Here is a 144,179-nt window from a genome sequence, read left to right on the forward strand (position 1 = left end):
GTTCCACAAAGCATAAAAAACGATATTATCAGTTTTTCCATAAAAGATCCTAATTTTTGTTGAGTTCAAAATATGTTTTTTATCAATAAATATTATATATTTTATTGAAAATAACTATTTTTTTAACATGTTAAAAATCTTCCAAAAATGCTAGAAAAATTTAAAGATACTTTTAGTAGTATAGAAGTCATGAAAAAAATATTATATCTCATAATTGTTCAACTAAATATTTTATAAAAAATTGTATATGCTATTTTAAAGAATTTTTAGTGGTTTTTGATTTTTGAAATATATAATCAGACATGCATATATACTAACAACTATTCAAAGTTGAAAATTAGGTTTAAAGACATTTTATACAAATTACAAACCAAAGAAATATTTACGTTACACTGTTTATTTTGTTTAAACGAGGTAAGACACTTATGTGAAAGTATGAGAGTCACAATTACGTCTTTGGAAGCCGTGTCCTTTGCACTCCAGCCAAGGAGAAGTCTGCCCAGTCATTATGAACTGTAAGCTCACCATTTCTCGTCTCCTGAGATTTTCATTTGCCAATTGTATGGTTGTCTTAAGAATGACCCCTTATAACTCTTTTGGATTAATCTTGGATCAATCTTAAACTTAAAACTATGGCTTTCATAGATTTGAGGATGATGACTTATGAAGGGGGAAAGAGTAATTGAATATCTCCATCATGCTTTCATAGAATTAGGAGTGAAGTGAAGCGATTCAAAGAGGAGAAATTCTTCTCCAAACCTACCACTTCAGTTTAGGTGGATATATTGAAGCTCCGGTTTGAGGTTAGAGGAAAAATCATGGCGACAATAATCCAGGAGGCATGAATTTCAATTCGCTCTTCTCTAATTGGGATTATGATCGATATTCTTGGATTTAATTTGAATTTTTGAAGCCCCTATTGCTCTCCCTTCATCAAGTCGTCATCAAAATAGAGGCGCCCTCCATAAGGATATATATATATATATATCTAAATCAAGTGGATCATTCATCTGTTTTCTCAAGGAAATCAAGTGCCCCTGCTCTATTCTTGATTAGTATACAATCGAGGGGTCTTATTAGAAACACACATTGATCTCATCATGCATGACATCGGATTGCCTGAGTTTCAAACTTTGAGTAAACCTACGCTTGATGTGGCTTCTTGTGATAATCCAAGCTCGCGCAACCATCGACTACACCATGGATCAGTCAGCATGAAGGCAATGTAGTGAAGAATCAACGGTAAAGGTCCCGTCAGTACAATCAAATGTCCGTTGCATTTGGCATTTGGCACCTTTGACTTATCCATCCAGGGGATTCCACCCGCAAGCGACTCCTTTTGAGTCATAGAGGTCAAGATCAACATATCAACATCGCCTCCATCTTCGAGTTTAGGCCTGATCAAAGCCTAAATATGGATCTCTCTCCCCTCTACTACCAAGAAGGGACCGATTCCCTTTCATCTTTGTGCCCCCTCTCATCACACCCCTCATCCACCTCCTCGTTTGCAACCGTTTTTTTCCCCTTTTAAAAAAACCTTCATTATTACTAATTCTAAAATCTTGCAATTAACTTCTAAATAGGAGCAACAACATTTAAACCGATTTCTTTGATTGTGGCAATAAATAACAAAACTTATGCAGTAGCTTCTCTTGTTTGCACATGAGTGTGCCCCAATTTTTCAACTGCAACTACAATGATATCTGTTGCAGCAGTATGGATTTTCTCACTTGGTTCCTCTGAAAAATAAAGATTGATAAATGAGCGCAAAGCCTAAGGTGAGGTGTGGAACACATTTGACACCTTGTCATTTAAAGCATGAACCAACAATTTTGCTATCACTTTGAAAGTTTGAAGGGGCTTAATAATTCCTAGAGAGTCCAACTGTTTTCCTAAATGTACCAAGCCTTCATCATGTAATTGCCAATGTTTACTTAAGATGCAATCCAAATGATACCAGTCTATGAGCATTAACATTGGCTCCATCTCCTTCCTCTCGTACAAGAACTTCCTTCTTGTACCGACATCTCCTGGATTGTGAAGACCAACCTCCAAAGACAACAACTACGACCACTGTACCTGCATTAAATTGATGTAAAAATATGGTAATAGTGTATCAGATGTATACAATTTTATTTAAAAATTTGGGCAATTTTTAGAATGTTTCTATGTGTTGTCATTCTCCCCCACTTAATGGCAAAGTGTCCTCACACGAGCATAGCTACAACAACCATCATAGACATCCAACATCACAAACATAGCTACCACGAGCACTGCTACACATCCTCAAAAGAAAAGTATACTCTCCCTCACTTAATTGCGAAGCGTCCTCATGAGCATAGCTACAAGATCTACAAAACTGCATAGAGAAGATAGTAGACACTGAAAAGATGGGAAAATATTTACTTGTGTCAGATTATAATTTCGGCAAGATAAATATTTTAGTTAAGTTATATAAAACTTGTGCACACTAACAACCCCCTTACTTGCTCTCCCCATTACAGTGCATAACATAGCTGCATCCAATGCATGGAGTATACAAACTAGGAAGCTTTCTAGAGCCATTGAGCAACAAAAATCTCTCTAGGCAATGAAATGCCACACTACTTTCCTACTAGAAATAGTCCTTCGAAATAGCGCCATTGATAAGGTCCATGCCTATCAAAGAACCCAAACAAGGCAATCTAATACTACAATACCAAATAGGACTCCTATGGTTTAACTGCTAACCCTCCATGTTCAGTAGAACAACTAGTCAATGGTCCTTAACTCCAAACTTTCTTGAGGTTAAAAAAAAAGATTGTTTTGTTTTTTTTTTTTGAAGTCAAAAGAGTATATATATTTATTCTCCTTCCCAAAAGGTCCCACCCCAAAGATATGCAAGGCATCGAACGCAAGGCACCCGTCAAGGAAATCCCTACAGCATACCAGGATTTCAGAGGCGATGGTTATCTTCTTTTGGCTTGTGTTTTTTTATCCTTTCTTTTTCAACCCTTTAGTCTTTAGGGTGCTTTTTTCTCTTTTCTTTTCTGTTTTAGAAGAATAAATAGATATACTCTCTTGAATGTAATTTATTATTATTTATTATTTTAGTTTTGAGTCTCTTGACTATAGAAATGACTAGAAGGCTAGGAATTCATCACTAAAATTTTGAACTTTCAAACATTTAAGCTCAACATCATCGCGTAAGGAATCGAATCTAGCACATAATATCAATCACCTTGCCTAGGAAAATGAAAGGACAAAGAGACCCACCAGTTCAGCATCTCTCATCCATGCTATTCCTAGTCAAAATTTTGTGGAGAGAACCTTGTTACTCAACTACCCTCCTTCATCACTAAGAAAGTGACAAAGTTATGGGAGTAAATGCTATCGGACTCCTAGGTAGTCACCACACAGTGAAATTTACTAGTCATGCACACACACACCATCCCCCTAAAATCACTTTCTAGTGCTAATGTCCCATCCCATGTGGGTGGACTCGAATATAAATGGAATTGTTCATGTGTCTTTTGGTGTATTTGTGTTTTAAAAATTGGGTTTTGTGTTTCTTCTGTAGGGACTTAGGCTTGGAAGTATCTAAACGATTTCAATCAAGTTACATTTTTTACTTTTCCTTATTTCAAACGAATATAAATAGATAGATTAAATATGAAACAACTTGTTATGTAGTGGATATTGCTACTCCAAGATAAGGCAAAGATAAACACATAGTGGTTTGCAAATTGCAATAATCATCAAACCTGCACAGAACTCAACCACTAACCACTAAACCATTAATATGTTAGATCATTAAAGAGTGAAACTCCTTAAGAAACTGACCATCTAGTCAAACTTGTAATGAGCTCCTAGCACTGAAGGAGTATTCCAACCGTGTGTGCAACTAACTACCTAACCACATGAAGACTAGCTAAGCGAAAGTGCGTTAGAGCCTAAAATAAAAAGTCATAAACAAGTTGTGACATTTTTTCAAAGTTTTTTTTTTGAGATAAGATAAAACAACACAAAAGAAACTAAGAAAACAAAAGATCTAAACTAAAATTCTCACACTCTCTAAAATCTTCGACTGCAAACAATAACCCTAATCCAAAATCATCCACACTATCTAAGTCAAGCCTATTAACTAAACCATCAGATAGGTGATGCTCATGAATAGCCTCCAACATAGGCACATCAGATGTCATAGATCGGCTATCAAGTGCATTGCTAAAAACCTCAATCACATCATGGAGCGGAGAAGCAGTTGCATCATCATAATAGGCCATAGATGCAACTGGTAAACATCCTAAACAGTAGCCTTGGGTCGTCGCATCCATATACCAACATATATAATCGTAATAGGGACACCTAACATTTACTTGATCATCATTGGGATATGATGGAGTAAGACTGTAAACAGTAGCTTGATATCGAGAAAATTCTTGCTGCTCTCTACCCACCCTGTATTGAACAACACCACGCTCATGTGAGAATACACTATCATAATTGTGGCACTAATAAGTGTAACCTATAGCATCCTACATGATAGTGGTTCCATAGCGTGAAAAGGAAGAACGACACTGCCAACACAAGAGTTGCGTATGCACATAGAGATGCTGCTGACATTGCCTACAACCAAATGGTGGATGGTACTATAAACAAAAAATGATCACAAAAGAAAAACCACAATAGGCCTCTCCCCTTGGTGCATACAAAAACCTCTCATGCGCCTGAAAATGTGGAATACTATAAGGTCTGGATCAAAACTATGAGCATCAAGACGAGGGTAAAGCACATCCATCCATAGACAAGCCATACCTGCATCCCATTAAAAACCCCCAAAAGAAAAGAACCCAAATGTAGATTAGTTAAGGGTTATTCTAACCACTTACCTAACTATACCTAACTAAACTAAGTCACAAAATGTTTAAGGTGGAGGCCATTAACTCTAACTATCTCATTTTCAGCATTAATATCTTGCACATTTAGAGACCCATTATCATAAACTATAACAACCTTAAAAAGTCCTAATAATCAACAAATTTTTAGCTTCCCTAAAAATTTATAATAACAACTGTCATAAAGTAAAACTAAATTGTCTTCTTTAAACTCTCGTACTTTAATGTTCTGATCCTGCCATGCCTTACGATGTTTTTGCATTGCTTCTAAGCTCTGTAAAGCTAATAGTCTTTCCTCCTCTAACCTCACCAATTGTAAAATCCTTTGCTTCAACAATTCAGCCTCACCTAATCATAACAAGAGGGCTATTCATAGAGTAGACAACTCTTGTTCAATTGGAAAAATATCATTAGTTCCATAAACTAAATTGAAGGGTGTATTTTGCACTGTCACTTTATAAGTGGTTCTATAGGCCCATAATGCCTATTTTCACTTGGTCATTAGCTTTAGGATAATAAGGTGTTGATTTGTTCTATTAACTCGCTAATCAAACCATTCAAGAAATGGAAACCTCGATCACTTACTAATTCCAGCTTTTGCTTCTACCCACTTGGGGATATAATCAGTACTATGACCAATATATAACGATTAGATTGATATCTGGTTGGTGGATCAATTGGGCCCAAAAAATCAATCTCCCACTTCTCAAAAGGTGCTAATGCCAAGATAGGTGTCAAAGGCGTAGCAAAACTCTTAGAAGGATGACTTGACATCACATTTTTAACAACAATAATAAGCATCTTTAAATAGGGTAGGACACCAATAACCAGCCAATAAAACTTTTCATGATGTTAATTCACCGGCAAAATGGCCACCACATGGCTCATCATGCAATGCCTTAAGAACCACAGGAACTTCATCTTCCCTTACACATCGCTGATAGATACCTTCCCTTGGAAAAAAATTATAAGGATGACCCCCTAATAATCCATAGGAGCATGCTTGCATTAAAATTTGTCGCTTTCATCGTTTATCAATACCAGGTGGATATCGTGTTGTGCTAAGAAAATTTGCAATATCAACATGCCATGGAACTTGCGTATCCACAGTAAAAAGTGATGCATCTAGTAAATCATTCTCCACACCTTCTTCCTTATCAGATGTTAATAATCATGAAAGATGATCTGCTAGAACATGAGCTCTACTAGGATGAGTAACTATTTGAAAATCAAATTCTTGAAATAATAACATCCAATGAATCACACGTCCTGAAAATTCTGCTTTATTAAGCAAATACTTTAGCGCTTCATGATCAACATAAATAGTAAATTTATTTCCTAATAAATAATGACAAAAATTTTCCACTGCAAATACCATTGATAAGCATTATTTCTCAGTGGTAGTATAATTTGTTTCTGCATCACTTAAATTATGGCTTGCGTAATAAATTGGATGATCCACCTCATTGTCATCTGCTTGACATGAAACTGCATAGATGCATCTGCGTGGATGGAATTCCTTCATCCAATCCGAGGGTACCAATATAGACCCCTCAATTAATTTTTGCTTAAGAAATTCAAATGCTTCTTGACAAGCAACAACTCAATTAAAAGAAGTATCCTTTCATAACAAAATTATTAAGGGTGAGGCCACTTTTGCGAAATTGGAAATGAATCGTTCATAATAATTTACATGCCCAAAAAATCCACGCAATTGCTTAAGGTTCGTTGGAGGTGGAAGTGCAAAAATCTTAGAAATTTTAGCCAGATCCATAGCAATGCCTTCTTTAGAGACGATATGCCCCAACAACGTTCCTTTTGGCACTCCAAAAACAGATTTATCAGGATTTAAGGAGATACCTACTTCATACTATGTTCAAACACTTGCGCCAATTGATCAAGCATTTCTTTTGCTATCCCAAAAATGCAAAAGTCATCTAGAAAAATTTCCATCCATTGTTGAAGAAAATCTTGATAAGCTGCAATCATAACTCTTTGAAATGTTGTGGGTGCATTACATAAGCCAAAATGCATCACCTTATAGGCGAATGTACCCCATTCTATAGTGAAAGTAGTTTTAGATTGATCTTCAAGATGAATTAGCACTTGATTGTAGCCGTAAACCCATCCATGAAAGAATATAGCTCATGGTTTGCAGTTTTATCAAATACCTGATCTGTAAACGACAAGGGAAAATGCACGGAAAATGATCTTTACATGTTTTACTATTTAGCTTCCTATAATCAACACAAATGCATATTTTCTTACTATTCTTTTTTCGTAATATCACAATAGGGGAAACCCATTCACTATAGCAATAGGATAAATAAATCCCACATCAAGAAGCTTAGTAATCTCAACATTGACAAGTTTTGCATACACAGGATTTGTTCGTCGTTGGCATTGACATTTGGGTTTTGTGCCTGGTTCTATATCAATATAATGCTGACAAAGTTCAATCTTAATACCTTTAAGGTTAGTATAAGACTAAGAAAATTCCCCAACATGTGCTCGTAATACTTCCTCTCCTAGATTTAAATATTTCCCTTATGCCATTTCTATTTTAACTACTTCCACTTCGGGCTCTTCAAGAAACAAAGAGGCTATTTTTCGAGGCTTGATTGCAGGTAATTCCTTAGATATTCCCGTTGATACATTTTCAAGCAGACTATGCCTAGTACTAGATTCTGGTTCTTCTTCCGTTTCCTTCACAGAGTGTACCAAGGGTAAAGCCCTATAAGGGACAATAGCTAAATTATCTCGAGTACCCTCAATCATTTCTATTATATGGACATTCAAGATATCAGGAAATAGGTTACCAGTATGACTTCCTTGTCTTTACTCAAGCCATGCAAAATAGGCTTCAAATTTATATTATACTTTGTTGTGAACATGGTATTTATAGAACCTATTATTTGAAAAATCTACTCTTGATCACAGGGAAATTGTTCATGTAATGTTCACGGTAATGATGTGAAATTCTATTTTGATTTTCCAAACATTCTTGGTCATTCAAATCCCAAGACCATTGAGTACTTCTAAGCTTAAGGATTAATGAGTGCAAATCTTCATCTTCCTCATCTTGAATCCAACACCCTAAATAGTGCATAACCTGTTTTAGCTTGAAAATGTCCTTAGGAGCCAGAGGCTCAAACCCTCTAAGCTCTGGCTCAACTCCATCCCCATAGATAGTAAAATCCATCACTCTCTCTTTGGGATGAGGTAATACAACCTCACATATACTTGGCGGGTGAGCTTTGCTTGCTTTCAATTGCCTTCTATGATATCCCCCTAGCTGCCCTTTAGAATAATGATATGACTTTTGCCTTTTGCTCATAGAGTGCTTAAGGGATTGATATAACCAAGGAGCGGTGGTGGAGTTTTTCTTTTGTAATCCAATGCCAGAAGTAGACATAGATTTACTTTTTTCAAAATATTCATTTGTTTGCTCACATCCAATTGAGTGTTTCCTAGGAATAGATGATATTTGTTCCATCTGTTGTACACCATTATTAATTTTAGACTCTTGCTCTTCTAAATACATATCGAGAAGTGAAATTTCTTCTAGATATTTCCTCACCCTAAATTGGAATTCTGACTTTTCTATTTGTAACTCGGCAATTTTCTTCATTGCTTCATTCATAGCTGTCACTACTGCCTGACATTCTATTTCCAAAGCCTCATTTAATTCTTTGATTATCCTATCATAATTACCATGACCTTCATTAAAATTCTTTGCAAACCTATTTAAAGTTGAAGATGGGTCATCTCTATCATGATGTAATATCGACTGTTGCAAAGGTTTGCAATTATCCTTGTTTCTTCTCTCTCTTTCTTTCTTTTCTAGCTGATGATAATAAGTTCTTTTAGCAACCACTGGAAGGTGTTCGAACCCAAAATGTAGATTATCTACCTCGTGAGGAAATGTTGTAATTAAACTCTCCTCAGGTTTTCGATAATCATTCTCAATAGTATCGACTTCCTCCATAGTTATTGAGGAGCTTGTTGAATTTTCGTCTAGGTCGGATGTTCTTGCCTCATCCTCCTCTTCCTCTAAATCATTGGGTGAAATGATTTCCGATTTGTTATATGAAAAAAAGACATCCTTAAGGTTACCTTCTTCCTCATCTTTACAAAATCTAGGACATGTTTCAAGAAATAAACCTTTCAAATCATCGACTTCATGGATGGCATCCTTAGGATATTTACCCTTCATTACTGAAACCATTAAACAATCTAGGGTTGTGTCTTTTGAGGTGGATAACCAGCAAGTAATATCATTGTTAAAGCCATTATCTGATGAAAAATTAATAGCATATTCACCAATACCCACTTGTTCCACTTTTTTAGGCTGATGCACAATGTTCACCTCTACTTTTTCTGCTCTTGTTGGTTGCTGTGCTCTAAATAACTAGGCATAAGGCCTTTCATTATCGGTCCTCTCTACTTTTGAATCATAGAATTTCCTATTGAAATTTTCATCCATCTCGCTAACTACTTCATCTCCTGACTCCCTTAAAAACACTTTTGTGATAACTTGTATCTTGACCCGATCATTACGAGGATCAATCATAATTGAACCTTTATACCAATCATGAGTGCACCTTGCTTGGTATAACCAAGTTCGACCCAGCAACATAGAATATGAAGAGATATTTGACAATGAGCGAACTACTAAGTAATTCATATGAAATTCTAGGCCAGCAATTACAGATTTCACATTGCAAAGTAACCCCAAAGGAATCACTTTTCTCTAATTAGCCATGCGTAAAACTATATGGGTAGATTCTAGATTCTTCAACCCTAATTCTTGCATCGTTTGTTCTGTCATCAAATTGACTGCTAAGTGTGGGAGCTTTCGCTCAACCACCAAGACCCATAGACCGCTTATTGATTCAAGCGTTTCAAGCGAGCTCTAATGGCTATCTCTCACCTAGCCGATGCGCCGTCGATCCTACTAGTGTAGTGAGCTTACCTTGATGCTCGATCGAGTACCTTCCTCCCTCTTGCACTTCGATAGCTCCACGATCCTAGATGCGAGCTCAAGCATCCTCAAGCCTCCTCCATCTCCAAGCTCCATCCTCCATAGCCGCGCGCGCAAGAGGAGAGAAGAGAAGAGAAGAGAAGAAGAGGAGAGGAGATGGTGAAGAGCTTCATCCTCTTGATCCCTCACTCTCACACACACTCACTCCCTCACACTCTCACACTCCCTCTCTCAAGAGCACACACAAGCAAGAAAGAGAGAAGAAGAGAGGAAGAAGAAGACTCCTTTTGCCACACACCAAATAATGAGCTTCTCATTCACTTTTCAACTTTATATACAAAACCCTAAATCCCTTTTGGGCGGTCATCCCCTTTTCCTCTTTTTTACATGGCCGGCCATAGCCTAGGCCCTTTTCCCCATTGTCCTTCTATCTTCCTACCTTCCTTTCCACTACCCATCTACATTTACAAATTGCACGGGTGAGAGCCCGGCGCTCTTTTACAAGATTTTAGGGCGCGCCTTTCCCTTTTTATATTTGCCTTGGACTTTTAAGGTTGCCCTTGCGCTTTTGGCCTTTTCTCCTATTCTTTCTTCAGTCGGGCTACCTTTTTTCCGCCTTTTCCCTGCGTCTTTTTTATTTCCAAAAGTACATTTTTTCCGCCTTTGCCCTGTGTCTTTTTTATTTCCAAAAGCTTTCTTCATGTTGGGGTTAACATTACCCCCCTCCTAGACAAGTGCCAGTCCCATGGCACTCCTTGTCGTAGGTAGCAGGCGGTAGCATGCACCAAAGACGTGGGTGACAAGGACGCCTGTGGTTTTTGTGAATGAGTGTTGGTGGTAGGGCTATTCTGTGTGGGGTTTGCACTGGTGGCTGGCACACGTGTTGGTTTGTTGGGGATTCTGCACAGGACTATGCTTTCCGGGCTTATCGGATGGTGAAGGGTAAGCAGTCAGAGTTGGCTGTTGATGAAGAACGAATGACACTTCCGTTGTGGTCTTCAACACCTACAATTGAAAACCTCTCAGGTGGTCTCTCCCTAAGGGTAGTGCTAGTCTTCTCTATTGTGCACAAGACATATTTGATTAGTTTGGGAGATATGTCAAACTCTAAGCAAGCTAAGAGTATTGTCCTGCACTTGAGGACCCAAACTGTGTATATACTTTAGTGTAGGCATTATGTGAGTGCTTGTGCATACTTAGATATTACGTAGTTAGAAGACTGTCGGCCTGATTCCTTGTATAGCAAGGGGTTGGTGAAGCAATGGGCTAAGTTGATGGAAAAATTTGTCAATGAAGACGGGGAGTACACTTGAAGATTGCTTGAGACGTCAGTATGGTCTTTCCATTGTCTTTCAAGCCTTGCTTACCACTGTGGGTTGTAATGGCATTGAGATGAGTGCAAAAGAATTGTGCAAGTGGTTCAGGGTGACAGGTTTAATCATGGCGAGGCGAGATCCCTAGGTATGTCCTGCCCTTAATGTGCCTTGAACAAGTGTGGGGGATGTATGAAAGGGCTAGGGGATTAGGGATGGAGCCAGCCGACCAAGGTCGCTAGACATACCTAATTTGAGGACCCCTAGGTGCGGTGCTGTGATCGTGTGTGCTTTTTTTTTTTTGCCAATATAATAGCATGAGGAGGCGTATACATGGAGGCAAGCGGTACAAAGGCATGACAGGAGCTTACGCCTCGTCATCTGAATAGTGGGTAGGGGTTGGTGGAGGGCAGGGGGCCTTGCTAAGGAATTTTCAACTCAACAAGTAGCCTTTGATGTGGAGGCGGGTTTTGAGGGTGGTGGTAGAAAGGAAGGGGTGGTTGCACTGGGTGAATTTGCTGTCGTTCATGTCTTCGAGTAGTGCACCGCAGAAAGATGGCAAAAGAGAAGCACGCATCATGAGGCGAGTCATGGTGTTGCTGTCTATGGCGTTGGGGTCAAAATAGAGGGGTGGGAGGTGGCGTTCTTGGGGTGCGGGCTCTTGGTGGACTAGGATCCTAATTAACATAAGATAATTACAAGTGGTGATGAATGTGGGGTCGGGGCAAGAGGTGAACTCGCTCAGAAATTTATCTATAGAGCTATACAAGTCGGGGAGGGTGAAAAGAAGGGCGTTTCTATGGGAGGTGCTATTGGTATTATAGATGATGGGAAAATCGAACCTGCCGTGGATGGACGGATTGAAGTTCACTCTTACCCTTCGAGGATATGGCATGAAAGTGGGGTCGTTTCTCTCTGAAGGGAGGGTGCTGCAAAATGCCATCCACGCTTCCAGGTTGACGTAAAAAATGCATCTCCTCCAGATGGGTTGGCAATTATAGCCTTCCACTGATCTAGGCACCTGGAGGACTTTATCTTGCCAAAACTCGCGGTCCTCGGCTCCCCAAGCAGTTGGGTGAGCCTCACGCTCCGCTAACCATTTGGCTTTGAGCCTTGCCCCCATGGCAATGACATCCTCCACCAGTTGAATGGCCAGTACCCTATTAAAGGCAGTGGGAAACTCAAAGCGCAAGTCGAAGGGATCGCGGTTATACTCCTGTTGTTCCCAGATGATCAATTCGGCACGGAATTCAGCAGGGGAATCTTGGGTGCACAGTAGGAGAGGGGCAGGCTGTCTCGAGACAGGTCTTGCATTTAGCTTTCTTCTTGCCTTCTCCACCATCTCTTTCCTACGGTTGGTTTGGGCCGCTCTTTGCTCGGCAGATGTATCAGGGGGCTGTACTTCGGCTTGTTGTGGTTGAGGGGGTAGTGGGACGTATTCCTCCTCCTGAGGTCCTAGATCGAGCTCCGGTTCACCCCCTTCTGCTTGCTCGTCTTCTTGTGTTTTTTCCTCTGTGTAACTGAGGTAATCTATCTCCTGCGCCGTTAGGCCTACCTGTGCAAGATATCTTCTCTGCTCTTCTAGGCTCTGCGGCGGGCCTCTTAGCTGTAGTGGCACGTGTAGGCCTGCTGTGAGAGCTCTGCGCGCAATGGTTAGTTTCCTTTGCAGCTGATCATTGGCTTCATCTCCTTCTGGTCTGGTAGCATGGAGCAGCGTATTGAGAAAGGTGTGCTGCTGGGCTATCATGGAGAGCTGGGCCGCTTCTGCCTGATTCTCAGCCAGCACCCTGTCTCCTTCGGCCTTGGCTAGCCGGCGTGCTAAGTCCCGTACTCTATGCTCGTTATGATCGGACCATTCCTTTGCCCTTCTTTCCATATCTTCCAGGCTCTCCCCCTGATGGAGGGTCATTGCCATGAGTTGTTGCTTCTGGGCCTCGAGCCCACGGTGCAGGCGGGACTGCTCCTGGCGTTCCTATGTGATTTGCGCATTGAGCTGGTCCAGCTTCACCTGCATCCTTCGCACATGTTCTGCCCTTAATTGGTCCAGCTCTGCAGCCTCCTGCCTGATTTTGTCAAGCTGGCTTTGCGCTTCCAGGTTGACTGCAGATAACTGATCATTTTTGCCCCGCAGGTGGGCATTCGTTTCCCTCTCCCTGTTGAGACGCTCCATCAAGATTTTTCTTCTTCCCTCCCAGGCAGCGTCTCATTCCTTCAGGGCTTTTAGTTCTTCCGCCTCCTTAGTGCTGGCTTCCTTCCTGAGCACAGCGATTTTCCTTTGATATTCTGTTATTTGCTTCATTCTTTCCAGCTGGAGGGCGGCTTGTGATTCTCGTTCTACTGCCAGCTCCTCCATGGCTATCCTCCTTTCCTGTCTAGCTCTTTGCAACTGCGCGAGCAGCTCCTTCACGTACTCGTCGTATTAGCCTGTTGGAGGTGGGGGGTGGGGCATGGTTGTAGTGGTGGCAACCTCTTCTAATTTTTGTCTTTTCAATTCCAACCTTGGCTCCAGTTTGGCCGTGGCTACCCTTTTGGCTCCTAAAGCTGGGGTGGCCACGGCCACTTCCCTTTGCTAGCTCCCTTTCCACCAAAAACTGCAGCCAGGTGACCACATTGCTCTCGTCGATTTTTGGGGTGTGCCCCCGGGTGGTGATGGCCAGGGGTGTCATCATGATGGGGGTGGCTTGCATGGGTGGCATGAGGAGAGGGGAAGCCGGCTTGATTAGGTTCTTTCCTTTTCCTTCTGCAGGGGGTGGGGGCACAATTTCCGACACACCAGTACTGGGACCGGGTGCCTCAGGTTGGTGCGGACCCCCTGCTCCTTCCTCGTCTCTTCTTTGCTGTTCCTCGATGGAGCGACGGGTTGCCAGCTCCAATTCTTCCTCTTTCTTCCTTCTCAGCTCGTCCTCGGCCTTCTTTTTTCTTTCCTCCTCATCCCTCACCGAATCCCTTTGGGCCCATTCGAGATCTTCCTTCTCTTTCTTCTTTTGCTCCTCCTCTCTTTTTCCATGTAGGGCCTTAGTCCGTTGTTTCGCCTTCCTTTGTGGTGTAGCCTGGGGTTCTCCCTCCTCATCGGTGTTTGTTTCCATTTCATTAGACTGCTCTTCCGTGTGAGGCTGGGACTGTGACGGTGATTCGCCACTTTTCTCGTCACCTCTCTGTTTGTCTTCTCCTGCTTGTCCCTGTCCTATCGCTTCTTGAATGATTGCGGTAAGAACACCTCCAAACCCTATGGTGGAGGCCTTGGAGGATGAGGCTTTGCGGGTCGATCGGGATGAAGGGGATTCTCCTGCCACGGCTCTTCCTCCTGTCGCCAAGGCCTTTGCCGAAGCCTCAATTGTCTTTCTTACGAACCCATTGAGGTTCACCTCGTCCAACGATTGCGCCGCGATGTTGTCGAGTAGAGGTACATTGATTCTGGTCATAATGCTGTTGTACCGCTGGCTCAAGAACACGGCGTGCATCATCTTTGCCTGTAGCTGAATTTCTTGGTTGGGGATATCCGCCAGGCTGATTCCGTCGTTGGTGTGAACCTTCACTTTATCCATCCCCAACATGGCATAGACGTCTCTTTTTGGCTTCCTTTCCACCTTGTTTGGCAGCCCTAGTGCCCTTTCCACCAGCTCGGGGGTTAGCTCGATCTGCACTTGTCTGGTAGCTTCCCTGTCCCGCACTGTGACGGTGCCCCTGTTTCTGTTGAAGGTACGCAAGAACTTAGCGCACAGGGTAGTTGTTTATCCTCCGGCCCACTGCATCCAGGTACTTTTGTAGGTGGCATTGCTCTATAATTTGACGTACCGCCGGTTCTTTGATGACTATGTCTTCCAGGTTGAATACGTGGCGGAACTTTAGTTGGTTGAACGCTCTTGTTTCCACCGTGAGGCCGTACTTTGCTTGTTCTTTCTCCGAGAAGGGGAGCTTGCCTGCTTTGTCCTGGCTTGCCATGGTCGCCACCTGCACATTTAGCCATTTTCCTTTTTAGTATTTTTTGGCAACTAATTTGCTGGACGACCAAAAGCATAGTAGATTTTATTGCCCATAGCCCTAACTTTTCCTTTCAGACTTCTATCACCTCCTTTTATATGGTATTTCAATTTTGAGCATTTCACACTTGGTTTACTTTTTAGATTTTACTTCGTTCATCCCCTTACTGCCCTTCCCCCTTTTGGAAAATAAGAATCCATCCCAGGATTGGAGGTTGTGGGGTCAAGGCGTTCATGTTTATTTGTGTAGGAGCCAAACATAGAAGTTGGTGTTATATTCCAGTTGTGCAGCGTAGTCCAGGTCACAGGGTCGAATGCCTACATGTGTGATGTACGTGAGGACATCTGTGAGCAAATCACCGGAGTCGACCCGACTTGCGATGTGGAGCTCTTCCTCTGTTAAGAGGCGGTCGAGATAGGGGTGCCCTGAGATATGATCGTCCATGGGCCAACCCCGAAGAGTGGTTAACACTCTATACGAGGTAGGCGCGACGTAGGTGGGATCATACTCGGCCGTTTTGATGGCTCGGCGTTGGTCATTATGCGGCATCCGTCGACTTCCCATTTCAACCTAAGAGCGTACCACTACTTCAAGAAGGGTGATCCCGTATCTGCCAGGTGGGATAACCTTGCGCTCTCTTGGTCACTGATGGCCGATGTTGTCTGTGGATCAAATGATGTGATGAGGCGTTGCTTAATGGCTTGCTCTTTGGAGACCTTGCTAGCGAGCAACTCAGCGGGGCAGAGCGAGAAGCCTGTGCAAAGGCGAATTCAAAAGTCTCCCAAGAGCAAGGAATATTGCGCACGTCTATTGCAAAGGGTTCTGTTAATAGTCCCAAGTCCATGCGATCATAGCTGAGGGCCAGTGCAACAAAGGTGGCATCGAGCTGTTTGATGCAGTCCACCACATCATCTCCAGTGTCCTCTGCAAGGTCAGCGGCCACAGGGTTAGAAATGACTTCCATTCATAGGAGGGATTAAGGCCGGAGGGTGGTTGAGGTTTGCTGGAGCTGGAGGTTCTGACATTACAGAATTGAGCTGGGGGTCCGTTTGAGTCGGAAATCTGGGTGTTGGCAAGACGGATGGGTTGGGTTTGATCTCAGGAGCTATGCTGCTGCAGCCAGCTAGGCTCTGGAGCGGTGGGTTGAGTTGGTTGGATGATGCCACTTGTGGTGATGGCCGTTGTTTGGGCCGATAGGCGTGTGCGACTCTCTTGGGTTGACACGTAGAGGGGTCGGATGAGTGGGGTGAGCCCTGCGATTCATGGTCTTGAGGCGGCGGGGGACAAGGACTGATTAGACTTGAGGTCGACGTAGAACTAGTGCGTTTGGCAGTTGGGATTTTAGGGATCCACAGCGAGGCATTCCCCTCATAGTAGCCTTGTGCACGCAGGAGGATTTTAGGGACCCATATTTGTTTAATCACGCGGCACTTGCGGTGATGGCATCTTGGTTTCCTAGGTTTAGATTTGTAGGTCTTCTGCAGACATGCGCGTCTAGTTCTAGGCGGTTCTCGAGGCTGCTTAGGTACCCATTGCAAGTGAGGCTGTTGGGGTTTTGCTCTGGGTGTTGCGGGCTGTGGTTTATGGGGATCTGGGTGCGGTAGATATGCATGGCCCTCCTCCTTAGTCCTAGCTACGGCGGTTTCTATCGGTGGCCCTGTGAGCGGTGATAGGGTTACGAGGCCCTTGCTGAAAGTCGTGACAATACGCACATTGCTGATTGTTAAGTGGATGCGTTGCGACTCATAATCAACATTGCAGTGGGTCTGCTTTTTAAAGGTTCGCCCAAGCAATGACTCTGTGCTTCATCCATGGTACTTGGCAACACTTAAAACATCATGGGGATAGTTTCAGACTCGATAGAAACGGTGACTCTGCATGTGCCGAGAAGCGGGTAGGATTGAGCCCCGTATGGGCTTAATTTGGCTTTTGTGGGATGAAGTATTGGCGTGCCAAGCTGGATCCAATGCTTGTGCGTTAAAGCGTTAAAATCCGCCCCCTCATCAATCAGGGCATCGAAGGAGCACGTTTGCTTGTCAGTGACCGTGACACGGAGGTAGGCGGGTTCTACAGGCTCCTCCTCACTCTCGTAGATTTTCATAATTGTGGCTACTCGTATTTTGACGGGTTGTTCTACCATTGGTGGCTCATGCAAAGGATGAGTGGGCGGGTAGTACTTCTTGACCCGGCTCCCATTGAAGAAGCCCATTCCTTCACCATCCAGTGTCTCCAGCTCGACATTACCAGTTCGGCTGATTGCCCGGACCTTGAAGGGTCCGAGACCTCTGAATTTCATCTTTTGCTTATGTCCTTTAACTGAGTAGAGGAGCATTACGTCACCCTGCTCAAACTCCCGTTGCTTGACATATTTGTCAAACCAGCTTTTGCGTCGGGCTTTCTTGCAGATAAGTGCGTGGGTGGCTAGAAGACAAATCTCTGACAGGCATTCCAGCTCAACCAAGCGTTGCGTCCATGCTTCCTTCCCTTCCCACCATTCTTGGAGCGCTATCCTCAGGCTAGGGATGAAGAATTCTAATGGGAGAATGGCTTCCGTCCCATAGGTCAGCCTAAAAGGTGTTTGACCGACAGCCGTTTTATAAGCTATTCGGTAGGCCCACAAGGCTGCCATCAACTTATTATCCCAATCGCTTCATGAGGCTGAGACCACTTTAGTCAGGACATTGATGAGAATTTTTTTGGTTGATTCCGCCTGGCCATTAGCCTGAGGGTAGTATGGTGAGGATTTGCGATGGATGATGAGAAAGGCGGATAGGAGATGGGCTATCACTTCGTTGATGAAGTGCGTTCCCTGGTCACTAACCAGTTCGATGGGGCAACCAAAGCGCGAGATTACTTGCTCCCATAAGAACTTGGCAGTCGTCCTAGCATCGTTTCTCCACGTGGCTCTCGCCTCCGCCCATTTGGTGAGGTAATCCGTGGCCACCACAATGTACTTGGCTTGTGAGTATTGCACCACGGGGCTGATGGGTCCTATGAAGTCAATCCCCCATTTTTTGAAGGGTTGGCGAGCAATAACAGGGGTTAACTCCATCTGATCTTTACGAATCGGGACTTTTGTCCATTGGTATTCGTCACAATGCCTGACAAATTGTGTAGCATCACGGAAAAGTGTGGGCCACCATAGCTGGGACTGCAGCACCTTCCGTGCTATCGTGTCTCCGCTAAAGTGTCCTCCTGCAATACCGTTGTGCGCCTCTGAGAGCACATCGTGCATCTCATGCTCACATACGCACCTACGTAGCAATCCGTCTTGCCCTAGCCTATAGAGCTGGCCTGCAATCAGTTGGTAGGGCTGGATTTTCATGATCAAGTGCCTAAGCCGTGCCCGTTCTATTGGTCGTTCGGGTAGCCCATGCTCGAGCACTTGGACTATGTCGTCTGCCCAATATGGTGTTAGATCGGCCCTGAATAGGTCTCCTTCGCTAGACAGATGGAATAAGTGGCTGTCCGGTAACTCGTCTAGGATGCCTTGTCCATCGGCTTCTCCTGTGGGTATACGGGACAAATGATCAGCCATGTAATGTTGTTTTCCCTTCCGCACCACCACGGAGAAATCGAACTCTAGGAGTAGGAGAAGCCATCGAGCTATACGTCCTGTAGCACAAGGTTTGTTCACTAAATAGAGCAGGGCTTGATGGTCTACGAAGAAGGTGAAGGGGGTGGCCAGCAGGTAATGCTAGAACTTCTTCACGGCGAACACCATGGCTAATCCCTCCCTTTCCGTTGTCGAATAATTCATCTCCGTCTCAGTGAGTTGCCTGCTAGCAAAACTTACTGGGTAATCTAGGTTATGCTCCCCAGGTTGGCACAACACTGCCCCCACGGCAAACTTAGAGGCGTCAATGTGTACGTGGAAAGTAATGGTCTAGTTTGGGGCTCGTAGAATAGGTGCCATTGTTAGAGCCTTTTTCAATTCTTCGTACGCCCGTTGGCATGCTTCAGTCCACTCGAAGACAATTAGCAGCTTGTACAATGGCCTAGCGATCAGTGCGTAGTTCAATACAAACCGTCGATAGTATCCTGTGTGACCTAAGAAGCATTGAACTCCCCTGTAATTACCTGGGGGTGGAAGGTCAACGATAACTTTGACCTTTGAGAAGTCCGTGGCAATGCCGTTCTTTGACACGACGTGTCCTAAGATGCATCCGTGCTTCACCCAAAACTGACATTTCAAGGGGTTCAGGGAGAGACGGTATAAGCGACACCGTTCAAAGACCGTGCGGAGTTTGTCTAGATGTTCAATCTAGGTCGAATGGACACACAGGTCATCGACAAACACCTCTAACTCCTTGCGAAGCATGTCCTTGAATATGGTGCACATGAGGTGTTGAAAGGTGGCGGGGGCGTTGGTTAACCCGAAGGGCATGACTACGTACGCAAAGACGCCCCACTCAGTGGGCGAAGGCAGTCTTGTGCCTGTCTGCAGGATGCACTTGCACCTGATTGTACCCCGAGAAGCCATCCAGGAAACTATAGGCTTTCTTACCTGCCACTCTCTCAAGCATGTGCTCGGTGTATGGCAAGGGGTAGTTGTCTCTCTTTGTAGCAGCGTTCACCTTCTTGTAATTGACGCACACACGAATCTTGCCGTTTTTCTTCATCACAATGACTATGGGTGACACCCAGTTTGTGTGCTCAATTTCATAAATGAATCCAGCTCTCATCAGCTTGTCGATTTCCTCCTTGACAGCATGAGCGTGCTTTGGATTCATGGGGTACGGTCGCTACTTGACCGGCGTTGCATCCGTCGTCATGGGTATGTTGCGAGTCACAACACTCGGATCTACCACTCGTAGCTCATCTAAGGACCAATCAAACATGTCTATGTACTCCCGCAAAAGAGTGACAAGACTGGACTCCTCTTCAGTAGTCAAGTCCTCAGCAATGAACACTGGTCGGGGTACTTCCCCTTCTAGGGCTAGGTTTGCCTCCTTGACCTTGGCTGGCCCTTCGATTGGTTTGCTGGTTTGCCCTTGGTGCTTGGCACTTAGCAGAACCACTACCTTGTCCCCTTTTTTGAATTTAGAGAAGCGTTTAGGGAGGTCTTGCAGCTTCCTTTGTTCCTCTGATTGTGCATCCTTGCGACGCTTTGCCTCATCCTGCCGCAACCGTCTGCGCCTCAGGTGGACAGGTAAGTCCCCCTTGGTGCGTCTGGTCATGGGTGGCCTAGGGATTTCTGGGTCACTATCCGAAGTAACTTCCGATTCAGAGTTAAACCCCCCATTTTCACTAGAGGAGGTGGTCTCCCCTGGTGGCCGCAGTTTAGATGGCGATTCGGTTCTAAGCAGTGCTGCCATTCCTGGTTGGGCTAGGCCGGCTTGCTCAAGGTCTATTGCTCCTATCCGTTCCAACCAAGCACGATCACATTTCATACACATAACTCCTTGGTCCACTCTAAGGGCCTGTCTCTTCTGCGGCTTAGCATCTGCCCGTATCTGCTCAATTTCTCGCCCTTCGGTGTCGTATTCTATGGTATCCACCTCACCCTCACTTTCATTATCAAAGGATTGGCAATCTTCGTATTCATCACAGGAATCTTTATTGCTCGACTGCTCATCGTCTCCCAAGGCTTTCTCTGCCTCGTCTTGTTGGTTGGGAACCAAAGCCCAGTTATACCTGAGGTTCAGTTCGTGTACCCTGGTCCACTTCCACTCAGACTCTTCCAAGAGGTCCTGGAGTGGCTTGAGGTTGGCGGTTGCGTTGCCTGCCAGTCAGCCCGTTAAGTGCTCCAGTATTCCCTGGAGTTCCCTCTTGTTGGAAGGTACTTGGAAGATGACAGGCTTAGACCCTTCATGGAGGCTTGCTGCCATCATGTAGACATGTGTAGAGAGTGTTTCGTTTGGCTTGCCAACTGTTTTGATAGCCTGCTCGTACGCCTCATGGTCTGAGAACGGCAGGTCAAGTGTAGCGAGAACGTGCATCCAATCCCGGTCGTCCTCTGGGCATGGGATATACTTAGTTAAGGACCCATAGGGTTCCTTGACCTGAGTGTTCCCTTTGAGCATAGTAGAGATGGCGTCTAGGTCGACTGGCGAGGTCTTCCAAGTGTCCATCTCTATTCTTACGACGTCAGTTCGGTTGCCAAGGAAGATCAGGCTGTTACCCCAATCTTCGATAACTCTAGCATTGCGCATCCAGGGTTGACCCAATAGGATATCATAGTCCACTCCCTTCATGACTATAAAGTCGACAGAGAACTGGACTCCTGCAATCTTTACTGGCCAATTCTTCAAGACCCCAAATGGCTTCACTCGCATATCATTTGCTAGCGTGACATTAAACCGAACAGCTTCGACAGGTGGGTTTCCCCACGTTTGCAGCACTGCATGGCTAAGCACACTAACCCCAGCTCCTGTGTCTACAATTTCCTTCCTCGTTACGTCCCCCAGGGCTAGGACCGGCAGGACTGCGTGCATCTCCGAGCCCTCCCAGAAGGCGTTGACGTGCAAGGATTTAGGCCCGGAGTGTAGCGTTAAACTTGGCAATTGTGTTTGCTCATCCTGGTCTTGAGGATCTGCCGTGGCCTGCTCTTGCGATCCCTTGACCCACTGCTTGAGGTCTTGCCATAGGGCAGGGTGCTGCTTAAGCAGATCTCCCAGGCCAAACGTTACAGGGGTGGTTACTAGTGTGGTCAGGAGATTGCTAAACACTCGTCCTTCCTTTAGCCTAGACTGTCCGGGCCAATGGCCGCGGCTGATCTGCGGCTCTGTTGCGTCTAGGCTTGGCCTCAATGGCACTGCTTGTGGCATAGTAGCCTCGTTCGACTTAGGTTGAGGCAGTGACATTGACGTGCTTATGCTGGAGAGTTCATCGATCTCGTCCTCCGTGATGGGTTCAACATCTTTGAAGTGCTATTGAGCCTCTCTCACCCATTCCTTCACCTTTTCTATGGCCTCTAATTGTCACTTGGGGTGTGGGTATTCCCCTATCTTAGCGCTTCCCTTTTGGGATGTTTTAGGGGCTGAAGTCTCTGCCTCTGCGTCTGAGACTTTCTTCCCATGAGGTAAGGTCGTAACACTGTCGGTTTTTAGTGCGACCTTAGACTCCGATCTCTTCTTTTTCCGCCTACGGCTTTTCTTTCCGACTGAGGTCACGTCAAGATTGCTAGGTCCTGGCAGAGAGATGCTGGCCTGCTTCGTTTGTGCTCGGGTCATAACTCTCAAGGGAATAGGTGTGGCCTCCCCATCGGGGTTTTCAATACCAAACAGCCCCAACAGGACGGATGGCAAATTAGCTGAACCGGAGGGCGACTTCCGTTTTGGGTAGTCTATGAAAAGATGGGCGATTCCGCACTCTGTGCACCTTTGGTCAGCTTTGTTCCTATTTTGCTGCTCTCTTTCGGGGCAGCGTGATGAGACGTGACCGGGATGTCCACAAGTCCAACAAGTGATCGGATCCTGTGGCTGCCCTCTTAGGCCTCTACCCCGTCCTCATCCTAATGCCATCACCGGCATGGGTCAGTAATCCATGAGGACCGCATTGCCCTCGTCGTCATGCGAGATGTAAGGGTATATGTAGGTCTCTTCATCACTGGGCTCCTCTACGTAGTGTACGGGAGCATCGCTCGGTGGGTGGGTCACATAGGGACCAGGCAGTCTAGGAATGCCGGTAGGATTTATGTCCAGCCTAGGGACAGTTGGTTTCATATCGTTAGGTGCAGGTAGGGCTAGTGGGGCTCCCCGTCCGAAGAATGGCTGTGGCCTGTTAGCCGGATAAGGCTGGCCGTAGGGTTGCGCGTATGGTAGTCTTCGTGGTAGTCTGCAGTGTGCGGCATCGTGGCCGAACCTACCGCAATTAGCGCAGGGTCTTGACACTTTGCTGGCAGGTGGTTTCCTTCACAGTACACGCAGTAGACATGCGGACGCGTCGGTCGCCTCAACATGTTTTGTATTTTGGCCAATTCCATCCTAACCTCGGCCAAGCCTTGGTCCGTTTCGGTGGTCTTTTCCTTATCTTGGGATGATGGGTTTGATCGCTCGCTAGAGGTTGACGTTCGCTCTAAACTCCGTGGGTTGGTTTCCTCTAGGTTTGAGCTCGTGGAGCTCTGCTCCTTCAGTTGGTCATTGACTCTGATGGCTTCCTCGAAAACCCTGGCCGCCACGTCTTGCTGCAAGCTTGAGTTGCTTGCCAGTGCCTTGTGCAATTCCTCATCTCGAATTCCGCTGATGAATACAGTCGATACTACCCTGTCAGTCGGTCTCTCACCTAAGGGGATTCTTTTAAGGAGGCTTCTCACATTGGTCACATAGTCGCGGATGCCCTCCTTCTCCTTCTGCTTGACGTTCATCAGGCATACTAGCAGGTTGTCAGAGTATCCGGGTTCGGTAAACCTCTTGACAAAAAGGTCCTTGAGGTTATTGAAGTTGGCTCGTTCTATGGTGTCTAGGCTTGTATACCACGTCCTACCCTTATCGCTTAAGCAAAGTCCGAATGCTTGCGAACGTTGAGCCTGGTCGTTGAGGCCATTGGCTTCGCAGACTTGCTCAAATTGCTCGACGAAGCTGTACGAGTCGTCAGGTGGCTGGTACTTGTCGAGTTGCTTGGCGACAATAGGTATTTTGGCTTGGCTCTTTGAGCCCTGGTTTGCCCCCAACCCTGCAAGCAGCGACGTTGCTAGCGCAGTGGCACTCTGCTCTACCGCGGTGTTATCGAGCAGCCGTTTCATGAGGAGCTCGCTCAGCGTCAGGTCTCCCTCTAGTGCTCTTTCCTGGTCTGTCCGGTTCCGGCCAACTAAGTTCAGCACTCGCTGCACCTCATGTAGCTCCATGCTTTGCCTTAGGCTCCTGGCTTGTTGATCCCTATTATACTCGGCTATGCCCTGCAATGCCTTGCGGGCTAGCCTTCTCTCCTTCTCTAGGTCCGCAATGATTGCATCTGCCATCCTGCCACAGTGCTTGTACCGGGCATGCGCATCGTAACTGCTCACCATCTGCTGTATAGCGTCTGGGAATGCGCTCACATCGAGCTCCTCGGTAAACCGATGGTCTGAGCCTCCCTCTGTCATGGTTGAATTCTTGCGCCCGGTCGTGAGACAGATCCTTGTCGTTGACGCTCCTTGCTTGATTCTACCCTGTGCTTTGCGCGTTTGCCTATACCTTGGGTCTTCTCCTATTGGTGGGTTTTTTGAGCGATTTATCTGAGTGAGTTCCTTTAATTTTTGAATGCAGTGCTCAACTTATGGTCACTCGTGAGTGTGTTGTTCCTCGTGCACTTGTGCTCAATCAGGCTTTCAGCTTTCCTAAGTATACTTCAAGTGCGGAAATTCAACATGAGTGCTGCGAGCAATTCCCCGGCGTCTCACTCACTCTCGCTCGTTTCGGGCCCGATAGGCTTTGCTACTCCAGTCCTGGCCGTTCTACGGGTTCTAGGGTCTTGTGCTGCTTCCTGTTGTTCGCGCGGGGGTGGGTTGCTGGGGAGTGCCCCAGTGTGTCCCTGGATGGGTCAGATTTTTGTTTTGGTTTGACTCTGGGAATCGGACGTTCGATTTACCAGTGGTCCGATTTACCAGTGGTCTGATTCTGGGAATCGGACCAAGTGTATCAGGGCTGAGTGGTAGTCTCAAGGTCCGAGTGTCCGATTCTCAAAAATCGGACGGCAAGTGTTCAATGAATCGGACAAGGGGGGTCCGATTCTGGGCTGGTCCGATTTTGGGTGGTCCGATTCGTCCGAATGGTCCGATCGGACAGGGTGGTCCGATTTCTAGAATCTGGCAGACTGGTCTGAGTGTCCGATCCTACTGGTCCGATTATGGGAGGGTCCGATTTTGGGAATCGGATCGGACAGGTGGTCCGATTGGTGACGTGTATTAATTTGTTCGATCGGACAGGGTGGGTCCGAGTCAAAGCGTCCGAGTCGGACGGGTTGGTCTGATCAGACGGTTGTCCGAGTGTCTGATTCTGGGAATCGGACACTGGGTCGGACGTCCGAGTCCGCTGGTCCGATGAGCTTGCACACACGAATTCGCCCAAATATCTCCAGATGTTTATTACTATTGACCATGAAATTCACCAGCGATGGAGTTGGAGTGGTGCGGGGGAGATCGGTGTACCTGGGGAGCGCCGAATGCAACGTCCTCCGTGCCTTGGTCGATCGGACGGTCACCAAGCTCGCTCTCTCTCTCTCTCTCTCTCTCTCTCTCACTCTTCGTTGGTTGAAAATGGGGGTTCTCTTGCCCTTCCAGAATTTATACCCTGCTGGTCCTTCCCTGAACACTACAGATTCCTCTCCTAGAGTTTCCTACGCAGTTACCTTTGCATTTACTCTATTTTCCCCCCTGTTTTTTGTGATTTTCTCCCTGTTTCACAGCAGCAACCCTCTGCCTCTTCGTGTGTGATTTCCTACTGTTAATCTACCCTAAACACAACATAAATCGAAAGCAAAACACTGAACTAGTTTCTCCATGTTTTCTAATCATCAAACAACCAGAATATCCCAAAATACTTACCTGTTTTGAAGATCGAAAACACCCAACTTCCTACCTATCTCAAGCTCCGTTTCGGGGATGAACACCCTACTTCGATGCTCGATATAAGGCGCGCAAGTGCTCAAGCTTGAATCCGTGGTCTCGGCAACGGAACCAAAATGTGGGAGCTTTCGCTCAACCACCAAGACCCACGGACCGCTTATTGATTCAAGCGTTTCAAGCGAGCTCTAATGGCTATCTCTCACCTAGCCGACGCGCCGTCGATCCTACGAGTGTAGTGAGCTTACCTTGATACTCGATCGAGTACCTTCCTCCCTCTTGCACTCCGGTAGCTCCACGATTCTAGATGCTAGCTCAAGCATCCTCAAGCCTCCTCCATCTCCAAGCTCCATCCTCCATAGCCGCGCGCGCAAGAGGAGAGAAGAGAAGAGAAGAGAAGAAGAGGAGAGGAGATGGTGAAGAGCTTCACCCTCTTGATCCCTCACTCTCACACACACTCACTCCCTCACACTCTCACACTCCCTCTCTCAAGAGCACACACAAGCAAGAAAGAGAGAAGAAGAGAGGAAGAAGAAGACTCCTTTTTGCACACACCAAAGAATGAGCTTCTCATTCACTTTTCAACTTTATATACAAAACCCTAAATCCCTTTTGGGCAGTCATCCCCTTTTCCTCTTTTTTACATGGCCGGCCATAGCCTAGGTCCTTTTCCCCATTGTCCTTCTATCTTCCTAGCTTCCTTTCCACCGCCCATCCACATTTACAAATTGCACGGGTGAGAGCCCGGCGCTCTTTTACAAGATTTCAGGGTGCGCCTTTTTATTTAAAAATGCGCATTTCCCTTTTTGTATTTGCCTTGGACTTTTAAGGTTGCCCTTGCACTTTTGGCCTTTTCTCCTATTCTTTCTTCAGTCGGGCTACCTTTTTTCTGCCTTTGCCCTGCGTCTTTTTTATTTCCAAAAGTACATTTTTTCCGCCTTTGACCTGTGTCTTTTTTATTTCCAAAAGCTTTCTTCGTGTTGGGGTTAACACTAAGCCACCATCTAACTGTACTTCATTCAGCAGGTGGCCATTAATAGTAGTATCTATAATTGGAGCTCTTGGATCCACAAATGAATCTATTATTTTTACATCTTGAGTTGTTTTTCTTTTGGAAGCAATTGCGGTTACTTTAAAAGTGTTAGTCTCAATCATTTTCCTTTGATGCCAAACTAATTTATGATAAAGTTGCTTTTGACATGTAGGTGCTATTTGTCGAAGGTTAATGGTCAAAGATACTTATTCTAATGCAGAGCACAAAGATCATAGGTCTTGTTCACGGATTCTACTTGCTCTTTACTTCCTTCCTTAGGAGGTATCGGTCTTTTGGGAAAAGGACCTACCCCTACTTGAATCTTAGGATTTGCTAAGGGCACATGTAACAATGGATGGTTAGAGGAATGCTGTGGAGAATTTAACTTAGGTAGTTCTACATAAGGATCCATATCCTTAGATTTATCCTTCACTGCCCCTTTTGATTGGGAACTTTCTTCCTCTAGACCATGCTCCTTTTGTTGTTGTTTTTGCACTCTAGTAACAACACCAATCATGGGGTCAGCCTTTAAAGGTCACCTTATGTGGTAAGAATTCTGACCTAACCCCAATCTCTTGCCTTGTTGTTTCTACTTCAACTAAATTTGCAGATGAGGTTGAGGGTTCATTAGAAACTTGCTTACCCTTGTCATTAGTTTTGTTATCTTCTCGCTTAGGGAAATTCTCTTCGTGATGCCTTCGTGCTACACCACCTACAAAGAGGAGTAATGTCTTGATTTTTATGTGCACTTAGACAATATGTAGCTATATGACCTTCTTGTTGGCATCTATAACAAATTACTGGTCCCCTAGACCTTTGTTGTCCATTTTGCCCCATTAGATTACGAAAAGTACCATTATCTATCCTAAAAGGAGAATTTCTTCCTCGATTTCCATTACTATTGTAATTATTTCAGGGTACTGGGGGTATACCTTGGGTTGGCAATCCTCTTGGCCTAAAAGGTTGATTAGGTGGTCCAATCTCATAAGTCATATTATTATGATCATGTAATTATAATTCGTTTGCATTGAACAAGCTTGTTGTTGCTCTTAACCTATATTATTGCAACAATTTGTATCTAGATGCCGTGTCTTAAGGTTAAAAGTGCAGAACGGTGGATGGTTAGGCATTAGTCTTGAAGGCGTTGGACACTTTGTAGCCACATGGCCATGGCCATGACATTTACCACACTAGATATTGGATCCAGGTGGGTTTGGAGTTGAGATGCTAGAGGATTGTTGCGCACTAGAAGACTGTGTTGTTATTGAATAAATTTCTTTCAAGAGTGCTTGCACTGCACCCATGATTTTCTCCTTCAACTTTCCTAGGGATTTTGCAATAATATTAGCTACTTTTGCTTCATCAAGAGGAGATTGATATTGCGGCATGGAAGGCATTCCTATCTACATCATATAGGTTGGAATTGAAGTATATGGATTTAAAGGTACACTTGATACATTTGAACCTGCAGTTACCGATGGATTTAAAGGAATGGTCACATAAGACACATTCTTAGATATCCTGCTTGAAGTGCTTGGACATTCCATCCAAGGTTCTTTGAATAAGTACCTCCATTTTTGTTAGCTAAGTTGCACTTCTTCCCACCATCTGGCATGTGTTTTAGCATTTGCCAGTGTAGCTAGCCGTTGTAAGCTAACATGCTAATGAACTTCATGATTAAGTCCATCAATAAATTTATGCTTTTGTGTGGGCTCATGAGGGGATGGACTCATCTTTCAAATAATTGTCTCCATACGCTCAATGTAACGTTCAACACTTTCAATTGTTTCTTGGGACAAATAATCCAATTAAAGGGCTAGTTTATCTTGGAAACCTTGCCGTCAAAATTTTTCTAGAAACGCTCTTGGTAAGGCAGCATAAGTCACTTTATGTTGAGCATCTAGGTTCCCATACCACCTTGCTGCTTTATCTTTTAGTGTTGCAGGGAAGATATGAAGCTTTTGGTCATCGTCTACTATCTCATTGGCGACACATGTCACCTCAAATCTTTGCAAATGCGCATCAAGTTCTTCATCCCACAGTCCCCCAAATTGCGTGAAGTCAACTAATTTGATTGGGTTGCGAGCCATTATTTCTCTAAATAATATCTCTAGCTCTAAATCTTTGGTAATATTAAACCATGCAGGTTCCTTGGGATCCTTAAATAAAGATCTTAGACCTAGATTAGTACGTCTTGAATTGAATCTCCCTTGTGGAAAATTCTAAACAAATATCGTAGTTCGAAATTTGCAACTCGCTCTAGCCCCACGGAACCTCTTTTGGCTCTTTAAATAATTGGCACAATTCGAAATTCGATTCTAAATCCTAATCAAAGGGCGGTTCAGTACTCCCTATAGTAGTATTAGCTTCACTCTACTTTCGCTACTTTGTCTACTCCTTTCCCCAGTGACACTACTAGTGCTTGAGGCCACTCGATCCCATTGATATGAGTTTGCTTCACTTTATTTTGATGATGTTCTATTGAATGATATGCTAGGCCTAGCAAGTTCTACGGTTGAGTTGGACATAGTGTCTATCCCTAGGTTCAGTAATGTACTCACCTTTTCAATCCTTTCTAATAGCCAAGCCTCTTGTCGCACTGTGCATTCTCTAGCTCGTTGATCTTAAGCTTCATTTTGCTGTCTTCGTCTCTCCTTTGAATTCATATATTATTAATGAAATAGCTATTATTGTCATACCCTAAAATTTTGCACATTTTGTTTGAAGCTCTAAAGTTAGGTTCTTGATTTCATGCACACTTAGAAGGCTAAGAATTGTTGGTAACTCTGGGTCTATTTCTACATAAGGCAACTTTCCTTCTTGCTCAGGAATTAGACCTAAAATGTCATCGACCTCTCTAACGTCTTTTGCGTAATGTAACACTTAAGCCTCTAGATACACGTATCCAAGGCAACACATCATCCCATACCCCTCTTCTAAAAGTTCCATAAGCATTGTGATAATACCAATCAAAGTGGTACGATACACTGATTGTATTTATTTCAACTGCATCTATTCACCCAAGGTGTGTTGCTAATAAAACTATGGTTTGTGCGCAATCGTTATAGCCCCAACTCCAAGAAGATAACTGTTCTACATCCATAGTTAATTGCGGGCCGAAATATTTGCCTCCCTTTACTAATTCTGTGTCTCTTGCTCAATCCAATAGTCTCCTTTGGTAACCTTGGGAAAAAATTGAAAAATAGTCCCTTAGAAAAGAGATCTCCTATTCACTCATAAATACCTAAGATTTAAATATCCTAGGGAGATTGATCACCCGTTCGAGGGGTGCACTTGGCTCCTGACAAATGCATTTCTCGTCTCCCAAGATATTCATTTGCCAATTGCATGGTTGCCTTAAGAATGATCCCTTATAACTCTTTTAGATTAATCTTAAACTTAAAAGTATGGCTTCCATAGATTTGAGGATGATGGGAAAGAGTAATTGAATATCTCCATCATTCTTTCATGGAATCAGGAGCGAAGTGAAGCGATTTGAAGAGGAGAAATTCTTCTCTAAACCTACCACTTCAGTTTAGGTGGGTATATTGAAGCTCCGGTTTGAGGTTAGAGGAAAAATCATGGCAACGATAATCCAGGAGGCATGAATTTCAATTCTCTCCTCTTGCTCTTCTCTAATTGGGATTATGATCAATCTTCTTGGGTTTAATTTGAATTTTTGAATCCCCTATTGCTCTCCCTTCATCAAGTCGTCATCAAAATGGAGGTGCCTTCCATAAGGAGAGATATATATATATATATATATATATATCTCTAAATCAAGTGGATCATTCATCTGTTTTCTCAAGGAAATCAAGTGCCGCTGCTCTATTCTTGATTAGTATACAATCGAGGGGTCTTATCAGAAACACACATTGATCTCATCATACATGACATCAGACTTCAAAATTCGAGTAAACCTACATTTGATGTGGCCCCTTGTGATAATCCAAGCTCGCGCAACCATCGACTACACCATGGATCAGTGAGCATGGAGGCAACGTAGTGAAGAATCAATGGTAAAGGTCTCATCAATACAGTCAAATGTCTGTTGCATTTGCCGTTTTTTTTCCCTTTAAAAAAAACCTTCATTACTACTAATTCTAAAATCTTGCAATTAACTTCTAAATAGGAGCAACAACATTTAAACCTATTTCTTTGATTGTGGCAATAAATAACAAACCTTATGCAGCAGCTTCTCTTGTTTGCACGTGAGTGTGCCCCAATTTCTCAACTGAAGCTGCTGTTAACCCCAACACGAAGAAAGCAAAAGGAAATAAAAAAGATTCAGGTTAAAGGCGGAAAAAAGGTAGCCCGACTGAAGAAAGAAGAGGAGAAAAGGCCAAAAGTGCAAGGGCAACCTTAAAAGTCCAAGGGAAATGCAAAAGGGGAAAGGCACATTTTAAAATATAAAGGCGCACCCTGAAATCTTGTAAAAGAGTGCCAGGCGGTGGAAAATCCAGAAAGCTAAAACAAAAGATAAAGACAAAGGCCAAGGCAAAGAGAAACGGAAGACAAAGGCGCACAAGGAAAAGCGCAAGTCAAACTATTGTAAAAAAGCACAAGCACATCATGGTTTAATTCAAGGAGTGCCGGGCTCTCACCCGTGCAATTTGTAAAGGTAGACGGGCGGTGGAAAGAAAGCTAGGAAGATAGAAGGACAACGGGAAAAAGGGTCTAGGCTACGGCCGGCCATGTAAAAAAGGGGGAAAAGGGGATGACCGCCCAAAAGGGATTTAGGGTTTTGTATATAAAGTTGAAAAGGGAATGAGAAGCTCATTCTTGTGTGTGGCCAAAAGTAGTTCTCTTCTTCTTCTTCTCCTTCTTGTTCTTGCTTGCTTGAGCTTGTGCTTGAGGAGGGAGTGTGAGAGTGTGAGGGAGTGAGTGTGTGAGGGTGAGGGACCGAGGAGGAGAAGCTCTCCATCTTCTTCTCTTCTCTTCTATTCTCTTGTCTTGCTCGCGGCAATGGAGCTTGGAGCGTGGAGCTTGAGGATAGAGCTTGCTTGAAGCTTGCACTTGGATTGTGGGGCTACCGGAGTGCGCGGGAGAGGAGGTAACTCGAATGGCATGGAGGTAAGCTCACTACACCCGTAGATATGGATGGCATGTCGGCTATGTGAGAGGTAGCCATTAGTGCTCGGCTTGGAACGCTTGAAACAATAAGCGGTCCATGGGTCTTGGCGGTTGAGTGAAACTCCCACATTTTGGTTCCGTTGCGGGGACCAACGGATTCAAGCCTTGAGCGCTTGCGCGCTTCGAATCGAGCATTGTAGGGTTTTCCCCAAACTGGTGCTTGAGATAGGTAGGAAGCGAGGGGGTTGAAGATGGTATTCGATCTCCTTGGTACGTAGGTTTGTTGTTTTTCTTGAGATTTATGTTGTGAGATGGAGTAGTGTAGGTATTTACTTTGTGATTTGGATGCATTAGAGTAGCAGAAAACAAAGAAAAACAAAGAAAATAAGCATTAGGATTACTGTTGTAAAACAGGGCAAAAACAGGGCAAGAATCGTGCAAAAGTGGTAAAAACTTACTTGTGATGCCTAAGGTCGGTAAGTGAGTTATTGGGGGTGCCAATACCATACCTGGAAGAGGGTATAAGGGCCAGAAGTGGCAAGAAAAGCCACATTGTGCATTGTAGGGTTTCAGGAGAGCAAGAGAGAAGAGGAAAGCTTGGTGAGGAAATCCGCTTCGATCTTGGCATCAAGGAGATCGTCAGCTAGCCCAGGTAATTCTACACCTTCCCCTACAGTAGTAGGACCAATCTGGAGTTGCACAATGAGGGGGAAGACCCCCAGCGCCTTGCATGTCGAATTTTGCGAGCTGCGGCAAAAACACGAGCGGCGTTCAGTGCGTCCGAGTCACGTCAGCTCTGGTCCGAGGGCCAGACTCGGCCCTCGGACCACCCGGCCCACTCGGCCAAACCGTAGTCGGCCTCGGACCGTCTGAGTCGACCCATTCGAGACTCAAATTCAGCCCTCGGCCATGTCCCACATTCGGCCCTTGGCCCAAGTGCCTCGGCCCTGCCGAGTGATCCCGTCCAAATTCGTTCGAATCGTCCGAACTTCGCCCTCGGCCCATGCACCTCGGATCGTCCGAGTGACCCACTCGGACCCTGCAATTCGGACTTGTTAGGCTGAATTTAGATTTTCTCAAATTTTTGCCTAAAGATAGTGAAATTAACCGAGAAACCATACCACAGATCCATTGTCGGGCTGAAACTGAGAGTAAGTGGTTCAAATTTGGCTATAAACAGTCCTCCAAATTGGGCATGCCCCCTCAGCACCTCCCCCAAGTAGGTTGGAGAGAAAATGCGCGCCGTGACAGGTCCTCCAAATTGAACCCTAGTATAGTAATGGCTCTACACGAGCATGGATCCTCACTTGCAAAAGAGCAACCAAAAGACCATACCCGGACAGAGAGAAACAGAGACCCTAGAACATCAATGGGCTAATCTAGCCATCAAGGGCAAAGAGGCCACACCACGGGAACACAAAGATATTGTGTTCAAACCGTGTCTAGTCAGAGCAAAATGCAGCTTCAGCAAGCTACAAATGCGAAGATGACTAGACATGACACTCTTGACGAGAGATGTACCTTGAATAGCACTGCACTGACGATCCATGACAGCAGTGGAGAATCCACATCTGGTCGTGCAGTCGAGAACTCAAGGGCATCTGTCAGAAGGCTTAAATTTACAAGCCAAGACCCGAAAGATGAAGACATAGTACCACCTACTTATCTTAGGGTCAAACTCACCGCGAAAAGAGAGCATACTATTGATACTCTAATTGATGAAGAAGCAGATTTTAATATCTTGACCTATGAATCATGGACCCTACTAGGCCAACCAGAGCTCACACCGACTAGTGCAACTTTTAGCCCTTATGGGGGACACCCACAAGCACTCATAGGGAAGTGCAAAATCCTTGCGACAATTGAAACATAAAGCTTTCCTATTCTATTTCATGTTCCTCCAAATAATGCTAGATGCGGGAAAGAAACCCTCCTAGGAAGACCCTTCAAAAGGGCGACCAAGTGTGAGGCCGACTATGTAGCACAGAGGATACACCTGACACTATCGGGTGTGAGGATAGTCACAACCTTTAGCAAGGGTGACCTCATCAAACCTCAAGGGAAAGGCAAGGAAGGTGCTGACGTAATAGTCAAGCCTACTAACGAGAGCAAGGACTTGTTAGAAAAACTGATGCAAGCACAGGTTGAACAGCGAGAACCAGTGAGTGAGGCCAGGCATGAAAAAAGAAGGTCAAGAGACAATGCCAAGGATGGGCTTTGGACTTATAGATATCGTAGAAGACCACGAAAGAAGTCCAAGCCTTATAGATGCAGGCATCGATGGAGGGTCAGCACAACGCCGCGATGGATATCCAAAGCATTGCTACATGCTCAAGGGTACTACGTAGGTAACCGATGGATTTGGGTACCAAAATCCCTTGCTAAACCACTTCTATCAACTGAAGGCCAGAGTGCATCAAAAGCAACGAAGCACAGGAGGGAATCTAAGAGAAACTCTAGGTCTCGAGGCAAGAAACCAGACATGATTGTTCAAAAGAAAGAGTCTTAACCTAGCATGCTAAATAGACAGATGTCATATGTAGGCATTGAGCACGCAAAAAAATCATTAGTGCCCCAAGAGCCTTTGATTTTCCAAGGGGAGAACAAGCATCATAGGCACAACATTGCTCATGGCAAGGCTGCTCGCTCAACCAAGCAAATGGCACAATCGTCTAATAGCCTTGAGCAAATCATTCAGCCAGTGCCAAGTCCACCTAAGAGTCCTAGATCTCCTACATCCTCTTTTTCCAAACGGACACAGGAAGCACAACAGCGGTTATCGAGGGAAACTGCTCAATTCCAATCTCTATCTCCATCTAAGCTTCCAAATGTCCAAGAGGTGGGACATGATGCCATCTGTAGCTCTCGGTCCAAGGATATGCCTGTGCAACCCAATGTGACCAGATCAACTCATGCTCGATCTACACAGACAAATGCTCAAAGGGCAACAGAGGAGGCGACCACTTCCGATCGTCCTAAGGACCTGACACTGCAATCCACCAAGGGTAGCCAGCCCACTAAACTAGCTGCTACTACTTCCAAACAGGGATCACAACAGTCACAGCCCTTGGCCGTGGCAATGCTCCGTGTGGAACATGCCCTTAGTAGTTTACCTCTGGAGGAGGTGTCGCAACCAACTTCCTCAAAAGCTCCAGCACTTTCAAAGTGTCTAAAGCCTAGGCTGGAGGAGTTAAACACAAGGGAGTTGGCTGAAGAGCTAGACTCCCTGAAAAGGGAGGCAGTTGCGCCCTCACAGCTTGGTAAGGCTATTCAGCAGGCCACGACTGTGTCCCATGAGGACACACTAGAGAAGGGAAATGCTGAGGCCCAACCAAGCACATCAGCGGTCGACCTAGCCCAAGGTCTTGAGCCATTAGATGCACCTGAGCTGACCAAGAAAAAGAGGAGAAAGAAACGAAGACAACAACAATCATAGGTGGTTGTGGACCCCAAGAACATTGAGACGAAGAGATCGGAGAGCCGATGAATAACGCATCGAGTCCATCCACCAATGAACCCATTAATGCCTCTCCTAATAGCGGTGAAACCTCAGACACATCTGTGTGTTCTGAAAAATCAAAGCAACCGTTGCCATCAACAGTTGCTTGCAACACTCTATCCACTGACAACAGAACTCGCATTGACCAATCAAGAGTGGATACAACATCATCACAACAGGGTGACAAATCTATACCAGTCACATCTGAGAAGAACCATGACAAAATAGCAACAAAACCTCAGGAGAAAGGTGAGAACCCCAAGAGCATAAGAAATCCTAGCGCTGATCAATCTTGCTCATCTAGGCCTAAGCCCCTAGTAATGCTGAAGCCTAAGGAAACTCTTAGAACTTTGCATGAGATAGCAACCGAGCAAGCCCTCGTTGAACATAGAAGTGTCACAGAATGCTTAACTGAGTTGGATGCTAAGCTCAAAGTGGTCTCACGTGTCTACGTCCTTACGGACACGGGCACAATCCCCAAGGAGCAGCTTGGAGATTACTTGACATTTCCTCTATCATGGGAAGAACAAGAACATCTTAACGGGCACTACGACAGGCTCCTACATGAACGCATGCGACTCATCCCTGACGAGGAGGTTGACGAACTTACCCACCAACGTGCCCCCAACGGCCTTCCTCCCCACCACTAGCAACACTCCATCATGGCACCACAGGCGTCCTTGTCACCCATGTCTTCGGTGCATGCTACAGCCTGCTACCTACGACGGTGAGTGCCATGGGACTGGCACTCTTCTAGGAGGGGGGTAATGTTAACCCCAACACAAAGAAAGCAAAAGGAAATAAAAAAGATGCAAGTCAAAGGTGGAAAAAAGATAGACCGACTGAAGAAAGAAGAGGAGAAAAGGCAAAAAAAGTGCAAGGGCAACCTTAAAAGTCCAAGGGAAATGCAAAAGGGGAAATGCGCATTTTAAAATATAAAGGCGCACCCTGAAATCTTGTAAAAGAGTGCCAGGCGGTGGAAAATCCGGAAAGCTAAAACAGAAGATAAAGACAAAGGCCAAGGCAAAGAGAAACGGAAGACAAAGGCGCATGAGGAAAAGCGCAAGTCAAACTATTGTAAAAAAGCGCAAGCGCATCATGGTTTAATTCAAGGAGCGCCGGGCTCTCACTCGTGCAATTTGTAAAGGTAGACGAGCGGTGGAAAGAAAGCTAGGAAGATAGAAGGACAACGGGAAAAAGGGCCTAGGCTATGGTCGGCCATGTAAAAAAGGGGGAAAAGGGGATGACCGCCCAAAAGGGATTTAGGGTTTTGTATATAAAGTTGAAAAGGGAAGCTCATTCTTGTGTGTGGCCAAAAGTAGTTCTCTTCTTCTTCTTCTCCTTCTTGTTCTTGCTTGCTTGAGCTTGTGCTTGAGAGAGGGAGTGTGAGAGTGTGAGGGAGTGAGTGTGTGAGGGTGAGGGACCGAGGAGGAGAAGCTCTCCATCTTCTCCTCTCTTCTTTTCTTTTCTTCTCTTCTCTTGTCTTGCTCGCGGCAATGGAGCTTGGAGCATGGAGCTTGAGGATGGAGCTTGCTTGAAGCTTGCACTTGGATCATGGATCTACCGGAGTGCGCGGGAGAGGAGGTAACTCGAACGGCATGGAGGTAAGCTCACTACACCCGTAGATATGGATGGCGCGTCGGCTATGTGAGAGGTAGTCATTAGTGCTCGGCTTGGAACGCTTGAAACAATAAGCGGTCCATGGGTCTTGGCGGTTGAGTGAAAACTCCCACAACTGCAATGATATCTGTTGCAGTAGTATGGATTTTCTTGCTTGGTTCCTCCGAAAAATAAGATTGATAAATGAGCGCAAGGCCTAAAGTGAGGTGTAGAACACATTTGACACCTTGTCATTTAAAGCATGAACCAACACTTTCACTATCACTCTGAAAGTTTGAAATGGCTTAATATTTCCTAGAGAGTTCAACTGTTTTCCTAAATGTACCAAGCCTTTGTCACACAATTGCCAATGTTTGCTTAAGATGCAATCCAAATGGTACCAATCTATGAGCATTAACATTGGCTCCATCTCCTTCCTCTCGTACAAGAACTTCCTTGTACCAACATCTCTTGGCCAAATTGCGAAGACCAACCTCCAAAGACAACAACTATCAACTCTGCATTTGCATTAAATTAATGTAAAAAGATGGTGATAGTGTATCAGATATATACAATTTTATTTAAAATTTTGGGTAATTTTTATTTTGTTTCTATGTGTTGTCATAAACACAATCTTGTGTGTTGACAATGACATAGACACTTTGCTGGAAGTACATAAGTACTATGACATTTTTTTTCAAAAAGAGAGCAAGTACAATGCTTTATAGGAATAGACTAGGCTGCTCTTTCCACCACTGTGCGTATGGATTCTATATCCATTTGAATAGTAGAAGATTTAATTGTGCCAAGAGACACAAGGAATGTAGTGTCAAATAACACTTGATAAGTATCAATAGATACTATGCTTTCAAGCACTTGAGTTTGATGCTTTGATGCTTGGATTTCTCCCCTTCTTGCTAATTTGATGGGAAATGCTTGCTGGAAACTTCAATTTTCAATGGATCAAAGTTGGGAGAGGTTTTATTTGAGTGGTAGGAGAGAGAAAATGAAGGAAAGATGAAGTTTCAAGTAAGTTGGATATGGAGTTTTAGGGTTTGCAAGACAGGGGCCTAGTTTTTACCTCTGTGTGGCTCGCACAATGAATCATTTTGGACAAGATTTGAGCTGGGGGTGCCTTAGTGATGGGATTTCATTGCCCTATGAAAATTGTTAGCATTGTTGCTTGCATAGGTGGAATCGTCAGTGCGAATAGGAAGGGCGCAATTTGGGCAGCGATCATGTTTTTCAGCAATGCTGTGCATATACTCCACCAATCCAAGTAGGTTAGGTACAGGCTGCTGGCTATGGTTGCCACAAGGTGGAAGTTGAAGATGAAATTTTGAGCTACCATTGAGTTGAACTGAAGTTGAGAGAGTCTGAGAGAGTAAAGAGAGGAGTTGAATTGAGCTTAGGCCATGCCCGGCCATGCCCGACTAGGCTTTGATACCATGTTAAAATGTTGGATCTAGAGCATGGCTATGGAGGTCGAAAGAGGAAGAGTGAGCTCATTGAGGTAACAGACATCAAGACCAAATATCACACAAGTGAATTAGGTTCCAAGATGGAAGCTTGGACTCATAAACAGAATCTTGTGTGTTGACAATGATACATGCACTTTGCTAGAAGTACAGAAGTACTATGACAATTTTTTTTTCAAAAAGAGAGCAAGTACAATGCTTTATAGGAATAGACTAGGCTGTACTTTCCACCATTGTGCATATGGGATTCTATATCTTGAGCCCACACTGCTCCATACAAAGATGCTTAACTGGATGTGATTGGTAATATCTCAACAGGGAGGAGATAAAAATTTACATACTTTAAGAGAGACTGGGGGGGAAAGAAAGTGAAAGAAGAAGAAGGGAAGAGAGAGAGAGAGAGCGAGAGAGAGAGAGCGAGAGAGAGAGAGAGAGAGAGAGAGAGAGAGAGAGAGAGAGAGAGAGAGAGAGAGAGAGAGAGAGAGAGAGAGAGAGAGAGAGAGAGAGAGAGAGAGAGAGAGAGAGAGAGAGAGAGAGAGAATAAAAAAAATAGAAACAGAGAGGGAAAAGAGGAGAGAGAAAGACGAGAAATGGATTGTTGAGTGAAGTTGCTGTGTGATAGCATGATAACTTTGCTTGCCGCTTCAGGGTAGCGAAGTTGCCACAAAGCGGCCTAGCATTCCGTGCCCACTAAGTGCGCATGGAGCACTAGTAAATACAAATGAAGTGATTTGGCTTATGCTACGTTAAGGAAATAATGCGAATATTCTCGTTTGCAAGTAACATGCACCTCCGCTACTCCAAAAGCATGGCTATGTGTTTGTACTTTGTTCTATTGATATAATTTTTTCTTGTAAAAGTAAATACTTTGTGTGGAATCAATACAACTAGTGTGATATGGCCTTCTTTTTCATCTAGATGTCTAGTATTAATACACAAATACATATATAATCTCTCTTTCTCCGTTTTCATATCCACCAAGAGCAATTGCAAGAGCTTACGTTTTCCCATTGCATAGGTATATGTCCTCCCCTCACTCTCTTACTCTCTCACTCCCAATCACACACACGCATGTACGCATAATAGAGATACAAATGCCAAATATACATTTACAAGCATATCTAACTATCTATGTAAAGTCATGTTTAACTATAAGTATCTTGAAGTAAATGGTTAATTTTGCATTGTTTTAAAATCTAACACAAATGAGATGATGAACACCCAAAAGTAATATTTGGTTCTTGAAAATTTTTCTCTTGTTGCTTTGATTCAATTGTGAAAAAATAAATTATGAAGCAAATGCCACACATTTTAACTCCTTGAACATAGATGTGCATTAAACTTGCAAGCACATAGATGTATAAAGTCACAAATAAATATCATATCATTATTGGGATTACTGTGTGTATGTGTCACAAATAAATTTCATATCATTATTGGTATTACTTTAACCAACTTCAAGGGAGCTCAATGCTTCTTAGGCCACACAGGGTATTATCGGCGGTTCGTGCTTAACTATGCATTGATCGCAAGACCTTTGTACAAGCTGTTGAATAGTATTTGAGTGGATCAAGGAATGTCAACAAGCCTATGAAAGGCTTAAACAAGCTCTTAAGGGCCCTAGATTGGTCCACTACCATCCATGTGCACATTGATGCCTCACAACCTAGTGAGCATAACCTCAACTATCCAGTGAGCTTTGCTAGCAGACAACTCACTGATATGAAAATGAACTATTCCACAATAAAGAGGGAAGGGTTGGCCATGGTATTTGTTGTAAAGAAGTTTAGACACTATCTTCTAGCGACACTCTTTACCTTCTTTGTGGATCATCAAGCATTGTTTTATCTTGTGAACAAACCTTGTGCAACAAGATGCATTGCTCAATGGTTACTTCTGCTTTTGGAATTTGACTTCTCTATAGTCACATGCAAAGGCAAACAACACTACATGGCAGATCACATGTCCCATATACCCACACCAGCTGAAGTGGATGGACATGGCATCATTGATGATTTACCAGATGCACATATTTTTAGAATGTCCAGTGAACGAGCTTTGTTTAGAGAAAACCTCACATCATATTGGGCAGATGACATAGTCTACATCCTAGTGGATTGCCTGAACGACCCATAGAAAAAGCTAGGTTAAGGAGACTAATCTTGAATATTGAACCCTATCAATTGGCTGCAGGTCAATTGTATTGGTTAGGAAAGGATAAACTCTTAAGAAGATGTGTCTACAAACATAAAATATATGATGTGCTCAAGGAAGCACATGCGGGATTGTTGGAGGACATTTCAGTGGAGACACCACAGCAAGCAAGGTGCTCTAGTCTAAATTGTGGTGGCCAACACTATTTTGCGATGCAACTAAGTTTGTGAAGTAGTGTGACAAGTGCCAACAAACCAAAGTCTCTATTCGTAAGGAGAAAATGGAGTTAACCTCGGTGATCGTGTGCCACAACCATTTGAGAAATGGAGAATTGACTTCATTAGTCAAATTAGCCCTACAATATAGTATTTTCAAGCCAAGTACATCATTATTTCCATAGACTATCTCACCAAGTGGGTGGAAGCTCGAGAAACTCACAAAAATGATACTAAGACCACGACCAAGTTCCTTTGGGAGTAAGTAATCTCATGGTTCAGTTGCCCCATAGAGTTGGTTAGTGATGACCAAGGCACACACTTCATCAATGGAGTGATCACTCATTTGTTATCCACCTTCTTAATAATCCATAGAAAGTCAACATATTATCCTCAAGCCAATGGTCAAGCCGAGTCCATGAACAAGATCTTAGTGAATGTCCTAACAAAGGTAGTCTCTGCTTCATGTAGTACCTAGGACAACAAGCTCATGGCAGCTTTGTGGGCATATAGGACATCCTACAAACAACCATAGGATAGACTCCATTCACATTTGACCTACGAAACTGAAGCTATTCTACTAGTAGAGTTCTTTATTCTAAGCTTGAGAATAGCAGCTAAAGAGAGATAGGAGAGCCCAGAAGTGTGGACAAATCGGTTAATAGAGCTGGAATGCCTATCTGAAACTTGTCTCATTGCAATCCATGCTCTAAACTGTGAAAAGGCACGATGCAAGAGTCGGTTTGACAAACATGTCAAACAATGAGACTTTGGGCAAGGAGACCTAGTCTTGTTGTACTCTATCAAAAGGGACACAAGCAGAAAATGGAATTCAGGCAATTAGGATCTTTCAAGGTTCACAATATCAGTAGAATGGGAAATGTGAAACTCGAAACCCTAGATGGGGAGTGCATGGGCTTTTTCAACGAAAGTTGTATAAAATAGTATTACCCTCCTTTGCATCCACTTCATAGACACCCTATGGTAGGACCACCATAGAATGTGAGAGTTACAACTGTCACAGAACTAGAGGAGGAGGACAAGGAAGCATTGGTACCTGGCTATCTACGAATAATTGTGATTTCCCAAAAGGCATGCACCCTTGATATGCTAATTGATGAAGGAGTTGACTCAAATATCTTAATGCATGAACATTGGACCACCATGGGTCAACCCCAATTACAACAAGCTCATTGTAATGTTGACTATGATTCGTAGCGCATCCACCTTGCCATCGATAACGTTAGGTAAGGAATCACTGTCGGGTCACATGTTCAAAAAACAAGCTCATTGTAATGTTGACTATGATTCATAGCGCATCCACCTTGCCATCGATAATGTTAGGATAGTAATGGATTTCAGCAAAGGCACCATGGCCATCCAAGAGCATGTAGTGCCACCAATAGCTAAACCTAGTATCAAACCTAAGGAGGGGATTAGTGCACCACGATATATATATATTGCAAAGTACCACCACCCTCTAGAAACCACACTCAAAGCTACGGACCAAATGCTCAAGTGGGTTCCAAAGTAGAGGCCACAACTTTGCACTTCAGTTTTAGGCATCACACTCTAGGCCTAAACACAAGATTTGGTGCTCCTATAGTTCACCGGTGACTAGGCATCGATGGGTCCTAAAAGTCATATTGCAAGCCCAAGGCTACTATGAAGGTAACACCTTGATATAGTTGCCTAAACTCTCAAGTGCCATGTATAATCCTCAATCTCACGCTCCAACAACCAAGACCCAAAAACATCAACCAAAATAGGGGAGGAGAAAGACCAAAAGGAAGAGTGCTCAATTCATGAGTACCCCAATGGTCTATTAGCCCAAAGCTCAACCAAGAGTCCATGGGCAACCCCTCATGAATGAGCTCCTGTCTAATGACTCTAAGGTGATCACCATTGCCAAACTTGATGACAAAGTGTCAATCAAACTCCAAACTTCTCAAACCTAGCTTACCACACCCAATGAGAATCCCAAAGTGGAAATACCACGTATAAATTTGTCCAATCTGCCGATTAAACCCAAGCCACCAGTAGGCCTTTGATCATCACAGTAATGATGATCCATTCTTGAATTGGCTTCCAACATGGCCATGGACATATGGCATGACTTGGTAATGTGCATTTGATGATTGGATGTAACTTTCACGTTGTTTACTAGAAGTTATGAATGTTTGGACCTAGGCATACTTGATGAACCTATAGCAAATGAAGTACATTCCTTTTATCGTGTTCTTGGAAAGAATACACATTCATTTTTAGTAAGGTCTCCACTAGTGTATATGAAATGATTGACAATGAAAATTTTGCGAGAAAAGGCCTTAAGCCAACGATTAATCACATCCTTCAATAAGAAAAGCAAAATTTCCCCACCACCATAGGAACTTGTTGAACTTCAAGGACTAGTTGAGTTTGAGTTCAATTTCTTACACAAGTGGTATACTCTGCACATTCAATGGGCTCAAGAGGGTTATCAAATCATGACCAATGAGGAGCAATGATGTGCCATCAAGACTTTTGAGTATGACCCAACGTATATAGCCCCAACCTCATTTAGGGTATTAGCCATGTCAAGACATCGGCCATTAGACAACAATATCATGCTAGATCTTGATTGAGGAACTCCACATTACAAGCTGAATCAACTCAAGTGACCTCTTGACTAATGTATTTACGTACATCACACAGGTGGGCATTTGTCTACAAGATATGGATTGTCATGCGACACTAAAGTATAACCCAAATTTTTATGATTGGCTTTTGAAAAAGTAAGGCACACCATGGACACATTGAAGGCCCTTTCACCTTGATGCCCACAATCCTAGGAAGGATTTTCATCCTTTCCAAGGGGGAGGGGGTGAAAATGGAACATGAATGAAAAATCAAAATAGAAAATTTAAAGGGAATAATGAATGCTTCTTCTTCTCCTAGTAAAATATGCTCCATGAAGTTTTTATGTAAAAATTTATGGATTGATCAATGTTGGAGTTCTCATTTTGTGGTTTATATCCTTCATCATCAGACATTAATATTTCTAGTCACTTTATCTTCCGTGCAAGAAATGTCCTTTAAGGAGAACGAATTGTGGATTGTTGTGTGGCAATAGGAATCCAAATGGTAGGGCAACATGATAAAGCCAACATGCTCCCCTTCTCAGAGGAGGAACATAGAAGATATGGCTTAGCCATGGAGTTACATATGTTCAACCAACTAAAATATCGTAAATGATATGGCTTAGCCATGGAGTTTCACGTTCAACCAACTAAAATACTATAGCATCTATAATTTGGGGGGGTTGGTGACATCTAAAGAGGTCATTGAGGTGAATAATAGAACAATGCAACTTTGCCAAGTACTTGGAGAAGGTGGGACAGGACATCGACCACATCAAATGCATTGAGTTTTTGAGGACCTTTGATGCCTAGAGGAATAGCGACACAGTAACAATTAGGTAAGGAGATACCACCAGAAGGATGGAAGTTGTTCTTAGTCTAGAAATTGTTGAGAGCACCCTAGGACTAGTGGACAAGTCAAAGAAGGATTTCTACAAGATGCTGGGGATGGACAAAAAGAAAGTATACACAAATGATGGAATTAGCTTCGCTGACATCCCCTCGATCCCACCATCCGACTACAAGAAAAAATGCCAGAGATACAATGCCCTCATGAACAGAGTAGGAGAGCCATTGATGGAGAGCCTTGTAGCAAATGCACTAGATGAGGTACATTGGAATGCCTACGTCTAGAAAACGATTGAGGCATCAGTAAAGGTGCTAGCAATAGTGCCAAAGGGTAGTAGGGAGGGAGTCTTTGGCTACCACAATTGAGTCAGAAAAGAAAAAACTAGCTTCCAAGGCTTTAACCATAGAGTTTGGAGGGGTACTAATGGCTATAATCCAGGAAGCCTTGGGGGAGGCGGAAAGAGAAAAAGTAGTAGAGAAGGATACCCCAAAATCATCACCGATCCCAGAGGAGCATCACTGCGCTACTCTAGCGAACCTGCCTATTTCATTCTCAGTAGAAGAGTAGGGGGAGGACGAACTCAACAGGGATCAGTAGGACACAAAATAGAACAAGCTACTAATGAGAAGGAGACTGACTGACCCACTTAGTAGCAAGGAACCTTGAGTGAAAGGACAATCACAGTGAGCAGCAAGGCATCCCAGAGCTATCAAGCCAAGATGGGAGAAGGAAGATCACACTGAAGATCCCCATCAAGAGAACGCGGTCCACCTATGAAGAAAACATAGACCTGTAGAGAGTGGAAGAGGAATCAAAGAGGCTTGAAGAGGGGTGCAGGAAGAAATAAGAAGAGGAGAAGAAGCAAATGAAAAAACAAAAGGAGGAATATATAGCATTGGCTATTAGGAGATCAGTGGATCAACCCTCCCAATCTCAAGGATTAGCAATGATTAGCCCAACTTAAGAAGATGTGCTAGGCACAAGTGCAATGCTAAAAGAGGCGAAACAGAGGGCCAGTGGGCAGAAGGCAAGGGAAAGGTCCCTCTACACATAGTCTCACCTGTCATGGTCACTCTGACAGTCACACCACTGCAAGGAACCACCAAAGGGGTGGTCAATGAAAGCAACATCATGGTTTGGGTGTAGTATTTAGTGAGCAAAGTGCAAGAAATTGGACCTGCACCTAGTGAAGGAGCCCCCCTTGCATGAATAAAAAGGCTAGTAGTAGTCGATGTTGAATCACATCAAGGGCTGAAGGTACCACATTTGGAAGTGTCAACTAGTTCGATGCCTTCAGCCATGCACAACACTGAAGAATACAGCAAGTTGGTAAAAGAACTTCAGAGCAAACTCAACAAGATGACTGAGAAGAAACTTGTAGAGTTGGAAGAAAAAAAGAATGCCTTTGCAGGCTACAGGGTAGAAAAAATGAGTGTAATGACATCTTAAATAGGGAGACGATTGCATTGAAAGAGACCTTAAAGGAAATGGAAGGAGAAGGGCACTTAAAGGATCTATAAGGTAAAGAAAGAGACAATTGTATAGCCCTAGAAGAAATGTGCACCTTCAATTCTAGAAAAAATAGATAGCTAGAGCTAGAAAATGAGGAGTTGAAGAGGCAAAGAGAGGAGGCAAGAAAAGAGCTGCATAAGAAAAAGATACAAAAAGATGAAGAGGCCACGAAGAAGCTGGTAGAGTTGCACAACCAACTTCAAGCAGCTCTCCCATGAACATGCAATACTAAGGGAGCAAGTAGAGCACAAAAACTAGGAGCAACAACAAATCAAGGGCAAAAACAAGAGCAAGTAATTGCCACTCTAGCCCAATACCAAAATCAAGGGCTAGAGCAGATGAAAGAGAAAGCAGAGGAATGTTAAGCCAATTACCCTCGAAGGGTGGTGGAGGACATAATAAAGCTCTCATTGAGGCTGAGAAGGAGATGGCTGGAGAAAAGAATGAGACACCCCATGAGGTGGCAATAGGAGCTTACTGATTATTGGGAAGAAAGGCGGTGGAGGTGCCCTAGAGAGTGGAAGGGTATGAGGCCCAGCCTAAGTGGCATAAAAATATATGGGACTCTAACTTAGAGACCTAGATGGCACCCTACCACATGAAAGGGATGATTCTACCTAGATGCCCTACTTGAGAGGATTGGAGTTGACTTCAACCAAGAGGTGCATGGTAGATATGACTTCCCTTTGATCTACAACATGAATGCCTCGACCCTTGAAGAGTGCTTGATCTTCACTGAAAGGGATCTCCACCCATCAATAGAAGGCTTCCTCAAATATTTCTGCTTATGCCCAAATCCTACTTTCATTACCACTTATAACTATCTACACTGATTGTGAATCCTATTAAAACAAAAACCTACTACAGTGAAAGAGCGATTACCACCCCTCTTTTTTGATATCAATGCAGGAATAGATAATTGTGTAATAGTTTGCCTCATGATGAGAGCTATCCTCTTTTGCTAGCATTTTGTATGAGCATATTAGAGGATATGAGTGACAATAGATTCACTGGGTGCAATCACCCACTTTTGTCATCTACACCACTCAATGTAAGAGCTAACTTGAAGGGGTATATGCAGAGCAGGGCCTTCCTAAGAAAATCCCTTAAGCCTCCATGTAGCTTGGCCCTTGCTCATGAACGAGATGCCACTTAATGTGTTTCCTTTGTAGTCCAAAAAAAAAGAATGAAAAGAATAAGAAAGAGAAACAAAAGAAAAAACACAAAAGAAAAGAAAGGAAAGAAGAGAAAGAAATGGAAAACAAAAGGAACACAAACATGAAGTCTGTCTATCTGTACCCTATGAGCATCACAATCATTGCACCTAGGGACCACCCTAGCCCTCCTCCACTTCACAACTTAGGGCACATCAAGGGAATTACATAATTGATTGACCTGTCTCCCTAAGTCACTCACAACACCTCCCTTTACATGAACTAGGTCCTCAAGCGTGGGGCATCACCTTAGGCTTATGATTCGACCCATCTCCCAGTTCCACGATCACTTGCACAATTCACACATGGTAAGGTAGACACAATCCCTGAGGAAGCACACTCTTTTTCTTTTCAAGAACATTGTATGGCGGTGCGGCAAGCTAGCACCTATAGAGGCATTCTTTAACCAATCATCTATCTTCTCCATCGGTAACCTCCCAAACTCATTTCACAGAGCATTCCCAATGTGACCACCTCTCCAAAGGCCCCAAGAACCATTCCACACCAACCCTCTACAATTTCAGCCCATACCATTAGGTGCCATGGGACGACTAACACCCAGCTAGGAGGGGGTAATGTATACCCTCAGAAGACCAAGACGAAAAAATAAAAAAAATAAAAAATGGAAGAGAGTCCCAAGGCAAGAGGAAGACGGAAAATACAGGCGCATTTAAAAAAATCTAAAGACATGAAGTGTAGGAAAAAATCTCAAATGTCAAAAGAAGCACACAATAATAAGTGCACCTTAATATGTTAGCACGGCAATCACCACGTGCATTGCAATTTGTTTTGTAAAAGAGTGCCAGACTGATCTCTCCCATGCAAGTTGTAAAGAGTGAGAGACACTGGTTGAGGCCTACGCTAAAATAGGAAGGAGAAGGAAAGAGAGTAGAGGAATGGATAAAGGCCAGACCAAAAAGGGGATGGCCGCCCAAGGAGGGGATAATGCATATATAAAAGTCAAGAAATGAATGAAGAAGCTCATTCTTGTGTGTGGCCAAACTTGTTCTCTTCTCGCTTCTTTTTCTTGCATCCTTCTTTGCATGAGAAAGGGAGAGAGGGAGTGTGAGAGAGCGAGAGAGAGGGAGGGACCATGGAGAAGCTCTTCTTCTCCTCTCTTAATCTTCTTCTTCTTTTCTTCTCCCTTCTTACACACATAGCTATGGAGGTCGGAGGTTGGATCTTGGATCTTGGAGATGGAGTTTGTTTGAGAGTGCATCTTGAATTGTGAAGCTATCGACAAACTTATGGGAGGAGACACTCGATCAAATTCAAAGGTAAGCTCACTATATTTGTGTGTAGAAGAGTACACACATCTATGTGAGAGGTACCGTATCTCTCGACTTGAAAAGCTTGAAGCAATAAGCAGTCAGTGGGTCTTGGTGGTTTGCTTGCAACAAAACCAATGACAAAGAAGCATGTGAAAAATAATTGGATATATCTGTGCCATTTGCTATAGTGGAAGTTAATAAATTGAATGTTGTTCTCAAGTTTTATCAAGTGAATCTAGGGCAAAAATGAGTGGTTATCACTATAGAAGCTCAAGTTTAAGAAGACTTTGAAAAGCAATGATTCCTTAGAAAAGCTCACAGGTTTGGGGACATTGAAGACATAAGCACTATGAGGAGCCTCAAATATCCTCAAAGACAAGCAAGAGCCATCAACGTGGAGGCCCTAAAACTTTTTAAGCAAGAAGTACCTTAAATCTCACATCAAAATATAGCAAGAAGTACCCAACATTGAGGCCCTAAAACTTTTCATGCAAGAAGTACCTTGACACCCACATCAAAATATATCAAGAAGTACCCAACATTGAGACCCTAAGATTTTTCATGCAAGAAGTACTTTGCCACCCACCTCAAAAGCTACTAACTTCCTTAACAAGATGTGTGAATTGATCCTAAAAAACGTTCAATCCTCATCAATAATTAGGGTCCTTCATTAGCAACATTTGCTCTAATATTGGGGCTTGCACTTCAACTATCTTAGCTTGACATTCATTTGATGCGCATCAATGCACAAACAATTACAAATAGTCAGGAATCACTACCATAATTACTCTACTAATTTCTAATGTTTTCTATTTATCTTTGTAAGGTTGAAAGCCTCATTGTGTAGCAATTGTATATTTATTTGAAAAAAAGAAAGAAAAAGCCATGAAAAAAAAGAACATAAACATGCATCCATGAATATTGCACCACATAAAAAGGGTCCCCAAGTTAGATACATTGGTGTTCTCTATTGGTAGGATCCATCTCTAACCCCCTAGTCTCTCCTTTCGATTCATTCACATTTACTTAGGGCCCATAAAGGGAAAGACATACCTCGATTAGAGACTTGTCACCTTGAGTCATTGTACTTTTCTCTCTCTCTATTTCTCATTCACCTTAGAGCCATCACAACAACAACAAAAGTAAGGTGGAAGAGTACTAAAGAAGGAAACCAATTTCTTCAACTACCACATGTAGGTGCGACCACTGGAGATTGTGTTCTTCAAAATCACTAAGCTTGAATACAACACTTTGTTCAACCTACTAATGACATCTACCCATAATGTTCTTCTATTATTGTTTTCATCAACACCAACAATTCTTTCCATCCTCAATCATTGAGTTTCCTTACTTTATGAGCTATGTCACCACGAAAAACTAATGGAATATCTTCTACCTTAGTAACTACCCAAGTATACATACATATAAGTGCACCAACATCAATAAGTATGCAAGTTCAAGGTAAAATTATAATATGCAAAAATTAAATTGAAAAGAATTATCTTTTTTGGATCATATTATATTATTTAAGGCATTGTTATCCACAAATATGCAATACTTCTGGGTTGTGCTATTATTGTAATATTATTTGAGAGTTAGGCTCTCTCTTGTGATTTTGTAAAAACATCTTAGAGTTAGGTAGAAAGACCCACAACTATGTGAGGTTATGGGCACCAACCTTTTATTCACTTTTTTCAAGAATGATTCAATCAATATAAGGTGTATGCATGAGTTGAAAAAGAGTGATTAAGAGCCCAAAAAGAAGGTAGGATACCCAACTTATGGGAGAAAACCCTAAACTCAGAGCCTATGTATAAAAGTCAAAGTGAATAGAAGAGCCCATTCTTATGTGTGAAACTTTGAAAGCAACCCTCTTCTTGCTTCCATCCTATCTTCTTGTGCACTTCGTTGAGAGTGAAGAGAGAGTGATAGTGTGAGATTGAGAGTGCAAGTGAAGGACATGAAGAGTGAGGCTTCTCTCTTGCTTCACTTCTTCCCCTCTTATTCCATACCTTGGAGGGTGAAAGATTGTGAGGTTGAGGTTTCCATATATTCTTTTTGTCTATATTTCCTCTTTTCTTCAAATCACTTGTGGAGTGGGTTGGTTATAATGGAGTAGTGGAAGCAGATAGAAAGAGCATCATTTGAATCATGAGGCTATCATCAAACCTTGGAAGGCATACGGATTACAATCCATGAAGATTAAACGATGAGCCTACAATAAACTTTTGATTATTTACTTTCTTGCTTGCTTGGAATAGTGAGGATGAATTATGTAGTTATGAGATTAGATTGTTAGACAACCATGTGAGAGATGGTTGAGTTTAAGAGCATTGAAACTCAGCTTGACATAATAAACAAGACTCCATTTCCAATGTCCTAACCATTATATGCATAGCTTGACTCAATGCTTTTGCCTCATATCCATGAATACATGATCACAACATACTAGTACTGGTTTGAACCTTAGAGAGGCCACTATATACCCTCTATATCATGCATGTTCAAGGCCTATTTAAAGATATACTTATCTATGAATTTTTTGTAAATAAGAAACCCTAACCCCTATATATGACACCCTTCTATATATAAGAAATGTAAAAAATATGTATTTAAAAATCCCTTCTTTTGAATCCTTGTGATACACTTACATATTTGCGAGTGATCCCTCCAAGGTCTAATGTCCATCTTAATTAAATATATGAAATGATGTATACATTGTACCCTTGTACCTTTCATTCATATCATGAAACTAATTGCTACTATTTTTTGGCTCCTTTTCTTGTTTTTAGTTAGACTCCCTTTGGACAAGATAAAGAGTTGATTGTATTAGGTGATATACTAAAGAGCCTTGTATTAGCATAACAAGCATATATAGAGAGATGCATGCAAAGCTTGAGGCTAGGGGGAGGGGGGGATGGGGGATAACTCAACAATATGTACATAAGAGATTTTGAAACCCCTTTTTTATACAATTTTTACATAAAAAGGGTATCATTTAATATGGGTACTTAAAATTGAATAGAAAAAACATATATTTTAATCGTGAAAAATTTGTAGTTAATGGTCTTTTAAATTACACTTTGAACTCGTGTCATAGTAAGGGTTTATGTATACTAAACCACCAAATATTCAAAGCAACTTCCAATGGGTCAAATAATAATGCACATTGACTAGTGTATTGCCACATCTTCACAATGCTTCAAAGCTCATTTCTTCAACATTGCACGAGTGATTGTTACCATTCTGATCTCTTGTTTTTATACATTTACTTCTACAAAACTTGCCAATGCTACTTTAGATCATTTGGACTAGTTGTATGGCATGAGATAATGCCTACATTAACAAAGACACCACATTAACTCCAATGCTTGATGTCCTCTTTTCCTTGGAATCTTCTTGGAATAAAGCAAAAAGTTCTTCCTTTACTAGAGGCAAGCCAAACTAAAATTTCAGTTTGTTTCACATGAAATTGTGCATTTCATTAGCTTGGTCTTTATATATAAGCTTATAATAAGTACTCAATGCATTTTCATATAGGATAAATGATTCAAGAAAGCTTTATTTAATTATTTAAGCCTTTTCAAGTTAAAGTCCATTTGGGAAAGCTTTTGGAAATTTCAATTACACTTCTATCACCATTAGGTAAGCTTCTTTCTCCTCTCGTGAGCATCAAGAAGAGATTACCACCATTAGGTGAGCTTCTTTCCCTTCTTGTGAGCATTAAGCGGAGAATGTCACTTACATGATCAACACTACATCCACTAATGTACAAGTTTCATATACAAGCATATGATTAATTTGGATCTCAAAATTATTATTTTATATTTGAATTCCTTTCAAAAATATAATTAATTTTAGTACCCATTTATGATATAAAACAACACAATCGTGGCTATTTTAAATTTTGTAGTTTTTTGGCTAACGCTATTGCTTGACAATAGCTTTGGGGAGTATTAATTTGGCTTCAGCTTTCACATACTTGGTTTCTTGTCAGAATTCCAATTGTGCTCCATTGCCAAATTACAATAATTTTGGAATATGCTCTTTCTTGCACCCCAAAGCTTACAAGTGGTAGATGTTTCTAAGGTGCATTTTCAATCTAATATTTGCACTCCAATGCTTATCCAAAAGCATATGCTAGGTCTCAAAAAACAAATTTTGTTAATATAGATTTTCTTTTGTCGAGATTTGACAAGTATTAAATGAAAATTTTAAAAACACTTGCCAAAAAAAGATTTCCTATCAGATTAGATATACATGCAAATATAATAAAGCAATTGGGTTAACTTGCTATATGTAATACAAATTTTAACAAATCTTTCTTATGTGTATTTTCCATGTTTAATATTTCAAACTTTCAATATATAGGAATATAATTATGTGCAGAACCCCCAACATTGTACTTTTGTGTTGAGAAACATATGAGTTGAGCAGCTAGTGACTTGCATCAACCTTAAACTGTCTCACAATTCTCAATTGTTGGGTTTGCACCATGAAAAGATGTTATAAGACATTTCTTAGAAGGCTCCACCAACATGTATGTGAATGAGAGCTTGAAGAAAGCTAGTTGAGCAAATCAAACATCTTGTAAAAGGTGATGACATGAATTAAAGGACTAGCTAGTCATCACTGACAGGGACCTCCACTACTAGAAAGATTGTAAAAAGCTAGTTTCTTGGTATGATGCAATTACTAAACTTATTTCAAGAGATACATCTAAGTTGGTAGCTTAACATTCACATGCAATATAAATAAGAATGGGCATGGACATCTTCATAAGTTTGAGCAAATAGGTGTTGCATTCAAAGGATTTACTAGTAAACTTGTGTTAACTTCTTGGATACATATGTAAATATAACGAAATTTGCATATTTTCCCAAGTTTGAGGAAAGTTCTCTAATCCAAACCAAGATTTACCAAAACATATGGATGAGTTTGATGTGGTTTCATTGATCTATCAAAGAGTGCCTATTAGCGACCATGCAAAGGCACATTTTTGCACGCAATGCTAAATAAGATGATAGGAGCTACAAATAAGGCGATAGGAGCTACGCTTGAACACTAATGGGGATGTTCCAATCATACACTATAATAGGATGTGATATCTCTTTGAATCCTTATAACATACACTTTAATGAGGGAACTAAATAAAGACTATTAGTCAATGAAGATTAGTAGTTGTAAAAAAAAAGGGTCGTGGCATAGTGGTTCGTGAATGGGTGTGTGGGTGTGTCCCACATCCCTTGGGCACAAATCGCGTCCAAGTTTAGTACTTGAGAAGACGATTGTGAGAAGGGGCCGCACTCAGTTGTTCATGCTGCGGCTACTGCAGGTTGTTGGGGTGGATCAGCTGGCTTGCCGTCGCTAAGCTCTTTGCTGCTGCGAGCTGGTGGAGGAACAGGAGGCTGCGGACTCGCTGTTGGATTAACAGTACTATCGCGACCGGCAGCTGCAAGTGGATCATGAGCAGTAGGACTAGCAGCAGCAGCGGGATCAGCACCAGCTAATTTGCTACCGCGAGCTGCCGCATCTGCGGTAGCGGCTGCATCGTTGCTAATGTCTTTGCTAGTTCGGGTTGCTGCTGCATTGCTACTACCACTGTGGTCTACTAGCTGGCTGCTGCGAGCTGCAGTAATCTGAGCTGCCGCTGAGTCGCCAGCTGCAGGTGCAGGACTGGTCCCGCCCTCAGTAGCTAGCTTGCTGCTTCGAGCTGCAGTATTAGCTGCGGCTGAGCTGTCGCCAGCAGCTGCAGCAGGAGTACTGGTCACGCCCTCAGTAGGACTGGTCACCCCCTCAGCAGCTAGCTTGCTGCTGCGAGCTGCAGTGGCAGCTGTCGCGGAGTCGCCAGCAGCAACAGGAGTGGTCACGCCCTCAGTAGCTACCTTGCTGCTGCTCGGTGCAGGTGGGAACTCTGTGCTCGGTGCACCACTTGCAGTATCATTACCGTTGGTGCCTTCTTGCTGCCCTGCAGTGGTATTCTCATCCGTTTTCTTCACGTTTGAGCGTGCTGCCATTGTTGCCTTTGGATTGGGATTGTTTTGCGCCAGATAATTGGCCAAATAATCAATGGGATCTAGCGGCCTGCTCACATTTGAAGATTTAGAACAAAACAAAACAAAACCACAACAAATGTTAAATTGATTTATTCCCAAACGCATAATCCTCGGTAAATTTGTGGATATCTTTGGGAAGCTGTTCAACCAAGCTAAGCTGTTGACCTTATGAAGTACGAGAATTCAACCACAGAGTTTGTGTTTACTCTCAATTGAAAATCGAAGAAATGAATCAATCAATGTGAGGGCATTGGAAATATTGTGCGCACCTTTCTGCTACAAGCTTGTGTAACGCTTCCAATAGTATCGGTACAACTGTAGATTCCTGTGTTAAGTACCCAGATTATGGATCTCACAGTTGGTAAATGGAATTGCTTATGCATGGCTTTCATTAATACTTTCGTGACTTGTCATCTACCTAAATAATGCAGATGTAAATTACCAACAATTGAGATGATGATCGGTAATTATTAGCGGCTTGCAGCCTTAAAAATAAAAAACGCAGCCAATTCGGAAGCCATGGAAAAATGTCGAGTACCAACCAAATATTGGCGAACAGGCATGTTCTTCATTTGTTCTGTGCGAGGATCTACTGCAACAGCAGCATGGGCTGCGGCAACAGTACTAGGAGCCTCGCCCTATACATCATGCACAGACATATACATACTACACGGTTACGAAGCATTATGGTATAATGTTTATAACGAGTGTGGGGTGAGAATTAACTTGAGGGGTGATCAGGTTAAAGAAAAGCGAGTTGTTTACTCTATCTTAAAGAAGCATTAAGATTACAAAAGTAGGTTGAAGAAGCATTGTAAATTAGGTTTAGAGTGGTGCTGTGTCCAGCTTTTACCAGGCCTTTGTGAAAGTCTTGACAGTAAAGTGAACAATGTGTGGCATGTTAATTTGTAAGCTTCTTATTTATTAAAGATGTGGCTATATTGATTTGTTAGGCTCTTGAAAGTCTAGAGAGTGCTTGGATGTGGCATCGCCATGTTAGCTGAGTGGAGGATAAGGTTAGAAGCATCATAAATCAAGGGAGGTAAGTTTCGTGGAATGAGCTACTTAACTTGAGATAAGTTAGGATCAAGAGTAATTAGGAGAGGGTGAGTTACTTAACCTAAGTGAGATTTGGTTAAGAATCACAAGTAAGTTAGTTCTTTAATTTGGCGAGTTGCTTAAGAAGAGGGTTATAGGAGAAGTTAAAGACAAGTTCCTATACAATTCCCACATTGTGAATTATGATAGCACGATGAGCTACTGCGAGGAAGGGATCGCATACGTCTTAGCTAGGTACAATTGGGGGAACGGGGTTAGCAACCCCTCCTCCCAACCATACCTAGCTAGGTATGTAGTGCGTTGCCTGGAGAAGCTCATGGTGTTAAGCATTAAAGGGTAAAACAGAGGAAAAACATCTCTTTTTCCACATGGAAAGCTGTCCAAAACTTGCCGAACTAGAAGTTGAGAAGCATTACAAGTCGGCTTCATAACGAGGCATACATAAGAGCATTATAAGGTAAGGGTAGGTTGATAATGAACCTCGAGTCATACTTTAGAGCATTATGATAAGGTAAGGGTGGATTATGAACTCAGGGTTGGCTTAACGTGAGGGAGGTGACGTGAACTTACGTGTGGTTGAACTGGATCCATGGGAGCGACGGCGGCGGCGGCAGCCATCTGGGTGGCGTTCACACTAGCGCGGGCGGGAGGAGCTGGATCGACCCCGGCCCCACCATCACCTCCTCCTCCTGCCGAGCTGGCGCGCGGCGGAGCTGCAGACGCGGCGCTCGCATCGGGAGCTGCGGCGGACCCTCGCGGTGGCGGCAGACCGGCTGACGTGTTGGCGGCGGAGCCCCTGGGCTCTGACATGGCGCTCGCCTCGGCCGCCGTCGCGGACGCACGTGGCGGCTTCACCGTCGCTCTTGGGTCTTCCAATGGCGCCGCTGCATGCCGTCCATCCATCCATCCACATGCACCATCATCATCAGCATCAGCATCAGGATCCCATCACAGTAAAACATCATTGTCCCGTCATGCATTATCACCATCATCGCATCGCAACGATTACTAAGCGCCAGCTCAATTAACAAAATCTAAAATATTATCACTCTCTGCTGCACGGACTAATTTAATATTATCATCCCGTCATGCATCAATATCATCATCAGCGTCATCGCATCGCAGATTATCTGAGGCAGCAGCTCAATTAACTCAAGCTAATTAACTAAAGTTAAACTATTATCACTTCTCTCTGCCGCACGGAGTAATTATTATTGTACGCCTGATACGTAAATGAGGTCTGCAGCGCTATTATCGCCTGTATGATCGATATTTGATTCATCGTCGTCACTTCCATAATCCTTGATCGACGACTCTTGCTGTTGCGTTTTTAAAGTCACCCGAATCTGAATTCGACTGAAGAAGGGAAGTGACGATTCCTGCCTGTGGGGAGGACGCCCGTCTCATCTGCCATCTCTTAGTTTGTTGGGTTAATCCTGCTAATTCGCAAGCTCTGATGAACTGGGGCTCCAATTGGGAAGATGCGCCAAATTGTTCAATCGGCAAGATTACTTTTTTTCCCCTTCTCGCTCCAAAAGACGCGGCTGATCCCATAGACGTTCACTAAATTGCTTGCTGCAACCTTTGGGCGCGCGCAAATTAAAATAAGCATTATTCGTTAGAACTCAGGTGCAAGCGGAAGGGAAACTCTTTCTGGCCGTGTAATCTTTAATATCTCTTAACAAGAAAGAACTACACATAAACATCAAAACCACCAAATCAAAGCCAATCTTACATGCCACAACGCACTCATTAGTAAACTCACATGTTAAAAGCTTTTAGACCCAAATAGATGTTGAATTAATATTGTGGGGAATTAGAGTCAATGGTTGGCAAAGGTAGTTACATAAAAAACCACCAAAGGTGGACTGGGACAAATCGATGTCGAAAAGTAATTTAATAGAAAGATTAGTGGTGTTGTTCTCTACTCTTAGACTTCTTGGAACACCAACAACAAACTACACAACCATCATTGCTACCTTGCCCATAGAAGATGTATTTCTTCCTTAGATCACTTTGATAATGTTGCAAGCTATTATGCACGAACATACGAACACAAAAGAAAGAAAATAAGAACCCTTCTAGAAGGACTAGCTCAAAGATGTTTTGTACAACAATTGAAACACATAAAAATAAATTGGCTATGGCTAAAATAATAATTAATAAGCCATTTCTCTGATCAAAACATCACACAATCAACAGTTAGACAATTGAGGATTTGTGAACAACTTCCAAGTGAGATGGTTGCTCAATTTGCCATCAAGTTTAATCAAATAATAACCAAGGATGATTCAACGATGTCAAAATTAATGAAATTATTTTTTCTATGGCCATAGTGATGTCCTAATGTAGCAAGGAGAGTTCAAGATCAAGGACCACAAACCCTCCATGAGGCAATATAGATAGCACAACAGATTAAAGGGTCTATTGAGCATGCTAAAGTCCCAAATACAAGAATGAAAACAAATTTGCTTAGATGGTTCTATTCCAAAGGAAATAGATGTTCAGAATGCTCACCTATCAAAGAAGAGGACATTGCTATTTTGAGATGTGTAAGGACATCCCAAATGCTTTTACTACAACAAGTATGGGTACATAAAGAAAGATTACAACAACTTAAAGACAAAGCAACTACAAGTTCAAAATGTGCAAGTCAAAACAGATACACTGCAACCAACTTAGTAAGTGTCCCAAAAACATTTGAGGAAATGACTATTGACGTGCAACCATTCGTAGGTGCAAACCTCAATCATCAACACCAAGAATAAATTAGTCGCATTTGTCACACTATCCATAGGATAAACCTTAGTAACCACACTACTAGACACATATGCATCGTTTTCTTCAATTAGACAATCATTAGCTCAAAAGTTGCAACTTAGAACTCAAGATGCACATCTAATATCAATACTATTTGGAGACTCAAAACACTTGTATCACTCACATCAACAAGCAATAGTGTCAATTCCATTAGCAAGGCAGACTTGCTATCATGCAACATACATACTACCACATCAACCCACTCACATTAGGCTGTGACCCGCTACGACACCATAGACTTTAGAGAAGAGGTTTTAGAGCTCTCAAATTCTGCCCCCATCCCATTTACAACATTATTTAGTACTAATCATTTCCAAGAAATGTAAGTAGGAATAGTAGCTGAATTTTAGCATCTAGTTGAATTTCAGCATCATTAATATGACATAAAAAGCATACTACATTGATATCTAAATATATTACCAACATGCAAAGAAATAGACAACAATAAATACACTAGCTTACCATGAACTTTCAACATACCTAGATCCACCAATAAAGATGCCACTGTGCTAAGGATCGCCAAGGGAAGTGCAAATCATAAATGAGGTAGTAAAGGATATGTTGAAGAAGGGAGTTATTGAACCATTAATGAGTCCATGGGCAGTTGAACCACATTTAGTAAAGAAAGATAATGACCAATATTGCTTTTGTGTTGACCATAAACCATTGAACAAAGTAACTATTAAGTAAGAAAGATGCCCCAAAAACAACTTTTAAGACACCAATGGGACTTTTCCAATGCAAAATGACATATTTCAGGTTGACTAGCCCTCCATGAACTTTTCAAAGGATGGGCAATAACTTATTTTAGGACCTCATTGAAAGAAAAGTGTTTGTTATTTATTCAGATGATATCTTTATTCATACAACAACTTGGTTTGAACATTTGTAGATACTAGAAGAGGTATTATGTAGATTACAAAGATATAACCTTAAATTTTGACACAAGCAATGTAAATGAGGTGCTACAACTTTGAAATTCTTAAGGTACATAATTTCAACATTATAGGAATAAAGGTAGATCTAGGCAAGATTTTAGCAATAGCAAATTACTCAACACCAAAGACAATCAAATATAATGATTCTTAGGCATGATGGCAAGTTCACTTAAATTTACTCCAAGTGGAGTATTAGTGACATATCCATTGAGAAGGTTGCAAAATAAAGGTGATAAATAGAAGCATGTTAATAAGCATTCAACCAGTTAAAGGAATTAATAGGTCAATCTACACTCTTGCAATACCTAGGTTTCCAAAAAGACTTTTTATTAAGAATTGATGCCTCCAATCAAGGTTTAAGGGTTGTGCTATTATAAGAAAAAGAAGGTCAAGGGTGGCATCCATTTTGCTACATTAGTAGGGGCTAAGCAAGGCTAAGACAAATCACGCAACCATAGAAAAAGAGAGACTAGCCATAGTCGAGGCATTTGAAGCTATATCCATATTTACATAGATCGGAAGTCATCATTGAGGTAGATCATAATCATGCAACAACATTGATGCATAGATAATATCCTCTAAGAAGGTTGTAAACTTATGGATTTTAGAACTGCAAGAGTATGATTTCAAACTCAAACATTGTAAAGGAAGTACAAATACAATAGGAGATACATTGAGTAGAAGTTTTCTAACAATAAACAATACCCAATAACGTGTAGTCATGCATACAAAGCTCCCCTCAACAATTGAATAGCTTGCCATGGCACAAATGATAGACCCAAAAATATTACAAATAAGTGGAAACCTACGATCATAAAAAGTACATCTAAATCAACAAAGATACATGATACAAAACAACAAGGTGCTCCACTATATACAACAAGGAAAAGAACCTTGCATATACATACCCAAATAGTTGCAACAAGTCTATTTGGACTACCATAATAGTCATCCTTTATTGGACATGCAGGAGAAAGGAAAGCTCTATATCTTCTAAGGAAAAGATTTTACTGGCTCGACATGAGACACACAATCATAGACTACTTGAAATCTTGCCCCCACTATCAATGCTTTAAAATATCTACACACAAATCAGAGGGTCTACTCCAACCAATACAAGTGCAGAGACCATTAGAGATGGTAGCATGGAATTTGATTTGTCCATTCCCTGAAAGCACACATGAAAATAAATACATTGTTTTCTCACTGAGTATTTAACCACATGGACAAAGGCAAAAGCGATTCTAAAGGGAACATCAAGTCAAGTAGCAAAGTTCTTATAATAGAAGATGTAATCACATGCACTCTTGTCTAGAATAAATTCTATCAGATGATGGAAAGTAATTTACCCTTGGTCCTATTTGATTATTGTTGTAGTTGGTTTATGGAGTGTTCTCTCTTGTTTATCTTGACACAAACTGTTATCTGGATTCCAAGTCTATTACTCTATCATCTTCATCATTGGTGTTATTCTCTTTTGGTAATGATCCATAACTGTTGTGTTTTGCTCCATTGTTGTCATTGTTCTATGGGATCAAATGATTGGACAGTTCTTGGATGCCTTGTTGATGTGGCTATAATATTTGGGCATTCATTGGATGGAATGGTTTTATGTTGCAAACATGGCTATTGTTGTTCTTTTGTATTTATGCTAAAGCAAGTATGTTGTTCTCGTCTATCTTATACACAGATTATTATCTGGATTCCAAGTATGTTACTATATCATCTTCATCAATGGAGTTATTATTTTGTGGTCATGATCTATTAGGGGAGTTTTGAGGTCTCGAAATGCTCTGTAAGTGATCCTAGAGAGAGAATATATTAAAAAATCATTTTTAGATTTTTAAAAATTTTATATTTTGGTAAGTAAATATATAAAAAATAATTAATAAGTCATTATTGTGATATTCTTGTGGTCATATCAAACCTAGAAATCTAGGCTGCCATGAAGGTGACAAAGGTTGTCATAATGAAGATCTTACTCATCCTCATTAAAGTGAAAACTAATATTGAATTTGAATTCTATTCGATGTTTGATTACTTCTCTCCATTCTCACTTTCTTCTTTCTTTCCCATCCTTACCAGTTTCATCTTTGTTTTCCTTGTTTATAGTTTTTAAATCTAATCTTCTAATCACATCCTTAGCTATGGATCAGTTATCCAATGATCTCTTTAGCTCTAGTAAAAGACCTCTCTATCATCTTCATATTGAGTTGGATAGTGAGTATGAACTAATAAGGAAGAGAATAAAACCCATTACTATTACATAGTCTATGAAACATATACTCAAGTTTGATGGAAAGAAGAAGCTTGATCTTTGGTTAGATGGTAGACTATATTCCAAAGATCTTAGAAAAAACAACACTCCATCTTTCTATAATAGCTCTTCATTAATGAGGTTCATTGGTAATGGTTATAATGGGTTGCTAGGTTATACACTTAACTTGGTTATAGAAAAGGATATTCTGAGATTGGAAAACCATTTTTTATCAAAACATAACAATGAGTCATTATAGAAGTTAGAGGGCTGACAACAAAGGATTCATTTATTGGAGAAACACATTAAATCTTATCAATGAAAGCAAACTATTTTAGGCCTTTGAAATCGACAAAAGGCTCTTAAAAATATTGAGAGTCTCAAACAAGGAGGAGGTGGTCGTATTAAAAGAATCCAAGCAACAAGATACATTTTTTTCACTATAAAAATATTAAAAATGATTTTATTTATAATTAATTGTATCAATTTGTGATGTTAATTTTGTTTAGGTCTCTTTTTCAACCGAATATAAGTGAAAGAGATTCTTTAAAATCATCTTAGTTTTATTATCATCTTCTTCCTTCAGTAGTTTCAAAAGATATTTTGGAGAAGAAGGAATTTAAAAAGGCAAATAAATAATGCTTGTAGTTATTTATAAAGGATCATTCTTTGGCATACTTCCAAGGCCATATGTGGTTAGAATTATCAGATAGAGAGGGAATAACAAAGTGATGCAGATTCTGGGTGAGCCTTTCTATATCAAGGCTAGCTTCAAAGGCACAAAAAAGGAAGTTGTATTCAATGAATTTAACTATATTTTCCTTGAGTTACCTATCTTACAATGTTTAATGATTAGATTCAATGACTTGCCACTAGAAGAGGCACAAGAAGTGCCTAGATTTGTGGTTAAACTTGATGAAAGTGAGATTTTGAAATGCACAAATTTAGAGAGGGTCTCTATTACCTTGATGAATAGAGCACCTTCATCAGGTCATTGCAATCACTCAATGTCATTTAGTGTTCAATCTAAACACAACATATGGTGGCTAGGAGCATTTGAAGTAGTCTAGTGGCTAGGAGCATTTGAAGTAGATACAAAGGATTTTGATATATTACATTGGGTTTTTTAATCAAACACCAATACTTGATGTTATTAAGAGAAAACAGGCAAGAGAAGAGCTATTTATTGAAGGATTTGGGAACTATAAGATTGAGTGCTACATAGTTGGTGACCTAAAAACACTAAAATGTATATACAATGTGTCAGGGAGCCAACTCCTAATCTCCTTGCCTATATTGCATGTCCCCAGCCATAGAGTTGAACTCAAGTAATTGGAATAGAGCTCCCTCTAGGTACAACAAGGATCCACAGTTTAAGCAAGTCCTAAATATTCATTTAGTGAAAGCCCATATCTCTACACTTCATACACTTTGTAGGATAATTAAAAAGCCTGTTCATCTCTATATAGGGTTTGCATGGAAGTTGAAGCCATTACCAAGTAGAACATATGCTATAAAAAATATTGAAAAAGTCTTATATGCAATTGGTTTGCATGGTGGTAATGTTGTTATTGAACCAGATCTTCAAAAGTCTAAGGATAGCAATTGTGTCCCCAAAAAGCCATCTATTAGTGGAGTGAAGGCTAGAAGGTTCCTAGGCTTTCATGGGAGACTTGGTAAGATAAACTCGAGGAATGGTGACTCAAATATTAGATACAATTAGTGGAAGTCCCTACATAATGTAGTTAAGGATCATGCTGATAATGGATAAGCTCGGAATAAAAAAGAAAATGTTTGGAAAACACTAGACAAATCATTTTTTTATTGTGATAAAATTGAATAAAATGATGATGATCTCAAACCAGTTGAATCTTTTTAAAAAGGCAATGATAGAAGAAGCTTGGGGTGATCAATATTTTACTCACTATATGGTAAGAAGTTTGCATATGTATGTCTCTTTATTTTCTAACTCATATAAGGTTTTTTATTAACTTTCTTTATTTATTAACTATGTGTAGAAGCTCACGCTCGACCGCCAAGACTCACGAACCGCTGATTGTTTCAAACATTTCAAGCCAAGTGCAATGGCTACCTCTCACATAGCCATACATACTCTCACACCTACGAGAGTAATGAGCTTACCTCCATGTCCGATCAAGTTGCATCCTCTCTCAAGCACTTCGGTAGCTCCATGATCCAAGTACAAGCTTCAAGCGAGCTCGATCCTCAAGCTCCAAGCTCCATGCTCCATTGTTGCACACATGAGAGAAGAGAATAGAAGAGAAGAGAAGAAGAGAGGAGAAGACACTACTACAATGACCCCCCTATAGCGAGGCAAAAAGTGAGGAATTATTGTTGCGTAGGCAATATATGAGCACGTGGCAAATAGCCTCGCAAGTGTACGTCGTTTATGCGACGTCAAAATCGAGGCTATAAGCGAGGAAAATGTGTTGCTTTTGCGTCGCATAAGCGGTAAAAGGTTGGGAAAATTTCAATCGCTTAAGCGACGGTGCGTCGCTTAAGCAATGAGTTCCTATCCTCACTTAAACGATGCATCCTGCAAACAAACCCGAACGCTCCTTTCCGCTCTGTTTCTCCTTGTTTCTTGCCATTTGCTATGCGCCCTCTTAGACACACACACACACACACACACACACACACACACACACACACACACACACACACGTCACTCACACACTCTCTCTCTTTAGATCTGATTTGGTGCATCTCTCCCTCTCTCCCCCTTGCACACAAACACACACACACACACACACACACACACACACTCTCTCTCTCTCTCTCTCTCTCTCGCATCTCTCTTTGCGGTGCGTTGATTTGTAAGTGGATCCAATACAGCAACTCGTAGAAAACTGAGAACTGTCGCATTTTGTTTGGATGTGACTCCGTGTGGACAATTTTCAGCTCGTACTAGCTTTGGGCATTCATTCATGCTGGAGATCATCCAAGAAAACCCTCCCTCAGTTCATGAGACTCTGGCAAGAAAGCGGCGTGTCCTTGATATACCATCTTCTTCATGGTTCGTGACCTTCGAGAGTTTAACTGTGGCCCACACAATGGACATGCATGATAACCTGAGGCAATCAGACATGTCCCAACACCTCTATTTAATGAACACAAACTTGAACGAGCTATCATAGATATGACCAACAAGAATGCAAGCCTACTTACCTGTCTTTCTCCTCAGTCTCTCTCTTTCTCTTTCTCTCTCTCTTTGACTCTCTTGCTCACTCTTGACTCTCTTACTCCCCCCCCTCTCTCTCTCTCTCTCTCTCTTTGTTTTTGGACATAATTCCTTTCCTTGTGGTCACTTTGGACATTGTGTACTTTGGTTGGTGGTTTATGCATAGGTGATTCGCTCGAAAATTTTCAGGCTGATCGATCATGAATATGGATTATGGTAAACAATTATCTCTATCTTGTTGATAATTTTTAAAATAGAACCATTAAATAGGATGATAAATAAGTATTTGTACTTATTTTATTGATAATTTTGAAAATACTATCATTGAATTAGATGAAAAATAATTTTTTGTACTTTTTTTAATGATCATAAGTCTTAATACATATACATGTACATAGAGAGAGAAAGGAGACTTACCATGAAGTCTTGAATGAGCTTGAATTAAAGATTTTACTTTTCTAAGAAATACTTCGATAAACGCTCGAACCGTTGTTAAATGAGACTATTTGAAGTCGTGGTTTGCTTAGAAGCTAAGGAGTGTTCATAAAGGTATTGACTCTAGAGTTAGGTTTTGTGGACTAGAGCTACGACATAGTAATCCAAATGGCATCCAACCACGAGCCCTTAAAGACTGGAGGGAAGTGTTTCTATTAGAAGATTAGCTCAATTCCCACCTAGATAGGCTTGCCAATGATCATGATGTGCCTATACTTGTGCAATCATAGAACCCAATTTTCAAAATAAAAAATAAGAACCCAATTTTCAAACTAAAAAATAGAATGCCTCTCATAGAAGGAAGGGATCTCTTGCACTACCAAATCCACATCTAGAATTATGAATATAATGTCTTCTTTAAGTAAAGAAGTTATGTTGGAAAAAGTAGCACCAACAACATCATGTGTAACAATACTCATGTGTGATATTATACAAAGAGAGATTTCCAAAAGTTGGGATTGTGAAGTTGTTGATAGACTGTTTGCTTGTTACACATAAGCAACCAATCTAAAAACTATACCTAGCACGTACATTGAGACCGAAGTCCCAATCAATCCTAGCTTTCTGATCTAGGCCGTTACTTATAACTGGGTATAATTAGTTATATTATCAATGATACAAAGATTCATACTCTTATGAAGCCATGAACTTTTGAATTTCATGCATTTGACCTTGGTACTTGGGAATGAGTTGACATGTAGCGCTAAATTCAATACCTCGACGAATAACATGGAAACTACCAACTTGTCAATACTAGAGCCTAACATGGAAAAAAAATGGATAGGGACTTCAACTCAGGAGAGAAATTTTGGTAGGTCTCGACCCCAAATGTCTAACTTCATTAGCTTGGAACCAAAGAAACAAATACTTCGAAACTTGATACTTAAAAAAACTAAGCACTCTTATAAAACCACGTACTTTGATACTTGGTAGAATAGATCTTCATACTTGGGAATGAGTTGACGCATAGTGTTAAATTTGGTATCGGTGAAAAACATGGAAATCATGAACTTGTTGATGTTAGAGCCTAACATGAAAAACCAGAAAGTGATTAATGTTAGAGTATAACATGGAAATAAGATGAGTAGAAACTCCAATGCAGGAGAGGGATTTTGCGAGGTCTCGACCTATATGTCTAACTCCATTAGCTTGGTGCCAATGAAAGAGATACTTCGAAACTTGTTATTGTAAAACCAGGCACTCTTATGGAACCACGTACTTTGATACTCGGTACAATAGATCTTGGTACTTGGGGATGAGTTGATGTATGGTGTTGAATTTGGTACCTCGGTGAAAACATGAAAACCATGAACTTGTTCAAGTCAAAGCTTAACATGGAAAACCAAAAAGTTGTTAATGTTAGAGCACAACATGGAAATAAGACGAGAAACTTCAACCCAAGAGAGGGATTTTGTGAGGTCTCAACCCAAATGTCCAACTTCACTAGTTTGGTACCAACGAAATAGGTACCATAAAACTAGGTACTCTTATGGAACCACATACTTTGATACTTGATACAATAGATCTTGGTACTTGAGGACAAGTTGATGAATAACGTTGAACTTGGTATCTCAGCAAAAAACATAGAAACCATGAACTTGTTACCAAAAAGTTGTTAACATTAGAGCATAAAGTGAAAATAAGACAAGTAGAAACTTCAACACAAGAGAGAGATTTTGTGATGTCTCGACCCAAGTATCTAACGTCATTATCTTGGTGCCAACGAAAGAGGTGCTTCAAAACTTGCTACTTTGAAACTAGGTACTCTTATGGAATCACATACTTTGGAACTGATACAATAGAAAAACATGGAAACCACAAACTTGTTGATGTTAGAGGCTAACATGGAAACCCACAAACTTGTTAACATGTCTAACTCTATAAGCTTGCTGCTTGGGGATAACGTACTTCGGAACTTGATACTTCTGGACCAAATACTCTTAGGGAACCATGTACTTTGAAACTTTATTAGCTAAATGTCTAACTTTATTAGCTTGATACTTTGGAATAGAACTTGATACTTTCGGATATATACTACTCAACAATAAAGAAATTCAAATATATACTTATTAACTTGCCAACAAACAATTAACTACTGAACAATAAACAAATCCAATTATGAAACCAACATAGGTCAATGTATATAATCAAGAAGTATCTACAAATGTGTACATGCAAAGCATACATGCCTAAGTGTAGTAACATAATCCCTCCTATATACAAAATAGACAAATAGATGTCAATGTATATTATCAATAAACCTATACAAGTGTGTGCATACAAAAAATATAGGTCACGTCAACCCTCCCATCTAAAAAACGTATGAATAAATCTATGGAAAAATGACTAATATCACAAACCCAAAAAACCCTAACTAGAGCCGCTATGCTCTGTAGACCTAGACGAGCCCTCTATCTCATTGTTGCCGCCACCCCGCTCTGATGCTGTCTCCGCCACCACCACCATCACCACTGCCATCATCGCCACCATCACCACCATCGCCCCTCTTAGTCTCTTGACGTCGGCCCTTGGCCTCCTGTGTCACCACCTCTGCTATATCAGTCTCTCCATGTTGCTCCTGTATTAGTTAGTGACATCAAACACGAACATGTAGTTAGTGAAATGTGTTAAGAACATATTACATCTAGCTTGAAAAAAATTAAAAAATATAATAATGATACTCACAAGTGGGTTCGCTATGTCTTGAAGAGTTGCGCACAAGGCTCGGTATCTGTGGTATGTCATGTACTCCGTCTCTTGCTCTTTATAGGTGCATGACCATAGTCTTTGGTTTGCATTGAACAAAACCAAAGACTTATTGATTTCTTAAATTTTTAATATTATATGTAAAAGTCTAATTTTAACTAGCCTTGACTTACAAATGTCGCCACAAATCCAGTCCGTCCCACATTCAGCCTAGTTTGGATGTGTGACCTACTGCTACACATCTCTGTGCAACCTCCTACATAAAATTTAAAAATTAGAATTGCATAGTTTAGAGAATAGTTATAATACATCTAACAAAGATCACAATAATTTAAATGTAAGTTATTTATTGCACATACCCTCTACTGAGGAAAGCTGGTCCGTAGAGGCGTCTCTCCCTGCAAAAGTGCTGCCACATCTCCATGCACATATCAGTCTTCCTTTTGTTTGTCTCCACCATACAATAGTGCCTACTTTTTTCCACACTAAAGTAAGCATTGATTCCATAATATCAATTGATGCTTATTTTAGTGTGGAAAAAAGTAGGTGCTAATGTATGGTGGAGACAAACAAAAGGAGTATATATATATAAACATATAAATATATAAATATATATAGATTGTTTATTTCTTGCAGAATAAGCACTATAAGATATCAAAGAATTAGTTACATTTTGTTGTTTTACTAGTTTTGTGGTTTTAAGGTTTGATTGATCATTCGATAAATGTCATGTTTTTGTGGTACTTAATAAGTAGATTTAGATAGGTCCCTTACCCTCACACCACAGTCCCTCACCCTCGCACACTCACTCCCTCACACTCTCACAATCCCTCTCTCAAGCACAAGCACAAGCCAGTAAGAGCAAGAAGAAGAAGAAGAAGAAGAAGAAGAAGAGGAGAGTTAGTTTTGGCCACACACAGAATGAGCTTCTCTATTCACTTTTTGGCTTTTATACATGCACTAATCTCTTTTGGGGACCCACCCCCTTTTTACATGACTGACCATTTTAGCTTAATAGGTCCTCTTTTCTTGTTCCCTTCTATTTACATTATGGCTTCACCCATGCCCATCTACTATATTTACAAATTACACAGGAGGGAGCCTGATGTTCTTTTACAAAGTTTTAGGGGCACCTTTGTATTTTAAAATGCGCCTCTTCTATTTTTGCACTTGCCTTGGATTTTTAAGGTGTCTTTGCACTTTTGACCCTTTTTCCTCTTATTTCTACTATATCGGGCTGTCTTTTTTCACTTTGCCTTGTACTTTAAAATTTTCTTTTGCTTTTTAAAAAAAACATTTCTTGCACTGGGGGTTAACATTATCCCCCTCCTAGTCGAGTGCCAGTCCCATGACACTTGTGGGCTTTGTTGATGAGGGCTCGGGTGGTTGAAGGGTTGTCATAGAGGTCGATAATGGGGCCTTGCGGAGATTAGAGGTGGAGAAGAAGCATATGAAAGTGGTTAAGGTTGTGGAGGCCGAGAGTGGATTGAGTGGGTGATGGGGCCTCCAAAGTTGATGGGTTGTCATGGTTGGTCGAATTCACCTGGAAAGGAAAAGAAGGTGCACTGCCTACTGGGGGGTGTGTATATCTTGTTGTGCATGCATTATATTTGTGCTAGTGGAACTAGGAGTTGGGTCGAAAGCTTGGGTGTTGACCCACACTTGAGGACCCAGTTCATGTAAAGGGAAGGTGCAGTGGGTGTAGCTCAGGGAGATAGGTCTAACCATAGATAAGTGTGACCTCCCTAGGTGTGTCCTACCTTGATGAGCCCTAGGTTTGAAGTGGGGGAACAAAAGGGGCTAGGGGGTTAGGCACGGAGCTGTCCGATAATCAAGGCCATCAAGTGCACATAACTTAAGAGCCCCTAGGTGCAGTGGTTGTGGTACTCTGATGCTATGGTGGACTTCATTCATTCATTCCCTTTTTCTTCATTTTCTCTTTTATTTTTCATTTCATTTCTTCTTTTTTGTTTTTATTTTTGGTAGAAGTAGGAGGAGTCAAGCTAGATGTCTTCCTCATGCTTCTTAGGAGCTTCACGGGGGGTCTAAGGGATTTGCTAAGGAATGCATGGCTTAGTATATAGCTCTTCTGATTAATCCTTAGATTGAGTGGGGTTGTGGACCTTGGTCAACATCCACACCGTGGCGCCTCAGGTAAGCCATGTAGGTGGGGTTATTCCTTTCATATAGGAGAGTATTACAAAAGGCCATCCATGCCTCAAAATTGTTGTCCTAGATCTTTTTGCACCATTTAAGTTGGGACTCATAGCCTTTGACTTTTCTTTTCTCCTCCATCACCTTATCCTCCTAGTATCGGACAAGTTCTCTTCTCCACAATGTGGGATTTTTGACTTTCTCATCTTGCCACCACTTTCCTAGCCTCTTGGAGATCTGTATGGCCCCTTCAACCACTTGTGGAGATAGCATCTTATTTAGAGTATCATGATAGAATAATTCAAACTCGAAATGTGTGCCCATGTTCTCCCACTACTTTCAGTGATTCAACTCGCATGCCCAATTGATTAGTAGAGCTGTTCCTCAATTTATAGCATTTGGACATCAAGTGTTGCTTGTGGCCAGGTCTCTGACCCTTCCAAGATTTTTCTCTTCCCAGGCTTTGGACTTGTCCTCCATCCATCCTTGAATGTCGCCTAACTCTCTTGATAACGTTGCCATCACTTCTTCTTGTTCTTTCTAGATGTCAAGCATTTTTTCCTTGTCTTGTTTATGGAAATTCAACTCTTCTTGTAGTCTTTCCTACTCTTGGAGAGTCTTGAGGAGTCAGCTCTCTACCTCTAGCAACCTTTTGGTTGACTCCTTGTCCTTTTGGGCCTTGGCCTCCTGCAAGTCCTTGAGCACTTGTTCCTTTTGCCTTCTCTCTTTATGGTATTGTGCACGAGCTTGAGTCTCCACTCTTCTCACGTCCTCTGTGAGTGCATCCACGGTTTTCTTCAATTGCTCAAGGATCTGTTCCATGCCCTTCTGTCCTTGCATGATGAGACTTGAAAAATCCATTTTTCAAGCTTATTTCATCCTTCTCTCTCTTCTCCAAGTGGAGCTTCTTAGCCTGCTCTTCTGTCCTTTGCAACTAGAGTTCTTGTGTGTCTTCTTCTTCTTCTTATTTTCTCATCTCCACCTCCTTCTTTGCTTCTAAGTCCTTCTTTAAGTTGTTTAGCTGCCTCTGATAAATAGTCACACGCTCCATCTTCTCGAGATGATACGCAGTGACTCAAATGCCTCTTTTGAATCTCTAGATTTGCCATAGCGGCCTTTCTTTCCTCTTTCATATTTTCCAGTTGTCCTTGGAGCTCCTATACATATTCATCATAATTAGCCACTAGTGGCAAGGCTAGTGGCATGAATGTCGTTGATGCTTCTACTTTGGGCTTCTTTGGGTCCTTTCTAAATTCAAGTTGTTGGTCCCGGGTCTTGTCCATTCCTAGCATGCTATAGGCATCTCTTTTAGGCAGCCTCTCAACTTTGTTGACCAAGCCTTGCACTCTTTCCATCATTTTCGAGCTCATTTCAACTTCAACCCTGCGGGTTTCTTCTCTTTGTCTCACCATTACAGTGATACGGTTTTGTTAGTATCAAAAGTTTGGAGGAATTCCATACACTTGCTATAATCCACAACTTGTCCAACCTTCTCTAAATACTTGCTCAAGTTGCATTGGTGGACAATCTACTTCACAACCTATTCTTCCATGGCCACGTCTTCCAAGTTTGGGATGTTCCTGAACTTAAACTGGTTGAAGGCCCTTATTTCTACCATTAGGCCATACTTCGCCTGCTCTTCTTCTGTGAATGGAAGCTTGCTGCCTTTGCCTTGACCCGCCATGTCAGATTCTTGTCATGACATCACATCTCACCATTAGTTTTCTTGAGATAACTCTTTGCAACAAGATAAGCAGATAATGAATGCAGGCTATGGAAATGTGAAATGCTTAAGTCTAGAATGAAAACTTTTGCTTCAAGCAGTCCACACATTCCAACAAAAATTCATGAATTTTTCCTTGATCATAAGTTGCCATTCATCCATCTTTTTAGCTTTTAAAATTTAGTTGAGATTTAAGACATGTTTTCTTTTCCACCTTATCCCTTCTTCCCTAGAAATGACGTGAATCCTTCTTAGGATTGGAGGGTTAAGGGCATTGAGTGCATGTTGCAGTGCTTCACTTTTGCATGAGCCAAGCACAGAATGTGGGTTATACTCCAAGTGAGAATGTCGGTCCATGTCATAAGGTTGAATGCCGACGTGTTTAGGTCATAGGTTAGGACATCAATTAGGAAGTCACTGGAGTTGATCCTATGGTGATGTGTAGCTCTTCCTCGGTAAGGATTCAATCAAAATAGGGGTGGCCATGATATGATATGCTAAGGGTCGATTGCGAGTGATGGCCAATATTGTCAAGGAGGTAGGAGCTACATAAGTGGGGTCATACTCAGAGGTTTTAATGGTGTGTCTTTGCTCGGCATTGGTCATAATTGGGTAGCCCTTTTATTCCCATCGAAGACGGACAACATACCATTTACATAGAAAGGAAGAGTCAGTGTTGGCAAGATTTTTGAGTTCTTCTAGCTCTTGGCTTGTGGCAAAGACTTTGCTCTTGCTATAGGAGATGATTAGCCTCCATTTATGAGCTTGCTCTTGAGAAATGTCATTGGTGATCAGTTCCTCGGCTACCATGGGGACTTTAATGAACATGAATTCAAATTCTTCCCAGGTGCATGGTAGCATGCATACATTAGTTGCTAAAGGCTCTTGTAGGAGACCTAAGTCCACTCGTAGCTTTTAGCAAGAATAGTAAAGGTGGCATCCAAATGTCTAATGCAAGTGACCAAGTCATCCCTCGTGTTCTCGGCTAACTTTGAGGCCAAAGTGAGATTAGATTGACACTCATAAGAGGGTCTAAGGCTTGTGGGAGGTTGGGGTTTGATTGGGCTAGATAACTCAGCCAAATTGATGCTTGGTGCATGGATTGGTTAGTAGAGTGCTCATCAGACTTGTGTGAGGGGCTTGACTTGGGGCTTTGAGGTTGCACTACTTCTTGCTTTTCCGAATGGCAAGGACACTGGGAGTTTTGGGTTGTGTCAGTTTAGGAACAACAAGCTACGGTTTTGGCTCGATAGACCCATTGAGGCTCTATGGGTTTGATGGCTTTTAGTTCTTGCAGCTTCTCAATTCTAGGTAGCTTAGAAGGTTTTGGAGATGGGCTTAGAGTTGACGGCTCGAGGGCACACATGCTACTCATGATCTTTGACAACCAAATCCAATTGTTGTCTTCATAATAGACTTGATTATGTAACACAAATTTAGGCACCCATCGCGGCTTGGCTGTTCATTTGGTTCTATACACAGAATTTGTCTCCTAGGCTTAGGGTGTGATGTTCGGGAATTTTCATTACATACCTTTAATTCACGACACAAAAATAGAGTAAAGAAATTCCTTCCTAATAGTTTCTTTCAGAAAAAAAAGACCTTTACAATGTTTTTTGTTCAAAGTATCATTTTCTCCAAGTTATATTCCCCAACTAGTATTGGAACTTCTAGGACACAGTGTTATTAGTTTAGTAAGAAACTAAGGAGTTTATGACCCTTGGTATCCTCACCTCCTCTTGTCGACTAGAGTTCTCTACAATAAGACCTTTTGCCTCATGATTGGTCTATTCTCACTAATGCAAAACAAAAGAGAAAAACCCCTCCGAGTAGGTTTTATTCATGCTGGCCTTGGGGAGGCCTAGCGCCATTAGGAACACTATCTTAGTCGGCGCTTTGTGCCCCACCGGAAAATTACCTCAGTCGGCAATCTATACTCAGTCATCCATCTTTTAGCCTGATGATTTTAGAAAAGATCAGTACCTAGCTTGCAATCACAAACATCTTTATTTCAAATGCATTATACTTAAACTTCTAACAGGTTTGTTTCTAGGAAAAATATTTTCTTTCCAAAAATCAATAACAGCGGGACAAATTAGCATAAGTGGCAAAATAACTTTGAGACAAATTAGCATGAGTGGCAATATAACTTTGAGACAAATTAGCATGAGTGGCAATTTAACTTTGAGGCAAATTAGCATGAGTGGCAATAATAACTTCGAGATAAATTAGCATAAGTAGCAATATAACTTCGAGACTAATTAGCATAAGTGGAAATATCTTCCAATAGTCTTCTTGGACTTCCTCTTCCTTGGGGATTAGTTTGGACAACAACATGCATAAATTTTTTCAGGGCACTTTATGGCAAAGATTCAAAGTTACTAACAACAAAAACCCATTGAAAATACCACCAAAGAATAGTGATGCAATGGATTGGTATATGCAGTAATAACATAGCGAAGTAATTATAGTTGCAAATCTTTACAAAAACTTGTAGATAGCTTAGTCTCACTTGCAAAGGGAAATTGATAAAGGAAGAAGTTAGCTAGAATACAAGATTGGAGAGCAAGTCAATGTCTACTACCCAATCTAAAGGAAGGGTCTAGCAAAATCTTAGTTGAATAAGTGAATAGGTCCATATCTTAAATAGATTGGGAGAACAATATACTTACTCCAACAAAAACACAAAAGGACAAAGACAATATGCCATGTTTGCAAGATAAAACCATACCATTTAATGAATGCCCAAATCTTATAGCCATGTCAACAAGGCAACTAGGAACTACCCAAGAATCATTTGATCTGATAGGACATTGAAGACAATGTAGTAAAACATAACAGCTATGCCCTGGGGGAGTTTTGAGGTCTAAAAAATGCCTTTCAGGAGATAGAGAGGTGCTCTAGACTGGTAGGAGCAAAGTCTAAGTATAATGGAACTTCCATTTTAAAAAAGATAAAAAATCATATATACACACACACACACGCACACACACACACACACACACACACACACACGAATTTGTATTATCAATATCTATTTTTATCCTATTACATTTGTGATTATGACATTCTTTGCATTAATGATATACAATCTTGGTCACCTTTATTTAATGATATATTTGGATTAATGATAATGATATATTTAATCTAAATTAAAATGAGTAAAAAGCTTCTTTTATCCCTCTCATGTTTTTCCCTCCTTTGTGGTAGCCTAGTCCTCTCTCTCTCTCTCTCTCCCATGGATACAAAAATTCGACCTTCAACAAGGTGTCCAAACTCTCAAATCACATCCATATCAAGGTTTAACTCATTCCAAATAGATGAAAGATGGATTCCTACTATCATCACCAAAGTCAGTTGGATCACCATACAATAGGCAAAATGCGGGAAAAGACAAAGATATAAGAACTCGTTCATCCCTGCTGGGAAGGATAGACTTTGAGATTTCAAGATTGGAGTAAATAAGAATACCATAAAAGAGGTATTGGTGCAACATGTGTTTATGCATAGAGAGCTATATTTGGAACTTGGAACTTCAAATCTTCCAATGCATAGACCAAATGATAAGAATTTGATTCTTAAAGTCTTTCTTTTCTTGAACTTGGTTTAAGGTTTTCCATTATAACATTTGTTTGTCTTGTAGATGTCTACCCCTCTAATCTTGAGGAATGGCAACCAGTCGAGTCTATTATTGATGTTATGTATGGTTCAATTGGAGAAGAAATGTACAAAGGTAGAAAGAAGATAGCTTTCAAAAAATAGAATATTCTTTTATGACCATTCTTATATTGTTCCCACGCATCACAGCCAACGGGGATCAATATCCCCCCTCCCTTTGCCAGAACTTTCAAGCTTTGAGTGAACTTTGCCAAGTCCGACTACTAGTGAGGGCTATAGATGCAAAATATTTTTTGAGATACAGAGAGCATTAAAACCTAATATCTCAAGTAGGCTAAGCGAAGGTACTTTGTTTATGCCTATTAATATATTTGTTGAACTTTTTTCTAATGCTAAGATAAGAATATCACAATCCATGCTTTCAATGAAGAGGCTAACATATGATTATGTCATACAATTTGTTGATGAAGGATGGAACAATAGGACATAAGAAAAAATTATATGTAAGATAGATCAAGACTCTATATCTTGTAAAAATATGGTTGCTACTCAAAATTTCATCCTTAGCATTTATTATAGTATATGGCATTATGTTGGTGGTAGTTTGGTTGCTTTAGACCAAAATCTTGATAATTTTAGCAAAGATCCTGTAATGGATCTTGATGTTTGGTTCAATGAGGACATTATTGCAATCCTAAAGGTTAGATCATCATGTACGCTACATTAAGTGGGGATAGATTTATAGAATGAAGATATTGAACTACCATGCTCATTTGTATTCCAACTTAATAACAAATGAGTAAGTTTTTATATCATATTATATCCACGTAGGTGTATATCTGATTCCACTTCCTAATTAACAAACATTTGTAACATATTTTTTGTAGATATTAAGAAGGAGAGATAAGAATGTATAATGCAAAGATATTGAAGAAAATATCTCTTTACTATCAATATAAAATACATATATAGATTTTGTGGAAAATTTTTATCAGCCATCTCCATGACTTATATACATAAGGGCTTATAAGCAATGACACAAAGGTACTTATTTTTTTGAGAACTTTTCTTAGGAGAAGGGACAACCTTTCTAGGTGTCCTTTTGCCTTTCTTTGATGCTTTGGTTGCCTTAGGTGTTGAAAGCATAGCTTCACGTGATGTAGTTATATGCACCTCCTCTCCTTCATTGTCTTAGCCCCTACTATTGCTCGTTCTTGCTAATTGCATACAATTGACAATTTCATGACATTTTCTCTTATATAGCAAACATGCTCACTTGTATAACAATCTCATGAAAATTATCACATATTTGTAAGAAAATATTTTTAGTTCATTGTTATTTTTTACAATGGACTATATTATTATCATCAATGGACTATTTTACAATGAACCTCTATCTTAAAGGTTAGTATCTTTTACATTATCTTTATAATTTTATCATCATCGAGATAAATAAACTTAACCAATCTTTTGTCATTTGAGATTACTCTCTGGTCACAAGAGTGACTATCATCTTGATGAGGACATTGCAACCAACAATATAAAGTAAAACTATCAAACTTATTTATGGTAGTGTATGGAATAAATTTTCTAATTATGTTCTAACCATTCAAATCAAGACCTTACTACAACTTGTCTATTGCATGTTGCAAGTAAATTAGAAGGCATGGGAGGCTTTTTCTCTAGCACTTCAATCAATCTTTTTATAGATTTATGTTAATCTTCTAGCATTTGCAATTACTCTTCAACCCACCGGAGTGACTATCATCTTGATGAGGACATTGCAACCAACAATATAAAGTAAAACTATGAAACTTGTTTATGGTAGTTTATATTTTCTTATTATGTTCCAACCATTTAAATCAAGACCTTATCACAACTTGTCTATATTGCATTGTTGCAACTAAATCAGAAGGCATGGGAGGCTTTTTCTCTAAGCACTTGAATCAATATTTTTATAGCTCGGTACAAAAAAGAAAATAAAATTTAGAGTTATTACAAAAAAAATCAAAATATTTAGAGTACTTACAGAAAAAAAAGATCAAAATATCAAGGAGACCCAGGATTATATAGCTTATAACCTAGCATTTCCATGGCTTCCTTTCATAGAATTGATGAGGAAACATTGGCTCTCTACACAATCTATTCTAATTAGGCTCCAATGAGAACTGAGAACAATCATAGTTCAATAATTTAGCAAAATAAAATCTCATAAAATCTAATAAAATATCAAATTACTTACTTTTCATTGTATGGAATTAGAAGAACCTCCAAAGTTTCAAAGTCAATTGGATTGAACCAATGGTCAAATGTACTTGCATCAAGCTTACTTCTCATATAGTATGAGATAGATGGATCAAGAACCTCAATTTTTTGTTGTATATCAAAGGGAGCTCATACATTACACACCTAGAAAAGGAATGGAGATAGTGAGCATAAACATGAAAATCTATTGCTAAAAATATGTAGTGAATAAAGACAAATTTGAGTATATTATATCTCATCCCAGCAAGAGAATAGAGTTATTTACTTCTCTCATTTTATTCTTGAGGATTTGAACATAGTCAGAGTAAAATAATATCATATAAGATCTTTTATTAATATCACCAGGCAAAGCAATAGACATTGAAGCCCTTAGGGTCAGCCCTTCCAAGAAGGGTAGATAGCTCTTCTTCAAAAGATGGTAGTTACTCTGCTTCCTCTTTTTCTACATTCTTCCTTTTATACTCCCTCCATTTATTTGCCTACTCTTTTGTAGCCTTTTCCTCTTTCTCATGTAGCATTGTGCCCTTTTCATGGGTGATATCTTCAATCTTAGGACTTGGATCACCGTTCTTTTTTCTAAATGGAGACACATTTAAAATATTGAAAGTCTTCACATTAGCTCAAGGACCTTTGAATACCTATATCTCAACCTCCTGAGAATTATCACGTCTTTGTCCATAAGTGTAAGCCTATGTGTATGAGCAACATAGATATAGAAATCTTGAAAAAAATCAATTAAAAAATCTTCAGTAGCCTCCTAGATGCAATTGAGATTTGCCCTTGTCCATCTAAAACTATCAAGACTATACTTGTCACATATTTCTTTGACAAGCCTTTGAAAGGGCAGTTTTGGAATTGCATTATCCAGAGCCTTCATTGCACTTCTAATCTCCTTTAGGCATCTAACATACTATGAAAACTTCCTCCTTGGCTTTGATTTACTTGCAAGTTTGGATAGCTTGGAGGACTCATTGTAATGAACCGATTGTCCAGGATAGTTTTTAGTGGTTCATCGAGTGATGAATCTAAGCATCGTTGCCCAGCACTCACATGGAATGTTTTGGGGTTTCTCGCCTAGGGTTTCTTGAGTCCGCCTCGCAATAGAACTTTTGTGACTGAACCCACTAGGATTGACCTCAAATTTGGGTTCCTAGTGGTCAAGGTCTCTTGACAGCATTCTAGCATCGAATCGTGGACATCCTACTTTTCGCAGAAATACCCAAGCCGAAGCAGATCCATGCCGCACTTGGTTCAAAGAGAATGAGAAACGAGAGGGATGCACCACCCAACCTCTCTACCCATAGGATATAGTCCCATTCCGGTCCCCTAAAACAGCACGAATCAGGGTTGTAACCTAACAATTACTAAGGGTCAGCGGTCATCGGTAAAACCTTGTGAGAAGCCTTTCATTTCTCTGGGACCACCCTATTGTAGGACGGACCAGTTGGGGGTTCCGCCCACCCGCTTCCCTCAATAGGCGTTCTTTAGTTATCTAATTAGGCCCTATCACATTTATGTGTGACACTTGAAATCAACTTCCTTAATTAAACCTTTTAGGGAACATGGTTTGTTCATATAATTTAATGCATAGACACGAAAACAAGGCAATAAGTCCTTTTAACAAAAAAATTCATTTACTTATCGTCAAGTTAATCTTTGTCTCCTATCCATACAGGAGAAATTATATTTCCCTTCAGCCTTGTAGAAGTAGCTATTCCAAATCACATGGCACTGCAATTTTCATCCTTTATTTAGAATATGATCTTCCAATGCCATAGAAGTTGGGGCCATAGCAGTCTTTAACTCCATTTTCGGACTTGGCAAGGGGTGTCCAAAGCTCCACCTAACCCACAAGTGGTCTAAGAGTGAAACACCATTTCCATGGTTGGCATTTTCACCACTCGACCTTTGGCTTGTGAATCGAGCAGTGCTCTTCTCGAGTTAAACTGCGGTGCGATCTTGGAGATGATCCACCAGTGCAAAATATCCTATCCTTAATTAATCTAGTTAAGAATAAAAAACAATCAAGGCAATTAGCCCTAATATCATCTTTCAAGAAATCATTCCTTTATTCCCATGACAATTTGTCATCACAAACCCCTACCATGAATTTACCATCAATCACAAGTACTTGGAATAATCATCCAAACAATAAACCAATAAGCAATTGAATGTAAAAGCATCTAGGACGTTGCTTGATCAACCAACAAAACCAATTGTATTTCCAAACAATGCAAGAATAGATGCGATAACATTTCCATCGCATATTTGCTCTCCTCCTTGGGATCCAAGAGCGATACTATGTAAAATTTTACTTAACACTCCCTTCCTTCGGCTAGGGCATATGTCAAGGTTTCAAACACTGTACAAGACGTAAGTTTTGTATATCACTTACATTGATTGATAACCCAATCTTCTTCCCAAACAAGTATAAAATTATCGGTCTTCTCTTTGGCTTAGGGTTTCTTATCTCTAGAGCTCTCCACTTGCCTTTGAAGCCTGGAGTTGTTGTCTGTATCTAGCCCAACCCTAAATAGGATTGATAAACATAGTAGCTATCAGACAGATCTCAAGGCATCTTAGTTTTAATCCTTATGATCGTTGTTTGTGTTAACTACACACATCATCAAGATCCCAATGAACTAACAATTCCTGATATTAGTGAAAGCTTGGGCAAATATCTTAGATTTTTGAGATTGAATTTCCTTTAGGCTAGATTACTTACCATGCAATTTGTCAAGCGTGCAAGCTACAACATACTTTCGGTGTGGTGAAATACATATCTATTATTTTCAAGAAAAGAAGAGTCGACAATACCTTGGAATCTTATATGCTATTTATGCTATGTACGAATTTGTCGTATAGCATCTAGATGCAATTTACTTCTCTTGATACTTGTGCTTTGCAAACTCCATCTTTTGAATATGTAAGATGAAACCTATCCCTTTCGATGACCTATTCTTGTACGGCATAGTACGGGTCTAATGCATCTCATGCAGGAATCAAAGCAAGCATCTATTAATTTGGAAATACATTACTTACAACCGGTATTGCAGTTGGGTTGGTAGTGATTCCCTCGTTCAAGGCTTCGTTGTGGATTGTGGAATTGCCACCCCCACTCGACATTCTTTGCTTAGGGGCCATTCACGATCGTCCTTTCTTCCACGTGCAATTCCCACAGGATTTCAGAAACCTCCTCCTCAAATAGCGGGGTCGATTGGGGGAAAATTTGAGCTTGCAGGGTGGAGGATAATCTCACGAGGAAGGGAAAAAGATAGGTGTGTGTGGCCACCCTCTTAGGAGGGAAAAGGGGGGGAACCTACTGGAAGGTTCTCTATCTATCTCTCTCTTTCTCTCTCTCCGTGCAGCGTTGTCGTGCCGCTACACGCACACCATGTGAAAAACTCTAAAGTGCGGCTTTCTTATCTATCTAGAGAGCCAACGCCATTTTACTAACATTAGTGTTAGTGTCCATGTTTCAAACATATTAGTTTTTTGGACAAGTGTAGCCAATTTATGATATTTTAGATATTATCTCTTGTAAAAATCCAAAAACTGTAGACAACTTCTAGATTAGGATGACATGCAAAAGAAAGCATGTAACTTTTAGCCATCTGTGAGGATTTTATGTAAAAAGAGAGATGGACGAAATCGTGCGCGTCGTGATCGTTGTTTTTAGGTAGTGAACAACACTTCGAAGTGGGAGATGAAGGAGTGATCTAGCAGAATTCTAGCTAGGTGTGCTGGTATTTTACCTCCCTTTCGGAGCCAATGGAAGCATTAGATTGGCGGTTTGAGTAGCATAGAGGAATGTATTATTTTGTGTACGTTTTTGTGTACAAGAGATTTGTCTTCTCATAATGGAGAAATAAACTGACAGGCTTCAATTCAGTGAGTATTATTCTACATCTTCTATTTCTTTTTGCAAGTATTCTTTCATATATTTTCTTTCTTTCAACCCCTTCTCTTCCGTCTACTCCACTCCTTGAATCTCCCTTCATCCTGCTATCTCTTACCCCCACGGTAGAATTTCAACTACAAATGCTCCAACAGCGTGCCAGGGCGTCAAGGCCTCCTTCTCCTCTTCTTTGATTGGGGGGGGGGGGGGGGGGTTATAATAGAAGAGGTGAGTATTAGTGGGGGGAAGGAGGGTTGCTATGGAGGAGCCGTGATGGTGGCCCTTCCCTCCATTTGGGCAGTCAGTTTTGGCCCAACTATTATGCACTCATTGTTGGAAGGAATAGTGGGGGGGGGGGTTATAGTGGGGAGGGAAGGTGGGCAAGTAGAGTGGCGGTGCCACCATCCACCACTTGTCCGACTGCATGGTGGTGCTGATGTGGACAGGTCGAGAAGGGGTTAGGAGGGGTGGTAGGCTAGTGGCCTCCCCCTCATTGATGTTATCATCTCCTTCCTCTTCGTCATCTCCTTTCTCCTCCACGTCATCTTCATCGATTGCTTCCTCCATGTCGACAATTTCTCTCCCCCCGCCAACTGTTCAGTGATGACAAGGGGGGAGGGATAAAAAAATAACTTTAAAAGGGGAGTTTCTATGCAAAGAGAACTCTAGATGTCCTCATCTAAGAAGAATTGAGGATTTCATTCTAGAACCTATGGGGTAGGACCATCATGCATTCGTTGCTCACTCATAAGCATACAACAACTTATTTTATTTGATATATCCGAGTATGGCCAACTAACTTAAGTTTGGTTATCATTGCTTGATTTGTGGAGGCAGTTCCTGCGGCAGATAAATAATCATTCATTGACTCAATCCATATATTTGCCTCCACTATGATGTCTATCCCTTCTTCACCAAACTCGGGTGCCTTAATTTTCTTGAGAAGGAATTTATTCTCTTGCATGTCAGTATTCGTGGGTGCAGAAGGTACATGAAAATCAAGTCATACCACTTAGGTTAATCTGTTTAGGATGTGTCTACGAACCATACATTAATCTATCACATATCATTACGAAGTTTCGCTTTGATACCAATTGTAACATGCCCGCCTATCGGCTATCCATGCATGTTTTTAGTGGTCCCTCGAGAGACGAATCTAAGCGTCGCTGCCTGGCACTCCTATGGAATGTTACGAGGTTTGTCACCTAGGGTTTCCCAAGTCTACCTTGCAATGGAACGTTCGCAGTCGAAACCCACTAGGATTGACCTGAAATTTGGATTCCTTGTGGTCAAGGTCTCCTAACAACATTCTAGAATCGAATCATGGACATCCTACTTTTTCCAAAGATACCCAAGCTAAAGCAGATCCATGTCATACTTGGTTCAAAGAGAATGGGAAACAAGAGGGATGCGCCGCTCAACCTCTCTACCCGTAGGGTATAGTCCCATTCCGGTCCCCTAAAACCGCATCAATTGGGGTTCTAACCTAACAATTAATAAGGGTCGATCGTAGGACGGACCCGTTGGGGGTTCTGTCCACTCGCTTCCCTCAGTAGGCGTTCTTTAGTTATCTAATTAGGTCCTATCACATTTATGTGTGACACTTAAAATCAGTTTCCTTAATTAAGACTTTTAGGGAACAAGGTTCATCCATGTAATTTAAAGACAGACATTAAAATAGGGAAAGTAGTCATTTTGACAAACAAGTTCCTTACCTTATCTTCAAGTTAATCTTTGTCTCCTACCCATACACAAGAAATTATATTTCCCTTCTGCCCTCTACAGAAGTAGCTGGTCCAAATCACATGGCACCACAATTTCCATCCTTTATCTAGAATAGGATCTTCCAATGCCATAGACATTGGGGCCAAAAGAGCCTTCAACTCTGTTTTAGACTTGGCAATGGGGTGTCCAAAGCTCCACTTGACCCACAAGCAACATAGGAGTGAAACACCATTTCTGTGATTGGATTTTTTACCACTCGACCTTCGGCTCATGAATCGAGCAGTGCCCTTTTTGAGTTAAACTGTGGTGCGATCTTGGAGATGATCCACCGGTGCAAAATATCCTACCCTTAATTAATCCAATTAAGAAACAAACACAATCAAGAAAATTAGCCCCAATGTCATCTTTCAAGAAATCATTCCTTTATTCCCATGACGATTTGTCATCACATACCCCTACCATGAATTTACCATTGATCACAAGTGCTTGGAATAATCATCCAAATGATAAACCAACAAAAGCAGTTGAATGTAAAAGCATTTAGGACATTGCTTGATCAACCAATAAAACCAATTGTATTTCCAAACAATGCAAGAATAGATGCGATAACATTTCCATCGTATATTTGCTCTCCCCCTTAGGATCTAAGAGCGATACTATGTAAAATTTTACTTAACACTCCCTTCCTTCGGCTAGGGCATATGTCAAGGTTTCAAACACTGTACAAGACGTAAGTTTTGTATATCACTTACATTGATTGATAACCCAATCTTCTTCCCAAACAAGTATAAAATTATCGGTCTTCTCTTTGGCTTAGGGTTTCTTATCTCTAGAGCTCTCCACTTGCCTTTGAAGCCTGGAGTTGTTGTCTGTATCTAGCCCAACCCTAAATAGGATTGATAAACATAGTAGCTATCAGACAGATCTCAAGGCATCTTAGTTTTAATCCTTATGATCGTTGTTTGTGTTACCTACGTACATAATCAAGATCCCAATGAACTAACAATTTGTGATCGTAGCGAAAGCTTGGGCAAATATCTTAGATTTTTGAGATTGAATTTCCTTTAGGCTAGATTACTTACCATGCAATCCGTCAAGCATGCAAGCTACAACATACTTTTAGTGTGGTGAAATATATATAACTTATTTTCAAGAAAATGAGAGTCAACAATACCTTGGAATCTTATATGCTATTTATGCTATGTACGAATTTGTTGCATAACATCTAGATGCAATTTACTTCTCTTGATACCTGCACTTTGCAAACTCCATCTTTTGAATATGTGAGATGAAAATGATCCCTTTCGATGACCTATTCTTGTGTGGCATAGTACGAGTCTAATGCATCTCATGAGGGGAATCAAAGCAAGCATTTATTAATTTGGAAATACATTACTTACGATCGGTACCGCAATTGGATTGTGGCGGTGATGCCCTCGCCAAAGGCTTCATTGCAGATTGTGGAATTGCCACCCGCACTCGACATTCTTCGCTTGGGGGCCATTCATGATTGTCCTTTTTTTGCGGACAATTCCCACAGGATTTCAACAACCTCCTACTCAAATAGTGGGGCCAATTGGGGGAAATTTTGACCTTGTAGGGTGGAGGATAATCTCGCAAGGAAGGAAAAAAGATAGGTGTGTGTGGCCACCCTCTTAGGAGGGGAAAGGGGGGGAACCTAGTGGAAGGTCCTCTCTCTATTTCTGTCTCTCTCTCTCTCTCTCTCTCTCTCTCTCTCTCTTTGTGCAACGTGCTAGGGTGTCAAGGCCTCCTTCTCCTCTTCTTTGATGCGGGGGTGTTTTATAGTGGAAGAGGTAGGTATTATTGGGGGGAAGGAGGGTTGTTATGGGGGAGCTATGATGGTGGCCCTTCCCCCCCATCTAGGCGACCAGTTTTGGCCCGCCGTCATGCACTCATTGTTGGAAGGAATAGTGTGGGGGGGGGGGGGAGGGGTTATAGTGGGGAGGGTGTTGAGATATCGAGCTCCACTCGTGATACGCCAGGGTGACCGTTGTGTATTTATGTCACCGACTTGTCAGTTGCAGACGCGGTTGGTACACCGCCCATGAATAATAGCTACATGATAGCTATCCTTATCTACTCTAGTTCGTGGCTCAGTTAGTATGCCACCTTAGTTAGTTGAGTTTGGTTTGAGACCCATATATAGGGTTCTTCTATTTCTTTGTATTTGTGTTCTTTTGGCTTACACAACTAAGAAGAGGAAAACTGTTTTCAGCCTCCACCCTTGTGTGTCTTCCTCCATTGTGCAAGCAAGAAAGCTACAAGTGAGACTCCTTCCTTCTCTCCCACAATCGTGACATGGTATCAGAGCCTTGTTCGTGGTAAGGAGCTCAAGAAAGCAAGCCAAGCTCGCGGTGTTCTGGTAAGAGGAGCAGTGTTGCTTTCATTTTCTGTTTTGGGAGCAGATCTCTGCAGGTAGCACAGCCGGAAAGTGCAGGAGTGCATTGTCTCAGGTTGAGACGCCCTTCGCGGTGAAGCAAGAGGGCAGTATATGCTGCGGGTAAGGGCTTTAGCCCTTGGGAACCTTGTTTTTTTGATTTGAGACCATTTCGGGGCCTGTTTTGCAGACGAAAGTTTTCTGCACGCACTCAGGAAAAGGCTCAGTTTTATGCTGTGCAGCCACTGTTCTACAGGTCGGTGAAAAGTTACTGTAGAAATTGCATCGTATGCTTGTGCGCAGAGACATTGGGAGTTTCAGAATCATCCTTGGTTCCTGTTTATGCAAAATCGTCACTAGGAAGTGACTGTGTGGTCAAATACCACTTTCGCCAGTTTTGCAGATTTGCCCTTGTGAGGGTGAAGCTGTGTTTTTTGCAGTGACAGAATTTCTTGCAGTATTCTGTAATGGCGTCTGATTCTCTTTCACAGATTGTCACTGAAAAGCTTGACAAGAACAACTTCCAGGCATGGAAGTTTAGAATGACGAATTTCCTTATGGGAAAAGGATATTGGGAATTTGTTGCAGGAAATGAAGAAGAACCAGTTCTTCCTGATGTTCCCAATCAACAGCAAATGCAGGCATTCAAAGCATGGCATGAGAGAGCCAGGAAAGTTATGTACTGGCTGTCTATCAGCATTTCAGACTCTATGATTGTGCATATTCAGGATGCAAGTACGCCAAAGGAGGCATGGGATACTCTGTCAAAGATGTATAGCACAAATACGCAAGCCAGGAAAATGCCGCTCAAGCAAGAGTTGCACAATGTGCAAAGAGAGAATATGAGCATCAATGACTACCACATGAAGGTGAAGAAGATTGCAGATACACTTGCTTCCATTGGGTCACCAGTGGAAGATGATGATTTAGTTTCTGTGACCTTGAATGGTCTAGGAAAGGATTATGCACAGTTTCGGACATCCATTTCAGTTCGTGAAAGATTTCCTGATTTTGAGGAGTTGATTGCTCTTCTAATTTCTGAGGAACAGAGAAATGGTGGTGCATCTTCTTCAGGAGGAACTTCAAAAGAAGCTGTCTTCTACTCAAATGCTGGAAGAGGTAGAGGCAGAGGTAGAGGAGGCCGATTTGGAGGCCGTGGTAGAAATCAGAATATGCAGCAAACTCAAGAAAACCAGTCCTATGGAGGAGGACGTGGTAACTCTAGAGGCAGGGGGAGCCAAAGAGGTCGTGGTGGATGGCAAAGAGGCCAAAATGCAAACATCAATGTTGAATGCTACTACTGTGGTAAAATGGGTCATATGGCTAAAGACTGCTATAAAAAGCAGAATGACATCATGAATGGAAAACTGCAACAAGGGAACTATGCATCTTCTAGTAGACAGGGTGATGACAGAAATGAGCATTTGTTTATGGTGCAGCACATGAACAATTCTGTGACAAATGCAGAAGAAAGCAACGATGTGTGGTATGTTGACTCAGGTGCATCAAACCACATGACAGGTCATGCAGAATGGATGGAGGATGCAAAGAAAATGGAAAAACCAGGATTTGTGGAGACTGGTGATGATACTGCACATCCGATTGTGCAGATTGGAAGAATTCATTTGTCTATGCAGGATGGGAAAAAGAAATACATGTCCGATGTATTTCATGTCCCCAATATCACCAAGAATCTGGTTTCTGTTGGTCAAATGGTTGAACAGGGCTTGCAGGTCAGATTTAATCCTCATGGATGCTTTGTTGAGGATATGAAAAATAAAGGTCGCTTGATAGCAAAAGGAAAGAAGAAGGGCAGAATGTTTACATTGGATGCAGACATGTCTGAATTGAGTGTAGCAATGTTTGCACATGGGACCGGTGTAGTTGCAGATATTGATATCTGGCATAAACGCATTGGTCATGTTAATGTACAGCGACTTAAATCAATGCAGGCCCAAAATATTGTTGCAGGATTGCCAAAATTCAAGGTTGCAGAAATGCATAAGATATGTGAAGCCTGTCAGTTTGGAAAACAGGCAAGGAAACCATTTCCTAGACATGTTCAAGAGAGTAAGAAGCCATTGGAATTAATCCACTCTGATGTGTGGACTACTAAAGCTGCATCTCTTGGAGGCTGTCATTATTTTGTCACTTTTATTGATGACTATAGCAGAAAAGTTTGGGTGTATTTTATGAAAAAGAAAAGTGAAGTTTTTGGGCATTTCAAAACTCTTAAAGCTATGGTTGAAAATGAAACAGGTCTGCAAATAAAATGCCTAAGGTCAGATGGAGGTGGAGAGTACCTCTCAAATGAGTTTGCAAGGTTCTTGCAGGAGCATGGCATAAAGCAGCAATATTCATGCAGTCATACCCCATAGCAAAATGGAATTGCAGAAAGAAAAAATAGACATATTGGAGAGGTGTCTCGTGCCATGCTCAATGAAAAAGACCTGCCAGATTTTTATTGGGCTGAAGCAGTTGCTACAGCAGTCTACATAATGAACAGGACTCCCACTGCAACAATACATGGAATGACTCCAGAGGAGAGGTATACTGGTAGGAAACCAGATATTTCTCATTTGAAAATTTTTGGTTGCATTGCCTATGTACATGTGCCAGATGAGTTGAGATCCAAGTTGGATCCAAAAGCTGAGAAGTGCATCTTTATTGGTTACTATCTGTAGCAAAAAGGATATAGATGCTATAACCCTTCTACTCGTAAGTTTACAGTGAGCAGAGATGTTGTTTTTGATGAGATGAGTAGCTGGTATAAACCAGTAAATGTGATTGATGATGTAGATGCACAAAATGGTAATGCTGCATAGAATTCACAGCAGCAGTCACAAAATATTAGTGGACTTGGAGCGTCCTCTAGCAGTGGTTCACATTCTTCGCCATGGACAAGCAGATTGAGATCAGGAGAATCTTCTCAAAGTAATGCAGATAGTGGTATGCAGGTATCACGAAAAGGAAAAGAGAAGGTTGATCAGCCCATGTTTGATGTGAATGCAGGTCACTCTTATGTGGATGGTGAATCCAGTGGCTCAGAACAGAGCATTGATGATGAGTTGGGTATTCCTTCTATTGTTACACCTGGAGTAAGGAAGACCAGGGATGTTTTGAGAGCACCTGGGAGTGAACCCACTTTGCGCAGGTCTACCAGAGTTAGGTATCCTGTGGATAGGCTGAAATATGATGGATTTACAGCCATTCACTATGCATATATGGTCAAGGTGATACAGGAACCAGAACCCACTTCTTTTGAGCAAGCCATGGGAAAAGAAAAATGGGAGAAAGCCATGGATGAAGAAATGGATGCCTTGGAAGCAAATGCTACATGGGAATTGGTACCTTTGCCTAAAGGTAAAAATGCAATTGGCTGTAAGTGGGTTTATAAGGTGAAGCACAATGCAAATGGTTCTGTGAACAGATACAAGGCAAGATTAGTAGTCAAGGGGTATGCACAAATATATGGCATTGACTATGAAGAAACATTCAGTCCGATTGCAAGGATGGCAACCGTAAGAGCAGTCATTGCTATGGCTGCATCAAAGGGATGGTCTTTACATCAGATGGATGTAAAGAATGCCTTCTTGCATGGTGATTTGCAAGAAGATGTCTATATGGAGCAGCCACCAGGTTATGTGCATGCTGTTCATCCTGAGTTTGTTTGCAGGTTGAAGAAAGCCTTGTATGGCTTGAAGCAAGCACCTAGAGCATGGTCTGACAAGATAGGACAGTATCTTGTCACTATTGGCTTTCAGATTTCCAAGGCAGATTTCTCACTTTATGTGAGAAAAACAGAGAAAGGTATTATGCTACTTGTCATTTATGTTGATGATTTGATTATGACAGGTGACAGTGATGAAGATATCCTTCATGTGAAAATGCTATTGAAGCAGAAGTTTGAGATGAAGGATTTGGGAGAGCTGCGTTATTTCTTGGGCATTGAGGTGATTAGATCACCAAGTGGGATACAGCTCTTGCAGAGGCAGTATGGATTGGACATGCTGTCCAAATATGGGATGACAGGCTGTAAGCCTATTTCAGTTCCTTTGGAGCAGAATGTGAAGTTGAGCACATATGCAGGTGAGCTTCTAGAAGACCCTACTATGTACAGACGCATAGTAGGAAGTTTGATTTATATGACTATTACCAGGCCAGATTTGAGCTATGCTGTTGGATTGGTAAGTCAGTTTATGCAGGCTCCAAGGAAACCACATTTGGATGCGGCTAGACGCATACTCAGGTATGTGAAGTCCACATTGCAGTATGGACTATTTTATGAGACTGGGGTTCAGATACAGTTGCATGGATACACTGATGCTGATTGGGCTGGTAGTATTTCTGATAGACGATCTACCAGTGGATATGTGTTCTCTTTTGGGAGTGCTGCAGTCACTTGGAGCAGCAAGAAACAGCCTACAGTTGCCTTGTCGAGCACAGAGGCTGAGTACAGGGGTGCAGCAATGGCTGCATGTGAGGTAGCTTGGTTGCATAAGCTACTTTATGATATGCATCAGTCTACAGATGGGCCAGTTGTCATTTATTGTGACAACATGAGTAGTATACACTTGGCAAATAGCCCAGTCTATCATGCTAGAACAAAGCACATTGAGGTGCATTATCACTATGTGCGGGAGAGGGTTTTACTAGGTCTTATTGATCTAGTTTATGTCAGCACAGAGGATCAGGTAGCTGACATATTTACGAAGGCATTGGGCGTAGAGAAGCTGCGCAAGTTCAGAGACCTGCTTGGTGTGCAGGAATTGGGATTGAGCTCGAGGGGGAGTGTTGAGATATCGAGCTCCACTCGTGATACGCCAGGGTGACCGTTGTGTATTTATGTCACTGACTTGTCAGTTACAGACGCGGTTGGTACACCGCCCATGAATAATAGCTACATGATAGCTATCCTTATCTACTCTAGTTCGTGGCTCAGTTAGTATGCCACCTTAGTTAGTTGAGTTTGGTTTGAGACCCATATATAGGGTTCTTCTATTTCTTTGTATTTGTGTTCTTTTGGCTTACACAACTAAGAAGAGGAAAACTGTTTTCAGCCTCCACCCTTGTGTGTCTTCCTCCATTGTGCAAGCAAGAAAGCTACAAGTGAGACTCCTTCCTTCTCTCCCACAATCTTGACAGAGGGAAGGTGGGCAAGTAGAGTGGTGGTGGTGCCACCACCCACCACCCACCGACTGCATGGTGGCGCTACTGTGGACTGGTCAGGGAGGGGTGGTAGGATCGTGGCCTCCCTCGAATTGAAGTTATCATCTCCTTCCTCTTCATCATCACCTTCCTCCTCCACGTCGACTTCATCAACTGTTTCCTCCACGTCAACAACTTCTCTCCCCCCACCACCTGTTCGTCGACAATAGGGAGGAGGGGTAAAATTTTTTTGAACTAACTTTAAAAGGGGGGTTTCTATGCATTGAGGCGGGGGATAGTACATTGATTGATCTTTATAGCAAGGCCTCTGGAATCAAATTTTTGCTTTCCTATAGTAGCCTTAGTTCTAGCCATCTAAAATCTCCAGATGAGACAAAAAAAAAAAACCTCAAAATTAGGATAGCCCCAAGTAAATCAAGAAAAATATTGACATAGCCAAGAATCTTATATATCCACAATTGTTAGCTTGATGTATGCCATAGTTGCTACACATCATGAGGTACTTGAATGACATTAGTGTTTGCTTCAAAGTGCACGAAAGACTACTTGCACATTTGTCACACTATGTTTTATTGGAGTCTCCTAGGCCAAAATATGGTAAAGAGAAAGTTCAATTTTTTTTATCTTGACAAGATTTTACCCCAAAATAGAAAAATGCTTCAACAATTGGTTGACTACATATGTTTGGATAACAAATCGCACATATGACCGGTAATCCATCACAAAGCTTTATAAGTTGTTTTGTGGCCTTTGGAGATTCCTAGTTTGTTCGTAAGATCCCAAACATGATTTCAATGTTAAGATTCTTAATGCCTTTCTAATCTATCATGATAATAAACTTTGAGGCTATTAAATTATGTTTCCATCCTAGTGGTAGCCCGAAATTTTTACCTTGACAGGATTATCCACCATATGAAATGCAAACATGATACTTTGCATGAGAGAGAGCTATGCCTTTTTTGCGTTTCATACGTCAATTTTTTTTGGAGAAAATTTAGACAAATTCAAAGAAAAATTCAGAGAAAAATTTGTTAGCAATTCTAAAAATGATATCACTATTAAGCTAGCTAAGACTTTTCAAAAGAAATTACAAGCTCAAGACTTTAGCACCTTGTATGCTGGGTGATGAAATCCTACCTTGTATGTTGGGTGCTGAAGAATTTTGAGCTGTAATGAAGTTGCCTTGTGCTGGTGATTCGGAGTAGGAAGAGAGCTTGGTGTTCAAAAAATTAGTTTTATGGTTCAAAAAATGGTTTTAAAATGACCTTTCCTCACACATGTGGTGATTATAATATGCAATTTACTTTACACATGCGATGGGGATATTGTTGTTGCCTCAAAACTTGCCACATGTTACTTACATCCTTGAACATGATGGCACCTTTATGACACCAATTTTCTGGTGAATAGGAGGATTTCTAGCCTCTTCTTTTTAGTTTAAATATAGCTCTTTTGAATTAGTATGTGCTACCTTTTTGAATAAGTGCATGGTGACCATTGACAAATAAATACACGAAGTCAAGCTAGTGTTTGTGCAAATTTTTCTTCCACGCATTTTTTTCTCTCTTCCATAACCACATCCTTGGTGCATCGCAAGTCGTAGAGTACATGTACTCTTAATAAAACCCATTCATTCTCAAAAAGCAATACATTTCTCAGGTAATAAACTTCTATTTGTCATTTTCTTTCTGGAGGCATTGAAAAATGATTGAATGAACTATTTTAAGGCATTGAAAATGATTAAATCAATTATTTTTCTTGTGAAATGATTCAGTGCCTTATGAAATCTGATAATGACAATCCGCAAAGCCTTTTGACATTCGTTATCATGTTTCATAAGTCTTCTAACCAGAATTAAGTTTGCCAATGAAACACAAAATTTCATGCCTACTTTGGTGCTTAAAGACTTGATTCACGTTTCATAAGGCACTCCTATTTTGATTTCATTCGATTACAAGTTGTAACTAAAATGTTTTTGAACATGTATGATACAGAATGCAAGCATTTGCAAATGTGGAGTATGATATATGGATTTAGACATAGAAAATGAGTGGAATAAAGTGTCATTATGGCCCATTGTTTTGTGTTTGGTAGTCTAAGAGGACGAAGAGGACATTGAAGCCTTGCTCAAGTTCCCTTGATGAGCATGCTTTACATCAAAAGGGTAAATTTCAAAGCCAAGAGTGAGTGCCTCACAAAATATCAAAAAGCCAGAAATTGCATGAAGGGATTGATGGGATTTTTCTAGCAATCTTGCTTTGATCTTGTATATATCTAAAATGATGTGGTTTTGATATTCTATGTGCACCAACTTACACAATTTTAAATTTCTTTTTTGGATGTGAGCAAATGTGGATTGGCACTTTATATTCCTAAACTTGTCTTCTTGTTTTAGAATTTAGTTCTATGAGTAATCAGGTTACTAAAAGGAATATTTCTCTAGAGGAAATTGAGGAAGAGGATTTGAAGGATACATGTGATGAGAAGCTTTTTTATTTCCTCATGCAACTAGAAATTCATCCAGATCTATTTACATAAGAGATATGCTCAATCTTCCCTTTGATTTGCAAGACCTCTTGAAGGATCTTGAAGACAAACTGAAGGATTATAGGGAGTATTATGATAGATATGTGCAGGGCCTAGAGATTGAGAGATTTGTCCATTATAGTGATGTAGAGAAAGCTACCAATGTTGCTAGAACAACTTTGAAAACAAGGTTTGACCTCATTGATGAGGAATTCAAGAAGTGAAAAGCATATTGCCCTTTTCATTAGAATCAACATCAATGTCTTCTTGTCCACAAGGATGTTGGATTTCTTGTATATTTTCAATACATGGATAGTTTTTCTTTAGATACAATACAAGAGAAGAAAAAGGATATTGCGAGTAAAGATAAAGAGGTTGAAGAGAAGGGGAAAATGTTTCAGGAGGATGTTGAGAACCAACTAGTGTAGGGATTTGATGTTGCTTTATTTAAAAGTGAGAACATTACAAAAGTGAAAAAGGAGATAGAGTTCAGTGTAGAGATTGAAGAAGGTCCTCTCGATCGTGTCCCAACATTTCCTAGTTATCTCATCAACAAAAAGATGTATGTATTGCTAAATGATATTCAGCACCTTTTTTATCTTAGAGAAGATTACTGCTTAGCAATCCTTGCAGTATGGAGCTAAAATAATAAGAATTTTATAGGTTATGAACATGAATTATTAGCAAGTCTTGATGTTGAGGGAGAGAATTTTCAAGATAGCTATGTAGCCTTGCATTCATGTATCAATTGAATATGAAAAGGAGGGGCTACCTATAGAGGAAGAGTTCTTGTAAATTCATTAGAGACTTGGTATTGATGACATGGGGTATGAAGAGAAATTGAAGTCTCTATTAGTGGATGTGGGAGCCTCTTGCTTGACCACCAAGACCCACAGATCACTTATTGTTTCAAGCATTTCAAGCCAAGTGCAATGGATACCTCTCATATAGCCATGCACACTCTCACATCTATGAGTGTAGTGAGCTTACCTTCATGCTCGATCGAGTTTCCTCCTCCCACAAGCTCTCTAGTAGCTCCACAATCCAAGGTGCAAGCTTAATCAAGGAAGCTCGATCCTCAAGGTCCAAGCTTCAAGCTCCATTACCACACACAAAATAAGAGAAGAGAAGAGATGAGAAGAGAAGAGAATAAGAAGAGAGGAGAAGATAGAGAGCTTCTCCACCACAATCCCTCATCCTCACACACTCCCTCTCTCAAATACAAGCACAAGCAAGAGCAAGAAGAAGAAGAAGAAGAGAGCTAGTTTTGGCCACACACAAGAATGGGCTTCTTTATTCACTTTTTGCATTTTTATACATGCCCTACTCGTCCTTGGGCACCCATCCCTTTTTAACATGACTAGCCATTTTAGCCTAGGTTCCCTTTCCCTATTCCTTTCCTATTTACATGGTTCCTTCATCCATGCCCGTGTCTATATTTACAAGTTGCATAGAAGGGAGCTAGGTGCTCTTTTACAAGGATTTAGGGTATGCTTTTATATTTGAAATGCGCCTTTCCCTTTTTGCACTTGCCTTAGACTTTTGAGTTTCCTTCTAGCACTTTTGGTTCTTTTCTTGTTGTTTTTTCCATTTGGCTACCTTTTTCCACTTTATCCTCCTCTGTGTCTTTTTAATTTTATTTGCTTTCTTTGTGCTTTCTTTGCATCGGGATTAACATTTCCCCCTTCTAGTTGAGGCCCAATCCTATGGCACTTTTTGTGGAGAAGAAGCATAACAAAATGGATTAGAGGTTAAGTGGGTAATGGGGGCCTTCGATGTTGGTGGTTGATCATAGGTTGCCGAATGTACCAAAAAAGGAAAAGGAAGTGCACCACTTGGAGGCATGTCTACCTCATTTAGTGCATAGTTTCTGTGCCAATGGAACTGGGACTTGGGTTGACCTGAGGCAAAAGGCCGTGGTGTTGTCCCACACTTGAGGACCCAACTCATGCACAAGGGGAGGTGTTGTGGATGCGAGTCTCGTGTGACTTAGGGAGACAGGTCGTCATAGGTGAGTGGGAGACAAGTCTAACTATAGGTGTAGGCAAGTGGGAGCTCCCTAGGTGTGTCTTTCCTTTAATGTGTCCCAAGTATGTGAAGTGGGGGAAGGGGATAATGATATAATTGCCCCTAGGTGTAGTGTATGTGGGTGGCACTCTAATGGTACATGAGCATCCCATTTCATCCTTTTCATGTGCTTTGTCTCTGTCTTTTCTTTTCCTCTTTTTTTTTTCTTTTCTCTTTTCTTTTTTGTTTCCCCTTTTTTTTTGACATTTAGTACATGGGGAGGGAGTACACTAGACATCATCCCTATTCTCTTTAGGGGCTACGCTATGAGGGGGTCTAAGGGACTTGGTGAAGTCCTACTTTGCAAGCATCCCTTTATGCCGATGCATACATTCAGAGGTGTTATTGATAAGAAAGGGTGGTTGTATCTGGTGAAGCGGCTATCATTCATATCTTTTCGGATGGCCATACAAAAAGATGGTAAGAGCGCAGCCCTCATCATTAGACAAGCCATCGTGCAACTATCAATTCCTACGTTTAGATTTTTAAAAAAATGGTGGGAGTTTGAACCTCTTCTGTTGTGGGATTTTTTTTGAGAAAAATCCTAAGCATCCTAATATAATTACATATGGTGATAAAGGTGGGGTCAGGGGGCAGGATGAGAATTGGTTAAGGAAGTGCATGATGGATGGGAAAATGTCCCGCCTCAATGAAGATTAGGCACTCATTTGGACTTTTTGTATTCACATTGTAGATTCTTGGAAAGTCGTACACCTACCATGTATATTTGGGTTGTAATCTACCCCTATTCTCTGCGGATATGGCATGTAGTTAGGTTCATTGCACTCATCTAGTATGGTGCCACAAAAGGCCATCCAAGTATCAAGGTTGGTGTCCCAAGCATGTTGTCGCAATTGTGGTTGGGCTTCATATCTGCCGTTTATGGTCTTCGAAATCTTCCAAACCTTGTTTTGCCAATAATTTTCGGGCTCTCTCTACCACCTTATGGGATGTCTTCTTCTTTTCTCTGTCCACCTATTCCCTGGCCTTTCTATGAGCCAGATCACTTGCTCCACCACCCTTAAATATAGAACTCTGTCAAAGGAATGAGGGTAGTGGAAGGAGAACTCGAAGGGTTGGCTTTGGTTTTCCCATTGCTCCCAAACAACTAGTTCTTGGGCCCAATTTACACAATAGCATTTCTCTCTTTGTGGGACCTTGACCTTAGGAACTTGCTGTGGCCTTCCTTAGAGTCTCCTTTGTGCAAGCTGTATCTACTCTCTTTGCCTACACTTTCTTTCCACAACCCTCTTAGGGGTGGCCTCCTCACCCTACTCTTCTATTTGGGTTTGCACCTACTACTATGCGTGGCTCGACACTTTGCAATTGGTGTTCTTCATCCTAGCCTTGCTCAAAATTTTGCCCTTCTTCGCTTGACGGTTCTATTGGGACCAAATGGGTGGTTAAGCTGTTTGTTCTGGCTCACTGAACCCTAATTTATCTAGGTCCCTCATCGAGAGCTTGCCTCAAGTAATGTCATTGTTGCTCCATGCTTAGGCTGGTGCTCTCTTTTGGCACTCTTTCATGAAGGTCGTATCTTAGGGCTCATCTTGTAAGTTCTAGCTTCCTTCATAGCCCTTCCATGGTACCTTCACCCTCAACTTGGGTTACATGCAGGACTATGTTCATAAGGGCTTGTTGTTAGACCTCAAGACTTACCTCCACTACTTCTATCCTTGCCAATGCCATGATTTGTTCACTTTCTGCCAAGGTGAGGTGTTTGGTGAGGTCTTTAAGTCTTCCAATGGTCTATTCCTCCCATGCCATGGTCTTTTCACTCATCTTCTCTATGCCATGATTCTAGCACTAAGGCAACATCATAGCCATCTGTTCTTGCTCCTTCCAGATTTTGAGCATTTTCTCATTTTGTTGTTTGAGGTGGTTCAACTGCTCTGTCAGTCATTCTTGCTCTAAAAGGACCATCTGGAGTTGGTTTTTCATTTCTGTCAGTTATTTGGCTCCCACTACGTCTCTTTGTGCCTTAGCCTCATGTAGTTCCTTGAGTAGCTCTTTCTTTTGTTGTTTCTCCTTTTTGCACTCTCTGTAGACTTGGGTCCTAACCCTTTCTAGCTTCTTAGTTAGCTTGTCTCAGATTCTCCTTAACTAGTTGAGGTACTCTTGCATATGCTAGTTTTGATCTACAAGAGGATTGAAAATTCCTCCTCCACCATCACTTGTTCTCCACTTCCCTTATCATGGGGCTCTTTTGCAACTTTACATTTTTCCTTCTATTGCCTACTTGGCTTCCAATTTTTTGCTCAAGTTGCACATCTACCTTTGTTGGGTGGCTATCTGGTATGTTTTTTTGAGTTGGTAGGCTGAGAATGTTTCCTTTTCATCTTCCAACTTTGCCAGTGCTGCCTTTGTCTCCTCCTTTATTCTTTCCAGCTAGCTTAGGAGTTCTTGGATATACTCATCATACTATGTCGACCCTGACATGGCTAAGGGTATGGACATAGTCGAGGCCTACGCCCTAGCTTTCTTTGGGTCTTTCTAGATTCAACATCCACAACAACAGGCCTCTTTGATCGTGGTACAAGGGCTCCTCCACAAGGTGCTAGTCTAAGCTTTTGCATTGTGTCAACTAGGTATTGTACCCAGGCCATCACGTTGCTTATCCACTATCGCATCCATGGTTTCTTGGGTGTTGGTAGCGGTGACAACCATGATGGGTGGGGGCAGTTCCAATGGGGCCTTCGCTTTGCCTTCCACCATGGGTCCTCTAACCACTTCTATTGCTATGGAGCTAGTTCTAGGTGCGTCCTCTAAGCTCCTTCATATGCCAGCTCTTTGGAAGGGGAGGGTTGCTCAACTAACAGCCTAATGGCAAAAGCCATTTGTTCATCCTCTTTCCTCCTTAGTCTTTCCTCCTCCTCTTGTCATTTCTTCCTTCATTCTTCCTCTATCCTTCGAGATTCTTCTTCTACCTTTCACAAGTGTTTCCCCTCTTCTTCCTACTTATTCTTCTTGCTTGGAATTTTCAACAAGATATTCTTTCACTAATGGTTTGTTCACTAGACCCCTCATGTTGCTCCTATGCCTAGAGTTGAGTTCCATTCTTTCTTGTGGCTTGCTCTGTCTTCTCTTTTTGTGGCTCACTTGCTTCTTTGTCTCCCACCTTTCTAGCTTTTGGGGATGTTGATGGACTTTTTGGGACTAGGGAGAGGTGTTGCTCTTGGATGGGAGATCTCTCCAAAGTCTCCCCTACTTCTTCTTCCCTTTCCATTTCTCCCATAGTTTCTTGGATGATGGCAGTTAGCACCCCTCCAAACCCTATTAGGGATGCTTTTGATGCAAGTGTTTTCTGGTCTAAGTCGGTTGTAGTGGCCGATGACTCACCTCCTATAAGTCTTTGGCTCAAGGACAATGCCTTGGAGTGGCTGATGACTCGATCATTTTGCGAACATAGGCATTCCGATTCACTTCATCTAGGGCCCTTACCGTGATACTTTCAAGCATTAGCACTGGGATCCGAGCCATGAGGATATTGTTTCGGTGATTAGAGAACATGGCATACACCATCTTTTCCTGCAACTGGACGGCAAGGTCAAGGATGTCTGCTAGACTAATCCCATCATTAGTGTGCACCTTTGTCTTCAACATCTTCCGCATGCCATAGACATCCCTCTTTGGTCTCTTTCCCTATGTGTTGGTCAACCCTAAATCCTTCTCCACTACTTCAAGAATGAGCACAACCTCTATCCTTTTGGGTGATCCTTCCTTCTTGGCAGTCACCATGACACTGTTCTTCCTTACTACGTTGAAGGTTCTCAAGAATTATGTGCACTTGCCATGGTGCATTGGGTCTCACCACACCTTCCTTGTTCACCAATTCTTCCAAATTGCTGATGCTACAGTACTTTAGCTAGTTGTATATACTTGCATTTCAATGGCCAGTCGGTACCTATTGTGCTCTTCTTCTAAGAATGGGAGTTGGCCTGCCACCTTGAGTTCCTATCATGGCACAAGAGCTTACAATTAGCTCATTTGAGAGTACCTTTCGAAAAAGAAAAAGATTAAGAACAAACATTATGGAATGTTTTTATACTTCAAGCAATCCACACATTTCAAGCATGAATTCCATAAAATATTTTTTTCGATTACGAGTTTCCTTTATTCGTCCTTTTTGCTTGTGAACCTTTTTTACTTGTGAAGTTTGGTTTGAAGTTCTGAAGTTCAAGTCATATTTTCTTTTCCACATCGAGAGTGATGGAAAGCCTTCTTAAGATTGGAGGATGAAGAGTTAAGGGTGTTAAGTGCCTACTTGTTGTGTTTTATTTCTTCATGAGCCAAGCATAGAACTGTGGGTTATACTCTAAGTGGACATGATGGTCCATGTTTTGAGGCCTAATACCTATGTGTATAATGTAGGTCTCAGGACATCAATGAGGAAGTCTCTAGAGTTAATCATGCTAGTGATGTGTGGTTCTTCCTCAATTAATAGTTGATCTAAATAGGGATGGGCATATCATGTTCCTCTAAAGGTCATTTGCGCATGATGGCCAATACTCTGAACGAGGTAGGAGCAACGTAGGTCGAATCGTACTTAGAGGTTTTGATTGCGCGTTTTTGCTCAACGTTGGTCATAATTTGACAGGCATCTTGTTCCCATTCGAGACAAAGAGCATACCATCTTTGTCGAAAGGAGGAGTCTGACTCGACTGACCGTTTCAACTCTTCTAGTTCCTGGGTTATGGCAAAGGCTTTGCTCTTGTTATAGGAGGTGAGTAATCGTTGTTTGAGGGATTGCTCTCAAGAAGTTTCATTGGCAATCAAGGCCTTAGCCACCTTGAGAATCTTGACAAACATGAACTCATATTCCTCCCAAGTGCATGGCAAGGAGCATACTTCCATTGCTAACAGCTCATCGAGGAAACTTAAATCCAACCGTTCATAGCTTTTAGCAAATGTAGTGAAGGTAACATCCAAGTGCCCGATGCAAGTGACGAGGTCATCTCATGTATTCACAGCTAGGTTTGAGGCCAAAGTAAGGATGGATCTTTGCTTATAGGAGGGTCTAAGTCTTGCAAGAGGTTGGGGTTTGGTGGGTTTGGATAACGAAGCAACTAATGCTTGCCTCATGGGCTGTTCAATGGGGTGTTTGTTGGCCCCTGTGCAATGGATTGGTCTTGTGGCTCAATTGATGTGCTACTCACTACTTGTGGAGAAGGTTGAAAGGAAGAAGTGTCAGGTTGAGTCAGGATGGATGTGACTGGCCGTGGCTTTGGTTGATAGACTTGTTGGGGGTCGATGGGTTTGGTTCCTTTTGGGGTAGTTTGTTTCTCATATACTGAGCTAGCTCACAATCTTATGGAGATGGATTGGAAAGTGGTGGTGGTTGGGGGACACTTGTGCCATGCATGGACTTGGGCAACCAGATCCAAGTGTTGCCTTTGTGAAGGCCTTGAGCACACAATAAGGCTTTGGGCACCCATCACGGCTTGATAGTTCATCGCCTTGTGGCACCAGCTTTATCTCTTAGGCCTAGGGTGTGAGGCTTTAATATTATGACTCTGTGTGGGTTGGGTTCTAGGTGACTACAATTGTGGTTTGGGTATCCATCTGATCTATTACTCGATAGCTTAAGGAGTGATTGCTGGTGGTTGCATCCGATTGGTTGTGGTGGGTCGACACAACCCCCCTCCTTAGGCATGGTACTAAGTTTCTCTATCGGTGGCACTGCGGTCTTAGATGGAGTCATGTTGTCCTTGCTGAAAGCCATCACTAACCAGACATTTCCAATGGCAAGGTGAATGCGCTATGAGTCTTAGTCGACCTTGCAATGTGCTTGCTTCTTGACTGTATGTCCTAGCAGTGATTCCTTACCAGTGGCTTTGGTGTTAGGCATCACATAGAAGATCATTGGTAAGATTTCAGTCTCTCGAAAGAGATTGCTACCTTGCACTTTCCCAGCAGTTAATAAGATTGCCTCCCAAACAGGCTAAGTTTTGCATTAGTAGGTTGCAATTGGACCTAATCAAGAAGGGTCCAATAATCATGCGTAAGGATATTACAATTAGCTCCCTCGTCAATAAGAGCATCAAAGGCATATGTCTCATGACCAGTGATACATATGCATAGGTATGCAGGTGCCATTGCTTCCTCATCCTCTTCCTCAATCTTAGTGATGGTGGCTACTCTTACATTTACAAGCGGGTTCAGCATTGGAGGCTCATATAGTGGGTGCGTGGGAGGGTAGTACTTGTTGAGGTGACTGCCATTAAAGAAGCTTATGCTCTCCCCCTCTAGAGTCTTGAGATCTACATTGTTGGTTCGACTAATGTTGTGGACCTTGAAAGGTTTGAGATTGGTAGTTGTGTTGCCAGCTAGCTCTGTTGTCAAGTATTCAAGAATCCCCAGGAGTTCAAGTCTATTAGATGGGACCAGGAAGAAGGGGGTAGGTGTTGGTCACTAATGGCCATCATGCAGAGTGGTATTGATGGTGGGGTCCTACTCCTTGGCAGCTGAGATAGTGTGACTTTGTGGGACTCACCGACTACCTTGGCAACCTGCTTATAATCCTCCTCTTCATTTGAGAACAATAGATCAATGGTGGCTAGCACATGCATCCAAGGGATATACTTTATTAGTGGCTCGTAGGAATTACTGACTCGTGAGTCTTCTTTCAAAATAGCAAAGATGGCATCTAGGTCGACCAACATGGTTTTCTAGGTATCCATCTCAAATCTCACGGCTTCCGATCTGTTGCCTAAGAATATTAGACCATTGCCCCAGTCTTCTATCACTCGTGCCTTTCACATCCAGGGTCGGCCTAGTAGGATGCCGTAGTCTACTCCCTCCATGACTATGAAGTTCATTGAGAACTCGACTTCCCCTATCTTCAAGGGCCAATCTTTCAATACTCCAAATGGTTTGACCTTCATTTCATTAGCCAATGTGACGTTAAACCTAGCAGTCTCCACAAGTGGGTTACACTAAACCTGTAGGATTGTATGGCTGAGCACATTGACTTCCACTCTTGTTTCTACAATTTCCTTGCTTGTAACATCTCTTAATGTGTTGACAGGAAAAACTGCATGCATCTTTGTGCCTTCCCAAAAAGATTTACATACAAGGACTTAGGCAATAAGTTCAAGGTTAAGCTTGGTATATGTGTTACATCATGGTTAGGCAAGTTGGTCACTCCAAGATCGTTAGGTTTTTCTACCCATTGCTTCAACCCTTGCCATAGTATTGGGTTCTGCCTAAGTAGTTCTCCCAGAGGCAAAGTCATAGGGGCTAATATCAACATCGTGAGCAGGTTGCCAATCGCTTGCCTTTCCTTATAGACTCTACACTCTTTTGCAAGTGATCCTAGTCAGAGTGCCTACCTATGGTGTCTAGGATTTATCTGTGGAAAACAAAATATTAGTGAGTTTGGGAATCTCCCAATTTCCATTTTTTGAATACTAAAAAGGTGGCACCTAGATAACATGCCCATAAGTTTCTCAAAACCATATGATGTAACTTATCATTGAAAAGTACTTGAAAAATGGAATCTATTGAGCTATAGAACACTCAATTTGGAGTAATAGTGCTCAAGTTATGACAAATCCAAAGATTTGACCATGTGTCCCAAACTTAAGGGAAATTCCCATATTCCCTAATATGGTGTTGGAATGTCTTGTAGAGTGCGGATGAGTCTCTCAATCTTAGCTGTGTAGGCAAAATCGGTGTGCTCACACTAGAGAGCTCATCGATCTCATCTTCCATGATGGGTTTGGCAGCCTTGAGGTGCTCTTGGGCTTCTCTCACCCACTCCATGACCTTATCCACTACTTCCAATTGGCACCTTGGGTCGAGATACTCCCCAATCTTAGCACTCCCCTTTTTTGTTATCTTAGGAGCAGATGTTTTTACTTCTACATCCATGACTTGCTTCCCCTTTTGGGTAGTGTGTGGCACTATCTATCTTGAGACTTATCTTCATCTCAGTCCTCTTTCTTTGTCTGCTATGGCTCTTCTTCCCTATTAAAGCTGCATCAAGATTGCTAGGCCTAGGTAATGAGATATTGGCCTACTTTGTTTGTGCTTAAGTCATGACATTCAATGGGATCAAGGTGGTCTCCCCATCAAGTTTCTAGACTCTGAACAAGCCCAAGGGTATGCATGGCACCATTGCCAAACTAATGGAAGGTTTTCACCTAGGGAACTCAACATTTAATTGTGTGATCTACACTTTGCCAGCTTTATCTCGATTGGATTGCTCCCTTTTGACACAACAGGATGAGATATACCCAGGGTGACCACATGTTTAGCACATGCAATGGGTTCTTGGTGCTATTCTCCTAGACCTCGACCTCTTCCCCTGCCTAATGCCATCATCGGCACCGGTTTGAAATCCATGAAGATAGTGTTACCCTCCTTGTCGTAAGAAATGTAAGGGTTCACATATGCTTCATCCTCATTCGACTTCTCTGTGTAATGCATCGGAGCATTATTGAATGGATAGGTCACAAAGGGTCCATGTGGTCTAGATATCCCTATAGGATTGATGTCCATCCTAAGGATGGTTGGCTTTGAGTCATTGGGTGCTAGGAGAGCTAATGGAGCTCCCCTCCCAAATTTTGATAGCCTATTTCCTAGGTAGTACAGTTGATTGTACGGTTACGAGTATAAAAATCTTCTTGGCAATCTACAGTGCATTGTGCCATGTCCAAATGTATTAAAATTAGTGCATGGTCTTGACCTAGGATCTAGGCATTCGGCAAGAAGGTGATTTCATCCGCAATGCATCCATTGCAAGTGAGGTCGTGTGGGCCTTCTCATCATCTCTTGAAGCTTAGCCAATTCTAGCTTTATGTCCACCAACTCTTAGCTCTGATGGATGCCCTTTCCCTTGTCTTATGTATTTTGGCTAGCTCTCTCGCTAATGGTTGTAGCTTTCTCTGAGCATCTAGTTGTAATGCCATCTTGGGTCATGGTCCTGGAGCTTCTCTCCTTGATCAGGTCATCCATGCGTATGGCTTCCTTAAAGACCCTAGGTAGCACATTCTTTCGCACATTCAAATTGCTCATTAAGGCCTTATATAGCTCTTTTCTTTGGATTTCATTTATAAATGAATCAACCTAATGATGAGATTATTGAAGTATCCACTTTCGAGAATATCTTGATGAAGAGACTCTTGAGGTTATTAAAATCATTCCGTTCTGCATTGTCTAGGCTAGTAAACCATGTCCAACCTTTGTCTCCTAGGCAAAGTCCAAAAGCTTGTGCTCGTTGAGCAAGGTTTGTGAGGTCGTTTGCCTTGCATACTTGCTTGAACTATTCCACAAAGTTGTATGGGTCATTACCGAGCTGATTCTTGTCAAGTTGCTTAGAAACTGCAAGTTTTTTGGTTTGGCTCTTAGAGTTTGGCGTGATTCCTAGTCTTGTTAGCAATTTAGTTGCTAGGATTGCTTTGGTTTGCTCTACAATTGCATTGTCTAAGAGTCGCTTCATGAGAAGCTCACTTAGTGTAAGATTTGCCTCTAATGCTCTCTCCCTCTCACCATTTGGTCCTACCCTAATTCTATTGGTGAGAGCTAAGATGCACTGGACCTCATGCATTTCTATGTCTTGTCTCAACTTCTGAGCTCACATCTCTTGGTTGTAGGCAACACTATGCTTTGCAGCTCTTTCCTTGCTAATCTTCACTCTTCCTCAAAATCGGCTATGATTTCCTCAGCAAGTCTACCATGATGTACCATTTTGGTTTGCATGTCATTTTGGTTTACCATTTGCTAAATGCTGACTGGGAATTCTCCTAAGTCAAGCTCATTATCTACAAGGTTGCCACTAGTTCCTGACATGTCGATGGTTTCTTGAGAAACTAGTGTGTCAATCAAATTGATTAGATCAAGCAAAGCTGCATCCCTAATCTTGTTGGTTCTCTCTCCATTCTTCGTCACTTAACAATTCACAATTGCTTGATTTAGGTCATGGTCCTCGATTCATATATCTAGGTTCTCAAGGTTTGCTCCTATTGGTGGATTCGTTCCTTACTTTAGACCTCATTAGTGTGTTTCTTGTTATACAAATCAATTTACAATGTTACATGAATTGAACACACGAGTGGTAGAGTGAATCAGGCTTTCTATCTTTCCTTGCATATCACACTCCCTTTGATTGATTTTACTAATGATGCTAGCTATCCCGTAGTACAAGTAGTGGCTACTCCCAGTGGTCCACTCTAGATATTTGTTGCACAATTGATGCATGGTCTAAAGGGTAGTAGATTCAAGTTGTCCTTCTAAACCTCTATTAGGGTATGGTCAGTGACTATTGAGTCTCAATTCTCAGGTCAATCGGCTCTATTGCCCCATTCACTCACTTAAGGATCTACCAAGGTGTCCTACAACTGGGCTTGGCTCCTATAGGGTCTAGGAAGATTAGAGTTTGTTAGAATTTTATGTTCAGTTCTCTTGTCTGATTTGTAGGTTTTTGGTCCAATTTCCAAAATCGGACATCAATTTTGGGCTGTCTGATTCAGGACTGTCCAAGTGATTTTGAAAATTGGATGACTTTGGGGTAATCGAATGGTCTGATTCTAGGAATCAGACAGTCTAATGTGACGGCAAAAATGGGTGCTGACCTATCAAAAATCTGTCGAAGTGCTCCCGATTGCATTATCCCAATCCCTGGCAAGCTCCAGATCAACCAATAAGGAGTTAGAAATCAAACCAACTCACCTCTAGTCCTTGAATGTGTCAGATCACACAAATCGAAGCTCTCCTTGCTTTACTATTGCCTATAAAGAAACCTCTCTAGCTCTCTCTCTCTCTCAACTCTGAATGCGTAAATGACTTCCCTTTACTCTCCTTGCCTCTCAAACCCCTTGGTATTTAGTCCTAAACTCCCTTTCTTCTCTCTTTCCTCTCTTAATGCACTAAAGCCCCTTTTTCTCCATGCTCTTCCTTGTTTATAGCAATAACCCTACTATTTGCTTCTTTGTTTTTTCTTATTTTTCCTTACCTAAATGCATCCAAACCACAAACAAACACCTAATCTAATCCAACCTAATCACCTAAATCTCAAAAATCATAAAACTTACTCGTGAAAGAGATTGAATGCCTTTTGACTCACTTTCTATCTATCTCAAGCACACAAGCACTCGAAGCAGCTTGAATCCCTTAGACAATTCAAAGAAGTTATTTTTATATGTTGAACCTAAAGTAGTGTTAAGAGTCAAGCTCATGAACCTTGATTCAATTTTCTACCTTAGTTGAATAAGGTTGGGTCACATTGACTCAACCATGGTTCCATCTAGGTTACATGATCTTTGTATGTGTGGTGTGTTGTAAAGACAATTGAGTGTGGAAGATAATGGATTGAGCAGTGAGCATAGCTGCTACCCTTCTAGCCTCGTCTTTGTTTGTCTCTCTCTCTGGTTTTTTTACATGGTATCAGAGCAAGAAAAATTCCTCTTTTCAAATACACTTTAGACAGAATCATTGAATTGGCTGGATGCATTCTGCTATTGTAAGGGTATACTGTGCACTGAACCTATTGTCTGTGTACTCACTATGGTTGATAGCAAGAAGTAGTTGATAGCAGGAAGCTTTTGGCAGAATTTATCAAGATGAGCATGCATTTCCAATGGTTGTGTGTTAACCCTCAAACAAACGAAGGTGGAAAATCCGGAAAAGCTAAAGCAGAAGACAAAGACAAAGGCCGAGGCAAAGAGAAACGGAAGACAAAGATGCACAAGGAGAAGAGCCCTAAATAAGGGAGAAAGGCGCACAAGGAAAAGCGCAAGTCAAAACTTTTGTAAAAGAGCGCAAGCGCATCATGGTTTAATTCAAGGAGCTCTGGGCTCTCACCCATGCAATTTGTAAATGTAGACGGGCGGTGGAAAGGAAGCTAGGAAGATAGAAGGACAATGGGAAAAATGGCCTAGGCTACGGCCGGCCATGTAAAAAAGGGGATGATCGCCCAAAACGGATTTAGGGTTTTGTATATAAAGTTAAAAAGTGAATGAGAAGCTCATTCTTGTGTGTGGCCAAAAGTAGCTCTCCTCTTCTTCTTCTTCTTCTTCTTCTTCTTCTTGCTTGCTTAAGCTTGTGCTTGAGAGAGGGAGTGTGAGAGTGTGAGGGAGTGAGTGTGTGAGGGTGAGGGACCGAGGAGGAGAAGCTCTCCATCTTCTCCTCTCTTCTCCTCTTCTCTTCTCTTCTCTTGTCTTGCTCACGGCAATGGAGCTTGGAGCATGGAGCTTGAGGATGGAGCTTGCTTGAAGCTTGCACTTGGATCGTGGAGCTACCGGAGTGCGCGGGAGAGGAGGTAACTTGAATGGCACGGAGGTAAGGTCACTACACCCTAGATATGGATGGCGCGTCGGTTATGTGAGAGGTAGCCATTAGTGCTCTGCTTGGAACACTTAAAACAATAAGCGGTCCGTGGGTCTTGGAGCGGTTGAGTGAAAGCTCCCACATTTTGGTTCCATTTTCCAAGACCAACAGATTCAAGCCTCGAGCGCTTGCACACTTCGAATCAAGCATCAAAGTAAGGGGTTTCCCCCGAACCGGTGCTTGAGATAGGTAAGAAGTGAGGGGGTTGAAGATGGTATTCGATCTCCTTGGCAAGTAGGTTTTTTTAATTTTTTGAGATTTATGTTATGAGATGGAGTAGTGTAGGTATTTACTTTGTGATTTGAATGCATTTAGGATAGGAAAAAACAAAGAAAAAAAAACAAAGAGTGGGGTTTTGTGTTGCTGTATAACAAGCTAAAATAGGGAAATAGGGGCACAGATCCTTGGAGTGCCGTTCAATTCAAGCACCGCAGTATTTCCAGGCATGTCTGGCATTCCCTTGTAGTGTCTTGCACCTATCTGGAAGGCGCTGGACGATTCGGTGTAGTAGACATCAGTCTAGAGGCATCGCATGCAACTCACGGGCCATTGGCCGCGTAGTTGGACCGGGCCGTCCGAGTCCCAGAATCAGACCAGTCCATACTCGGACACTCGGACTCGGACCACTCAGACCAATCCATAATAGAACGCTTGGACAACTGTTCGATCGGACCATCTTGTCCGATCGGACCAATCCAACCAACCTGTCCGATCGGACACCCTTGTCCGATTGAGGAAATCGGACCCACCCCTATCCGAATCGGACCAGTCAAAATCGAACTAGTCCAGAATCGGACTACTAGAATTGGACCACTCTGTCCAATTCGATTCCCAGAATCGGACCACTCCAAAAACCGGACCACTTTTTTGATCCGATTCCTAGAATCAAACGTGACCAAAATCGGACCACTGGTCCGATCAGACCAACCCAAAACCAGATGTCCGATTCTGATAATCGGACTCCTGAAAATCGGACAGCTGAGAATCGGACAGAAAACTATCAAAATTGGATAGGTATCTAGAACACAAATTTTGACACATCTAAACCCCCAGATTGACCCCAAAGGCTACGTAGAGCTAAAGGCACATCACAGATCCATCAGTGGGCTAAAATTTAGAGCACGTAGTTTAAAATTTGGCTATAAATGGTCCTCCAAATTGTGCATGACTTTTACCATAACGGCCCTACGGGCCAGGGGGGACTGTCCCCTCGGACCCCCGTAGAGGGGGCTCTGCCCCCTCCGCACCTCCCCCAAGTAGGTTGGAGGGAAAACGCGCGTCGTGAGAGGTCCTCCAAATTAGACTTTAGCATAGTAATGGCTCTACTCGAGCATGGATCCTCACTTGTAAAAGAGCAACCAAAAGCCCATACCCGAACAGAGAAAAACAGAGACCCTAAAACATCAATGGGCCAATCTAGCCATCAAGGGCAAAAAGGCCACACCACGAGAACACAAAGACATTGTGTTCGGACCATGTCTAGTCAGAGCGAAATGCAACATCAGCAAGCTACAAATGCCAAGGTGACTAGACATGACCCTCTTGACGAGAGATGTACCTGGAGCAACACTGCACAGACAACCCAAGACATTGGTGGAGAATCCATGTCTGACTGTGCAGTTAGGGACTCAAAGGCATCTGTCAGAAGGCTTAAATTTACAAGCCAGGACCCAGAAGATGAAGACATAGTACCACCTGCTTATCTTAGGGTCAAACTCACTGCAAAAGGAGAGCATACTATTGATGCTCTGATTGATGAACGAGCAGATTTTAACATCTTGACCTATGAATCATGGACCCTATTAGGCCAACCAAAGCTCACACCGACTAGAGCAACTCTTAGCCCTTATGGGGGACACCCACAAGCACTCATAGGGAAGTGCAAATTCCTTACGACAATTGAAACGGAAAGTTTGCCTATCCTATTTCATGTTCCTCTAAATAGTGCCAGCTGCGGGAAATAAACCCTCCTAGGAAGACCCTTCAAAAGGGTGACCAAGTGTGAGGCCGACTATGTAGCACAGAGGATACACCTGACACTACCGGGTGTGAGGATAGTCACAACCTTTAGCAAGGGTGACCTCATCAAACCTCGAGGGAAAGGTAAGGAAGGTGCTGACGTAACAGTCAAGCCTACTGACGAGAGCAAGGACTTGTTGGAAGAGTTAATACAAGCACATGTCGAACAATGAGAGCCAGTGAGTGAGGCCATGCCTGAACCAAGAAGGTCAAGAGACAATGCCAAGGATGGGCTTTGGACTTACAAATATCATAGAAGATCCCAAAAGAAGCCCAAGCCTTACAGACGCAGGCATCGATGGAGGGTCAGCACAACGCCGCAATGGATATCCAAAGCATTGCTATGTGCTCAAGGGTACTACGCAGGTAACCGATGGATTTGAGTACCAAAATCCCCTGCTAAACTGCCTCTATCAGCTAAAGACCAGAGTGCATCAAAAGCAACGAAGCACAGGAGGAAATCTAAGAGAAACTCTAGGTCTCAAGGCAAGAAACTAGACATGATTGTTCGAAAGAAAGAGCCTCAGCCTAGCATGATAAATAGACAGATGTCATATGTAGCCATTGAGCATGCACAAAAATCATTAGTGCCCAAGGAGCCTTTGATTTCCCAAGGGGAGAACAAGCATCATAGGCACAACATTGCTCAAGGCAAGGCTGATCGCTTAGCAAAGCAAATGGCACAATCGTCTAATAGCCTCGAGCAAATCATTCAGCCAGTGCCAAGTCCACCTAAGAGTCCTAGATCTCCTACATCCTCTTTTTCCAAAAGGACACAGGAAGCACAATAGCGGTTGTCAAGGAAAACTGCTCAATTCCAATCTCTATCTCCATCTAAGCTTCCAAATGTCCAAGAGGTGGGACATGATGCCATCTGTAGCCCTTGACCCAAGGATATGCATGAGCAACCTAATGTGACTAGATCGATCTACACAGATGAATGCTCAAAGGGCAACAAAAAACACGGCCACTTCCAATCGCCCTAGGGACTTGGTGCCGCAATCCACCAAGGGTAGCCAACCCACTAGACTAGCTGCTACTACTTCCAATCAGGGATCACAGCAGTCACAGCCCTTAGCTGTGACAATGCCCCTTGTGGAACGTGTCATTAGTAGTTTACCTGTGGAGGAGGTGTCGCAACCAAATCCCTCGACAACTCCAGCACTTTCAAAGTGCCTAAAGCCTAGGCTGGAGGAGTTAAACACAAGGGAATCGGCTGAAGAGCTAGACTCTCCAAAAAGGGAGGTAGTTGTGCTCTCACAACCTAGCAAGGCTATTCAGTAGGCCATGGCCATGCCCCATAAGGACACACTAGAGAAAGAGGATGCTGAGGCCCAACCAAGCACATCAACGGTTGATCTAGTCCAGGGTCCTAAGTTGTTAAGCAATGCACCTTCACTAACCAAAAAAGAGAGGAGAAAACAACGAAAACAACAGCAATTGCAGGTGGTTGTGGACCCTAAGAACATTGAGACGAAGAGCGCCAAAGAGCTCATGAATAAAGCATCGAGTCCATCCACCAATGAACCCATTAATGCCTCTCCTAATAGCGGTGAACCCTCAGACACATCCGTGTGCTCTGAAAAACCAAAGCAACCGTTGCCATCAACAGTTGCTTTCAACACTCAATCCATCGACAATAGAACTCACATTGATCAATCAAGAGTGGATACAACGTCGTCACAATAGGGTGACAAATCTATACCAGTAACATCCGAGAAGAACCATGACAAAATGACAGCAAAACCTCAGGAAAAACACACAATCCCTGAGAGCATAAGCAATCCTAGCATTGACCAATCTTGCTCATCTAGGCCTGAACCCCCAGCTATGCTAAAGCCTAGACAAACTCCTAGAACCTTGCATGAGATGGCAATCGAGCAAGCCCTCATTGAACATAGAAGTGTCACAGAATGCTTAGCTGAGTTGGAATCTAAGCTCAAGGTGTTCGCACGAGTCTACGTCCTTGCAGACGTGGGCACAATCCCCAAGGAGCAGCTTGGAGATTACTTGCCCTTCCCTCTATCCTAGGAGGAGCAAGAACATCTTAATGAGCACTACGATACGCTTCTGCATGAACGCATGCGACTCATTTCTGACGAGGAAGCCGACGAACTGCGCTTAACTGTCACGTTCAATGAAGTGCTCTACCGACTGAAACTCGTAGACATAGAGCAACTAAAGCGACTAACAAAGGGCCGAAGTCAATTTGAACAGCGTTGGTGTGAGAACCGCGTTGCAATGGCTGAACTAGGGGCTCAGATCATGACAATCTCTGAGGAGCGATTGGCCAAATGTCGATCTCAAAGAGACCCAACCTATGTGGCACCAACTTCCCTTCGAGTGTTGACTGCCATTCGGGGCAAAGACTTGGCCAAACCAGGCCAAGAAAACCCTCTATTTGATAAAGTTCTTGCTGAGGAGGAGTTACATGTTGCCAGTAGACTCGGACAAGGTTCCATGCTGCTCGATGTGGCAAAATATCTATTGGTACTGAGTAAGCTGACACGAGTGCTGGATGCGTGTGCCACACTCCAGTACAATCCCGAGTTCTACAATTGGTTTCTATCCTCGTGAGGTGACATGGATTCGTAAATATATATATATATATATATACAATGATTTTTGTTTGACCCTGTATCAACAATATCAACACACACAAGCAATGATAGTCAAGCGTAGGGAGAAGAGTGGGGTCTAACAGGCTAAGCTTCTCAAGTCCTCCTCTCATTACGCATTCAAAAGTCGTGTGACCATCCCCACCTCCAAGTGAAGGGCACGCAACCCACATTACCGCCATAGGAAGCCTTGACCAATAACTTTGATGGTGTAGACAGGGTATAGTCCCTTTCTGTACACCTTCTTCCCTTTCCGGTCTATCCTTCCAAGGAGGAGCCCTACCTAAATCCATGACCGCCAGCCAAGGTAACTCTATGTGAACTAAGATCTGCCATTGGCAGGAGGCTAAATATACATCATGGGGGCCATCCCTCTACAACAAGCACGGCATGCCCCACCCCCCGCTTCTCGTCCTATGCGCTTGATAATCTGCACTATAATCCCTTACATATGAATGGTCTTATCACATAGCAAATCCTAATCCTTGATTCTCATCTTATAGGCCCCCTGCGAGGAAAACATGGAGAACCAAGGGTAGCTAGCTTGCAAAGACGCTCTCCGCAGCGATAGGAACATGCAGCGCATGCCCCTCCACCGATGCGCTACGCGCCCACTCTTAAAAGGTACGCCAAGAAACGCGGCCCCAAGCGACACCGCCCCGGACGAAGGCCGAAGAATCCACGGGCCAAGGGAGCGAACGCTCAAGGAGGCGCACACAATGTGGCAACACCAGTGGCACGAACACCCAATGTACACTCGGGCACCATATGCTCAAGGGCAGAAAAGGCGGCCAGGGATAGGGTAGAATTTAATGAATTGTTTAAAGACATTCTGGAAACGGTAGCGGCCCAGGACTACACCATTCATGTCCCAGCCAACATGTTCCTTGTCCAGCCTCACGGGAGCCCCGCACTAGCACCACCCCGGTCGCTTAGCCAACCAGACTCACCCCACCTCGTACCTATCGACTAAACCCCTATGATGTACAAGTAGCTCGACAAGTCAGCATGCCAGAACATTTTGTTTTTTAATGAGTAAAGGGGCAAGATCCCTACTTGTACACATTCCTGTTACCTCTCGTTAATGTATGTGACCTTAACAAGCAATGAAATAGGAATCCCACTAGACATCATAGCATTCTGAAAAATTATGTCTTAACATGATTGCATTGGTCCGATGTACTTAATGCAAGCGAGCATGTACTCTCACGAAGTGACAAGTTGATGTAAAATGACACAGGTCAATGTCTAGAAGCGTTTAATATCCAAGTCACCACAAGACCACCAACCCCACAAAGAACCATTATGGAGAAACTGACACAAATACCAAGAAACAAAAGCCATGACGGAAACGCCACTGGATGAGAACCCAAGGACACCTCTACAGAAAAAGCACATATTGCAACTGAGCATGGCCAAAGCATAATCATCGATTACCTCCTCCTTCTTGGCCAAACTCTATGTTCGGGCAGGAGCCACGCTCTCAACAAGGGCCAACGTCTCTTCATCATCCAGGATTCAATTCGCAAGATGCTCTGCCCTTGTCCATGCACAGCTCACTCCAAGTGCTACCTCAACTGTTCGATGTCTCACATGTTACAAAGAGGTTTGCAAAATCTCAAGTGTATATCTTCATCTCAACAATAGTTCCTCTAGCATCAAGGCTGGTGACACAATCATCTCTGTAATATCAATTCTTCATAGCCTTTGAATCCCAACATTTCTCAATCCAAATGAAAGGCTAACAGTCTCAATGTATGGCATTGATTGTATTCACTTTTCCCACCAAAAAAAAAAAGAAAAAAGAAAAGAAAAGAAAAGAAAAGAAAAAAGAAAGAAAGAAAGAAAGAAAGAAAGAAAAAGAAAAAGAAAAACGCACACGATCATCACAGCACCACACCTAGGGGTCCTCAAATTAGGTACGCCCAGTGACCTTGGTCGACTGGCTCCATCCCTAATTCCCTGGACCTTTGTACATCCCCCACAATTGTTCAGGGCACATCAAGAGCAGGACATACCTAGGGAGCTCGCCTCGCCTATGGTTAGACCTATCACCCTGAACCACTTACCATTTCTTTTGCACTCCATCTCAATGCCATTACAATCAACAGTGGTAAGCAAGGCATGAAAGACAATGGAAAAGTACACCATACTTTTCGAGCACTACAAGTAGTCACTAGCTACCAAGAGCTAGACATCAAGGAGCTCAATTATGCTACATGACCTTGACATGACCATAATGATGTCTCAAGCAATCTTCAAGTGTACTCCCCGTCTTCATCGACAAAATTTTCCATCAACTTAGCCCCTTGCTTCACTGACCCATTGCTATACAAGGAACCAGGCCGACAATCTTTTAACTAAGTAATATCTAAGTATGCACAAGCACTCACATAATACCTACACCGAAGTATATACACAATTTGGGTCCTCAAGTGTAGGACAATACTCTCAGCTTGCTTAAAGTCGACCTGTCTCCCAAACTAATTGCACTATGTCTTATGCACAATAGAGAAGACTAGCACTACCCTTAGGAAGAGACCACATGAGAGGTTTTCAATTGCAGGTATTGAAGACTCCAACGAAAGTGTCGTTCGCTCTTCATCGACACCCCACTCTAAATTATTATCCCTTACCATCCGACAAGCCCGCAAAGAATCATCATGTGTAGAATCCCCAACAAACCAACATTTGTGCTGGCCATCAATGCAATCCCCAATACTAAATATCCCTACCACCAACTCCAACAACCTTCCACCAGCCACCTTGGCCACCAACAGGCCCCCAGGACCTTCTGCCACGCCACCACCAACACTCCTCCATAGAAACCACAGGCGTCCTTGTCACCCACGTCTTCGGTGCATGCTATAGCCTGCTACCTATGACGGTGAGTGCCATGGGACTGGCAGTCGTCTAGGAGGGGGGTAATGTTAACTCTCAAACAAACGAAGGTGGAAAATACAGAAAAGCTAAAGCAGAAGACAAAGACAAAGGCCGAGGCAAAGAGAAACGGAAGACAAAGACGCACAAGGAGAAGAGCCCTAAATAAGGGAGAAAGGCGCACAAGGAAAAGCGCAAGTCAAAACTTTTGTAAAAGAGCGCAAGCGCATAATGGTTTAATTCAAGGAGCGCTGGCTGTAGACGGGCAGTGGAAAGGAAGCTAGGAAGATAGAAGGACAATGGGAAAAATGGCCTAGGCTACGGCCGGCCATGTAAAAAAGGGGAAAAGGGGATGACCGCCCAAAAGGGATTTAGGGTTTTGTATATAAAGTTGAAAAGTGAATGAGAAGCTCATTCTTGTGTGTGGCCAAAAGTAGCTCTCCTCTTCTTCTTCTTCTTCTTCTTCTTCTTGCTTGCTTGAGCTTGTGCTTGAGAGAGGGAGTGTGAGAGTGTAAGGGAGTGAGTGTGTGAGGGTGAGGGACCGAGGAGGAGAAGCTCTCCATCTTCTCCTCTCTTCTCCTCTTCTCTTCTCTTCTCTTGTCTTGCTCACGGCAATGGAGCTTGGAGCATGGAGCTTGAGGATGGAGCTTGCTTGAAGCTTTCACTTGGATCGTGGAGCTACCGGAGTGCGCGGGAGAGGAGGTAACTCGAACGGCATGGAGGTAAGCTCACTACATCTGTAGATATGGATGGCGCATCGGTTATGTGAGAGGTAGCCATTAGTGCTTGTAAAATATTACACGGCGCAGCGAACAGAATCTGAGAAAGAGATAGAGAGTACACAACAGATAAGAGGAGAATCAGTAAATTCTTTAACTCCAAACAACTGATACAAAGATGGCTCTGTCCACCCGTGCGCTTCCACTGTGTGAAGCTTAGATGGCGATCTAGACAGAAGATAGGTGAAGAGCTTAAGGCTAGCTGGAACAACAACTCTGATTGGGTGAAAGATAAGTAAATGATGGCTGCGAAGGGGTTTAGCTTTTATAGCCCGCGAAGGTCGTTAGGTCGGGACCTACCATATGAGCCTCCACTAGTCAGCCAGGGAATATTCCCTTTACCATCGGGCAGGGGCCCCTTTTAACTCCCTTACCATGCAACTCAATGCAATGTGCCTCGAGTTGCTACCAGCTTAACCACTCCGTCTAACCCAAAGATTAGACCCACAACAGTCACCTTTTTGCCATCCGGTCACATAGACCTCATCTGATATACAAGTCAGGACTCAACCAATGTCCGGGCTCACATTTGGCTTCTCCTCATAATGGGGGCCTTACAACTTTGAGCACCATGGATCATTGGTAGCACCTAATGAGGGTGGGGCATTGATCATATCTAACAGTGCTCAGCTTGGAACGCTTGAAACAATAAGCGGTCCGTGGGTCTTGGCGGTTGAGTGAAAGCTCCCACATTGTGAAAACAAATCGAATCAATTTTTGAATGAAATATTTTATACACATCAGTTCCAACTACATCTCTGTTGCCGAGAGTAGCTACAGGAGGCGGCGATTGCAAGACTGATCGGACTAGTCTGGACTATTGGCAAAGCTTTGAAATTTGGTTGACGGACAGGCATAGGGACCATTCATGTTGGTGGGCACTCCTGCATGTTTCTTCTTTCATATCTGTGGTCAGGATGCACTAACCAAACTAATGATAGCCCTGAATAATGCTGTGAATAGACAGGACCTAGAAAATCTTCCATGGACCTTCTACAATCGATAGGGAAAACCTATTGAATCTCTCCTTATCAAAAAGTGCCTCTCACTGACGACTTGTCCTGGACAACCTTTTTTTAATCATCGTTGGTTGATCTCTTGCCCAAATAACAACATTAGAAAAGCTGAAGAAGGAGGCTATATTGGCTATTTGTGATAGGTCCCGATTTGCTGTTGCCGCTACTTCCAAACCTTCTATGTAGGCATCTATAACAGCCTCCTACCTTGGCTAGGAGAATATAAGAGTGACATTAACATTGATAACCAATGAAATAACTGATTTGATAAAAGGAACATATTCTATAGTTTCTCGGATTTTGATGTGAACATTGGGTTTATTTACCACTTCGTGTAACCATTTTGCAGCTTCAATGGTCTCTTATGTTCTCATGTGCAAGTCTCGGCGATACTTCCACTAACACAGTCTTCTCGTTGCAAGATTTGAATACTTGAAGTTATTCAGATTATAAAGGTTGTTTGGCTCACTAATGAATTGCAAAGAAGCATTGGAGTTGTTATTCAAGAGGCACATCAAGTGGAATCACAAACCATTCCATCTATTAGATTTCTAAATCTTGTTGTCCTTAGCCTGAGGATCTTGATGTAAGTAAATGCCAGAAGTGATTAATGTCTCATTGGAACAAATAGGCTTCAAATTGAAAAGGAATGGGTTTGGTGGAGACATTGTTACTAGGGTTGAACGGAACAAAAGCACATCTATTGACTAAGAATGTAATAGTGGTTATTGCTGCAAATTTTCAGTAAAAATTGGTTGCACTATAAGTCATCGAAGTGCATTGCCTCTTGGCATTTTGGGAAATTGACTCTCTACATCAAAACTTGTTTTGTAAAGCTAAAGACTTTGGAATGGCAAACACAGGAGAAAAGGATACTATTACCTAGATAGTAGGTGAGAAGCTAGACTACAACAACTTTGTTTTATGGAAGTTCAAGATGTCAATTTTCTTAATTGGAAGAGGCTATTGGGACCTAGCCACAGGTCTTGAAGATGAGCCCAAGCTACCAAAGGATAGACCTCCAACACATGATTTGATCAATTAAAGGCACATAGAACATGGTTGGAAAATGCTAGCAAGGGCTTGCATTGGCTGTCCTTATGTGTGTCAGAAATGAAAGATATGCAAATTGCAAACTGTACTTCACCAAAATCTGCTTGGGACTTATCGATGAAGAATTATGGTCATGCCACTCATGCAAGAAAGACACAATTGAAGCAAAAATTTAGCCACATATCCAGGAATGGAAGGTCTATTGAAGACTAGTGAGTGAGATTAGAACCATTGCAGAACAACTAGGCTCAATCGGAGCTGAATTTGAGGATGATGATTTGGTGGCCACTACCTTCCATGGCCTTGGAGAGGAGTATAAGCACTTTGACACTTCCATATCAGTACGTCAGGAGTAGCCTGACTTTGATGAACTTGTGGCACTTCTATTGCATGAAGAAGTGAAACTTGGACTTAAATACAAGTTCCAGTGGATCTACAAATAGCAAGGACAATGTCTTCTACTCAAATCAAAGGGGTAGAGATGGAAGAGGAATATCAAACTTTAGAGTAAGAGGTACTGGAAATGCATATGCAGCCCATGGATAGCAAGGTACTAGATGGCAAAATAGGCAGCCTCAAGCAAATAGAGGTGCCTCAAATGCTCATGGAAGAGGGGTTTACTCATCTAGAGAAAGAGGCACTTGGCAGCAACCCCAAATGAGTCATGGACAGCAATCAAATGGAAATAAGGATTGCCACTATTATGGCAAATATGGGCATGTAGCTTAAGATTTCTACAAGAAGTAGAATGATCGAAGAGCAAGAGGAAGGCAACATGGTAATTATGCTTCTTCTAGTGGTATGCAAGACGATGATAGGTTGTTTGCTATGCAACATGTGAAGAAGGGGTTGCCTACACAAGGCAAAGTAGATGATGTATGGTATATAAACTTAGGGGCATCTAACCACATGAATCCTCATGGAAAGTGGTTTGACACATTGGTAAAAGGTGCTCATGGATATGTTTGCACAGGGGATGATACACAACATGACATTAAGCATACTAGTATTGTTCCCTTGATGATGCATGGTGATAAGAAAAAGAGTCTCTATGATGTGTTACAAGTTAGATTCAATAGAGATGGTTGCTACATTGAAGAGTAAGGTCAAGGATGCAAACTTATTGCTAAAGACAAAAGAAATGGCTAGATGTTTATGTTGGATACAAAAGTTCCAGCATTGAATATTGCTATGTACTCACATGGCAATGCTGCAATAAGCGGCATTGAGATATGGCATAAGAGGATTGGTCATGTAAATGTTCGAAAGTTGAAGAATATGCAACATAATCAAGTTGTACTTGGACTTCCTAAGTTCAAGCATGTGGAATTGGGACATGTACGTCAGCCATGTCAATTTGGGAAGCAATCAAGGCTTCCATTACGAGGCATGTAAGCACCACTACTAGACCATTACAACTTGTACATTCTGATGTATGGGGACCCTCACAAAATGCATCTCTTGGGGATCACGTTACTATGTGTCATTCATAGATGACTATAGTAGGTACACATGGTTGTATGTGCTGAAGCACAAGAGTGGCATTATGAATGCTTTTCAGGACTTCAAGAGACATGTGGAGAAAGAATTGCTTGCTACATCTCATGCTTGAGATCTGATAGTGTTGGAGAATATGTCTCTAAAGACTTTGATCACTTCTTGCCACCCCATGGGATAAAGAGGCAATTGACATACAGGTACACACCAAAACAAAATGGTGTGGCAAAAAGGAAAGACGGGGTGATCATGGAATCAGCTAGAGCCATGTTAAATTAGAAAAGCCTACCAAATGCATATTGGACAAAGGTTGTAATGACTATTGTGTATATCATGAATTATACACCAATAGTAGGGATACATGAAGTGACTCCTCATGAGAGGCTTTATGGGATAAAGCATGACATTAACCATCTTAAGGTCTTTGTATGTTTGGCATATGTACATGTTCAAGATGAGAAAAGGAAGAAGCTTGATCCAAAGGTAGAAAATGCCATCTTTATTGGGTATTCACAAGATAGTAAGGCTTACAAATGCTACAATCCTTCTACTCATGAGACATTGGTCTCAAGAGATGTAGTATTTGATGAGCTAAAGTCATGGCATGAGAAGAAGACCATCTTGATGAATGATGATGATGTTTGTCAGGAGACTTATGTACATGCAAATACAAATGAGAGTGCAAAAAGTTATGGGCCTTCTAAAGATGCTACTACATTAGTTAGTCCTTGGACAGGTAGATTGAGGACTTCAACATCTTTATCCACTAACATGGGTATGTCATTGAGAAGGAGAAATGTGGATAAAGGCAAAGGCAAACTTGATGATGTTACAGGGCCACTCACTTGTGGTTATGATTCACCTGCCACTGAGAGCTTGGATATTGAGTTTGGTATTCCATCAGATGTGACTCCTGGTGTGAGACATAGATACATACCACCTCACGAGAGAGAAGAGTTTCATAGTGCACCTCAGTTGAGGAGATTAGAAAGAGTCAGGAAGCCTATGGATAGGCTTACATACAGTGGCTATACTATGAGGCACTATGCATATATGGCAAAAGCCACTAACTTCGAGGAACCCACAAAGTTTTCTAAAGCTATTTTGGATGATCATTGGTGTAAGGAAATGGATGAGGAATATTCAGCATTGGTTGAAAATGACACTTGTGATTTGGTTGATCTGCTTGAAGGCAAAATGCCTATTGGTTGCAAATGGATATACAAGGTGAAGTGCAAATTAGATGGCACATTGGAAAGATACAAGGAAATACTTATGGCAAAAGGGTATGCATAACAATATGGTCTTAATTATGAGGAGACATTCAGCCCCATTGCTAAAATGGCAACCGTGAGAACAGTGATTGCATTGGTAGCATCTAAAGGATGGAGTATGTATCAGATGGATGTGAAGAATGCTTTTTTCAATGGTGATTTGGTTGAGGAAATATATGTGGATCAGCCCGATGGCTATGTACATCCAGATTTTTTTGCACGTGTGTATAGATTGAAGAAAGCATTGTATGGGTTGAAGCAAGCACCTAGAGCTTGGAATGTTAAGATAAGTGCATGCTTACAGAAACTTGGTTTCACTATGGGGAAGGCCGATCATAGCTTATTCACAAAGAAGACAAGGGTTGGTTATGTGATGTTAGTAATCTATGTGAATGACTTGATCATTACAGGTGATGATGTCACAGAAATTGGAGAGATCAAGGAAATGTTACATGCTGAATTTTAGGTCAAAGATTTGGGTGAACTGAAGTATTTTCTTGGGATTGAGGTTGTCTCTACACCTCATGGTACTTCGTTGTTGCAAAAGCAGTATGCACAAGACATGTTAACCAAGTATGGTATGTTGGATTGCAAGTCTTTGAGCACTCCATTGGAGCAAAATGTTAAGCTACTTGTAGATGTTGGACATGAGATTGAGAATGTCACTATGTATAGACAAATGGTGGGTAGCTTGATTTACCTTGCCATTACTAGACCGGACCTTAGCTATTTGGTGGACTGATTAGCCAATTCATGCAGAAGCCTATGAAGCCTCACTTAGATGAAGTGGTCTATTCTATGAGCATGGTAAGCCTTTGGAGCTTACAAGATATACAAATGCTAAGTGGGCAAGAAGTACCTATGATAGGAGATCTACTAGTGGGTATGCATTTTCCCTTAGTAGTAGTATGGTCAGCTGGAGAAGTAAGAAGCAACCTATAGTTGCACTCTCTAGTACTACTAAGGCAAAGTATAGAGGTGTTGCACTAGCTGCATGTGAGCCAATGTAGATCATGAAGCTCCTTGATGATTTGGGCATGCAGAAGTCAGGCTTGTCACACTCTATAGCATGAGTAGTGTGCTCTTAGCCAGTAATCATGTCTATCATGCTAGGACTAAGCATATTGAGGTGCACTATCACTTTATCAGAGAAAATTTGATTGCAGGTGACATTGATTTGGTCCATGTGAGGACAGAAGACCAAGTTGCAGATATCTTTACCAAGTCATTGGGCAAAGATAAGTTTGTGCATTCCAAAGAGCTACTTGGAGTGAATTATCACACTTGAGCTTGAGGGGGAGTGTTAAGAGTCAAGCTCATGAACCTTGATTCAGTTGTCTACCTTAGTTGAATAAGGTTAGGTCACACTGACTCAACCATGGTTACATCTAGATTACTTTATCTTTGTATGTGTGGTGTGTTGTAAAGATAGTTGAGTGTGGAAGATAATGGATTGAGTAGGGAGAATGGTTGCAACCCTTATGGCCTAGTCTTTTTCTGTCTCTTTCTCTGGTTTTTTTACAAGTGGTAGGTAATTAGATAACTAAAACTACTCTCTCGAGGGAAGTGGGAGGACCCTCGACGGATCCAAACCTATGGTTGGGTAGTCTTGGTAAGCCAAGAGCTTTCCTAAAAAGGAATAAAATTTTCACTCGATAGACCATTAGAAACTAGGAAGGCTGACTGACTTAAGAATTTGCTAACACCAATTAGCCGCTAGTAATAGATTTTATTTAGAAAACTCGGGTCGATCCTCGTGGGACGGCTGGAACTTCCACTGTGGGGTAGACTCAAGCGATCCTAGTTAGCAAACTTCAAGGTTTTTACCAAAATCTCAGATGGTGCTTCCTAGGATATCTCTTAATGGGCTACTAAGAACGTACCACCAAGGGAAGCTCGGGTGGTATGTTACATAGAAGATGTGGTAAAAATTGATCCCACTCTTCTTGTTTAGGGTCCATATGCATTGCAATCATGTTTTTAATTATTTTATTCAACCTTTCGATGAGGCCACACACACGCACCACGCACACACACACACACAAAGCAACCAAGAGCACACACACACAATGGAAACTTGAGCATACAAAGAGCTAGGACTGAAATCTTCTTGTTCTTCATTCTTCTTCTTCCACACAAAAGAACTTAGTCTACAATATGATAAAAGACTAATATAAAAGTACTAGAACATATATACATACCATCACTATGTGAATCCACTAAGGATAGATGAGGTGGCATAATGAATCTGCTAAGGATAGATGAGGCGGCACAATGAATGTGCCATAACCAAGAGTGGATTATGTGGACATAGTCCAGCTATAGAATCACTGGTGTATCCTCCATGTCAGTCATCTAACACACTAGTGAGTAAAGTTACCAACATCAATCTAAAGGAGCAGCAAAGCAAACATTAAAAATAGTGATAGAAGTAGAAGATACCACACAAACACTTAGACACAAAAAATAATAGCATGCAACTACTTCATGAACTCTAGACAATGAAGACCTCAATGTTTGAGCAATGCAGACAAGGTGCCATATAAGCATAACCAAGCAAAGAGAGAAACTCAAAGAAGAATACAATCATGATTAGTGACAAAGTGCCAAAAAAAGCACCAAACAACAATCATTGTAAGAGATAAAGGGTAACCCAAAATATGTAGCCATGCACAAGTGGATATTCATCAATCTCACATGGTCAGCATGCTTCACTAAGCATAAATTCCCAAAAAAAAAAAAAGGGGGGGGGGGGGGGGGGGGGGGGGGGGGGTGTGAGGAACTAGATTTACTTCATAAAAAAAGGTAGTTACATGAGGAATCACAAAAGGTGGAAAAAGATAGATTGATGTAGAAAAGCAAGCTAATAGAGAGATTGGTGGTGTTGTTCTTTGCTCTTGTTGTCTCTCTTTCTTAGCCTTCTCTATTCAATAAATGAGCACCTTACAGTAGGATAAATATCACTGCATAGAGATTAGGGCTTTACTAGTTCAAGAGGGAGCCCAACTTAGCAACTCCCTTTTTGTCCAATTTACTAGCTATACAAGCAACCTACCAATAATTGCACACCTTACTCTTGATAGTTCCCCATCCTATTACCTTTTTTGATGATTTGAAATTGGGGTGAATTCCTAGCTTCCCAAAGTTATTGCAAAATGATGATCCTAAGTGTGTTTAATGCTAAGGTCCTATACTTTTCTCTAATTTTAAGCTAAGGTCAATTTTTATGTTTTTATAAAATGTTTTTGAATGTACATTTGAATTTTCTAAAATTTGAAAACTCTTGGATACCCCTTCTCTTTAAGCTCTTCTACTCCATTCCACTCCTCTTATATAAACCAAAAATCATCGGGCACCCCTTTCCTCTAAGCTCTTCTACTCCATTCTACTACATTTAGAGCTCTACTAGCATATCTTCCTCTATGCCTGTCAAATTCTCATAGTGAAATAGCCCATTTTATTCAACCTATCTTGTATTCTTCTCTCTATTCATTCCATAAAACTAAAATTCATTTAGCTAAGTTGTATAAATCCAATGACATCTCTCCAATTTAAACTCATAATCACTCAAAAATATGAATAACAGGAAAGAAGGAGTTGCACATTAAGCTAGAAGATCGATATGCTCATTTTTTCAAGAGAACACATCATGCTCATTCTAATCCACAAATTTTATAGAGGCATAAGAATATGGTATTGAATTATATAGACTTTTGTATGTGTGTGGGGGTGTATGTTGTATGTGTAAGTGTATGGCTCTTATATTTTAAGCACCATCGTTTAGGATTTCACTATCTATCTTGTTCACTAAGTTTTTAGATCTCTTTGTGTGCATAAAAGGTGGCTAGCTCTATGATAACTACAAAGAAGCTTCCACCTAGAGCTCCATATTCTTTTAACCACAATGAAATAATTACTATCTCAAATATAGTCTTTGACATGCTATTTTTCAAACTTCTAGAAAACCAACCCCTACTCAACCTAGCTCGTTATCATCAAGCTAGCCTCCAAAGGGTCCTCTTTAACAATGTAGGTGAAGCTCAAATAGGATAGCCCTAAGGGATATCAAAAAGTACCAATACTCTTTTTATCTCATCATTTCAAAACCTAGCTTCACATGAATTGTAGGCAAGATTGTATAGGACCTCTATCAAATAGAAATTAGGAGGTGGTTTCTACCACAAGGATAAGATAGACCCACTTGCTCTACAAAAGAATTTCTTCATGCTCTCCATGAGGTTGCAGTGAATTTTTTAGTTAACTCAAATGAATTATACTCAAAATTATATAATGTGCATGCAAAGTGCATTACTATAATCCCCAAGGACTTTCAACATAATATAAATATTCAAGCAATGATACCTTCATTCATTCCAATAGAATGAATATTGTTCGTAATGTTATCTTTCTTTGACAAATATCTTCCATGTGCATGAGATGTGTGACTTTGTCCAACTATGAAATCATTGTATTAGGTTGAAAGTATGAATGAAAAAGTTTTTGCTTTCAAACTTCATTCTCAACTTTATTCTAAGTTTGCTTGTTGTATTTTTTTGCTCAATTATGGTATTCCTTACATTGCTGATGTAACGTACACACGTTTTTCTTTGAGTACTAAGTTTGCAAGACCCTTTCTAAGTTAGAATCTCATCATCATGATCGCATCAACACACAATAACACAAAGCCACCCAAGAACCAATATATAAAAATCAACACTAAGTAACCGTATTTAGTTAGCTACTCGTGTGATTAAACAATGCAAAGGTTACTTAGTTGGTTACTATTGTAGTATTCATAACAAAGATTAAAATTTTAGTTAGTAAGAGTCTTCCCAATACTTAAAGTTATCAATAATAGATTAGCGTTACTTACAATAGGTTAGTACAATAGGTTTAATAATGTAATGTTTTATAAACCTTATCTAGTTAAATTCCTTTCTTTCCCATTTTAAGGTGCCATCTTATGTCATCTATGTCTCCCTTGTCACAATTATACCACCTTCTCTAGTTTGGCTATCTTAGCCAAAGGTGGGCATATCACACATAATATCAATTCAAAACATAGTGATGAATTAGTTGATATCATTAACCCTTAGTTAAGGTATTCATAATGCAACATGAATGGATCAAATTAGGACTCAAAAACAATACCATAATTCTTGTGAATATGAGGACACTTTAGTTTCTCAAAGAGGAAAAAGATATGATGTACTTGAGTTGTCCCTAAAATGTAAAGTTTGCAATACCCTTTCTTACTCAAAATCTCATTGTGCTTACATTACATAATAACATAATGATATGCAAGAGCTAGGATATAACAATTAATACTAGGTAATATTATCTACTTAGTCAAGTTAGTTAGTTAGATAATTAAAATAACATGGGGATTATCTAGCTAGTTAGTAATATAGTGTTCATTATACCAAATATTATAAGTTTAATAAATAAGATTTGACCCAATACCCAAAGTTATCAAATATTATGTTAATGAATAGGGTTGGTAATATCAACTATAACAGCTTAGTTTTCTAAGGTAGAAAGTTAATTAATATCAACAAATTAGGACTAGTTAAGGTGAGTTAGGAAGGTAGGTTAAATAATATAAGGTCTTATAAACTTTATTAAATTAAATACATTTATATCCTATTGTAAAAAAGTTGGCTCATGTCATAAGTATCCCCTCTATCACAATTTCATCACCTCCCATGGCCTCTCGCTATCTTGGCTAGAGGTGGGTATATCACAATAGATTTCAACATCAAAGACATGTAGAAGGTTTCAAAAACGTGTTGCACACTTTTCTCTTGTTGCAATTGCAAAGCCTATCTAAAATTTCTAAGGAATCAATATTTGTAATAATAACTCCTCGATGATTAGTCCATGCATAATTTTGAGCAAAATATTCTTCAAAATGCATAAGCATATTAGGATGAGACAAAAGTTTACAAGTGCACCCATGAGGTGGCTAATAGTGCAATGTTTTCTTTTCTTTCATGAAAAAAATATATCAAAAAGGGCTTGGGTTGAAGTATGGCATTTGGAGCCATTTTCTTTGGGCTTTGGTCAAAGGAAAATGGCTATAGATATCAAATTTAGCCCAAGCCCTTTGTGGCATTTTCTTTTCCATGTGCTATTGGCCACCTTCATGGGTATACATGTGAAGTTTTGTCATATTCCAATTATAGAAAGGGTAGTTTCACTTGTATGATTGATACTTTGATTTTTATAAGCCCTTGTACATCTATGAGGTGGTCAATAGGCCACCTATTTTAATTCTTGAAAAAAATAGGAGGTTCATGGGCCTAAGTCATAAGCATTATGTGAAATTGCATTTAATTATTTTACGATATAAAAGGGTTGATAGCTCATCATTCTTTTCATTTTCCACATTACTCTAATTTTTTCCTCCATTTTAGTATCCTTATCTTCTATCTTTTCTCCATCTTGCTCTTCTCAAGCGTGTTGTGTGGTGTGTACTAAGTAAGATGCTCATTACTTCTTGCTAAAGAAAGATGCTCTAATACTATCTAGAGTAGAAGGTGGGGCCTCCTCAAAGTTGCAATATTCTTTTTTAGCCAAGAAATATGACCACAAAAGAAGAGAAGATGGTGATTTGACAATGCATACTTAAGGGGGATGAGGCACATACCACAAATGTATGATTAACTCATCCTAGAGCTTTCTGTTACAAGATTGTTGTTACAAGGTTTGCAAATCCTGCCACTCACCAACCTTGAGAGATTTTGGTCAATAGTTGTCAGTTGTTCCATGCCATGGAGATGGATAACTAGAGCTATGGGAGACCTTACAAACAATATCAAAGACATACTTAATCCATATCTTCAATGATACACAATTGGCCACTACATATGTAGAGTAAGTACTAACATTACATATTGCTATATGTATATGTATTGTGAATGATCATAGATACATGTACCATATCTATATACAAATATGGATTTGGAATATGTTATTGCAAAGACACATATCATATATCTATCTAATGGATTTGGATTACATTATCAATAATAAATGTTAGAATATGTTTATCTAACAATTTCGATTACATTATCACATGTAGATGTATAATACATTATTAGATGTAAATATATCATATGTTATTATATGTACATGAACCACATGATACTACATATATATGTGCCACACATTTATTTATCGAAATTTACATTCTGGTCATTTTGGGATGTATCTCCTACAGCTAGACTCCCACAATTCTAAATAAATATAAAGTAGAACCCTTCTCCGTATATGTTTGCAATGTTGATCTTTGGTAAGATCCATCTGCACTTGGATCATCCATGACAATAGTTGAATTTCCAAGTGGTTTTTACTACTCACTCAATCCTTTAAGAGAGATGAGAAAGAGTTCTTGTCTATTACCAGTGGAGAATTTGCCAAAGTAAAGGATTTACCCACATATGAATTCTCACACCACAACAACACAACAAAATGGTAATACAATCACAACAACCTTGAGAATTGCAAACTTGATAATGTCACTTACAAACTCTTGAATATGAAAAACTTAAAATAATGAGAATTTTATTCCTAAGATTGGCTCTAATACCAACATGTAGAGCAACCATGGTAAGCAAAAACACTATAGTGGAAATAACACACAGACTAGAACAATGGAAATGTAGAGCATAAGAGAAGATTGAGGAAAAATGGAGAGCAAAGGAAAAACAAAGTATTTTGTCTTGTGTACATTGATGATATCTTAGTATTTTCTAAAATCATGGGCAATCACTTGTCTCATATTAGAAAATTTATGCAAGTAGTTGATAAAGCTAGAATGCTATTGTCTCCAACCAAGTCAATCATGTTTGTCACAACAATAGAGTTCCTTGGATTAAATATTTATCATGGGTCGATCAAACTCCAAGAATATGTGCTTAAAAATATTTTGGAATTCCCAAACACATTACCCCATGTTAACATACTTCAACAGTTTTTTTGGATGTCTTAATTGGATCAGGTCCTCCAATTCCAACTTGGCTCTTTGTACCCTCTTCTTTGGTAGAATAATTTTCATTGGAAGTATATAGGAGGATAAATAATGGGATCGTCCTTTCACTAAGAAATCTTGGGGTTGGTTGAATCACTAAAGTATATATATGGTTCCATCCTTGGCAACCCTCTTTACACCATAGTATGTCAAACAACCATATAAACCTACACCTTATTAACTCATCAATTTGGAATAATGCAATCCCCTTAGTAGCAAAAGAGATTCTTGGGTTGTTGAAGTAGCACTAGGTAGTGGTGTTGTCTATGCAAGTAACATTGGAAGTTATCAATAAAACCTAGGAGGTTCAAGCATGCCAAAATTGTCTCATCAACATTTTCAAGCCATATCCAACATCCAAACTACTAGAGATAAGATGGGCTTTCCATGAAGCTAGAGCTATACAAATTGGAGGTGTGCCATTGGCAAAAGAAGATCCACATTAGAAACCCTAATCCCTGTTACAATTCTAATTGTAGGACTTCATGTTTGGAATTATGAATATGAGAGGAGAGCCTTGATTGGGCTCTACCATGGAGCTTGACTACTTACTACCATAGAAATTGATATAATGTTAATCACAAGTCTTAAGGTTGTAGCCTATTAGAAATGAATTATATGTGGAATAACTACAATTTTTTTCTCTTTCGAAAACTGAAGAGATGATATTGCAAGTGTTGGGTGGGAAAAATCTATGGCCTCCATGCAATGATATGGAATTGGAAGAAAAAGTCTCATATTATGGAATGTTTTGATTAACTAAAATAAAGCATAGTTTAATAATGAAATGGCCATCCCCCAATGACATGGAATCTGATGAGAAGCCTCTTACTATAAAACATTTGGATCAACCAAAATAAAGCATAGTTTGATAATGAACATGTTGATCCAATGTATGGTCTTAAAGTTGACTTGTTTCTTTATGGTAAAAAAGGATTAGAACAAGATTGCCATAAAAAAGAAGAAAGACTAAGGAATGAAAGGAGAGTTGCAATTTTAGGAGTACCCTTTGGAAGGAAAACAACCATTTCTATACAAAGAAGGATTCTTTGTGAAGCATTAGCTCATATTGCCTCTGTGAATAGTAATTAGAATAATTGTATTATCTTTAAAATGACTATAGTACTAGTTACTAGCAAAGGGTTAGGCTTGTTAATAAAAAGATTGGTTATCACCACATTTTATTGCTCTTTCTTTACTTTTAATCTCAAATACTAATGATCATTCTCTCTCTTTAAAAAAGAGCTTTCAAAACATATGTATTGCTTTCACTATTTAATTCATGTCATTTTATTGACCTCCACAAATGACCCTCAAGTAACTTGAAATTGTTTGCAAGTCCTAGATGCAAGTCAAGAATAGAAAAAATCTAATACTTGTTCATGCCTTACAAGTTTAGAAGAAATTATCTAGATATTTTGAATTAACTCATATGGGCCTTGCACTTATTATGCTAAAATACACACACATACAAATCATTACATAGAAGAAAATTTGCAAAGAAGTACATGCACTTAAGGGGACTAAAATAGTGCGGATGTGGTTGTTCGATGAAAGCCCTAATAAAACAAGCAAAAGATACATTGATTAAAAGGAGCACATAGTCTCATATAAATGTGGCTAATTTTTACTTAGAATCGATTTTACAAAGAAGTACATGTACTCAAAGGGACCCAAAATTTAGAGCAAGGGTAGTTAGCTAAATTACTCAGGAGAAGTAGGGTGTACCTTTAAAAATCCACCTACTAGCATATATAGTGCCAACTTGAATAGGAGTAAAATAGTACTAACTTGAATCGTAAAAAAAGATTTACAAAGATATCCTAAAGTATTAACATGTTATTAACTTGAATAGTACTAAAATGGTACTAATTTGAACAATAATCAAATAGTACCAACTGGAATTGTACTAAACCAATAGTGAATTGTAAAAGAATATTCGTAGAAATATCCTAAAGTTACAAACAACCCAAGATTATTAGATAAAAGGCAAAGGCTAATAAAAAAATTAAAGAAATCTTTGATTACAAAAACCAAACAAAGGTGGGTAATTGTAACTTAAATGAAATTTTATGAAGAAGTAAATTTTCTCTAGGGAACTTGAAATTTAGAGTATTGATAGAAGTAAAACCATGTATCATTAAATACATGTTACCATAGGAAACCAATTCACAGTACATTTGATCACATAAGCTGCTTAGTCATTTTCCCTAATGGACATAACTAGATTATGTGGTAGCATTCAAATTCTTTCCCTGATTGATGTTGGCCAATCTATCGATGTGCTAGATTAGCTTTAATGAATTCTAAAGTATTTTTTACGTTTACTACATGAGCATAGTGAACCTAAATTACATTTAGTAGATCTTGGAGGGGATCTATATTATTTCTTCTTACAATCTTCTCAATAATAATTTCTTTGTAAGGATATCTAAATGATAAATTTGGGATAGTGCTCTTAAATTTCAAAGGCCTCTGTAGGTATACCCATTTATGCCCTTCTTTCTAGTAGTAATAGATAGGGTCTCAATGTTATCAATATCCCATTTCTCAAAGACATTCCAAGCCAAGATAAAGCTCCTAAGTTCATGCTTCAAAATCTTCTTACCCACCTTTGGCATTATAAAAATGACTTGGACCAATGGTTGGCATCCTTCAATAGGCTAGGCCATACATATCCTTCCTATAAGAAATTTTTAAGAGTAATTTTAGAGGAAAAATGGTCCCCCAAAACCCCCAACATGGTTCACCTCTAGAATCTTGTAGAATTTACCTTCTTATGGTACTCTTCTTAAGAATAGATTAACTCCCTTCATGAACAAATTTTTGTTTATCAAGAGATACTTACCAGCCTTCTTGATATAGGAAAACTTCTTCTCCTTCTCCATAACCTAAGTAACATCACTTGTATTAAGAAATTCCTCCACTAAGACTAATCATTATCTCCCTTAAAACAAAGGAACTTTCATTACATACATAAACAAGACACAAACATAATTGTCATTTATCAAGAGATGCTTACCAACCTTCTTGATATAGGAAAACTTATTCTCCTTCTCCATAACCTAAGGAACAACACTTGTATTAAGAAATGCCTCCACTAAGACTAATCATTATCTCCCTTAAAACAAAGGAACTTTCATTGCATACATAAACGAGACATAAACATAATTGTCTAAATGACCACTTGTGTTGCTTCATGATAAATATCATTCTCTTTTTTGTCAATGTGCATTAAGCTCTAGGGTGAAAATCTCTACAGAATTCTTACTATCCCATTTGGCATATCAGTTGCAAAATCAAGGGATTCACTATATGTACACCATGTATATCATGTGCATTCAAGGCCTATTTAAAAATACCCTTATTTATATGAATTTTTCCAAGATAATATGCATCCCTTTTCTATTCAATATGTAAATGACTTCTTGATGTGGCACCCTTCTATATCTAAAAAGAATATGTAAATTTTCTATTTTAAAAATCCCTTCTTTTGAACCCATGTCATATGCTTACATATTTATGAGTTACCTCCCCGATTTTGCAAACTACACTTACCACACTTCCAAAAATTTCTTTACAACTATCAAAGCATTCCCCTTTATCTTCAACCTTTTGATTTCCATGTGGCAAACCAATTGTAATGCCTTCTGTACTACTCTATATTCTATCCCATTTTTACTTTGCATTTCCAACTTAAACCCTTGTTTCTTATCAATTTTTCATGTAGGCTATATAATGCAAAGCCTTTTTTTTTAATGCATCCTTCTATAGGACTCATCAAAGAGCAATGTAAAAGCATCCCAATGTTAGGAGGTTTTGATCGTGGTTTTTGCACTTCATTTTCCTTGAACATCCTTAGATCTTACCTATAGGTAAACACCTTTGCTAAGTTAGATCTAGCGCTCTCCTCAAAAAAGAAAATTGAAATTCCTCCAATTGTACTACCCATTTCATCAATCTCTCCAACGAGTTGGCATTATTTATCAAGTGCAACAACAAAGTGTAGTTTATTAGGACAAAAAAATGACTTGGGCAAGAAATATGCCTAAAACATTTGACAAGCAAACACTATACTAACCATAATTTGCTATGCTTCCAAAAGCCGAGGTCATCACCATGCTAGCATAATGAAATGACCTTGTATACTAAGGATCATTTCTTTTTTAACAATATATCTACTCCAAAATGCATTCATTCCTAGTACAAGATTCACATTTAAAAAATTCTCCCAATTTGGAGGATTTAAGCTTTTCAAACTCCCAAAACCTCCCTTGCATTGCAAGAACACTTCCTTGCACTCCTCAACCATGTCAAAGGATCCAACTTCATCACTTGTTGGAGAGGAAATCTTGCAAACAAGTGAATCTTGCAAACGTGGCTCTCACACACATTCTTAATTGATATTTGAAGGAGAAGTGCTCCCCCTTGGGGTTTTTGGGTATGCATGTCTTATCTCAGATGTATACTTTGCATGAGTTTTGATAGAAAGGGAGAGCAAAGTTAAATTCACTCAAAGCATGATGAGCCTATGTGTACATGAGGATGCAATCATGAATGATATATATAATCTAGGTGCATGTGAACTAGTTTTGACATGAGGAAATTTGATTCGATAGTGTCTTGTGCAGTGACACTAGAAAAAAATATATGCTGCTCTTAATGAAAACATCACAAAGATCTCACACCTTTTATAATAAATTGTACGACAACAAGTTTTGGGCACCTTAAGTCTCTTAATATCTTGAATCTTAGTGTGCTAGGGTCTTTGCCTCTCTCAATATATTGGAGGCTATTAATATGTTTAAAAAACATGAAGCCCAATATCTTTCAATGAGATGAAAGAGATTGTAACAACAATGCAATCAACACTTTTTTGCAAAAGTGGAGTGAGTTGTATCAATTGTGTCGTACACTAGATTCCTTCAACGCCTTTGAGGAAGGTCTCACAATGGAGGACAAGACCTACAAGTGGTGGATGAGTGTTGATTCCACTACTTGACTTAGCCAAAGCTTGAGGAGATGTCCTAAAAGTAATTTATTCATGATAATGGAAACAAGCATAATTGGACTACTTGGGATATGTATTAAATGGATAATCTAATACTAACCAATTATATCTCCAAATATAGAGAAATCATTCTCAAAACTTGATGGCTTAGATCACATTTAAAAGATTTTTGGTTTCAATCAAGACTTGGACAAAAAACACAAGACCAAGTGAAAACTTAACATCCTAAAATGTTGGAACAAGCCATCAAGAGTACAGATTCTTGATGACATATTGGATAGGAAAATTTCTGCACATGCATTTGCATGTTCAAAATTTTTTTAAGCAAAGACCTAGTTTCTCAATATTTTTACCTAAAAAACTAGTAATTGACTTGTTCATAGGTGCCATTATACTCCAACAAGGATAGACATGTGGCTTTTTAAAGCAAAAAGCAAGATATGTCTCAATGAAATCATTTTTCTCATGAATGTGAGCTTTATACAATTATCTATACTTTGAAAAAGTGCTATCATTGTTTCTATGGTGCTACATTTGAGGTATTATATGATCAAGAGAGTATCAAGTGGTTTACTACCCCAATGGGTTTGAAGGGATGAAAGGCAAGATGGACTAAACTCCTTTAACAACTTGGCTACATGCTACACATTATCACAAGGGTCAATACAATATTGTGGTTAATACTTTAAGTGTAATGCTTGAGATGAGTCTCTATCATTTACACTTAGTAGAGATCCCTCATTAATCCATGTACAAGATGTGAATTCCACTAGGGCTCCTCACTTATAAGTAATAAGCTCTATCGATGGAAGAATTTTACTATCATGTATAGGTACTTACTTCACAAGGATCCAATATATGTACCCAAGAGCTCAGAAACATGGTGCTCTTTGAGTGTCATGATAGTCCTAGTGTAGGACATCCAAGGATAGGAAAATCCTATGCACATGCATATCAAAACCTTTATTGGCTTAAATGCATAAGGATAGTTAAGGTGATTAGTGTATGCATCTCTAAAGTAGCATGTTCAATATCAAATGATGTCATATGATTGATAGTGCCTTGTTTATCTCTCTACGTGTAGCCCTTCTTGTTTGCATTAATCACAAAGACCTAGTTTCTCAAGATTTTTACCTCAAAAACTAGTAAATAACATGATCCTAGGTGCATTGGAGGTAACGAATTTTGGTTTCCTGCTTAAGCTCAAGTATTCAAGTAGTAATTCTAGTGGATATGCAGCAATTAGAGCCTATTTTTTGTTAATTGCAACACACAATAAGATGTAAAATTAGGCAAAGAGTGCAATATGATTTTAGATGGATAATTTTTATGCCATGAGAACTACTACCAATAACATGCAACAAAGGGTTGTGTTGGGGGCAAAGGCACATGTGCCTATGCCACCCTATATTTACTTCACACATTGTGACTACACACATGTACACTGCACGTAGTAGGCACCTATCATTGTCACTTTATTCTTTATTCTTTTAGTGACTATTGAATAAGGGAAAACTAGTCACACATTGTGACTATTGGAGTTTCCACATATGGTGTCACTCTCTCTTATTGTATTGCTCCATCCACCACAGCTCTTTCTTTGCTCTTGCTTCTAGTTGTGTGCTTCCACTCAGGGTCTACCTTTCAATTGGTACTAGAGCCAACCAATTGAGGAGCTTCTTCATACTTTGCTTCAACTCGGATTCAAAGCTTCAACTCAAGGTTTCATGGTAGCCATTGTTTCTTCCTTTCAAGATATGCATTGAGTCTTTCCTTCTCCCAACTTGTTCCAGGTTGCTTTCAACTTGCCAAGAAGCTTCCCATGGTTTAGTTGAGCCTCGTTGAATGCTTATTGAGCCAAGGAGCAACCTTTCTATCCATTCTGAGTGGATACAAAGCATGGTGTAGAAGTTGTGGACAACTATGGCAACCTGATAACACTGTCATATTTTGGCCATAACTTTTGTACACGGTATCAAATTTAGGCATCCTATAGCTAGAAACAAAGAGCACAACAAGAGCTATAGATTTGGGTACTCATAGAGACGATTTTGTGTAGTTTATTATTATTTGTTTCACATAGAATAGAATAGTTTTGGTTTGGATAGTAAACAGTAAAACATACAGCCCTCCAATGTTTTTGTGGAGTTTACTATACCTTATAGCAATACACTTGAAAATGGAGTTTGTGTTCATCTAAAATATGATGAAGCTGGATATGGGATCCATCTATTGCATTGCACATTTTTGGTAGTGATGTCAAAGCTTCAAATTCACTAATAATCCTGTGTAAAACATCTCTCGATAGGATTGTGAGGCCATGACGCATCAGCATTTGTTTGGAGCAAAACTATGGACACATGCGCATACCAAATCATTGGAGATTGGGCTTCTTACAAAACAAGTTGTATTTGCTAATGGTAGATACAATTCTATTTGTGCCTTTAATAAATGAAAATTATCATATCCCATCCTATAAAATGTTTGATATCTATGTTTCTTTTCCAAGATAGCTTCACGCCACATGCCTAAATGAAGTCTTCACCGTAGGGTTACTTGCTTAGGAAATATGCACCATAGCCGAGGCCATAATTAGGAGAGTCAACAACATCAATTGAGGATGATTGAGATGGTGTAGAAAAACATCACTCTGAAGTACATGGTCAATTGTCTTGTGAACTCCGTGTCCTTGTCTCCACTCTAACATAGCTACATGTACATATTCAAGAAAAAAATATTTGCCTCCTCATCCATCCTATAAGAACAAGCATTGGAAACTTGTGAAAATAGACAAGAGGAGAGAGAGGTGAAGAATCCAAGAGCACAAATACACAAAGGCAATGGAGACTTGAAAACACAGAGAGATAGGGATGGAATCTTCTTCTTCTTCTTTGTACACCAAATAACTAAGTCTACAACATGATAAACTTAGACTAACATGAAAGGACCACAATGTATGTACATGTGGTCACACTGTGTGAACCCACTAAGGAAAGAAGAGGTGGCACAATAAATGTGCCATAACCAAGGATAGACTACATGGGTGTAGTTATAGAATCATTGGTGTATCCTCATGTTGGTCACCTAGTATGCCAATGAATAATATCATGCCACATCACCAAGGTGCATAGTAGATGCCAGCTCATGTAGAGCTCAACATCTCAACACTCCCCCTCAAGCTCAACCGGAGCTCGTAAACTCCAAGCATAGTCATGAAGCATTGAAGCTTCTCAGCTCCCAAGGCCTTGGTGAAAATGTCAACATCTTGATCCTTTGAGCTGACATAAACAAGTTAATATTACCTGCCAAAACCTTCTCCTGAATGAAATGGTAATGCACCTCTATGTGTTTGGTCTGTGCATAATACATTGGGTTCTTGGCCAATTGAATGCTACTAAGATTTTCACAATAAATAATAACCTTCTTACCCACATGTATCCCCAAATCACCAAGTACCTTGTGTAACAAAGCTATCTCACATGCTGCAAGAAAAACAACATTGACAAATGCTACTTAGCTAATGCCAAAGACTTATTGAACATTTCTAGTCACTTAAACCAATCATTGAACAATGGACAACCTATTGGTCCCAAAATTGGTGCCCCTTGCCATATTTCTTTATCTACAATTGCAAATGGATGGAGTACAACTGATATTCTATGTTTCCCTCTACTAATCCAAGTGCCTCTTCCTATCAAAACTGACTAGCAAGTCTTCAAACCAATTTGCCCCTTGGTTTGCTTAGGGAATTGGCCTTCGTCATGCTCCTTGCGAGACAAATTTAGCTCCAAATTGACATTAGCCAATTCTAAAATTCTTTAATTTCAGTTGTTGGAATTCAAGTCCTCAATTTTGAGCACACATCTCGAGGTGGCTATATCAAACCCTAATTTTTTGTGTAAATTAGGGCTTACAACAAAGATTTTCCAATATCTCCACCTTTAATAATTCAAATGGCTAAAAAATGTTAAGGGTGAGTTGAGACTTGGCTGTAAGATGAGATAGAATGTCAACGAAATTAATGCCCTATCTAGACAAACATGAAAGATGTGTTCACTAATGGAATCCACCAAATGCGATGTTCTTTTGCTGAAACAATCCTCAAACTACTATCATCTATTGTTATAGTCTCTTTAGAGCATGTCATGTGTTGGAAGCTAGCTAGAAATGGCCTATTAGCTATTGTAGAAGTTATGATAGACTTCTCTCTATCTCTCTCAACATGTATAAGGTTGAAATGATCCTCTCTCTCTCTCTCTCTCTCTCTCTCTCTCTCTCTCTCTCTCTCTCTCTCTCTCTCTCTCTCTCTCTCTAAAACATCTTTGCCACTTGCATGGCAAGTTTTACCAAGTGGCAGCCTTCTAATCCCATTTTCTAACATTATTCAACTTATTGAATTAAATTTAAAATATAAATTTTTAAATTTGATTTAATGTTCTAAAATTTTATTTAATAAGTATTCATGTCCAAAAAAATCATTCCACTAGCTAATAATTAAATTGATCATGCCAATTTGTCTCTAAAGTGTCCTGAGTAATTATCCCTACACTGGCATTAATTAATTAGTTAATGCCTAGTCTCTAATGTCACCACTAACATTAGTGGCCAACAAATTGATCTAGGCCCAAATCTAACATCGGGTACCACCTAGAATCTATCAGGCACAACTTGTTACAACTGTTATCTTTGGTACCAAAACTGATATCTTGGGGTCCTAGGTCCCACACTGCGAAATAATTAACTTGCATCTCACATACACAACTCACTTTAGCACATTTGATCACCTTTTAATCAAATGCTTAAGTAAAGAAATAAAATTTCATGTCCCATGATAGACCACCCCCTCAAAATCCTTGCAATCGTCATTGATTACACTTTGCAATGTGCCAAAGTAAAATGTACTACAATGGAATAACCCAAAAGGCATCATAGTAAAAACAACATTGGACAATGTTGCTTAACCATGATAATGTTGAATACTTGCTTAAAGTTTCCAAGCAACATACATAGAATATAGGTCTCATAAAGAATCCAATACAGTTGCCAAAATCCCATAGAATGCATTTCCCATTAGCATATCTTATTTGTTCTAGAAAAACAACCATAGCAAAGCATAAACTGACCACAACCCATGGTTGAACTATCAATGGCATTTGTTAAACATGTTGATATCCACAAAACCAACCAAATAACACTAAAAACTAATGATCATCATAGAAAACTAGCAATCGATAATCAATCTTTGATTATCATAGATTTTTGCATACTAATGCATAGTGATGCAAATGTATAGTTTCATAGCTGTAGCGAAAACCATACCCATCTACATAACTGTAGTGACTAGTACACTGACTAGTGACCTCATGGCAAACATATTGTCAACACAATATCTTAGATGCTTGTTGAATATGTTTGAGATCTACTATACACGAGAGCTATTCATCACTGGAGTAGTGGAAGTGCTACCTCCCCCTTGAGCATCAGGTAATGCTCTAGATCCTTGCTATGTTGAACCTAACAAAGCCCAATCCAAAGTCAGCTCTAATTGAAAAGGCTCAAGGTAAAGCTGCAATAACTAAGCATGGTCTACCAAGTCAGCCTCTTTCATCCATTTAGTATCCATTGGCGAATAGTTCTAAGACTTCACCAAATAGCTATTGGAAACTTTACCTCTAATCTTTCTATCTTTATGTGCCAAAATATGCTCAAGTACCAAAATCTCATCAAGCTCCCCCACCTCGAGTTGAATTTCAACAAATACATTCTCAGGCACATCACCATAAAAAGGCCTCTATAAGCTCACATGAAAGGCATTGTATGTCCTCTAGTATGGATGCAATTTCAACCTATTAGTAGCTCATTGATCCTTTCCAACACCTAAAAGGGCCCATAGTATCTCATACTCAGTTTTGGATACAACCTCTCTCTACCTTTCATCCTTTTCAGCCTTGCTTTTTCAAAATAGAGCAACACGTAATCGCCCTTTACAAACTACAAAGGATGTCTATGGTGATAAGCTACCTTCTTTTGCTTCTCTTGAGACCTCTAAAGAGCATATTTAACTTTGCACATGTAACACTCCACCGTCGTCCGCCATCGCCAATGGATTCCCCCCCTATTACAGTCACCGTCGCCGCCAAATTCTCCCCCCTCTTTACCTTGTTATTTTTTAAATAAAAATGAATTATTTTTAATTGCCTTTTCCTCCCCCCCTGTTGATGCCATCAGATGACGGAGGGAGGGGGAGTTGAACTACGAGATGGAGGGGGAGTTGAATCGATCGTTAACATGATGAGGAAGACGACAACGGAAGAGGGGGATTGCAACCAAAAGACGGCCGTGATAATGACACATGGATGTGACAAGGGGAGGGAGCCGAAATTATTAGGTGAAGGAGGAGATCGTGATGATAACAGGAAGCTAAACGCATACTCAACAAAGGTAAAGAGGGAGATAATGCATGCAACCATCACTATCGGCTTATACCCAAGAGACTCCCAAATTTGTTTGTGCTTAGGATCTCAAGCACTCAACACGTAGTCGATCCATGACAAAACCCTATCATAGTATTATTTCCCCCACATTAATACCCACTACTCCCCTATATAATCTCCCCCCTCCCTAAGAAGGGGGGGTCACCATTCTTCTCTTCTCCCCCCTTGCTGCTAAGCTTAAGAGAGAGAGAGAGAGAGAGAGAGAGAGAGAGAGAGAGAGAGAGAGAGAGAGAGAGAGAGAGATAGTGAGGAAGAGTAAGAGAGAGAGAGAGAGAGGGAGGGAGAGAGAGAGGGAGAGAGTAAGAGAGAGAGGGAGAAGAGGCTCAAGAACCAACCCCCTCCTTGAGCAAAGGCTCGAGTGCCGTCTTTCCCCAACGCAAGCCTCGTAATCTCTCCATCAATTGCCTCAAGCCTACAAGGAGTCCGCAAAAGGCAAGATAAGGCGTAGTAACTCTAGCACCAAGGAGTCCTTCGAAGGGAGCGAAGGCCGCCTCTCCAACTCCACAATGGCCTCAAAGCGTAAGCTCTCCTAGTAAATTGGAAAAGTCGTGACTACGGGGAAGGGTCGGGGAAAGACACCACTATCAACACGAATGGATTATCAGGCAGAAATGCTAACTCGACTCTCCAAAACTAGGTACCGCTACCACATTAGAAACTAAAATCGAGTATTTAAGCATAAGCATTATTAGAAATAAAGTCATGCCTCACGTTAGGTAGTTGCATATTTTGAAAGGTAGCCGAAAGAAGTTTAATTATCATGGAATGTCAAAAATAAAATGGGTATCTATGGGTATAGCGAAAACAAGTCTACAAATAAAATCTAACTTTTGCAGATGCATCATAGATGATCAAGGTACATAAATATCCCGTAGACCATCACAGAGAATTAACTTGCAATTTCAATAGATGCATGTACACTCGCATTTGAGTAATTAATTCATGCCTTATGAGTTGCATAAATGTACTAAAAGGGATTTCTATGAATAGGAACCTCGCATTGCATTGATAACGTAGGGGAGACTTGCATTGGGACTTGCATGGCATCATGAATAGCTTCAACTGCACCACATAATGGGATATGCATCTAAAAAGGTAGATTAGGATGCACACGTGAATTGTTGAGCTTGTTTGAAGAGGATAGTTTGGTAAATAAGGCCCTGGCCGATAAGTGAAGCCAAGTTTTAGCTCACCTAGAACCTTAGTAGTAAAATAAATTGGCTTGTCCTTACGACCATATTCTTACTTGAAGTCAACATGCTCATGGTCTCTACCCCAATAGCTAGCCACGATGAGCCCAAAAACACGCTTAGGTATATCATCTCTAGAATATGAAACATCCTGAAACTAACACAAGGAAGATCGAATGTAGTACCCACAAGGAGAATGACTACTCGCCAAGCTACATTCGATGCTCGTAGCTATCTCGGAAATGGTAAGTAGATTTAGTTTATGTTGTCTTGCAAAAAGAGTAAATATAAATATCCGTTATCGTGAAGATGAGGAGATCCTAGGGTAAGCCTAGAACCCAATAGAGTTCTAAGATAGGAAAAGATGATTACCAATTGACCCAACAAAACCCTAGACCAAGATCTTATGATAGGGGGATCAAAGGATAGTAATCTAGGGAAGCCCTCACTTAAACTATAGTAAATTTTTCCTACCCTAATACATAGTAGTGAGGTCAAGCAGAGGGTATTCCCCATCCCCCGAGAAGTAATGGATAATGACGCCAAGGCAGGAATGATCAAAAAGACGACGTTAGCATCAAAGATGAGGACTCCACCTTAACAGGTGTCTTGAGAGCACTCGCCTTCACTGTTTGTTTGTGCTTGTAAATCTAGGTTCAATGTTTGTGAATGAAATGAATGACTCAAGCTCACAATGGAAAGTTGAATAATAAATCAGGTTGAATTCAAGGAGGGCGGGCCAAGCTACCCCCAGCTAACTGCCAACCCTAGCCAAGGGGGTTCCAAATAATCGTGACAGGAACGTGGACCGAACCCACCACGAGAGGTATCTCCGTAGGTTAATTTGAATGTAGGAGGACGCTTGGATGCCAAGGGGGCTCTGGCCGTAAATTCTTTGCCTCCGGGTCCTACTCAAACAATCTACGTGACTCGGGATAGATTATCGAGGCCCTGTTTCTAGTACAAGGGCAAATACTTGGAAGAAATAAGACGCATCCTCACAAATTGCGGAACCCGTCCTTTTTGGACAAGACTTGTATTTTCAGTTAAGATGATAATATAAAGTTTACTTCCAAATAACTTGTCTAAACTATTTTTGTGTCAGTGCCATAAGTTACACAAACAAACCCGGTTTCTTAAAGGGCTTAATTAAGGAAGCTATTTTTTAAATGTCCCACATAAATGTGATATGACCTAATCAGGTAATTAAAGAACGCCCATTGAGGAAAGTGAGTGGGCAGAACCCCTGACGGGTCCGTCCTATGGCAAGGTGGTCCCAAAAAGCTGGGAGGCTTCTCACAAGGTTCTATAGACGAACGACCTTTAGATAATATTAGAATAGAACCCGATTCATGACATTTTAGGGGACCAAAATGGGAGTAGGTCTTATGGCAAAGAGGTTGAGCTGTGCATCCCTCTCGTTTCCCATTCTCTTTGAACCAAGTGCGACATGGATCTGCTTTGACTTGGGTATCCCTGTGTAAAGTAGGATGTCCATGACCCAACGCTAGAATGTTGTCAGGAGACCTTAATCCCTGGGAACACAGATTTTAGGTCGATCCTAGTGGGTTCGGTCGCGAACGTTCCGTTGTGAGGCAAGCTCGGAAAACCCTAGGCAACAAACCCCGGAACATTCCATGGGAGTGCCGGGCGACGATGCTTAGATTCGTTTCTCGAGGGACCGCTAAAACTTGCTTGGGTATCCGAAGACGAGCACGTTACAGTTGGTATTAGAGCAACCAATGAATAAAACAACCAAGACAGAAATAAATCCAGAAGGAAAAAGTGATGCTTTCACTAGGGAAATAATTTTTCTGTTACTCATTCGTGGTTTGTTTCCGCTTCCTAACTTATGAGGCATGGAGCAGGTTCCTCGTATTTCACATCATGTTCAAGACGGCTATGAACTCTTCAAGTTATCGTTGACGATCCGACATGATGGGGATCCTAGTTCGACTCTACAACCCTTCACCGCTGTATGTGGAAAGGCATTGGACCTAGAGTGTGGAATACTGCTATATAGATGCCAACCGACTTGCATATCTTCAAAACAACCTGAAGAGGCTAAAATGGTTGGAAGACTTGAAGATTATCAAGTTATTCATTTTCCATGAGGCTCGTGTAAATTCCATTCTACACATCGGATCTCAGCAAGTCAAACATAATCGCTACATCTATGACAAGATGGTCAAAGTCTTGCCAACTGACAGAATTAAAGTAATGGGGCAAAACAAACATCATGGCTATCAAAAACGGGGACTTCCCAAACTTCCCATGACTTATCACTTTCTGGGAATCCATTCTCCCAACCCATATTACTATTTTGTCCCTGTAGCTGAATCCAACATGGAATTATTAACTTGGCATTGATGTATCTATTGAAAAAGAAAATCATCCTAGCCAATGTGTATCTATTCCTGAATAATTGTACTTGAAGCTTATGCTTCTTTATGGATAAATAATAATTTTATGTTTATTTGATTTTTCGCACCATAGTTACTGAAAAATAAAGTGCACATTGATTCAAGTTGTGTAGAGATATGTAAATGTAATCTTAACGCAAAGGTTTTAATCCAAAACGAGATACAACCCCAAGTGCAGAACCAAAGTCTTGTGTCCGCGCACTAAGCCCAGCTGAGGCACAAGAGAAGAAGTTCCTCCTCAAACAAATTAAACCACCAGAATTCGACAGAGAGGGGAAGACTGTTGAAGTTGCTGCTGAAGTATGGATTGAATCCATGGAAGATTACTTCAGTGCA

At 41.1% G+C, this 144,179-nt stretch overlaps 1 protein-coding gene across 1 annotated transcript; it reads right to left on the reverse strand.

Moving 5' to 3' along the window:
* Window positions 1-52,949: 52,949 nt before the first annotated feature.
* On the reverse strand, window positions 52,950-56,790 carry LOC148032801 (uncharacterized). The gene is made up of 5 exons (XM_087684179.1): window positions 56,653-56,790; window positions 55,840-56,153; window positions 54,753-54,848; window positions 54,480-54,535; window positions 52,950-54,238 (listed from the first exon to the last, which is right to left on the reverse strand). The coding sequence occupies exons 1-5, from the start codon at window positions 56,681-56,683 to the stop codon at window positions 53,470-53,472; spliced, it is 1,266 nt and encodes a 421-aa protein (XP_087540305.1). The 5' UTR covers window positions 56,684-56,790; the 3' UTR covers window positions 52,950-53,469.
* Window positions 56,791-144,179: the final 87,389 nt, after the last annotated feature.

This window comes from Lygodium microphyllum, chromosome 8 (assembly GCF_053477565.2).
Source record: "Lygodium microphyllum isolate KBCC chromosome 8, Lygodium_microphyllum_v1.1.10, whole genome shotgun sequence".
Lineage (NCBI taxonomy): Eukaryota > Viridiplantae > Streptophyta > Polypodiopsida > Schizaeales > Lygodiaceae > Lygodium > Lygodium microphyllum.

Coding starts and splice junctions, on each gene's coding strand:
- LOC148032801 (XM_087684179.1), bottom strand. CDS start 56,683: ATGGCAGATGAGACGGGCGTCCTCCCCACAG. Junction 56,154..56,652: donor GACGGGCGTCCTCCCCACAG/GCAGGAATCGTC, acceptor GACGGCATGCAG/CGGCGCCATTGGAAGACCCA. Junction 54,536..54,752: donor TGCCTGTTCGCCAATATTTG/GTTGGTACTCGA, acceptor TACTTAACACAG/GAATCTACAGTTGTACCGAT.